Source organism: Meriones unguiculatus, chromosome 20 (assembly GCF_030254825.1).
Source record: "Meriones unguiculatus strain TT.TT164.6M chromosome 20, Bangor_MerUng_6.1, whole genome shotgun sequence".
NCBI lineage: Eukaryota > Metazoa > Chordata > Mammalia > Rodentia > Muridae > Meriones > Meriones unguiculatus.
Genome location: NC_083367.1, coordinates 45478854 through 45591671, shown reverse-complemented (window position 1 = coordinate 45591671; position 112818 = coordinate 45478854). Strand labels below are relative to the sequence as shown.

The following is a 112818-nucleotide window of genomic DNA, read 5'->3' as shown; positions in this document are numbered from 1 at the left end:
CACACGGTACACTAGGTTTCTGCAGCTTCTGCTTTTTCATGCAGTGTTTGTGAACTTTAACCATGTGTGTGTGGCTTTAGCTGATCCACTGTCATTGCCAGCGCAGTATTCCAGTGTGGGAACAGACCTAAGTGGCTTGCTTGGGTTCTTGCTGATGGCAAGATGGCTCCACAGGTAAAGTACTTGCTGGAGCTTGAAGGCGGGAGTTCAGATTGACAGTGGTTTGGATTCCCAGCGCCACACAAATGCCGAAAGGGTATGCCAGCCTGCTTGTAATCCCAGTATGCAGGAGGCAGACAATACATCTCCAGAGCAGGCTGACTAGCCAGAGCTCTGACACCAAAGCTGAAGAGCAACCAAGAAAGACAGTGATATCCACCTCAGGTCAATGCACATGGATATGCACCCGCATGTGGATGCACACAGCACACATACACTCCATGCACACATTCACATGACCATATACACATGGATATGCACGCACACAGGCACATCACACACAAATATACATACACACATGTACATCATACCTGATCACACACACAGATATGCAAGCACACATGGACACACATACACACACTCCACACATATACATAAACACACACATGACCATACACACACAGATATGCATTCACACATACACACCACACACACATATATTAAAAGACAATTTAAAAGTGCACATGTACAACTCACACACAACCTCCAAGTAAAAAGTGATATAAGGCAAAAAGTTACTGGGATTTTGAGACAGAGCGTTTGGGTATCTTCTATTCTGGCAACTCTTCTGTAAGTCTGAAATTATTCCTAAGGAACATTAAGAAACAAAGTCAGTGCTCAGTGTTTGGAGCTGATGGAGGGTGGAAGGCAAGGTCATCAAAGATTCAGAAGTCAAGTACACAGGAGCCCTTGGGGTCTAGGACAAGTTTTAGTTCTGATGTTGGTTGTCCTCTTGTACTAACTATAGGAGGAAAGATTTTCTATGGCTTGTATCCAGAGTAGAAAAGTGCCCCTTTCTGATCTGGGTTTAGAGACTAAACTTTGATTCTGAGAGTAAGGCATCCTGCTAAGACACACCCAGTGTTCAGAATATAAGAAATGATCCAGTGAGGCTGAGAGCCAAGAAGGAAAAGTCGATCCTAAGAGATGAATCCCAGACAATCTGATCAACGGGATGGCCATGGTGTGTCTAGACGAGGTGTTTAAGATTTGATTCTACTTGTGGGCTGAACTCCACAGAGCTGAAAGAAGTCCTGAAACACCCGGGAGGTCAATTTCTGCTTACAGTAAGAGCAGCAGCCAGAGGGTCAGATATTTGATGGTTTCCTGAGCTCTAGTTCCCACATGGATGAGCAGACGGATACAGACATATTAGCACATCAGTGGGTTGTGCACATCAGCAGGCTGTGACAGAAGAGTGATGCTTGGGGTGTCTGCTGCTAAGAGCAGGAAATTAGCAAAGTCTTTGCTCTGACTGAAGATTTTACCTCCTTTCCTCAAGTTACCCACTGTGAAAACATGAGTGATAAGTGACCAGGATGAACAGAGGTCACGACGTGGAGGACTCTCTGAGTGAGCCCTGGTGACTCGGAACTAGTGAACAGTATCGTGCAGGCTGCCAATCATAACCGAAATACTTTGGGCATGTATGTGATGTGGGCGGACTGCACAGGCAAGCAGCAGTAAGAACAGATGGTTGGGGAACAGTACCTCATTCAAGATCTCATCATTGCCTAAACAGTAGACGGTAGAGGAATAAAGCGGGTCCCTTCCAAAATGGGAGTAGACCCCCTAAAGAACATGGGAAAGGGCTTTCCTCGCTCCATCATCTGTTCCTTGTTGCTGTTTGTCTTGTTGTTTTCCCCTTGCAGCTGTTTCTTCCTTCGAAGACCTTCTCTTTTTCTTGTTCTTTCTGGGGGCATGCTCCGGAGGATGGAGCTACTTCCCCTTTCCCTCATGGGTTTTCCTAGGCTAAGGTGTGGCCATTTGCATCTTGCCCTTCCTTTTACACGTGAAGCTTTCATTGACAGTTCCAGCTTTACACGAAACTTTACATTTTTCAAAACCACAAAGATCCCTTTAAAATCCAAGGTTCGAAAAGCCAAGGCACACTATAATGTCTGAATGTAAACATTTTTATTGCCCCCTCCCCGTACTTATCTACTTACTGTGTGAGGGCACATGTGTGCAGGTCAGGAGATAAGCTGATGTGGGGCCCGGGGATTAAATTTAGGTTTTTAGGTTTGGCAATAGGTACCTTCACTCCCTCAACCACCTCACCCACTTATGCTATGTGAATGTGTTTTTGTTTTAATCCCAGGTGCAGGATATGGGGCTGTTTCAGATTGTCCACAGCCACTAACTATGATTTGTCTGGTTATTTGGGGTGTGTGTGTGTGGGGGGGGGTGATTTATGCCAGCTGCAGCTAGTTTACTTTTGGAATTCTGGGGATTCTTGAGAAGGAGAGCTAGCCCAGAGAGGGCCTGTGGTGGCTGCCGTTCCCCTACTGCTGGTGGTTCCTGCTGCTGCTTTTGCTATTGCTGGGCTGACAGAGATTAGACTTGCCCCAAGGAACTCCATGTCCCCAAGTCAGCAGGAAGCAGTCTAAAGAGGTATACACCCTCTTTCCCCCTCTAACCTTCTTTGTTGCCTACCTAGCGTTGGGGAGAGGGGGCTGGAAGAGATTGGGCTGGAGAAGGGTGGTAGATGTAGGAACCCAATAAAGTAGCCAAAAAGCCCAGTTACACCTACCCAGTCTTGACTGTTCTTAGCTCTTTATTTTTCCAAATGAGTTTCAGCATCAGTCTAACAAATACCATAGATACCTTTTTAAGATTTATTACACTTGTATATGTTAATATCTATGTATAGGTTACACTCACCGTGTAAAATAACAATGAGGAAAACATCCTGATGCTACAGAAGTAACCTATCAGTGCACACTCACACGTGGGAAGATGACCTATGAGAGAGGTGGCATTATGACTCAGTGTAGATAAGATAGCTTTAATTCATAAAGACAACTACTAGATTCCCTATTTCATACCCTGAACAAAATTCTAGAGAAATTGGATGAAAGCATCTTTATGACCTCAGGGTGGAAGAGAAGCCAAGCACAGGCCATGAAGGAAAATAACAGTAAATCTGACTATGAGAATTTAATGATAGAAGTCATCACACTCGATGTGAAAAGCAAGCTACAGATTAGGAGACTGCATTTACAGTTCATACCATTATGCCACATAAATCAGTAAGAACAAGGAACATTCTGTAAGACAATGGCAAAGGAGCCTAACAGACAAATGCACAGGGAAATGTAAGTGGCCAGCAAACATATGGGAAAATGACACTAAAGAGGTATCATTTCACGGTCAACAGACTTGTAAAGCTCATCATCAGGCAAGGCCTATATTTGAACATCCATTTAAAAGATCTAGTAGAAAAGACAGACGGCAAGCGTGAACAGAAAAGGGATTCCAGCAGAAAGAGAACGAATTAAATAAAAACTCTACAAGCAAAAAGTCTAGTTAACAGAGCTAATGGACTTCTGAATATAAATTTGTTACAGCCCAAAACCAACCAAATAAAAAACTCTGCAGTGAACTTCAGAGACAGAGCAATAGACATCATCCCAAATTGAAACAGAGAGGCAAACCAGAGCATCTAAGAGCTACAACAACATCAAATGTTGGAGCATACAAACTACTGACGAGATGATAATGGTTGCAAAGTTCCCAAAAGGAACTGGGGGCCAGCTGGATTTGATAAGTGCTGGGTAACATACAGGCTTTTCCTCCTCACTCCATGAACTAACAATGAGAGCAAACCAAAGCCTAGACAGAGCCTATCCATTGTACTGAGGGACAAACTGTACTGAGGTCAACAGAAATAGGATGTAAAGAAGAGATTTTGTTCAGTGTGAGCAAGTGTCCTACAGTAACCTTCCAAAAAAGGCACTGGCACACACACTTTAGGAGAAAATGTAAGCTACCTCACCTCTGTTATTCTTTATATCTGCAGGCAGTCTTTTGTCTGGTGTATTAGTAAATACTAACTGGAGGATGGGAAAAATGAACAAGAAAGCCACATTCAAGCACAAGGACTGTCAACACGTTCCTGTTAGCTCTGTGAACTGTAAAAAGCCACAGCTATTTCAGCTTCTGTATTTTTAGCATCTCACAGTAATGAACTCTGATAATGACACTAATTCATACATTAAAAAAAAAGTTATTTTAGCAGCCACTGACTGACAGTTTCCCATGAACTTCAACCTAGACTGAAGGCCAAGGAGACATAAAGTTAACAGGATATAGTTCTTAAGGTTCCGGCCCAGGGAGATGGCTCAGCCAGTAAAATGCCCGCTGTGCAAATGTGAATTCTGGATGTGGTAGTGTGCGGCTGTGATCCCACAGCTCTTACAGGAAGGAAAGGAGGCTGAGACAGGAGAACCATACAAGCTTATGGGCCGGGTAACACACACACACACACATGCATGCACACACACTGAGATTCTTAGGAGTCCATCAGGAAGAGGATAACAAGCAATTATAATACATTCTGACAAGTGATACATGAGTATTGTTGCCACTTTATTTCTTAAAGGGCAAATACACATACAGAAGTTTCCAGTAATAACAACGATTTTAGACAAGTTGTGGAGCTGGACGGAGCTGAGAGCAAAACCAGCCTTCACGCCCCGTGAACGCAGGCCCGGCTGCAGATCCGGGCCTGAGCATCTTCATCCCTGAGATGAGCGTAACACATGTCCCATCTAGTTCTATATCAGCAAAGTCCACTGAGAACTCACGTGAGCTGCTCAGGAGCGTGCCTGATGCCAAAATAACAGAAGGGTAACGAGGGCAATTACAGCACTTGACCCTTCTCTGCAGCTTGTATAATTTTGACCCTTTGGAGTCTGAAAGGGAGCCATATCCAGAATGTTTAAAAAAAAAAAAAGATTCTAGACAACTAGTATTTTAATAAATACGCACCGGACCAAGAAGTAGGAGGAGAAAGATCAAAGACAGGGTCTACCCGTTAGCAGAACTGTTACCAGAGACACGTGTGAGGAGAGTATTGGTTACCAACGAAGATTACAGCGACTCAAAGTTAAAACAGCACTGAACTTCACAAAATATTGTCAAATGTCCAAGTGCCCTCAGGACTTAATTTACGAAGCTGTACAACTCCAAACGGTGCCCTCTAAGACCTGAACAACACATTGGCCATCTGAAAGGATCATGTCACTTCAATTTTCTCAGCCCTCAAAATACTCCTGGACGCACTACTTCCTCCTCTCACGTAAGCCTCTGTATCTATGCTTTGCTAGTTAAAAATAGCCTAGATTATTCACCGTCTCTTTCTCTCTCTATTATTTTTTTTACTGTTGTTTTGATATGTCTTAAAACACAGCTGCATGCAACAAACAGTTTAATTTTAAGCTTAAAAGCCTTGCTTAAAATGTGAAAACTGCATTTTGGGCCACTCACACTAAAGATGAAAAAGAAATGGCTATTCCTGTTGGCTTTTATAAGTAACAAAAATGAGCTTTACATTAATTTTGAAGTGGATGATAACTGGGCTAGCCAATGTCCTCTGTGTAAATGAATCACATTTTCTGTAACCATGCAAAGCCTCAAGTGGAGGGATTGGGACACTAACTAGCCACAAAACCTTTGACTCACAATTTTTCCTTCCTACAATATGTGCAAGGGTAAAGAAGCAGAATTTGAGGGAATGACTAACCAATGCCTATGCCATGAGAGAGAGCCCACTCTTGACACTATTAATGATATTCTGGCCTTTTGCAGACCGGAGCCTAGCATAACTGTCATCTGAGAGGCTTCACCGACCAATTGATGGAGACAGATGCAGAGACCCACAGTCAAACATTAGGCACTGCGTAGGGAATCCTGTGGAAGGGGGAGAAGGAGGATTGTAGAAGCAAAGGAGGTCAAGGACACCACAAGAAAACCTACAGAATCAACTAACCTGGGTCTATGGAGGGCCACAGAGACTGAACCACCAAATAGAGAACATGCATGGGACTGATGTAGGCCCTCTGCACATGTAACAGCTTGGTCTTCACGTGGGACTCCTAACAGCAGGAGCAGGGGCTGCCTCTGACACTGTTGCCTGCCTCTGGATCATTTTCCCCTAACTGGGCTGCCTTGCCTAGCCACAATAGAATTAGATGCCCTAGTCCTACTGAAACTCGGATATGTAATGGCTAGTTGATATCCATGGGAGGTCCCCCCTTTTCTGAGGAGAAGGAAAGGATGGGAGGACTTGGGGAGGGGAGAAGAGAGGGAGGGACTGGGAAAAGAGGAGGGAGGGGAAGCTGTGATCTGGATGTAAACTAAGTAGTAAATAAATAAATAGTCAGGAAATTGGGATCTTTTTTAAAATGACATATTCTACAAATGATAAACATAGAACTTCAGGCTCAACAAAGACTCACGCAGTTCTGAAGGCAGAAGAACATACTAAGATGAAACTTAAATGTATGAAAACTACAGAAAGATGGGTAAGAGACAGAGGCAGTGGGAATTCTAACATGCCAGCGCCTGGAATTCTAAGAGGAAAGAGAGAAAACTGGGCAGAGAAAGCTCCAAACCAATTAAAGACACTACCGCACAGAGTCAGGACGCCCTTGGATTCCAAGGACCACAGATAAGATGAAACCATATATTAAACAGATTCTGCCATTCAAAGACAGTAAGTACATACTATGATCGATTTATGCCCATAAGTTCAACAGTTTAAGTGACATGGACACAACTGAAATGTAATAAAAAACCTACTGTCTATTAACAAAATCAAATCTTTTTTTTTTTTTGACTTTGTGAAGAAAAAAATTCCCACGGGGGATGGGAAGGGGAACCTATTAACCCAGATAGGTTCAAACACTTAAAAGAAAAAACAATGCCAAGCTTACACAAATTGAGAAAATAGAGGCAAGAATGTATTTAAGAAGACAGAGTAAAACAAAACAAAACAAAACAAACCGAAAGGGAAAACTATTGTTTCTCCTGATCCTCAGAATCATCTCTTAATAAAATGTTAACAAATCAAACCCAGCAGCAAAGAAAAGGAGTGATGATCAAGCATCTACTTCTAGACACACACACTTAATATTACTAAAAGAGAAAACCACATCATTGGATTCATATACAAAAAACATCCTGACAAAATTCAACTCCGCATCAGGATGAAGACTCAGTAGACAGGGACTGACAGAAACATTCCCTATCTGGCGAAGGGCAGCTCTGAAGGCTCTGCAGCTTGTACCCTTTGAGAGAGATCCGGCTGCTTTCCCGCGGAAGCTTAGGCTCGGGGCCTGGCCACTCTCACTCAGCAATGCACAGCTCAGCGAGGAACACAGTGAGTACCAACAAGCGAGCGCAGATCTGCTCAGCAGAGGCACATGCTTGAGACTACGTGTGTGTTAAGAATGGTCTTCCTCTGTAGCCCTGGGACTTGCTTGTGGACCAGGCTTGACGTGAACTCTGGCCAGTCCCTGTTTCTGTTTTTAATCCTCTGAGGCTGAGGATTAAAGGGGTGCATGTGCCATCATGCCCAGCTCCTAGAGAGGTGCAGCTGAGCCTCTTCGGCCACACCAGAGGCCAGAAGCGTCGAAAGCACACAACAGCAGCAGAGACGTAGGCTACGCAATGATCTGGCTGTTCTGCTTGAGCGTCTTGTCTGTTCTCTGCCCATCTGAGTCTAAATTTATACAGAAAAGCAAAAGATCAAGATTGGTAAGCTCCACCCCACAGAAAAACAAGGGAATTGGGCTTTCATTCTAGTTACCAATCCTTATTTAAGTCTGTAACAAAAACTGATGCTATTATGAGGATGTGGGCTATCAATATACGGGTTTTTGTGTATCTATGCTTTCAGCACTACAGTCTACACAACAATCAACCCCAGACAGACTATACTCCAGATGTAAAAGATGAAAACAGTCTCTGGAAGTGAACACAGGAAAATCGCTGTAACCCGAGCATAAGAAAATCTTAAACAGAACACACACACACACTGATAAAATAGACTTCATTAAAATGAGTACCACTTCCCCAACAGGCACTACCAAAAAGGAGGGTTATCAAAGGAAGATGGTGTGGCTGATAGCCACATAAAAACACGCCGAGTCTTATTAGAACTCAGGGAAAGGAAAATTAATTAAAACTAAAAGAACACATCGCCACACATCCACACGAATGACTACAATGAAACAGTACAATCCCCAAAGGCGAGCAAGGGCAAGAAGGAACAGAATTGTGACAGCAGATAGAAGACGCAACTGCTTTGGGGAAGCGTTTGGCATCATCTTTTGAGACTAAAGGGATGAGTATCCCTGTGACTTGGTTCCACTTATATATAGTTCCCAACACGAGGTAACCAACGGGAAAGTGGATAAACGGTGCCGTTTATACCACGAACCATACCACAAAGCAAAGCACAGGCAGAGGAAAAATGGCTACATCTCACGAAGCCTTAAGCCACCAGACACGCCCTGCCTGCCTGTCCTAGCGAAATGAAAAGTCCATTTATTTCCACATACCCTCAGATTTAGGCAAAACAAGACAACAGTATTTTCATGATTAGATTTTCCTGTCGGGGAAAAGTTACTAATTTTAATGCAGTTCCCCTTGTCGCCGTGGTGGGGATGATTGCCCCATGCTCCCTTCCAGAGGCCGCTGTTGTAGTCTGATAGTCTGAGGCCGGAGTTTGGGAAAAGGCAGCAGTTAGGAGGCCTCATGCGAGCCTCTGGGGCAATGACAGTATTCTACTGTGTGACCCGCTGGGGGTTGCGGAAGGTTTACTGGTAGATTATGCAGCTTAAACTGTGACGTTTCCAACATGCGTTTCTCACATAAAAATATTAAAACACCGAAGGGAGGAGTCCAGGAGTCCAGTCTTGGACTTCAGAATGAACGCTTGCCTCTGGTTTAGCAGGCACTTCGATTCTGAGTTGTTTTTTTTTTTTTTTTGTTTTGTTTTGTTTTTGTTTTTTTTAAAGTAATGCTGGGCAGTTGACACAGAATTACTCATTCTTCCACTGCAGCTACACCTGACATTTCTGAAAAGCCTTGCTAAGGGTAAAATGTCTATTGCCAAGGAACTGTGGGATGAAAACATCAACCAACCCAATCATTAAACCTCTGGTCTCATCTCACTATGCTCTGAGAGGTAAAATTAATAAGACCACACATACTTATTATCCGAGCCGAGGAATAAAATGGATTCCTGCTAACAAGAGTAAATTGGGCAGACAAGATAAACTCAGACATAAAAGAGGACAAGAGTCAAATCCCAGAGGGCTTCCCTTTGCTCCTTCTTTGTTCCGATTTACACCATCATCAAAGCAGAATTCTCTGCCAGGACGCTTAGAAGGAAGACTTCTAGACTGAAAAGTTGTCCATGTAAAGGGCGGCTATAGCTGTTAATCTGAAAAATTCTGCAGGTGAGATGGGAAAAGCGGGTCTGCATCCTAAGCCTGCAAGGAGTCGAGGCGATGTAGAACCTGGGGAGGTGGAGAGCTGTCTCACGATGAAAGGATGCTTTGCTTGCATGAACTGACACCTCAGAAGGGCCTGTGAATGTACCTCCTGAAAAGAGATCAAGCCAGCACTGCAGCGAACTGTGTGAGCGCTCCAGTGTGGAAATCTAATCACGAAATTAGGTCAGGCTGCTGGAAAGCAAGCAAACCACCCTCCAGACAGACTGCACACTAGAGACACAGTACTTTCGTGGTCACCAACCTCAGCAACTGCTTATTGAGATTTCCTGTTGCTACTTTTTCTACGAAGCGCATACCCGCCCTTTCCCATCCTTAATGAATCCTTCCCTCCAACCACACCCTCATCTACCCAAAACTCCAACAGCATCACACACCTCTCCAAACCTCTCCCTTACTAGCCTCGACCCTAGAAGCCATCTTGACTCTTTCCTCTCTAAGAATAGTCTAGCAATAGAAACCCCAACGAAGTCAGCTGCCTTCAGCATGATGCTTTCTTATGGCAAATGAAAAAGTAACTAAGACAGAGCAGGTACCAGGGAGCAGGCCTGACCATGTGTTTGTTTTTTGTTTTGTTTTAAGACTTTGGGACTTTGTTCTAGGAAAGCTGAATGCTGCCAGCAGGGTTTAAGGGGCCATTCTAGAAGGAGTTTAGAAGACAGTAGGGCTGACTGACCTCAGTGTGGACTATGGAGGCCCAGCTCAAGGGATTTCAAAGGAAAACAATAATAGCAACTGGAATAAAGACTATTCTTGTGATATTTTGGCAAAGAATGTGGCTGCTTTTTGCCTTTGTCCTAAGAATCTGCTTAAGGTTAAACTGAAGAGTTTTGAACTGATTTTCTTGGCAGAAAAGATTTCAAGATAGCTTAATATTGATTCTGTCACTTGGTTATTAGTGATGGCAGGTGAAAAGGACCAAGCAGGGTACAAAGAAATACAAAATGAACAGCTTAAGGAGAAAGCAAACACCAGGAGATGAGCTAAGGCTTATGCTGAAAGAGAAAAGGAAATGGAATAAAGGAAATAGTACCCTCAGTGCAAGATCCCATCTAGTTAAGTTTCCAATGTGCAAAAAGCAAAAGCTTATGCAACAATAGAAAGTAACAGCAAATCTGTTTATGCAAATGTAATGCAGGGCGAGGGCAGCTTCTAACCCAAGCCAGCAGCCGAACATGGCAGCATCTGCCACATGGCTCTGACTTTAGACTCATGAGCGGAACAGGAGTAAAGGGGTTGTGAAATCTGCCTCCATTAAGGAAAGTCTCTGAAGCCAGGCATGTGTGTGTGGCAGGGGAGTCCCTGAGAGGCCATTGCAAAGCTGTAAGAGTGAAGCCTGGGTTGCATGGGAGACTGGGAGATGTTGGTGAGGCCAGAGCCAAGAGCAGCTGTGGTGAGGGAGCGGAAGCAGCCCTAGAGAGGTGTGTGTGTGTGTGTGTGTGTGTGTGTGTACACAAGTGCGTGCACATGCACACACTCAGCAAACCCAGAAGGGTGGAACCACCTAAACCCTCCAATATCAGACACAGAGCTACAAAATCTAGAGTTTGCCCTCCTGGGTTTTGGTCTTGCTTCAGTCCAGGAATCACTCACTCTGTGCCATTCCCTTCTTTTGGGAATGGTAATGTATATTCTGTGCCATACATGCTGGAAGTATGTGATCTGCTTCTTGATTTTGCAGGGGTTACAATTAAGAGACTGCTGGGAGTCTCGGAAGAGACTTTGGATTTTTAAACTGTATGGGGATTGTGAAAGACAGTGGGGATTTTGAAGCTGTACTAAGAACATTTTGCATTACATGGCCATGAGCCTGTAAGGGGCCAGGGAGTGAATATGGTGGTTTGAATGAGAATGACACCCTTGGGTTTATATGTGTGAATACTCAAGTCCTCCCTTGGTGGAACTGTCTGGGAAGGATTAGGAGGTGTGGCCTTGTTGGAGGCGGTGGGTCTATGAGGGTGGACCTTGAGGTTTCAAAAAGCCGCAGCATTACCAGTCTGACTCTCTCTCTGCCTGAAGCTTGAACATCAGGATGGAAGAAGCTTTGGCTACAGCGTCAGCACCATACCCGCCTTCCTGCTGTCATGCTCACTGCCACGATGGTCCTGGCCTCACCCTCTGAAACTGGAGCCCCTAACGAACTCTTTCTTCCGTAGGTTGTCTTGGTCATGGTGTTTTGTCACAGCGGTTGAAAAGAAAGTAAAACAGTGTCTGTACTGTAAGCTTCCCTAACATAATGTTCATTGTGCTTTGTTGATTTATCTGTATCCTCAGAAAAGAGCGCTCTGTTCACTGTCAATAACAAGCACCATTTCAATCCTGAACGTATAAAGAAGTCATCCAATAAACAGAATAAAGATAAAAACAAACCATCTCTAACAGACCTGCCCCATTTAGAGTGGTCGAAGTGTTTCCTATATATTTTCATTAAAGTTAGAAGCATGCTTCATGACCTTTACGATTACAAATAAAATACACACAATGGAATACTGGAAGATGTTAAAACAGAAAACATCTTTCTGGGTCCTTTCTGTTGCTTCAGGTCAGAGGGGTGAATGGGGAATTTTATTAGTCACGAAGATATCTGTGTTCTGTGGTATCAAAGAAGTAGTATTAAAAAAGTTAGCCTAAAGGCAGCAGGGATACACAAGAAAATTATCAAAAAGTCTTTGAGTATAATACACCCAGGGTCCACAAGGATACACATGTGCATACAGTAAAATACACAAAATCATTCCAAGTTTACAGAAAAGAGGATGCATACCCTGAAAAAGACTTCAATACAGGCTCAGCTGTGTGTGTATGTGTGTGTGCTTCCCCCATAAAGGAAAAGGCAGAGCAGCTGGCCTTACAATAATGAGAAAAAGGTATTGATGACTAGACTTTAAAAAAAAAAAAAAGTGTCTCAAATGCTCATTCAAGGCTGTATTCATTCTTCACTCAGAGCCTGGCTGTCAGGCTTGAAAAGCAACAGAGATTACTGCTACATTCTACAGTCCAGTCATGGAGTTCTTCATCCAGCAGTGAATAAATAGGGGTGCATTATACGTATTACAAGGGCCTATACATTCTGTTTGGCTTCAGTAAGTTGCTTTTAATTAATTATTTCTACCAACTCAGAAATTCCCTAATTTGACATTTCATTAGTTCAACACAGAAACTATCTTTAAATCCTGATTTTCAACAATGAGCATCTTTTTACTGGTTTATATGCAGCTCTTGTTAAGTGAGTTTAATAGAGATATTGGGTTCAAAAAGGAATTTTTTTGTAGAAGCTTGAAATAATTCATCTTATACTTACTTCCCTTTGGGGAGTTTTTGCTTTGTTTTCTTAAACAGCTAACACCAAGAGAAAAAGAAGTGGGGTTAGAAAGATGGCTTCGAAGTTTTAGCCGGAGACATAGAGATCCAGGTTCAGTTCCCAGCACCCACCTAGCAGCTCACACCTGTCTGAAACTCTAGTTCCAGGGACCCAATGACCTCTTCTGGCCAATGTGGGCAGCATGCATACAAGTGGTCCAGACACAAAACTCCAGGCAAAACACCAGTATACATAAAAAAAAGAAATCTTTTAAAAAATAGTGGACTGAAAAAAAAAAAATCAACAGTGTCATGTTTACTGAGGATGAAGTTAAAGTTCTTTGAAAGTAACTCATGAGAATTCTAATTAAAACATAATTTTGCTTTTTACCCTAAAAAAAAAAAAGACTTCAGAAATATTAATGATTGTCAGCTTTTGACTAGAAGCCACTCCTAAACTGCTACAGTTGTGATGACCAGAGAGACTTCATGAAAATATGATGGATGTGCGAGGAAGGGCGGGGCTTTCCAAAGATAAGGCCACAGGAGTCCTTCACAGTTTATACAACACAACCCACATTTACATTATTTTTCCTTTGGGCTCCATCTCATCTGCTCATGTTACTATAGGTCACGGGACCATGGTGACAGCTTGACACGCCTTAGACTGCTGAAGCTGACGCATGTCCCTCACGTAGGGATGGGTACAGACGAATACCCTGCCCTCCTATAGGCAAAGGCTGCATTTCATCACGGCACCACTGATGTAGGCTATTCTCTGCACTTCTGAGTCACCGCCACCGGGAAGAGCCCAAAGGGGAGGAAGCTTTCAAGCAGGTGGATTAAATACAGAAACAAAGGAGTTGGTCATGTGGTGATGAGTGGTACCCATACTATATATTCATTTTGATTCTACAGTTGTGGAGAGCCCTGCTGAATATGGAGAAAGTTCAGCCATAAGAAGGTATCATCATCCATTAGCTTTCATTCTTCTTATGTAGATAAAGCTGACCCCACATACCTTGTTAAAAAAAAAAAAATCTCAGCAGAGTAAGCTGAATACCCTACATTGAAAGGTTATTTTGACTCTACAGTGGAGTTCTGGCTTCTTCATTTTTTTTTTATCTTCCAGAAATATGCTCAAAAACAAAAACCAGAGACTCTATAAACTATGATATATACACTTCTGGGCTTTATCGATAAACTTATCTACCTTATTACTAAGAAAATTTCACCAATTTTCTTTTGCATTTCCCTTAATTGTTCAAGCCCCACACCATTCTGTTTTGGTTATTTGGTTGTAGTTAATCTTTATAAAAAGTACATTGGGGCTAGAGAGATGCCTCAGTGGGCAAAGCGGTTGCCACAGGAGTCTCAGGAGTTTGGGTACCAAGGGTCCATAGAAACCTCAGTGCAGCAGCGCACATCCACACTGTGAGCATGCCTCCACGCAGATGGGAGGGGAGACGGATGAGACCCCAGAAGCTCGCAGGTCAGCGATCCTGGTACATGCAGTGGCAAGCAGCAAGAGCTCATCCCCCAAGCAAGGTGAAAGATAAAGACTGACGGCTGTCTTCCGGCCTCCACATTCGGACACGTCATGTGTGGTCCCCTCCCAACACACACACACACACACACACACACACGTGAAGATTTTTTTAAATGCCAGTTGTGACTTTTTAATTATAAGCACACTTAAGAAGAGAAGACTTTAAACTGTCATATTTTAAAGTTAAGTTTGATACAATATTTTCCTAAGGCTGGAAAGAATCTTGAGTGGATGTTTAAACTCGTCCTAAATCTGTGGTTCTCAACCTGTGGGTCGAGACCCCTTTGCAGGGGTTGCACATCAGATATCCTCCTGCGTGTCACACATTACGATTTGTAACAGTAGCAAAATTGCAGGTCGCAGCATCAGAAGGGTTGAGAGCCACTGGTCTGCACTAAGCTATCTAAAAGGCTGGATCAAATCTTACGTTTATTTAAGCCACTAGGACATTTTTTCACTACACAAATTGTTGGATGTAGTTCATTATTTCTACTTTATACGGATCACGTGTTGCTGGTTAAATTCCTCCGATAGTATCTCCTCAGAAGGCGACTTTATGAATGGTGTCACCTCATTCCCCAATGATGCTTCAGGAAATAACACACCTTAGAAGTTAGATGCACGACTGAGCACTCATTTTCTGCTTATGGGCGCACGCATCCGTGCTCAGGTTTGTTCGCCTGTTTACTGTAGGCCAGAAGCAGCGAACCTGGGCACAGCTGCTCTAACCCAGTCTCCTCCTAGTGCTGCTGTCTATGAGGGCTTGTGGGACAACCTGGAGACAGGGCGGGGAGTGGGGAATGGGCACGGGGAGGAGGCCTGTGTGTGGAACTGCTACAGCCTCATTTTGGTCACATGCTCCAGGTCAAAGCGTGTCTTAGAGACTCCCAGACTTGAGGCATAGGAGCATGATGCACCTCTTTCCTGTATGAACTGGAAACTAAACTGCAAGATGTGGATACAGTCAAGGCTGTTAAAAAAAAAAAAAGAAAAAAACAAAAAAGCAAAATAAACACAGAAACCAACCTACCTAAATCTATTTAGCATAGTTTTTGTTTTGTTTTGTTGAGACCAGACCTTTGTGCAGCCCAGGCTGACTCGTTCTTGTCAGCCTTCCAGACGCTGGACCGCATGCACTGCGGGCAAGCACAGTCCCTGCTGGCTCCTTACGTGTCTGACGTCAAGGCTGCCTCCCTGCTGCCTTCAACTGATACAAACGCAAACAGCTCATCATCACAGACATCTGGCCGGAGTGGCGAAAAACTGACAATAAGGCATTCGGATGGCAAACAGCAAAGGTTGGAAGGTTGAGATCATAGGGAGCTGAGAGATATAGCTGTGAAACTTCAGAAAAGCTTGGCATGCAAAGTGATACAAAGTGAATAAATTGTAATAAATTAATGGATAAAAATAAACAAAGTACAGCTGAAAAAAGTTCCCTTACGGAAGAGACCGCTTGTACATTATAAGAGGAACTTAACAGCTGAAGTAGCTCCTTGAAATTTTCCACGCACTGCCTTACCAACAGATTCATTCAGTGACACCCGAGAACCTTTAAAATGAACCGTTTATTACATCAGATTGTTATTCTCACATTCTGTAAGTTACACATATGCTTATTCTGAGTAGTTCACGTGGAAAAACTTTAAACTTCTATAGGCAAGCAAAACTGTACCACACAATATATAAGTGGGAAAGGGTTCTGCTAAACGTTCAAATAAGGCAGGTATTTAAAACAATAAAATGATAACAAAAATTAACCATTCCTTTAGTAGAATTCAATACTACAAGCTAAATGTTCTTTCTGAGTGTATCATATAATTGAGGCAGTGTTTCTTCATTTAAAACATCAAGAAATGGAATAAGGCTCATTAACAGAGCTGCCTTCAAGATTTCATTCTCAGTTGCTTTCTTTAAATTTAAAAAAAAAATCACAAAGTGCACAATTAAGGTATATCAAAGATGGAGTCTGCTACGCTAATAACGGCTGTCCATGCTTAATACTTAGTGGTTTATTGGACCAAATTATATTTTTCCAGGGGAAAAAAAATAAGAGAAGCCACTGTAAAATATTTAGCTTGAAATTTATGCTAATACTTTTTATAGAAATCAAAAATGATGGAGGGAGAAGGGTTATTTGTTATGAGGAGTAGGAAGCAAAACACTAGAATGACCAAACATTTTCAAAGAACAAGCGCCACAGAGGACATGTGCATTCAGTCTTGCAATACACAGCAACGCAACTTCCTTACTCCAGCCAGTCCACTTCATCGAACTCCGAGTCATCTTCGGAATCACTATATTCCACGGCAATGCGGCGAGACAGGATGGTGGCGACATCGTTTTCAATCCGCTCGTGCTTAGCTTCCTGTTCACGCTGCTCTTCTACCTTGCGTAGCTGAATACCTGATACGGCAAAGCCAAGCCAATCATTTTCAATCAGAACGCAAAATCAGATAGAATCTTTCTGGATTAAAACCAAAAGCATGTGAATAATACCAACAGGAAAATAAACAGCAAACGCCACTAAAAAAAAGAATTTGAAGGAATCATAGGTGGGTCATTAAGTCTTCTGTTACACAATCATCTGCAAATCAGATACTGACTGCCCCTACCCCATTCTCCCTGTCCTCTGTACCTGCAGGAAAGGCACTATTGTTCTACACTCTTGACTCCTGCCTAGGAAATGCTGGGTTAAGCAATGAGTAAATATGTTCTTCCTTGTTTCTAATCGAAGAACCTTAATCCTGGAGAGGCATCTGGCAAAACGAACGTGAATTACACCCCAAATACACTGAAAATACCATTTTAAAAGATTAACGTAGGTGTTAGAGACAACTTGTTATTAAACTTTCTGTATCATAGACGTCCACCGCTTCAAATTCCTTTCTTTTTCAGTCTCACATAGCCTAGGCTGCCACGGGACTAACCGGAGCCAGGCATCACCTAGGACTTCTGATGGCCCTCCTGCCTCTATCTCCCCGGCCGTGGGATCACTCTCACGCAGCATGTGGTTGAAGCCCAGGGCCCTGAGCATGCCAGGCAGGCGTTCTAACAGCTGAGCTACAATCCCAACCGTGCTTTCAGGTCCTCATTCATTTTAAGAAACCCTACAGGTTAGGAACGTCGTATCACTCCTGAAAGTCATTCAAAATCCAAGTTCTACCTAGCCCTGTTTGTTAAAAAAACATGATACCCTGAAAGTTTGCATGTGTGGAATGTGGTAGTATCTCCATGACTGGAACAATGCTTTCCACCGCTGAGGAAATTACCTTTTCGTATTGCTTCCAGCAGCACACTCCTCGCGTCACTGATTACCGGTAGGGTGGATGGATGACGCTTTGGCTCAGAAGCAGGTACCACTTGTGATGGAGGAGATGGAGGCATTAATGGAACATGGGGACCTGGGGCAGTAGATGGAGTTGGATGTAGCCCAGAGGGCGGATGAGCAAGAGCTGCAACTGTGACAGGTGATGATGGCCGGATGCCAGGTGGAGGCAGAGGCGGTGGGGGTGGGGGCGGAGGCAGCCCTTGCACCTCACCCTGTGGGAGCGGGTGAACTGGCACAGTCTCACATACTGGGGCGGCTCTAGCCACTGGAGGAGAGGGCTGCACCAGCGGAGGAGCGACTGGAGGAGGAGCTGGGTGGAGAACGCCGGGGGCGATCTGAAGAGGGGCTGGGGGGTGGCGGCACGGCCGGGGCTGGCACAGCAGTGGCTGGAGGAGGAGGGGGGGGGCGGTACTGGAGGGGGGGGGCGTTGAAGTCATCGAAGCTCTGAGTGAAGAAGCTGACAAGGCAGATGGAAGAGGTGGCGGAGGAGGTGGGGGGGTGGGGCTCACGAACACAGGTGTTCTGCCTGCAGCTGGAGACTGGGGGCGGTTTTCTATCAAACCTGCAGCAGAACTGAAATGACAGAGAGAGCCTAGAAGTTATTGAAGAGGAAACTATAAAGAACTATAAAGGACTGCCGGTAGCTACATCAAAACAAACCCGTCAACATGTTCCTATAGAAACTTTAAATTACTTCAAAAGAATGAGAACTAAAAGAGTATAAGAAAACTCATGGGTGCTGCTGCCTTGGTTTCTGATAGTCTAACTTTCTCAACAGTCGACTATTTACGCACTCGGGAAGTTTGCGCTTGCTTTAGTACACAGTTGAAGTCTGTGCTTTGATGGGAGTCCTCCATGACTCCACACTCACCGCACTGCAGTGTCTGTGGCCATACTTAGGGCGCCACTTGGCAAGCAGGATGCTGGTGTTTTTATAGGCTGTTAAGGTGCATCGTATGTCATTTCAGTGAAGCCAATGCCAGCTCATTAAAAACCACAGAAGGAAATTTACAGCCCTCTTTCTTTCTAAGGCCTGAATACCAAATAAGCCAGCGATAGGAGGTTTTTGTGGTTTATCCTATTTTCAACTACAAATGGCAAAGCTGGAGTGTATTCCTCTATTAGAAAACTTCTTTAATATGCCTATGTTAAAATTTTCTACCTGATCACATTGAAGTTTAAAATGGCTTTGCTGAAATATTGCTACAAGCAACTGCCTTTGAAGTTGCTAAATAACAAACTAACACCTTTGGCCTCCATATTTTAGAACCTTACCACATTGCACAAATTCATTTTCTTAATCAACTATATATGCTAATGCTAGTTAACAAAGCTGTAATTATGTGAAAACACTAATCCTTACAGCAATGAGCCAAATGTCCCCAGGAGAATATGCCAGCTCTGATCAGAGGAAAGCAAACATGTTTCATAAGCTAAAGGTGACTGGCTCCCTAAAAGTAATTTATAGACAATCTCATGCTGCTTCCACACAATGATGGTTGACTAGAGCACCTGTGATAGAAATGATTTGCCTGAAAGCCTAAAATGTCTGTTATTGACCCCTTAAAGGAAAAGGTGGCTAATCCCCGAGATTAAAGCATTAGGAGGCTGTCCCCACATACCTGATACAGGTGGGTATGGGCTTTGCATCTCCTGCTCCGTGCATTGGTGGAGGTGGAGGTGGCTCATGTGGTCTGACCAAGACCCTTTCCTCAGCTCTGGTCAGAAGTTCACTCATCTGACTAAAGGGCAGGGCGGAAAGTGAGTAAGATCCGTCCATATGATCCACGTATGTCTGCGGCCTTAAAGAAATATACGCTATCAGTGTGTCTAATAGAGATGAAACGCTACAGCAATGGCTAATCTTTTAAATGCCAGTAGTCATTTCTGTAAAAAGAATTTTTTTTTTTTTTTTGCCCAATGATCGAGCAGTTATAAGAATAAAAAATGGAATTCATTATCATTTGGACATTTTGTTTTCTTAAACTAATGGCTTCCAAAGGAACTAGGGTCACAGAGACGGCAAGAAAACTCAGAGTATCACCAAGTAACAGTAACAGCAACGTAAGATTTAGATACAATAAAATTTTAGCTGAGCATGTGAGGATTTGTGTTTACCGACTGCAGCATATTCTGGGGGCAGAGCTGGTAACAGGTATGCACGGCACATGTCACAAACTCCTCCACTTACAGGCACCTATGTCTAACCGTAGCAGAAGTGCTCAGCTACGTACTTTTTCGTTCGCTTGTTTGACTTCTACTCTTTCAGCCTCTTTTAGCACCATAGCTAAGGAATAGCTCTCAGATATGCATGCCTCTTAAAATAGGCCCCAGTATTTCAGTTATGCCACTAATACTTTTTGTGTTTTTCAAAAGAAAACATTAAGCTCTTTTCCAATAAAATCAGTACAATAACCCATATATAGATTTTTCCACAGGAGTTTCAAGGCACGTATCTGTTATGGTAGTATGCTAGACAGGACCCTTGGCCCCTGAGAAAGGAGCAGGATCTAGGCCAAATGTCTATAAAGGAAGTTAAATAATTCTGTCTGAAATCCCTGATATATCTGAATTTGGGGATATGGAAAAGAAAGGAAGTAGGAGGAGAGAGAAAGAACAGAACTGAACCTCTTAACTCTTGGTTCATATGTGATGAATCAATACTTGAAAAATATCCCAGATACATCTATTTTGGCGGTCTAATACACTCTACCTGAACTATTAGGAGAGAGTTAAGTCTTCAGAGAAAAGCTAAAACAAAGCAGAAAAGTATCTACTTGAAACTTTTCTTTCTAATGTTGCAACACAAAGTCCAAATATGAAATAACCTGCCCAGGAGGCTGGAGGTTAGCAGGTCAGTGGTCAGAGTTGAAATGATTTCTATTCTAACAAAGCCTTCCAACTCAAGAGATCAGGAGCCAATACTCAGAAATACAGAGAGGTATTATAAATCAACCCAATGTCTACCATTCATCTAAAAGAAACATAAAAGAAACCTTGTTTCAAAATGAGAGGCGGGGCCATTCGCAACTTCAATATGCTTATGCAGGAGATCAGCATCGTCCTCAGCCAGCTCTGGACCTTGGGCCAGCTTCTGCCATTCTCTTCGCCTGTCATGAGGTGCTCTTGGCACTTTTTCTGGTTCATGAGGACGATCTAGATTTTTCTGCTATAACAAATGTAATGAAACAAAGCCAAGCGGTGAAATGCTAAATACTTAAAAAAGGGGTTAGAACAATCAAAAATAAAATCCTAAGGTCAATACTGAAAATGGCAATGTCATCATAATATAGCAAAAACACAGAACCGCTTTTATGTGTACATGCGGAGTTAAAATAGACTAGAGTTCACTGTAATCCCCGTTTCTCATCATGGCTTTGTAACTCAATTTCAAACTGAGGGATTAGCTACAAGATAGTGTGCCTAGACTTGAGGCAGAAATTACTGTGGATGGAAAAATGTCACTTGCCCTTACTCCTATACCTGTTTTTAATAAGTCTCAAAGATTTACCATGGATGGAACTGCCTAATGCCAGTCAAATATAACTAAGTCGCTAAATTATCTGTATGGGAAATGGCTGAAGATTAAAATCGGGGGAGACAGCACGGGAAGGCCTGGAGAAGGTACAACATATACCAAATGTCCACAGGGTCAAAGCAGGTGACAGATATGAAAGAAGCCTGTCAGGTGAGACTGGGGACACACTATGAGTGAGGTAGGCATGGCCACCTAAGGAACTCTACTTCAAACAAAATGTTAAACTCCTCATGCTTGGCGAACAAAAGCTGCACTCAGGAGCACTCTGGCTTGCCAAGTCATCCGTCTGCAGACTCCAGCTAGAACACCAGGGTACTGTCTAGCATGTAAGGATGTAACAAGAGGGCATTATGGAGACCCAGGAAAGCCGAGAAAACCAGAGGCATGATGAAGACAGACTGTGTCTCTTCTGTGCCAAGACACACCTTGTTTCTTCCTTCTACGTGCTTTCAAGTAATCAATAGGAAACAAGGCAGATTCGGGAGTTTTATCAGGGAGCCGAGAACGGCAGCTCAGCAGACTGGGAACAGGGGTTTAGTGAGAATACCCGTCCAAACAGCGAGGGCATGCGGTATGGCAAAAACACCCACTGGCTTAATTTACCAACTTTAATCACGTCTACACGATCTTTTCTTGTGATCCGTGTCACGAGAAGGGCACGGGCCCAACAAAACAGGGCCGCCGAAGTATGGATTAGCCAAGCTTCCCATGTGCGACCACATGTGAACACGTAAGAAATAACTTCAGGGTTCTGACTCTGTTGGAATACCTTCTGCTTTCTCTTCTCCTTCCTCTTATCCTCTGTATCTTGCAACATCTTTTCTTTCCACAGGTCAAAGAAGTACGAAGGATTGGTGTAGAACTTCAGCCCTTCCTTCCCATCGTCCCTGGAACACAGCACACCCAGCATATTAGGCGAGACAGAGGGACACGCAGACCAACTCCTGCCGTGTGCTTCCCTCACATCACCACACCGTCAGCGCTGGGCCACACAGCCAGCGCTGCAGTGTTGCCTTGCCAGGCGTGGTGCACACCAGGGATCTTGGCACTCAAGGCGAGGCAGAAGGGCACAAGTTCGAGGCCCCTCTGGATAACATGAGACGACTGTGTATCAAAATGAATAAATATTGCCAAAATAAGAGATTTTTAGTAATAAAATTTTAAAAATAAATGAGAAAGAAACTGTGGGAAATGGAAAAGCAGACTCTTTTCAGAGTTGACCAATAGTTTTTTTTAATTTAATTAATTACACTTTATTCACTTTGTATCCCCCCCATAAGCCCCTTCCTCCTTCCCTCCCTCCCTCCCTCCCCCTTCTTCACAAATGCCCCTCCCCAAGTCCACTGATAAGAGAGGTCCCCCTATCCTTCCTTCTGATCTTAGTCTATCGGATCTCATCAGGAATGGCTGCACTGTCATCTTCTGTGGCCTGGTAAGGCTGCTTCCCCCTCAGGGGGAGGTGATCAAAGAGCAGGCCAATCAGATTATGTCAGAGGCAGTCCCTCTTCCCATTACTATGTAACCCACTTGGACACTAAACTGCCATGGGCTACATCTGTGCAGGGGTTCTAGGTTGTCTCCATGTCTGGAACCAGAAAATTTGAACACAGGGGTCTTCCCAGAGACTCATACTCCAACCAAGTACCAGGCATGGTGACCAATAGTTTAAAGTACCAGTGTTCACTTTTATCTCACTTTTGCTGAATACTAAATTTCCTTTGGGGAAACCCAATAATTAGAAATACTTCTGCCAAAAACCAAAGTCTGGAAAGCAGGAGCGTTGCTTAGAACTGAGAACATTTCATGTTTCCACCGATGTTCTAATAAACTTACCATCTTACTAAATCTAAGTACTTCTTCATTTTCAGTTCAATATTAGTTAGCATGCACTTACAGGCATGCTGAGCACAGCTTCAAATAACAATTTGTATATCAGCTTTTTCAGGATATGTTATACATCTTAACAACACATATTTAACAACTGCTGTGGAAAAAATTCCCAAAAAACACTCATTTCAGGCTCCACTGGAGTAAGTGGTGGAAAGTATTTAAAAAACCTACATATTCATTATACATACATACATATCTATATATCAAGAACATACAGAATGCAACAATGATTGGTATTGTGGAATTTTGAGCCTTACTTTCCTATGATTAAAAATTAAATTAGAAAGATAATGCCAACTTCCTTGGTAATAGCTTTGCTATTCATAAGCATTATCCGTCAGAGCCTGCAAAGCTCATGTAGTGAATAAAAATGGTTTACTGAACTCAGTAGGAAGGGAGGCCGTGCTCTGCTGGCTGGAGTCAAATGAAATTAAGTGTGTGTGAACCAAGCATTTAAGTCTGAAGTATGAGATACAGGTTTTTAGCTTACTGTCCAACTGACCTGTAAGGAGTGAGGATATTGAGGGGCGGAGGCTGTTCACAGACGTCATACGTCTCCTGCAAGGGGATGGGCAAAGTCTTGCGGTCGAAAAGCTGCTGGTCTTGAACTGTAGAACTTCGGAAAGCTTTTCTCATGGTTATATCTTGCAAAGACACTAAAACAAAAATCACAAACCCATTTAATTTTCCTAAGACAACTCAGCTGAATGAGATGTTTGTTTTAATATGTTTGTTGAAACATACTGCATGTCTGTTTCAACGCTAGTATCCCAGAAAGACTGTGTGCCTTAAATCAGGAGTCATTCTAAACATCCTATCGTTGTCTTTATCCTTATCTTTCAGTCTGATCTTCTAGAAGAGTTTTTATCATAACCTTCCTTTTCAAAAGCTCAGAAGGTCCTCATGACACATTTCCAGTATTTCTTTTTCTTTACTGGCTATTTTTACCCACCCCACCCAACTTAACATCTCTTGCTTTTCTGTCATCTTTCCCCTTCTAGTTTTACTCCTCAGTGGCTATCATCAGAAGGAACTCAAGGGATTAATTGATAGTGGTATTGTAGGTTAAGCATAGTGTCAAAATCCTGCTATGTCTACTATAAATATTACAAATGGGTGATCTATATTAGTTTTGACTTTACTCGCTTATTTGTGTATAATGATTTCAATCTAACAACAGTTTTGAAGGCTGAGACTTTCATGTACATTACTATCCCCAGTAATTACTTCTGTACCGTCCAGCATATTAAAATAAGGTATACATCAAAATACTATAAGCTAGACATTGACAGTGGTTTCTTCACATGAAAAAAATAGGCAAAGCTCATGCGATGGCTCCCAGAACTTGGGAGGTGAAGGCAGGAGATTTATCACAAGTTCCAAAACAGCCTAGTTTACAGAGTGAGGCTCTATCTCAAAACAAAACCAAGATCAAAAGAAGAAAAATCTCTTGCATATTTGGATCCTAAGTGTACAAATGCTATATGTAACAGCAACGTCAGTAACCAATCAGTTTTCAACCACTTTCCCTAAAATACCATGTAATTTCTTATAAGTACAGCTCATGAACATCTGGGTCTGTATAGCACAGGGGAGCAATGGACTGCTCTACAGTTTTCACAGGGTAACTGCATTTTCAGCAACGCCATACACCTAACTTGTAACACATTCACGAACATTAGACTCTAATTTAGAGCTAGGAAAAGAAAAGAAAAAAGCTTCCCCTCACTATCACCAGAGGGTGGTTAGGGAGCTATTTAATGAATAAATACTCTATGTAATGGATACTTTCACTGATTTTCATTTAACCTTTCAGCGAAACAGAAACTATTATTCTATAATTAAATACAAAAAGCCAAAACTATAAACTACACAACAGGTTGAAAAAGCAGCCCTCCAGAACAGAAAACTCAGATCTGTTTTTGAGGCTAATTCTTGCCACAATCCATATAAGGTTTTCAGGCTACTGGAAGGGGCCGGTGTTTTGGGCAATGAATAGGGATTGATTGCTGCCACCCTCTCACTCTATTTATCAACTCTAAACTATGCAACCAAAACAGAGCCGGGTGCCAAATGCCCAAAGCCATTTTGGTAAAGGAAAAAAAAAAAGCAAAATAGTAAGTACATTTCTGTCTTCAACTCCTCTCTATCACATCTTACTGATAAAGAGACCAGGGTGACAAAGTCCTTTCCACTTGAAAATATCTTACATTACCTCAATAGTATTACACAGTGACGATGTTGGCTCAATGTGCTTGTAAACAAAATTGAATTAAATACAAATGTATACATTTTATAACATTTTTACACATTTTTCTAAATTACATTGGTAGTTTCATGGTTGCTACCACTTAAAGATAATCCCAAATACTTTTATCATCCTCTGTAGTTTTAATTATATGTTCACAATATTTTCTTTGAATTCCCACTAAATTTCAAAACTCAAATTGAATCACAAATTTCCACAAAACAATTCCTCAGCTTTTAGATTCAGAATTCTTTTGCATGTTTCACATATTTAAAAAAACAAAACTACAGAAAAAAATAAAGGAAGTTACATGTAATTCTGAAATACTCATACGAAGTTATCTTTTTTACTTTTTACTGGTATCTGTACTTTTACTTTGAAACTTAATGATGGCATTAAGTCATTTATTAGCATATAACAGCATGAGCATAACCAGAATGTAATATATACATGCATGAAATTGTCAAGGAAGAAAATCAGTAACTGCTATATTTAAAAAGTAATAGCATTAATTAAATATTAATTTTTATTATATATGAAACTGAATTTACATAATACTGCTGGCAAATATTTGTAACTAAATATTAAAAAGAAAATGATGATATAAATTATATTTGAAAGCATGTATGACTCGAATGTATTTCTCAACAGTAACAATTAAAGATATATTTCAAGAATTTCATGAAATGTGATTAACATATATAAATACACTTTAAAGGAAAGCTCTAAGAGAAAAAAACCCTACAGATGAAAAATATACACGTGACCAGGGTGTGGGCCTAGAACTTAAGAAAACTCTTATAACTTCAGAATGAAAAGATAATCCAATTTTAAAATGGGCAAACAGAAGGGGTATAGAAGGAAAAAATAAAAAATAAAGGAGCAAAGAACTGAATGGATATTTCTCCAAGAAAATATACACAGGGCTTTACTCTTAATATCATTACTCATCGAGGAAATATAAATAGATACAAATGGATCTTAAGAACACAGGGAAAGACACCCTGGTGATAGGAGGCCACTTATGCAGCGGATTAGTGATAAGACACAGGCAGGGTGAGAGGGAAAAAGTAGAGTGGGGCCTCTTCGTGCTGTGCTAAAAATGTTCTGAAACTGACCGAAGTTACAAAAACTAGATAAATACGACCTTGCAAAGCTGTATCTCAATTGTACTGGAGGCTGTAAATTAGGGTATCAGACACTGATATTATGCCTAATGGAGTTTGTTCCGTCACCAAGACAGTCATCCTAACATTCTACTCTTCGCTTTTAAAATATTTTAAAAACGTTTTCATTGTTTAAATTTAGATCTATAACTTGAAAATTTATACTAAAAATGTTATTCAGCAAAACATTTGATGAGTACGTTATAAAAAATTCACATAAAACAAGTCTCTACAGCTGTGGTTCTCAGCCTGTAGTCACAACCCCTTTGGCAAACACCATCTCCAAAGATATTTAATTATAATTCATAACAGTAGCAGAATTAATTATGATGAACTAGCAACAAAATAATTTTGTGGTCAAGGTCACCACAACACAAGGAACCGTATTAAAAGGTGGCAGGATTAGGAAGATGGAAAACGACTGTTCTATAGAACATAAGGGAAAATTACATTCTTTTTTTGTATGAGTAAAGAAGCAAAGAAATTTGTGAATTATCAATATTTCAAGGCATTTTTAAACAAAGAAATAATTAGCATGCAAGATTGGAGGCATGAAGTGTGTTTTTAGCACTAAAATTCTTATCATTACTACATAGCAGTATGTTTAAAAAAAACTAAAAAAACACTTATTTTTGTTTTATTCGTAGCATAGAACAATTTGTTTGGGAATGTTCATTTAAATAGTAGTAGCAGCTGATTAAATGTCAAGGTCATAGTTTAGCAAAACATACACAAAGGCACAGTAAAAGGAGTTTCAGCCAAACCTTAAGATTTTAGATGCTTTTCATATAACTTGTCAGACAAAAAGGGAGAAAGAAAACTGAATGAAGAGTCTAATTAAAATGTTTTTATGTCAAAAAATAATTAAAAGATGAATAGAAAACACAATCCGGATTTTTTTTCAATGGAGAAACAGAAGGCCAAGCTGACAGCTCTTAGAGATAATACACTGATTTATTTCTGCACGGACACAAAAGGTCAGGGATAGATTGTGTATTCACAATACTGTTCGGAAACACACCCTCATCTCCTCTGCCTCAACACAATATAAAGAAAAACAGAGAGAGGAAACTTACGCTCTTCTTCTTTAGGATCCAGCTGTGTAACGCTGACAGACAAGCGGTCCACGCGTTCTTGTAGTGAGTTAACTCTGAAGGAAAAACTGTGTGCTTCATTGAATAATTCTCCAAAGATGTCCTCAGCATACTTACCTAAGCAGAAAGGAAATGCACCGTAACTGTAATGTAATGGTAATCACCCATTCACAAAAGCCCTGTGGCAGTTCAGAGTGCCGTCCTGTTGCATTTGGCATGTATCTGGGACTAGCTTAAACTTTAAACCCCACCCAACATTACTCAGCAATAGAGGACAGGCGGGGTCTAGGGAGACTGATGGAAAGACTTCATATGCTTTACATTAACTCCTAGATATGGGATAGGGAAGATCAGGATGTCAACATCCACACAAATAGCATATGCTTTCACCCCGGGACCAGCATTTATACAGATTCTGCTAGAGCTGAGTTTCAAGCCAGACAGCAGAATAAAAGAGATCATCTGTAAAAGAGATCAGTTTAAGACAAGGAACTTTTTATAGTCTGCGTAAGCTTGGTGGTTCTGGATGCTGTAAGAAAGCTGACTCAGCAAGCAATGTGGAGCACTTCCTCCAAGGCCTCTGCATCAACTCCTGCCTTGAGTTCCTACCCTGAATTCCCTCAGTGATGAATGGAGTGTGACACCAGAGTTGCAAGTTGAAATAAACTACTATTTCTCCCCGCAGTCGATTATGACCATGGTGTTTTATCACAGTCACAGAAAACCTAACTATGAGAGATACATTTGTATTTTTCTGGAGAGAGGGCCCATAGCTTTTCTACTGTTCTTTAGTGTCCATGGCACTCTCCCCCACAAGTTTAACTTGGTGGATAGCATCCCCTCCATTCTCTTTATATTCCTTACATTTCCTATCTGTCTCCCCTCCCCTCCAGAGAGAGGTTAACAATGAAGTTACAATGGGAAGCTCATGTGCTCATAGCTCAAGTTCAACTACGCTTACGTTAAGACTCTACAATGTCATAGAATGAGACGAAGCACAAATCCTCTCCTCTCACATTCTGTCCTCCACAGTCAGGCTTCCCCAGGCTCCAACGTCAAGTCATTTCAACTCTCCTAATCAACACATGGTTTTTTGTTTGTTTGTTTGTTTTTCGTTTGTTTGTTTGTTTTTGCCTCTATTCTTCTTCCTTTCAAAACATTTTATTCTTTAAAGGCCTAAGTCAATCCATACTTCACATAGCAATGCTGGGATTACAAGTGTCAACACCAGACTTTTAGAATCATTTTAGATAGCCAAGTTTTCTAAGTAGCTTAAAATTACTAAGTGTATCCCTTATTATTTTAACTGTTTTAGATGAAAACTATGGTAAAATATACTCCTAAGTGGAAAATAAAACAAACTATAACTTAAACTTTTCTTGAGGACTTATGACCAGGAATTAATTATTAAAGTCAATTAACTGTCTTAAGCCATAAAAAAAAAAAGCGCCTTGGAATATTAAATGGTCTTTTTCCAGTTTTCAGGTTACATTTTCAGCTATCCTGTAAGCTACTGATTTTAATCGAACTCAGTGATGCCTCTTCTAATGTGTCTGCTCCTTCAATCCTTCAAAACATCAATGTTTAGGAAACCAAACCATCCTGTTTCCGCTTCCACCACTTCTGGTGTCTATCCTGTTTGCCATTCTGAATGAGATTTAAGCATCTTCCCTAGGGTCCTCCTTAGTATTTAGCTTCTTTAGGTCTGTAGATGGCTATCCTACATTATATGGCTAACTCTGCAAGGCTCTATCCAACAGGGGATAGAAGCAGATGCTGAGATTCATGGCCAAACTTTGGGAAGAGTACAGGGAATCTTATGGAAGAAGAGAGGGGTGGGGATAAAGGGACATGGAGGGGGCAGGAGTCCCACAAGGAGATCAACAAAGCTAAAGGATCTGAGCCCAGGGGGTCCTGCAGAGACTGCAGCTGAGGACCATACATAAAGATGAGCTAGAGCCCCTGCTCAGATGTAGCAGATTGGCAGCTCAGTCTCCATGTGAGGGGAGTAGGGGCTGCCTGTATCATGAACTCAGTTGCCTGCTCTTTGATCACTCACCCCTGGTGATGCGGCCTTGCCAGGCTGTGGAGGAAGAGGATTCAGGCAATCCTGATGAGACTTAACAAGCTATGGGCAGATGGCAATGACGGAGAACTACCCCTTTCGGTGGACTAAGGGAAGGGGATGGGGGGGAAGTGGAATGGTGGGACTGGGGAGAGTAGAGGGAGGGGGCTTCAATCGGGGTATATAATGAATAAATTGTGAAAAAAAAATTTAAAAATGAAATATGGAAACAAAAAAAAAAAAAAAAAAAAAGAAACCAAACCATCAAGTGTTCCAAAACCATTAAAGTAAAAGCAAACAGGTTCTAGGAGGGGTTAACTGGTTATCCTGTGTGTGTCTGGCTCTTTTCTTTAGAGTGCAGGATTATTTAAAAAGCCAAGGGGCCTTTGAAGTTTAACCTAATTCTAGGTTTTTAATTATGGCAGGTAGGGAAACTTGAAAGGTTAATTTCAGGGTAATAAACTATTGTTACACCCTGAATCCATGGAATTTTCTCTGATTTACGGTCTCTATGGATGGGTTAGAAATTATCTAAATGGCCTGAATGCAAAAGTGAAGCCTAATCTTAATTTATTTTATGGGGCTTCTGTTACTAGGCGCTACAATGACCATGGACTGAGAGACATTGCTGCTTTGTCTCCCACAAAGAGTCTTCACTCTCTATTTCAAACTGACCCCCCTAATCATATTAATCCTAAATTTTGTACGGGGCAATAAATGCCTAAAGTGTATGTTACTAGATTCAGAATTTATTTTAAATTTAAGAATGTTTCCCCAAAGTTACGGATATCACTTCTATACTAACATATGCATAGAACAGATTTGTATATGAAGTTTTATAACATTAAATCAACTAGGCTGGCCACAGAAAGTCAGCAAAATATCTTTAAATAATATGGCTAATTCTAAGACTCTTGTTTTGACTAGTATGAAAAACTTAGGATTGGTTTCCTGTGTGAAACCAAGTGGTTTCAATTAAAAAACAAAAAACAAAAAACCACCAACAGGAATAAAGAGAACAATTAAACTGATTTCACATGCGCACCCTTTTATTTATCCTCACAGCTATTTCAAGGGCAGTGCAAGGATTGAGTGTCTCACAAAGAAGACTCAAGCATGAGGTTGTCCAACTCAACAGGACTCACGTGTGGAGGTATGCATCTTGATCTTTCCCTGGGCTCTCTGACAATGCCGGCGGTGCCAGCAGGCGAAGGCAGACTCTTGGTTAACCGTGTGATCCCGAGAGTTAGCAACCAAAAAGCCGGTCAGGGCTGCTGAGCAAGGGCACCTAGTGTGTGTGAGGCACCAGAACTTACGACATTCACAGAGACGTCAAAAGTGAGGGTCATCTGTGTACCCTCCCATGCTGCCCTAGCTATAGTGGGAAAGGCCCCGGCCTTTTCACTGAAAAGAATTACATTAACAATTTCTTGGGCCAAGTGTGGGGATAGCCCTTGTAGTTTTGTATCAGTGAGTTCTGTATTTGTGGGTTTAATGTAAATCACTCAATTCTGTAAGGGAGAGTTGAAAAAAAGTGCTTCTGTACTGAACACATTCTGAATTTTTTCCTGTAAGTGGTCCAGCTAATAATTACTTACATGGAGTTTACTAAGTGTTATGAGTAACCTTGGATGGTTAATGGGCAAATGTGAAAATTCACCACCTTATTATCTAAAGGACTTGATTATCTGTAAATTCTGGTATGGGGGGGGGATCTAGAGTTAATCCTAATGAGTAACAGGAGGAGACATGAGTTGACAGAAGAGGAAAGGAGCCAAACCCTTTTTGATGATGATTCCCTAGTACCACCCAGGGAATGTACCTAGTCAAGAACACCTAATTCATATTTAAAATAGAATATAGATATCTGAGTAAAAAGCTCATCCTTTCCATTAAAAGACACACTGGGTTTCTTTTTTAAATAAAACGTTAATAACAGGAAATAATCTGTGTAATTCCTGCAACCCTCTGTGCCCAGCACTGTGGACTATGTGTATGAGCATGCATATGTGTATGGGTGTGAGTGTGCATGCACACGTGTGCATATATGTGTTTTGCACGTGAGACAGGCTCTCTCACTGAACTGGAACCTCGCTGTTTCAGCTAAGGTGCCTGGCCAGTAAGCAGTTGGCATCTGCCTATCTCTGTTCCCCAGTACTGGAGACAGAGGCACATGTAGACATGCCTGGCTTTTTATGTGGGTACTGGGGATTTGAACTCATGTACCATGGTGGCACAGCAAGCACTCTGACTCACTAAGCCATCTCTCTAGGACCCCTGTACTTTTTCTACAGCCAATTCTGCCTGCCAAAAGCTGAGTTTTCTTGCTGCTTTCACATCATGGTGTATTTCAGACTCTTGATCCCATATCTGACGTTATACAGAACTCACATTACTAGCCAATCCTATCACTAGTGCTGGCCTTACCTTGCTCTCTACACCTTTGTTAATACGAAAAAGCAGATTCCACAGTCCCCAAATACAAACAGTTGAATCGTCAAAAACATTTTCACGTTAGCGCCAACAATTCTAATCACTGTTGAGAGATTCTGTTATTTCCTTAATAGGAAGAAGAAATTCCTTCTGTAACTCATTGATTTTACTTAAAGTGACTAAATTTCATGATAACATTATAATACCTCCTCAATTAATAACAAGGGCATTTTCTTAACACCGCTACCTCTAAAGCAAATTCCGGTTTGCAATATTCAAACTGATGCAAGTGCTTACTTAGGCTGCTCAGCTGTCTAATTATATTTGCCAGGGAAATGTTGGTCACACATTCCAGTTCGTTCTTAATGCCCCTGGGCAGTGCTGTATGGCACAAGTGCCGAGGGTCGATGTTTCTTTTCACCAGTGGCATCTTGAGATCAGCCGCTATCCCAGCTCACCTGTGAGGAGCAGAAAGAGAGACGTTCGTGTTATTCAACGGCAACAGAGAATGGCACACTGGAGAGTAAAGTTATATTCTGTAGGAACACAACAAAACAGAGCCGCTTGACCCAAACTCGTTAACTACTTCTTTGAAATTAATACAACTATACCATTCTTTTAAACTCATTTTCTGTAGCACTGGCCCCTGGGAAATTCACACTATTGTTATTTACCACGTGTACAGATTGGTACTGTGTAACTGCTGTTAAGAGATCCTCGCTAAGGAAGTCTAAAAAGGCTGGGGAAGCAGTATCAGATTTATATTTCTACATACACCAGCTGTGTGCTCAACAGTGCAACACCCCAAATCCATCAAATTTTTAATTACCAAATGTTCTGCTTCTTTAAATTTCAGTCACCCTCATTTGGGTGATTCCCATGTACATAAATTCAGCAAGCAAGGGTTGGGCAAACACCACAAGCCTCCCAACACCGTGGTTCAAGTCTCATTGACCACAGAATATTAATTATGAATGTATAAACTCAAGTGTCACTCCTAGCAGCCTGGGTCACAGATCACTGTTACTATGAGATGGGCACCACGACCAGTACGACAACCGTCATCAGTTAACTCATTGCACTGTGTGTGTTAAGTCAACCACAGACAGCAAAGCTTTTAGCTGGGATGCCGTCTTGCATGCCATCCTAGCCCCACGCAGAATTTTAAAAACAGGTCGCTGAAAAGGGGAGCTGACAAAGACGAAAGAGCAGCAAAAAAGGAGCAGAAGAAGATGCTGCTGACAGTGAAATTCAAATATCTAAGCGGAATAAGAGAACAGATGACGGGAAGTGTCACGACTGCCACTGCAGTTGCCTATGCGACTGGAAGAACTTTGTGAAGGTCAACGGATGGTCACAACGGAGGAGCGTGAGGAGCACGCTTGTGACCAAGGGGAGCACGCTCTGCAGAAGCAAATGCTGGAAGAGTCATTTCACATGCAAGGAAGCCTCAGCACTGCAGCACTGCACCCAGAGGGAAAAGAGAATGCGTCGGAGGCTGATTCAAATGCAGCAGGAAGGAGCTGCCAGGCTGCCAAGGCACAGGAGGGAGGCTCACGCTGCTTACTGCACTATTGAAAGCTGCACAAGGCAGACACTGTTCAAGATGCTCTCGGCAACATCTTCAGTAAGAAATGGGGAACAAATCCTTACTGCTCCTAACGTTTTAAGTTATACTTCCATCCAGTAAATTTTTTTTACTTTAAAAAAATGTCCCTACGTTTTAAACAGCAAGAGTTTTCAGTGGGTTTGGTTGTTTTTAACAGTGTGTTCTGATGTGTCTGGGCACAGATGTGCACTTGTGGACAGCAGAGAGCAACTTCTCAGAGTCCATTCTCTCCCCCAGGCGAGGGCTACAGGGATCAACTCGGGTCTCCAGGCTTGTAGCAAAGCTGCTGAGACATCTTGCCTTCAGATACTGCTTTGGAGGAAACAAACACACAAACAAAACCCACAAAAATCCCAAGGAACATTAAAACATCAAAATGAAACAGTTTAATTTCTACCACAGTTTACGATCAATGGTGTATCTGTGTTTCCTGTAGTCTCCAAAGGGTGTGTGTGTGTGTGTGTGTGTGTGTTCAGGACTGAGGCCCCAACTCTCCTCCTCCTAGACCCTCCCCTTGCTATAGTCCTTACACTCTGATCCTGTTTCACATGCTGCTCTGCCCGGAAGGCCTTTCCTTTTCTTATCCTCACAGGAATACTGCTGGGACTGCCCTTAGCTCCCTCCTCCAAAACCTCACTGAACCTGGGGAAGATGTACCCATTTACCTTTGGTGTGCTCAACTTTGACCCATGTTTACATTTAACAGAATTCTACCACGTTTATGCTTTCCTGTTGGACTTGTTTACATATTTAGACTTAAGTGAAAATTCTGAGAGAACCAAAATTTTGTCTTATTCAGTCTGTATTTCTAATATCTAAATAGGTGGCGATCAGATGACGCACAGCTGATCAACATGTAAGTGGAAGAAAAAGCAGTCATGACATACAAGGGCAAAACCAATACAACTCTTTCGGTCACCAGGAAGGCAGACACATATACCTTTCTAAAGCAACAAATCATGACTGAAGGAGTTGAGGGTTCTTCATCTGCATAGAAAAGGGTCATATTGAGAAAAATTATGTCCTACAGTTGCACTGCAAAATCAACATTTGCTGGTTTCCTGTACTGCTAGTGACTTGATTTTTCTGCCATCTCTGAACTTGAGCCCAGAGGCAACAGTACAGCAAACATACACCTTTGCTGGAAACACTTACAAAGTAGTTTCAAGCATTATTGTGATCACAAAACCAACAAAACAAAACAAGGCTTGCAGTGTGTTTATAAGAGCCTTCACGCATACCACAGAGGCACCTGAAAGAAACTCTGTCCTTCCCTCTTCCCTTTACTTCAGTTGTCACACCACACTCATTTTTCATTTCCCTGTCTTAAACACAATGACCACCTACCTAATTCAGCTATCAAAATCTCAGCGATTAAAAAATTATATGAAAGTGTCAGATTCCTAGTTTTAAAGACCCCTTTACCACTTTTAACATAGCACCTTTTATCAGATTAAAAGTACTCATTAAAACATATAAATTAATTACCAAGCAAACAGGAAATCAAATTTACTTCATTGTTTTTTTAATATACTGCAAATGACATTTTATTTAAAAGCAATACAAAGTTGTCCAGAATGAGCCAATTACAAATAAGGTTTTTAAACTATCAATGTTTAACTTGATTCTGAAGGAAACTTTTTAACAAGAAAGCCAAATTATATTGTGCTATAACATAAAACAACTCATTTCTGAAATTGTTACTCTGTTCCCCTAGGTCAAAGACATTACCATAGCAACCCCTACTTCCCAACTGTTATATAATCCAAATGGTTCTAAAAATAATTGAGTCGTCGAGATATAAAAACCTAAATCAATTCTCAGGTTTTTTTTACATATATATGTAAATATATATATATATTTTATCCACTGTTCTTAACAATTTAATTATATATTACTGATGCAAACTTAACAATGTATCACCTAACCAGACCAATTCTTAAAATAATTCTTAAGATAAGAATTTTGGCTAAAATCTAAGTAATGTTTTTAATAATAATAATAATAATAATATATCCCGTTTTTAGTGGGTATATTTCTAAATGCTGATGCGGGTTTTAAATTAGCTACAGCAATGCTGAAGATGATAGGTTTACTAAACTAGTAGACTGAATGTTCCCTTAGGAGAACAAAGAAAATGTAACTACTGAAAACCATTCAATCACAGAAAATATCTGACAGCAACCAAAATTAAAGCTCCATTTTGGTGACTATTATCGATAATTTTCTAAGTTCTTTTAAGTGTATTTTCTGTTGATTTTTAATGAGGCCACCTATGTATAAAAGCATAAAGCATCACACGAGTATCAAAATATCCCAAGATCAGATTCTACAATGATGTTGAAACTATAGAAAAAAAATCACAAAAACAAGTTATACAAACTCTCCTTTTCAGAACTCAAAAAAAAAAAACTAACCTATAAAAAAGTATTTAAAATGTTTAAAGGAGTCCATGTAAATAATGCACAAACCCCCACAGCTTAAAGACGATCAGATAATTATAACCAATAACCATGTTTTAGTTTAAATGCAAAATGTCCACCACACAGCCCTGTATTTAAAGGATCCCCAGCTGGTGACAGTATTTGGGAGGCTGCGGAACATCAGGACAGGCCCTGTTGGCAGAGGTGGGTCTATTAAGTGCAGGACCTAGAGGGATACAGCCTGACTTGTCCTGTCCTCTTTGCTTCTTAGTCTAGCTGCCAAGTGAAGATATCCACCTCACGTCCCTGCAGCCACAAAACTGCTCCGTCATCCCTTCCCCGTCAGCCAAACAAACGTGCCAGAAAACAAGGCAAAACGAACAAAACTTCCCTATGTTACTCTGGCCAATCCCTTGTCAGAGCAATGAGAAAAGTATCTAATACAACTTGCTAAAGCAATTATATAAGTCTTAGGATGCATGTCAAATAGTCTATGATCATTTCAAATTGTTTCTCAGTTTAAAAAACAATTTTCCATTTCCCCAAGACTACTGGATATTTATTCACCTAATGATCTACAATGTGATGACAAATTACTATGAAATAATTATTCAACTAAAGTGTTCCAGTACTTTAAATAAGAAATTTTGACACAGAAAACTTGTGTTTGTGTGTGTGTATGTGGTGTGTATGTGTGTGTTCGGTGCACTGGCCTATGTGTGCATGTACAGGCCAGAGGTCAACTTTGGGTATCTTCCTCCATTGCTCTTCCCCTTGCCATTACTGTTATTAATGAGATTTTTGCCATAGAGATGCACGCTGACCTGGAACTCGCTGCTGCAGATAGAATGCTGGCTCAGGAGCCCCCAGCTCTGCCCATCTCTACTCTCAGCACTAAGGTTACAGGCGGGCAGCATTATGTGTTCACATCTGAACCCAGGTCTTCTCACCTATGCAGCCATCACTGTCTACTGAGCCATCTCCCCGACTAAGAAACCACTAGAAATGTCCTATTTCCTTAAGATTAGAACTGATTTAATTACATGCAATAAACTATTTAAATAATCTGAACATGGAAGTGTTTAGAGAAATTCTCCATGAAAATAGCTTTCTTAAAATATAGTACAAATAACAAGATGCTTTACAGTTATGAAGGGCTAAACTGATTAAGGAAACATATAAGTTTTGAGAAAAGAATTCATGAAGTAAGAATTACATATACCCAAAATATATAAATATAACTTTGAATCACAAATTCAATTATGTAAAAATCACAGGCCTCTAAACAGTAAATTATTATAAGGTATATTATAAAATATACTGTTTAAAAGAGTACCAGCACAGGATTTTTTAGCTTGCTTCCCAACTCTCTAGTGTTCATATTCTAAACTTTCATTATTGTAAAGGAAAGACTGAAAGAAAAAAAAAAAGAGCTTAAAAATGTAATTAAAAAAAAAAAAGCTTGTGCCAAACCATTTCAGGATTATATAAAAATAACAAGTTTCCTCTTTGTTGCTTATAGTAAACTACTTCCTATTCATGGATCTTTAGAATTCTGCATTCAAGATAAAAAAAAATCAATTCATAATCTAAAGAATTATGATTCATGCTGAATAACTCCAGGTACCAGATTGCTTTGAGATGCCCTGGCCTCTGCTTAAAGAATTTGTCCCAAGAATAATGCTTTCTTTAAAAAGAAAAAAAAAAAGGGTATTTTGTACCTCATGTGACAATACATGATGTTACATTTTGATGTGTTGAAACTGGAAAGAATAAATTGTTAAATGAAATAAAGTAAAAGCAAATGAAATAAGATACCCAGCAACTGTAACATTGACAGTACCAACCAACTCAGGAAGAGTAGAGAGTACAGAACAGCAGTAATCCGATCTTACAGATACAAGTTTATTATGTGATTCCATGTTATTCTTCAAGAACACATGTATTTCTTAGATTAATAAAGCAGTACTGAAACATTACAAATCTATTATAAAACCATATTGTTACAGTAATGTTATTTTCAGTAGTTTAAGAGATGCTACTTTGAAATTTGAGATGTCTACCCCACCAGTTCAGATTAAATCACCTGAAAAACAAGATGAAACACTCTACACTGAAAAGCAGCATCTTTAGCCATTTGCGGTATCTCACACTGTAACCCCTGCATTAAAAAGGTAAGGCAGGTGGATTACTCAGTGACACAGTGGGTTCTTTGAGATTAGCCTGGGCTACACAGTTCTTTTGAGATTAGCCCTGTCTGAAGAGCAGTGTTTATGGACTGAGTGCAGCCACAGCACTCACATGGCCATCCAACTACGCAGTTTACTGAACACCAATGATTCCATTACTGTTCTATCCCCTGATGGGGGCAGGCAGTCTCTTCCAATTGACTAGGATCTAGTGCCTAACTAGGTAGGCTCTAACTTCTTAAGGAAATAAGCTTAATGAGACCAGGCCGATTAGCAAGAGTTAGCCAAGTTGAGGGAATTGAAGTCTCTGTGCTTATTTATTTATTTATTTATTTATTTATTTTTAACTCAGGTGTATCAAACACACAAGAGGCCCAGAACTGGGAAGTGCTTTGTGGGCTTCAAGCACTTGGCAGACAGTGAACAAAGACCAGCAAGGGTAGAATGGACCAGAAGTATGGGAAGTATTAGAAGGTTGAATCAAATGTGACCCTGAACGTCATGCTGAAGATGTTCAATGCTACTTAATAAATTCTTTGAAGGAACTGCAAACTAAAATCAGGACTGAGCAGTCAGTCTGACCTTGGTTGATCATGCTCTCTATAGAGACTTGGGCAGCAGGAAATTTTGAAGTGGAGGTAGACCAGTTGGAATTTGATACAGATGGTAGTCACCAGAAAGTGATGAGAGTGGTATCAACTTAAAGTATATCCTACGGGTAGAATAAAAGAGGAATGATGATTAGGAGGGAGATCCAAATTCTGGGTGTAAGAAACCTTCTACAGTCAGTCCAAACCCAAATAATTTCTGAAGGACAGCAATTATATCAATACATTATTCGGATCCATAAAATCTGTGAAACTAAAGAGATTCATGAACAGTTGGGAAAATAACCTTCTGGGATAGTAATTTAATGATGTTTGGAGAAGGAACCAATGGAAAAGTGGCATGTTTTAAGGTGAAAATCAATTGAGGTGAGATATTTAGTGGTTTTGTTCTTCCTCTCCTATATGACATGCGTAGTTTACTTATTTCAGACCCAAAGGAGAAAGCTTAGATCCATATAGCTGCTCTGTTGTATAAGATTCCTGTACCCCATATATGTCCCGTAATCCAGTTCTCCTGTGGACAACACAGCCAAGGTAAACAATATTCCTAGCTCTTCAACTTGCACTGCTACCCAACCAACCCATGCACACGAGTGATGCCTTCTTTCTGCAGAAGACAGCTTGGCTGAAGGAGTATCTGCACTATCAATGACTCATTTACTTCTTGACTGTTCCGATCTCACTCTTCCATGTCTGAGGAAACAGAATGTATGGTGACCATGTCAATGGCATTATCCATACTAGTCTGTGGAACTAAACAGTCACAGTGAGATAAATTTTTAAAATTTCTTTTTAAAATAGGCTATTCAAAATGCAGTTTATAGGACTTCTTTGACTATTCTAAGGGTAACAGTACAGTGACATACAGGATTGGGAATTTTTAAGAGCCTAAACAATATTTTCTAGTATTGTGTTGGTATGGTATGCATGCCAGAATGCATTTGTGAAGGTCAGGGAACAACCCTGTAATGTTTGTTCTCTCTCTCATCTTTATGTGGGTTCCGGGAACCAAACCCCGGTCACCGAGCTTGTGGGCGGGACACAGGACTTTTTCCCATTTGAGTATTTATTTATGCATGTGGCACATCTGGGGCGGCCAGAAGACAACTTGGGGGCTTAGCTCTCTCCTCCTACAGCGTGTATTCTGGTACTGAGCTCAGGTTGTCAGGCTTGGCGGCAAGTTTATTTACCCCCTGAGCAATCTTATCAGCCCCGGGGTAGAAAAGGTTTTAAGTTTATATTAACTGTTAAAAAAAAAAAAAGTACTGTATTATCACGTTTTGGAGAGGAAAAACACTTTCAGACTTCTGATACTAACATTGGATATTACCTACACACATGCACGCATAAGATCCTTGTACCTCTTATACAACCATGAAAACAAAATATACCTATGTAACTTCACAGAAAACTATAAATAGTATCATTCGCTGCGAGGTTCTCGAACGCTCCCATAAGCACTGCCTGCCCATACCAACTGCTCCAAAATGACACTTCCCTTTGCTACGTCAGCCATTTCTGGGCGCAGTCATTTCTCTGGAGAAATCTGATTTACACAATACCCACTTGCTACTAGCCTTACAGTGTGAAAATATTTATATCAAAGCTTGCCTCACTAGCATCAGTAAACTGAAAGATTCAAGTTAGACCACTTGCCACCAAGGCTATGATAACAAAACCATAAAGACACATACTAAAGTCATTCGACATGCAGCCCTCCAAAGGATTCAGTGTGCTCTCAATACTCCTTCTGAAATAAAAATTAAAACAAAACAGTAAATGAAGCAGGAACTCTTAAACATCTACAGAGATGCTCCGGGTAGGAACTGTTGTAGGCCAGGCTAAGCCATGTGCTCAGAGGGGCGCTGGCTGCTGAAGATGAAGGGCTGGGGACACAATCTGCTTCTCTGTGTTCTTCTAACCACACTCCATTTGTTCTTTAATAGTAAGTTGAATCATACAATGCAAACTCTACAGAAACGTTTTCTAATTCTTTATTCAGAGAATAAGTAAAATTTTACTGAACAGAAGAAACATAATTTTTCTTTTTTCCTAACAAAAATGGAAGAACATGTAATTTCAAAAAGTACCAAAGTACATCGTTGATAGCACAGAACAGGCCCGCCCACAAACTCCTTGCACATGACTTCTGCCAAGATATGAAAAATTCACACCTGCTCCAACCCGTTTGCCATTTGCGGGCCAGATCTCCTCTTTGTCTTGATCTGTATTTCTAGATATTGGCTAGCTGTCTTATCTTCCATGTCTCTTTTAAGGAAACTCAAAATCACAGGCCCTGCTTTTCCCTGGGGTGGAGGCAGCTCTATCACACAATAGTCAGTTAGGAATACTGGAATCTTTTTACTTTTGGTCTCACCATATTGAGTTTGTACAAAATATCCATCAGGTAACTTTCCGGAACTGGTGACATTAGTGCTGCCAAGTCTCTGACAACCCTTAAGTGGTCCAGGCTGTGGCGGTGGCTTAGTGGGGAGAAGCATTTGCTGCGGAGGTGTGGGGACCCGAATTCCGACCTCCAGACACAATGCAGAGCTGCTGTCTCTGCGATCCCAGCGCTCCTCACATAAGACGGGAGGCAGAGGCAGGAGACACCCAGAAGCTTGCTGGACAGCTACAGACATGGTCCTGGGTCACGTGGGAGGTGAGGACTGGCACCTGAGGCCCTGACTACATACACACACACACACACACACACACACACACACACACACACACACAAAGTGCACACACCAGTGAGGCACACACACACACACACACACACACACACACTGCACACACCAAAGCGTCTCTTTTAACTGACAAATAATCTTCCATTTTCCTCAAATTTATATTCTCATTTGCTTCCCAAACACTTGGAAAAACACATTTTAATTCCTACATGACAGTCTGTAGGATATGTCGTAATTTAACTTTCCTCCAGTGTTGGACATTTTTATGACTTTTAATTTTTTTTTGTAACAATTAACACTGGGACAAGCTTTCACCATGGGCAAGTTTCTATTGGCTTAAATGTGATAAACTCAAGACCTCTGAAATACTTATTTTCAAAATATGTCTCATAGGAAAATACAATTTGTAGTTCTCACATGACGGCATTTTCCTAATTTTCTCAGCTCGCTAACTTCTTTGTGCCACAATTTCTTACCTTTACAATGACTAGAACATTATCTACCTCAAGGTATTTGAAATGGCAGCTCAGACGGTTATCACAGGCACAGATTTTAGAGCAGTCCGTGCTGCACGGTAGGAAAGGAACACACACCACTGCTAACGTCTTAGCACCGTGCACGCTGGCAGGCAGCACCCGGAGCCTCTCTGCCTTCTTTCTGTTAAATGAGGAAATGTGTGGATACAGCATTGAGGGGCAAGAACGGCTTCCCCACACAGCGCAGGTGAGATGTAATCAAGCACACCCTCAGCATTCGCCTAAGAGGGCAGAGATAAAATGGAGCTTGAGGACAAGTTTCAGTTATGACAAGGAGACAGAAGGCTAAAATTTAGAGATGGGATATTTGCTGGTCACAGAGGTAGGAAGTTCTCAAGAATACAGTAGTGATTTGGGAAGGCTAGAGAAATAGGTCAAATAAGAAGTATTCAAGGAGTGAGCATTTGTGAGTGATAAAAACAAAAGGCTTGTTCTGCTGGCTGACTCAGACAATCAGGTGAATCACAGGAGAATTACTGCCAGATCTCTTGAAAGCAAAAGGTCACCTGTGCTTATGTTAGGGTCTAAAGGTACAAGTTAGAGCATGCAGATATAAATAGCCTTTCTAACTTGAATGTGTATAAATAATAATGACGGTGATCTCTTACAAATTCCAATGCACTGTTCACTTCATTTCATTACATCAGATTGACTTTCTCCTAATTATTATTCCTGGACTTGCTAATTACTGGGAATACATAATCACTTCAATATGGTTTTCTATTTCTTAGTTTTATTCAATCCTATAAAGAAACCCTTTTACTATTTTCCTTTCTATTATAAGTTCATGGCATAACTTGTCATCTTGGCATTTTACTACACAGAATAGTGTTTTTTTCATTTCAAACCTGTGCATTTCTATATGTATTTTCTCTTCTTGGACACTTCCAAAGAAAACCACTACCAACTATAATCCTCACTGTTAATAGTTGAGAAAAGCCTATCACTTTCAAGACAGTAAGAAACATTAAAAGCAAGACAAGAAACTTGTCAGTTCAAAAATGATGCAACAAAGCTGAGATCAGATCTTAGGTTTCCACATTTTGTATATCCTGCTTCTTCTGTTCATAACCTGCTGCTATTGTAAATCCAGTTAGTATGTCTGACAAAGCAGCCTCCCATCTCTCACAGTATCCTACAGCACTTCCGATGGTATTTTGAGGTTGCAAATAATGATTCCCAATTCTCAGATGACGACTCTTTTCAACAAATAGCTGCAGATTACACGCAAAATTAAGGCTTAGACATCAACAGAAATGGAGATAGGAAGATCAACTTTAAGAACAGTCAACAGTAACATTTGGCTAAAGTTTATAGCCGGTCAGACAATGAAATCAAAACAAGTAAGAGGTTAAGGAGAATATTAAATAGACACATGCTATTCAAAATATTAAGTATCGGCCACAGGTGGCTGAACCAAGATTAAACCCCACTCCACAGTCATATTAATCCCACTAAAGACGCTCAGTGGCCACGTGTGGCTTATGGCTGCTACTTGTATGGGCTACTTATAGCACTGCAAAGAGCTCCAAGGGACAGCACTGATGGTTCAGGAGAGGTAAAATGGCAGAGGTGAAGATATTTTAAATTAAGTTTAAGAAAGGTAAAGCACAGAAACTCATCTGAAAGAAACACAGAAGCGGTAAGAAAAGGAAAGAACAAAAATGTTCTGAAACGACAGATTATACACTTTAGTTTCCAAGGAAAAACAATCTTTAGAAGAGTAAGGTGACGAATGTTTGATTTAGAGTGTGCTTGTGGAATCAGCGCAGGATGAGGAGCGACACAGTAAACCACGGTGCTTGAACATGCATGCATATGACAGCGTTAGTAAAAACTGCCGGTTTCCCAAAGTGCTGGACCCAGTTATATCCCTACCAGCACCTCAGCAACTCTGAGGCCCTCCTTGTTAACACTTGACATTGGACATTAGCACTCTGACCACCCAAACAAGGCCAACCATGCTTTATTATGAAGTTTTATCTCATCTAATTTCAATTTCAGGCCAGGGAGATGGTTCAGTAATTAACCAAGTGCTTGTCACCCTGAGAACTAGTGCTTGGATCCCCAGAACACACATAAACGCTGGGTGATGGAACATGGCTACCTACTTATAACCCCAGCTTCAGAAGACAGGGACATAGGATATTCTTAGCAAGCACTAGCCATACAAGTGAGGTCTAAGTTTGATTGAGAGTCCCTGTCTTAATTAGTAATAGACAGACACACAAACACACAGAAAGAGAGACAGAGACAGACAAAGATGGATAGACGGAAGCAGGCATAGATGGACAGAATATGAATGACTGAGGATGCTAGATCAGGCTCCATGTAATCTTGTCACAGTACTTGGCAGAGCTGCATGAAGATGAGAACCACCGATACTGGGACAGACACAGGACACGGCCAGATCCCAAGGACAGGACAGCTATCAGCGAAGTGCAGTGTCATCACAAGGCTCTCTCCACATCTTCGGTTCCTCTGGCACTTGATAAGGGTCTTCAAATATCAATTCCTGCTGATACCAGATGGTACCCAGTAGAGCCTAATATTGGGCCATGGCCAGCTAAGCGAATAAATACCATTATTCATAAGGGCACAGACACTTTGGAAAACATCTTTCTTTAAAGGGCTCAAAAATAAGCATGGCTTTAGCAATTTTTAAAAAAACTATTCGGTATTAGAATGGTAACAATGAATTTAAAAATATCATCTTGACAGTTTTACCTATTCAGAACGCTAAGTTCAATTTATACATGTCTGTCATGGTAAAAACTCTATTTGAAACTAACTTTTATTGGCTACATTATTTATGAAATAACAACATGGCAAAAAGAACCACCAATTCAAGTTAAGTATATAATAAAAACTAAAAGCCAAAGAATAAAATAACTAATTGTATTAAGTCAGGATAAAATAAAGGAAGACTGGATATAAGGCTCTTCTAGGGGCATTTGTATTTTTATCACTAATAAATTGATAAGGAATGGGTTTAAACATCCGGCCGCTAGAAGAGAAGGGACTCATACAGTACACAATAAGGAAGGTTTGAGCCTGGAAGGCTGGTACTCTGCATCAGAAATGGGAAAATGGAGGAACTGTCTTTAAATCTCCCTTAAAACAAAACAAAACAAAACAAAAAAACAAAAACAAAACACTAATATATATTAGTCCTGCCCTCACACACTTAATTTCTTTACAAAGATATTTCAAGATGATTCTTTTTTTTTTTTAAGTACAATTTCTAAAGTAGAAATTGTATGGTTTTAGGTTGACAACTGCTCACAATCTACAACATAATCTACTACATAATTTTATCTTGAAAATTTAAAACTCTTCAGCCAGTTTCTAATACAGCTTTATTTCAACAGCTTTCAGCATGTATTTTAACACACCCTCTCCAAATTAATTAAAAATCCAGAACAAAATAACTGATATTTTATTCTTATACTCAATTTTGGAGTATTTAAAATAATAAAATATGAGGCCTAAATTTAAGCTCAACCAATTACTTTTAATAGAAAATTAGATCAATATAATAAAATTCTACGAACAGTAAAACTAAAACATCTAGATTAGTTTTGGTTTTACTGTTTATTATTATTATTATTACATCATCATCATGGTTTTTTTTTGAGACAGGGTTTTTCTGTATAACTAACAGAGCCCTGGATGTCCTGGTCTCGACTTGTAGACCAGGCTGGCTACTGAGATCCTCCTGCTTCTGTCTTCCAAGTGCTGGGATTAAAGGTGTGCGCCACCACACCCAGCCTATCTTATTTTATTTTATTCTTATTCCCTAGAAGCCCATTTGTTTTCTAGTAAAACAGAAAGGAGAGGATCTAGATGGGAGTGGAAGTGGGAAGGAACCAGGAGTAGAGGGAGGGGAAGCCATAATCAGGATATATTATGTAAAGAAAAAAAATTTCAATTAAAAAATAAAATATTTGAGTACCTTTATTTCTTTTTAATGTTTAAAATTAACTCTTTGATTCCAGACATGTATATAATGTATCTTCATTGTACTCAGCTCCACCACCCTTTCGTATTCCCACTGACCTCTCTCTTCTTCGTGTATTTTTTGTGGTGGAGGAGCTCACAGAGTTAGGGGTGAATTAGGAATGACTGCATGTGCATGGGCAGAAGGTTTTTTACTGGAGCAGAGCAACCGATCAGTGAATACATTACTGAAGAAAATGGCTCCTCTTCCCCCAGCTTCCTCCTCTTCATTAACTGCCAACGGCTCCTCGAGGCCTTCTCCCATCCATGACAGAACGCGGGCAAGTTCACTCTTTTGCAAGTCTTGTGGAGGTGAACACGGCGGCAGTAACTTCATGAAGGCAGCAGCCATGTCATGTCCAGAAGACACTGCTTCACAATACGCCTCCCCACCCTCCAGTTCTCATTCTTCTTGTCTCTTCTCCTAAGATTCACACTGAACCTTTGGTGGTGGTGGGCATCATAGAGATGTTCCGTTTATAGCTAAGCGTTCAGAAGTCACTTATTCTCAGAATTCTGACCAGTTATGAGTCTCTGCATTGACTGTAGAAACATCTCTGACCAAGACTGAGAACAGTACTAATCTATGGGTATAAATAAAAATATTTAAAAGATAATCTGACAATCTCTCCATTTAGCCAAACAACAGTAAGCTCCCATGAGGGTGTATGACTTATACAAGCACAGTGTTTTGCTGCTGGTTCGTTTTTTAAAGGAGATATGAATTCTCTCTCATGGAGCAGGCCTCAAATTCAACAAAAAGAGTTGCTGGTTGTCACCATAACATTCATGTCAGTATTGCCCCAATAAACATATCTTGTTCAGCAGGTCAATATTATAACGTCCAGGATTCACAGCGGTGAGAGCCCTTCACTGCTGTATCTCCCCCAGCAGGCTGCATAACACCTCTGGAACTATCAAAACCAGCCAGCAGGGAGGAAGCTTATGGTTCAGCTCTACCTTGATTTCTCTGCGTACAGCAACCAAAGCATGCAGCCTCATCAACAACACGGTCTTCTATAATTCTGTCCGGTAACCAAGATCAACAGCAACAGCTGGTATTCTTTTGGGGGGACTCACAGAGAGGCCCTCCAAAGTAAACTTGCTACTAGTTAACTGAAACACAAATATTTGTTTATGCTAACAAAAGACCAATCAAATTATCCATTAAAACTGTGCAACTTAAAAAAAAAATTAAGTGCTTTTGAAACTCTGATTACAAATTCTTAGCAAACCTTTAAAATTCTAGGCTTTCTTTTCCTTTACCTTTTTGAGCTGAGGATGGAACCCAGGGCCTCGAGCTGGCTCAGCTAGTCGCTACCACTGAGCTAAATCCCCAACTCCCAAATTTAAGCTGTCATTGTATTCATTGTATATTAGGCATATTCCACCGTATACCCTATTTTAGCCTTCTATTGCTGTGAAGGGCTACTGTGACCATAGCGACTCTTAAAAGAAAGCATTTAATTGTGGCTGGTTTGTAGCTTCGGAGGTTTTTGGTTCATCATCATTTATGGCAGGAAGCATGGTGACAAGCAGCAGACCCGCTGCTGGAAAAGTGGATAAGGATTCTGCATCAGGATCCACCAGGCAGTAGGAAGACAGAGACACTGGGCCTGGCTTGTGACTTTGAAACCTCAAAGTCCATCTCCTCAAAAAAGACCACACCTCCTGATCTGTTTCAACTAGTTCCACTCCCTGACAACTAAATATTCAAATGTATAAGCATATGGGGGTTATTCTTATTTGAACCACAATATTCTCCTACATCCCTTAACACCCCCCTTCTCCCCATGGACTCTTTTGTCCCTCTAGACAGTTTTGCTTCTACTTTCATGTCATATATGCATTCATGGTTATGCTTATCTATATAAAGCCTAAGAATCACAAATGAGAGAAAATATACAGTATGTTTTTTAAGACTGGCTTAATTCACTTGTGATTGTCTCCATTTACACACATTTCCCTACAAATAACACGATTTCATTCTTCACAAATAAAAAAAAAAAGTCAAGCCCAGCTTGGCTTATAGGAGGTCCTGTTTTAACAAAATAACATGGCGATTAATGAATATAGCATCCTAAAACTTCTTTTCTTCTGTTACTTAATTGCATCCGGCATGGATCCCAACTTCATCAGTTCTTATCGTTATGCTGTAATACTACCAAATCAGAGTGTAGAGTAACAACTGATTTTTATGGGTCAACAATTTAGGCTGAGCTCACTTGCGTTATGGCCAGCTGCCGAGGAGCTGGTTAATCGACAGTGTCCCTGCCAGGACGGCTTCCATCTCTTCTCCATGATTACACATCATCTATTTGTCATAATGCCCAAGCTCAGGGTCAAAACACAACTTCCACCAAGTCTGCTGGCCAAAGCCCCGTGATAAAGAGGACCAAGAAGGGAGAAGCAGAGTCATCAAGCCTGTTAAGTACTGTACTTTATATACATACAGATGTGGGGGGTTTGTTTTTGTTTGTTTGTTTGTTTGTTTGTTTTCCAGACAGGGTTTCTCTGTGGAATACACCTGGCTGTCCTGGACTCACTTTGTAGACTAGGCTGGCCTCAAACACACAGGGATCCCCCTGCATCTGCTTGCCCAAGGTGCTGGGATTAAAGGTGTGAGACACTACTCCAGGCTGGAAATAGAAGTTTCTAAAACTAGTACCTAACCCCAAAATAGTATTATACACATCAGAGTCAACAGAAAACTATATTTTCTAGGTCTCACTTATGTCGATGTTTTGTCCATGACACTAATTTATTATGGCAACATCCTGGCACTCAGATAGCTTAGGTCTGCAATTCATGTCTTTGTAGTAATCCCATAAAGTACCTTCTCAATGTTAATTTGGGCTACAGGTTTAAATCAAATCTGCTTGACTACTTTGGGATAGCCTACCTGTCTTACAAATCTTCCACGGTCAACTTAAATGAGAGGCTGTTTATATGCCACAGGGATCATTTTGTCCAAGTCTGATGGTGGAAAGTGTACTTTTTTCTCAGTGAGTATAATTCACTCAACAAATCTCCACAGAGAGCCTATGGTGTTAATCACTGTGCTAGACAAGATAACCTTAGCTCAAGATATCCTCCTTAAAGCGTTAGGAAATATTAACAGGATAATTACTTCCAAAAAAAGTTCTGGAGTCCAACATTTGAGTTGAAGTATATTATTTGTGCATTTAAAATCTGTAAATGCTAATAACAGTGGCGATTTTAATAATTATTTCTTTTACTTTATGTGTGCAGTGTTTTGCTTACCTGTACGGATGTGTATCCCATCGTGTGGTGCCTCTGGAGGCCAGAGAGAGTGCCAGATCACTGGATACAGAGTTACAGATTAACGTGAGCTGCCAGGACTTGCTAGGAACCACACCTACATCCTCTGCAAGACTAGTAAGTGCTCTTAACTACTAAGCCATTGCTCACTCCACCAAGAACGGCAATTAAAAAACCTCCAACACCCATACACATTAACATGCAGTCAAAGATGTATCACTTGACTCTTCCTTCTACTCACTGTCTACATTTTTTGCTACTACTAGGCTGACTGTATCTTCAAAGTAAGTATCAAATTCATCTATTACTTTCCCATCGCCACAAACAGCCACCCTAGATCAAGCCGCTATTGTTTCTTGCTCTAACTAGAACCGGTGTCCACTTTGGTGACTTGAGTTTATTCTTGCCTTCCTGAGGCAACTACTTGTAGTCCTAAAATACAAGTCCAAACATGTTATTTTCCCTGTTGCCCTGGCTGGTTTTAGGTCAGCTTGACATAAGCTAAAATCATCTGAGAGGAGGGAACCTCAATAGGAAAAAAAAATGCCTACGTAAGATCAGGCTGTATGAGTGACTGAAGTGGCAGGGCCCACCTCAGTGTGGGGCCATCCCTGGGCTGGTTGTCCTAGGTGCTGTAAGAGAGCCAGCTGAGCAAGCAGTAAGAAGCAAGCCAGTGAGCAGCATCCTCCCCGGCCTCCGCATCAGCTCCCGCCTCCAAGCGCACACCTCGGCTTCCCTCAATGGAACTGTGTGTGACTGTGTCACCGTGTGTGACTGAGGGAAATACGTCACAAACCAACCCCTTCCTCACCATGCTTTTGGTCATGGTGTTTCATCTCAGCAATAGCAATCCTAACTAAGACACCTGCTTAAAAATCACTAGTGCAGCTTTTGGCTGCACTGTAAAGTGGGAATGTAGTCCTGTGCTGTCATGTGTTTGTCTTTGTTGTTCTATCTCTATCATTAGAGTGTAAGTTCTGTATGGGTAGAAACCATGTTTTATTCGTGACTATCCCAAAAGACAACAGTTTTACGTGTGGTTTTCAACAAATAGTTGTTAAAATAATTCGTGTTTACTTTTGTGCAACACTGCATGGCTCTTTCTCCAAGAACCACACAGAGTAAAAAAAAAAAGAAAACTTCATTCACTAGAGGGAATGAAAAAGAAAAAAAGATGCCAGGCCAAATCCCGACCATTGTAATATTTATTACCTAAAAATAAGTGCCTGCAACTGTCAGCTAGGAGCGACTGGTCTTAAGCATAGATGAGTGGGAGTTTGCTCCTGAGAAACAAAGGGCTCATCCTATCATTGCCAGTGTGACTTTCCTCACTCTGCTACTTCTCCACAAGACATCAGCAATTTGTTCCAACACTTAGGAATGGGGTTGATGGTTCCTAAACATAGGAAATGTAGTTTCAGAGATAAAATTACATCCTATTTCTAGCACAAAAGCAGTAACTACACTGAAACAAAATTTGTAACAATGTTTGTTTCCAGGCAATGAAAAGAGGAATTTTCCAAGAATATGAAAGAATAGCAAATCTTTATGGCATGAAACTAGTATAATAAACCAAAATAGCTAATTTTAAAAATTTACCAAATAGTAACTACCGCAAAATGCGGTATTTTCCCAACTTTATTCAGAAATGTGTATCTTTTAATCTTATGAAATATTGATTGCTGTGGATTACATAATCTCTTTTTGAACATACACTTTCACATGTAATGGAAATAAAAATCATCTAATTCCTAGCAACTCAGGGATAAACAGTATACATTTTACATTTTACCCAACACATACATGTTTTAAATTGGCTATACTACCATTTAGGTATACTTATTTTGTGAAAATCTTGGGGTTGTTTTAGAATATTTTTAAGCTTTGATAATTTGATATCAGGATAGAATTTATCAGTTACTCCAGAAACTGTTGGTTTAAAAAGCACTTGTTTTACTATCATTAGAATGCTCTGGTGATAGGGAAGAAAGGCTTTGGAAAATAAGTATACTATATAGTACGTACTACTGCTGTATTTTAAGTCCACAGGGTAATACCACGGACAAGACCCTTTTTTATGAACTATCCAATAAAGAGTATTTGTTTTGCTTTTCAATGGCTTAACTGTAATAAGTTAGTGTGACTATTCTAGTCATGTTAACTTTAAAGAAAGATGACAATGATGTATTGAAAATCAAGACACTTAATTTGTTGGAGTCTCCTATTAATCATTTCACTCAAGCTTTCTGTATGTGATGTGTATGTGAGAGAGTCCTGGCGTGTGTACAACACATGTGTGACCATCAGAAAACAACTCTGGGGAGTGGCCTCTCTCCTTCCAGTGAAGATTCCACGGATCACACTGAGGTTGTTAGGCTCACGAGGCAAGTACTTTCACCTACTGAAGGATCCCATGGCCGACTCCTGACTGCGTACAAACCACTGGCACAACAGCTGCAGTCTGCTATTGTGAAGACACTTCCTCTAACTGCGGCAGGATTACTGCCGTCACGAATAGGTTCTGATGTCTACAGAACACCCTGGCCCTCAGTCAAGGAGACAATATTTGTGGCCCTTATGTGTTAGGCTATGATAAAGAGGCTGTTAGCATTGTCTTGGGTGGGAAGCGTGGTGGGGAAAAGCCCTGAGAGAGGCCTGTGGCACTTCTTCCTTCCCTGACTGTGATGGTCCTGGGTGTGTTCAGGGTTATAGAAAGTCAAAGGCTGAATGGGGGGTTGGGACTACAATTCGGATTTGTGGTTTGTCACCCACTCCCCAGTAAGGACCCTCAACAATCTCAGAAGAAGGATTTAAAAGGAGTCCTTTATTTGATCTGCCAGTACTCTTCCTGGTGAAGAGATGCTTGTTTACATTTCTACAGAAGTCAGGTGACACGGCCTCATTCAAGTCTTTTAATGGTAAACTGATCTGGTATTCTGTGCGAGTTCCTAACAACCATCTCCAACATTCCAACTTAGTAAGGAAATTAAAATAATTCTGTTTTCTTCTCTAGGTCTACAGAAAGCCAGAGTCAGAAATAGATGAAAGGCATTAATATTTGGCTAGAATTATAAAAATTCTGTTATTGTCTGTATTTAAAATTTAGCTCTTGCCTTGAATTATACCTTTTCACAAAGTTGTTGTAAGGATCAACTATGTAAGAGATGCAGCACATATCAAATCAATAGTTTCCTAAAGTCAATGACAGAAATGAAAAGACAGACCCATCAAGACCACCAAGAAAATCTGCACCTAAGTAAATGATACTAAAACTGTCAGAAGACAACAGTAGGCTGTGAACGCAGCTCGGTGCTAGAGAACCTCCCTATCATGGAAGAGGCTTCATTAATTAGTCTATTAACTAAATTAAGTCTGAAGGGCATGGAAAAAAATCCCTAAGAGGAAACCCCATTTTACTTATAGATGGACAGGGAAGAGTTACACTGAACTGCTCTCACTATCAGCTACTGGGACAAGGGAGCAAAAAAACAGAGTAACCAACATAAAGCTCTGTACTCAGCCATTCCAAGGTGAACAAACTGCTTTCTCAGGCAAATAAAAACTAAGGAAATTTGTCACCAGTAAATACACCTGTCAAGAAATGACAAAATTCTTCCACAGAGAAAAGGGGGATATTAAAACAGGCCAGATCTACGTAAGAATATGAAGAATGTCAGGATACATTAAAGGAAGGTAAAATAAAATCTTTATACATAGCTGTTCATTCAAAATAATACATCAAGGTATTATGTGATAAAATTAAGCGAAATGAATGGCACCAATATTACAAAGGACAAGACAAGGGAATTGGGAACACTGTTAAAATGCATCTAAACTACATGTTAAATATTATTAGAATACTTATATGAAGACTTGGATTAACTATAAATGTATCTGAAAAATCTGGGTAACCATTAAAAAAAAGTTTTAAAATATATAACTGATATGCTAAGAATAGAAAGAAAAATGGTGTGATATAAAATGTTCAACTAAAGTCAGGGAAGATGAAATAAAGATTAAAAAAAACAAAGTATAAGTGTAATGAATACAAATTAAAAAATATGATAGCCATAATTCAACTATCATTAATCACTTTAGATATGAATAGTTCAAATATACCAATTAAAAGACAAAGATGTTCAGTAAATAAAAATAGCCAACTACATACTGTCTACAAGAAACCTATTTTAGAAAGGCATAGATTAAAAATAAAAGAATGGAGAAAATCCTGGAAGAAAAACAAACTTACCAACCTAAAATTTTGTGTTCAGTTATTAAAAAATGAACACAAGGCATTCTCAGTCAAATAAAAACCAGCAGAATTTGTCAGTAGTGAGTAATACTGCTGTCAAGAAGCAACAAAGCAAGTTCTTCAGAGGGAAGGAAAATATTAAATGATAGGCCAGATCTATACAAGAAACTTTTAACTATGTCAATATGAACCTGAAGAAAGCTTGGAGTACCTAGAGTTAGTAAAGGTAACTTCTGAATGAGGGAAATTATCTGGACTTTTAAAATATACTATAATAAGATAAAGGGGTTCCTTTACTAAAATAATACAACAGTCTTTTTAGTGTACATGTTCTTCAGAATAGGACACGAAAATGCATGTGGCAAAATCTGACAAGAAAAGATGGCTGGATATACTAACAGAGTTGGAGACGTCAGCATTCCCCCATTAGTAATCAGCAGATCCAACAGGAAGAAAAGAAAAAGTAAAGTAGAAACTATACAATGTATGCTCTCAAAGGACAAGCAGATTAAATAGCAAAAAAAAAAAAAAAAAAAAAAGAGAGAAAATGCCAAAATATTTGGAGCTTGAATGCCATATCAAAAGTCTCAAAAGAATTTTTTAAATATTCAGAACTAAAGGAAAATATGTTCTCAAAATTTGTTTGACATCTCAAAAACAAAGATTATGGGGAAATAAAAAAAGGTCAAACCTGAAGAGGAGACAAAAAGACTGGGAGTTCAGGGCTATCCTCAGCTACAAAAGAAAGACTGAGCCATCCTAAGCTACATGAGACTTTAGCTTAAACACCAGCAAAAGGAAAAGTGGAAAGGAGGAGGTTCTTCAATCAATAAACTTCCAACTCAAGTAATGAAGTGTAATGGGCCTCGAGTAAGTAGAAAGAAACTAGTAAAAAGGACATAAATCAATGCAATTAAAAACTGGAAACCAAGAGAGAAAAATCATTGAGATCATACATGGGTTCTTTAGAAATAACAAACCTGACGGATTTCTAAGTCAATCAGGAAGATTTTGCTTTGGTTCTTCACAAGTGATTCACTTTTCTCTTTCTGCTTAAATTTTCTATAACTTTCTGGCATAAACTCCAGTACGTGTATTTTTAAAACTGCCAAAAATAGACAGATAATAAGACAGGAGACATTTCTATTAAGAAGTAGAAAAAAAAAGGCTTAATTTTGTAGACAAATTTGCAAGCTAACAAACAAGCAAAAGAACCAAAACAACAACAAATAAAACAAAAACCTTCTTTTAAGCAGATTTAATCGATGCAGGAGCGTTAGCCAACTAAGAGTACTGACCACTCAGGAAGGAAAAAAAGCAAGAATCTGGGCTACTATTTGATACATCCCAAAAGCTCTGCTGCCTTCATCACTCAAAATTCAGCACTCTGCAGAGTTCCTCTAAGATTCGTAGCTTTAAGAAATGACATTCCTGAGAGTCTAGAGTAGCAGGAAAAGACGAACTGGAAATCATACATCTGTATGGAAAATTCACCTCCATTTTTATTAGCCATGTGACCTGAAACAAACTACATTATCTACAACAGAATGTTCCTGGGTAGCTGGCAACTATCTAAAATATAAGTCCAACCACTACATGCTAAAAATAAAGATTTATTACAAAGACACAGAACAAAAATAGCATCTTTGATGAACTCAATCTCAGGACCACGGACAAAGACACTCTGGCCTACACTCAGGAAACTGCAGCTGCTCCTTGCTAGGACCTTGGTCCTAAATGTGGCCACTTATTTACCTAGTCTGTATGACAAGGAAAACAGTGGTTAGAAGTCTCAGAGTGTGTATCTTATAGCCTACTGGACAATGAAAGGAAAACAAAATTGTTCAACCTTTGAGCACATGGGACTCAGGAATAAAGCTCTCTTAGTGACTTGGTCTTATAAGTATCTAGATAAGCATCTAGAACCAGGACTCAACAGAGCTGTAATTGGTCTTCCTCCTTCATAACAGTCCATAACCTCTGTAGAACTAGACTCTTGTAGTCTAGCTCCTACGCAGCGACACTCCCTCTTACTATGCCTCGGGCTTAGCATTCTGTTGGCCTTTATAACAAATCAATAACTGGTTCAGCGGAAGGTTGGTAACACTGGGTTAACCAAATGCAAATGAGCAGAATGGTAGAACTGACATTATTGGGGAAGTCAGGGAGAAAGCATTTCCCAGACTGGTACCAGTATGATAAAATAAACACAAAAACCCTGTGAGGTGACTTGCATATAAAGCAAGTGTAAAGAATTATGTTGGAATTTTGATGGGAAATGCATTGAATCTGTAGATGGCTTTTGGCAAGATGGCCAACTGGACTGTTGTACAGGAGGCTTTAGCCAGCAGTGTATTGAGACAGATACTGGGACTGTAGCCAAGCACCGGGCAAAGTTTTGGGGGTCCTGTGGAAGTGTTGGGGGAAAGACAGAAGGACCTGGAGGGGACAGGAACCTCACAAGAAGACCAACAGACACAACTAACCCAGTCCCATGGGGGCAAACAGAGACTGAGACATCAACTAAGGGGCATGCACAGTCTGGACCTAGGCTTCCTGCACATATGTGGCCAAAGGGTGGCTTGGTCTTCATATGGGGTGCCTGGCGATTGGAAGGGGTGCTGTTTCTAATATGGACGCTATTGTCTGCTTTTGGATCACTTCCCCTTGGCAGCACTGCCTTGCCTAGCATCAGTGAGGATATGCTCAGTCCTGAAGTGACTTGATGTGCTGGGGAGAACTGATACGGGGGGAAAAGGAGCTCCCCTTTTCTGGAGGTAAAGGGGGGAGGCTGGGAGGAGAGGAGAGAGGGGCACCCTTTGGATATAAAGTAAATAAACTGAAATTTAAAAAATAATAAAATTATCACTTATAAAAAATAAAGCAAGTGTATATTTCCTTTCCGTTTAGGAGAATATGCTATACATTATCTTTGAATATCATTAATCTCCAAACAAGTTCATTAAAAACCTCCAACATAAATGGCAAACAGCTGTTTTGTGAGTCCTTTTCTTAAACCACTCAGATCTTTCCATTCTCATAGCAGAATGACTTGCCTGCTATGCTGTAGCAATTGCATCCACTCAAAATCCATTTAGCTTAAGCTAAATAATGGGCAGTAGGAAAATAAAAATAAAACAGGAGATAGAAGGACAGAAAAACAAACACCCCAAATGCCTTTCTCCTTGATACATATATAATTCACTTTTCAATCTGCCTCCAACTTCACCACAGCCCTATCAAAGCATTCTATGCCACAATACCATTTAGTTGTGCCGAGAGCTTATTTTAAAATCAAAATTAATAATGTGATAGTAACTAAATACCTTGCTTCCAAGAGGAGACATGTGAAAAAAGTTTAGAACTATGTTCTTTTCAGAAGTAGAACTAGAAGGGAAAAGTCCCTGACAAGTGGAAATATTAGAAAGGAAAGAAGTCTCACATGAAAGGGGAGAGTTCGTTGTACAGATTTTTTCCAAGTACTTTAGACTTCTGTTCTCGGGATGAGGCCAGCAGGGAGCCTCTACTTCAACCTTTTGGTATTGCAACTAACAAAACCAAAGCTCCCAGGAAGTATAATCACAAGACCCCCTACACCCTTCCAATTTCTCACATCCCTAGCTTCTTGCCTCATATGATATCAGGCGAAGCAACGTGAAATCCAAGCAATAGCTTCCTCTTCCTGCTCCATGGATGAAAGAAAGCAAGTTCCAATAATGCTATCATTGTTAACAAGATGAAAGAACTGGTAAACAGAATTAGGTATTTAAGATATATTTACATATTAATATATATTTGTTAGCATAATTTTATAATTTTCTAATTACTAGGATAATTCTGTAGTTCCAGGATATAATGGGTTAAGTAAGCTTTCTGTAGATATTGAGTCTAATTACCAAGCATGCAGTTTCTGAGGAAACAAGTTCCAAGTGTGATAGTTAATCTTTACTAGACACGTCCCTAGACGGAGAATCACCCAGGAGACAGAGGTTTCCAGAGATGGGTAACCGAGACCCACCCTGAATGCTGGTGACTCCATTCCATGTGCTCAGATCCTGGCTGAATAAAGCAGAAAAACTAAGTAGAGACCAGCGCTTCTCTCGTTCCCAACTGTCGATGTGCTCAGTCGCCTCCAGGCTCAGGGCCCCGACCCCACACATACACTGATGGACAGCATTTCTTCAAACACTAAATGAAATCAATTGTTCCCCTCCTGTAAGCTGCTCTCATTAAATTTCTTATTCTTTCTCAGCAATGAGGAAAGGAACTACTGTAAAGTCTTACAGCACGGTATCGTTTTAAAATATAATAAACAAGTTAAGACAACCAACTCATAAAAATTCAATATTCACAATTAAGAACTGGAAGTGTAGCTTAAGTAGTAGTGTGTGGCACACATAAGACCCTGAATTTTATCCCGAGACTGAGGGAAAAGAAAACAAACAATAACAAAAAAACAAAACAAAAACAAAAAGAGAGAAAAAATTTTAATTATAACCTGTACAATCTGCATGTAGTAAATAAAAGCACACAATTCTTAATTTTAGGAAGTTCTATCTTGAGGTCATTTATTTTTAAAACCTGTTACATAAAGAAGGACAAGACTTCACTTATATACATCTTTTTTATTAAGCTTTCACTGGCAAACTGAAATCACAAAGAAAGATAATTTTGGAAACAGAAGTGTTCGCGTCCATTTTCAGGAAGTGTGCCGCAAGATCATTACTGTCCTTCCGTGTAGGCTGCCAACATCTCCATCATTCAGCATCTAGTGCTAGCTCAATAACATGCGGTAAAGGGACTATAGACAGAGGTTCCAAAAAATCTCCAACATATCCTTCTCTTTGGAGATGAAGCTGCTTTATTAAATGGGATGTTTGCTACATCTTGCACTTGGTGGCTACTCCTTCTTTATTCCTTTTGTTTGTTGAGTGTAGGTGACGCCTTTGCTATCTGTTACCGCTCTGCCACCACCTTAGGATTTGTGACAGTAAGCTTCAGGATAGCAGGTCAGTTCCTGTCCTCACAAAGCTCAAAACAAACAAACAAACAAAAACAAAACAAAAACCCAAAGAGCTAAATTTTATCTCTTTATATTTAAGAAAACGTGATAAAGCATAATCAAGTTAATTCTCAAAAAATAAATCAGCTATATAATGAATTATATAGGACTTCCACCCACAAAGTAACCAAAAAAGTCCAATATTTTAGTAAAGGCTGTTATAATACAGTCTTTCAAGAGCAGTTTTTGCTATAAAAATAAAGGAGTTAATCTCTCAATAAAAACCAAATATACTCTCTACTGAAGATCAAGCCTTTGGAGAAAGGTATCTTAAATTATTCTAAAGTTAACTGAGCAAGCATTATACTATACTAATGCACTCTCTCAATATACAGACATTTAGGAACCCAAGTGATAAAGCTATCCTCCACTGGATCTTACTAGTGATCACAATTATGAAATATGTTAACCAAAATTTTTTAAATTAAAGGATCTTCAACGTTTTCTAGACTTTTCACGAATTTAACTTGATAGTCTACTTGATACCAACTATTTTAATCAGTATTAACTATAATTATTATATGTAGGCATAAAGTCTATAATTAAAAAACAAAAAACACAAGAAATAAGTTCATGCTAAAGAAGTCTTGCCAAAGCAAACTAGAATATAAGTCAGCCATTCTCGGGTGGCATGAAAAAGCATACTAAGCATTTTCATGATTCATCAATTAAAAATACTTAAAGTTGGTTTAAAAGTACTAAAAAATATCTTCTCTGAATTAAGGCATACTATCTTGTGGAAGAGTATTGTTTCCATTTACATCTTAGAAAACCAAGACAAAACAAAGTCCATTTTGTAAACTGTAAGGTCTTCCCTAGCCAAATAAATGATTCTATACTATCAATTTATATGTATGCCACTTACAGGTTCCATTAAATAACTAGGAGCACCTTCAAACTCCTGCATTGTCTATGTGTAATCCTGCTTTTATCAAAAGGGTTAACAAAACAAGCTTAAACACATAAAGATGGAAAGAATGACAAAAAGAAAAAGATATTTCTGACAGGTAAGAATTTGTTTATAAATAATAACATTTAAATGGTAAGTAACTTTGTTTATTTCTTATGTTTTTAAAAATATATTTCTTCCTTAAGGTAGAGTACTCAAAACTGAATCTATTCATCCATGTAGATAAGAGTTAAAAAAATAAAGAAAAAAATCTATAACTAGCAATAAAAATATACTGTAAAAATAGCTAAGTGAAAATTAAGACCCTAGTAAGTTAGGGAGTTAAGATCTTCCCAATATTAAATCCTTCCTTTTACTCAAATAAAGGTTACTATTAGTATCAAATATTCTACAAAAATATGTACAAAACTTTTCTTATTAAGAACAGAAAATGTTGTATTAAATACTTTATCCAAATATTCAAAACAAATAAAAATTCTTTATCAGAAACTTAGATCATCAAGGATAAACTGTTCCTTCGAATTCCAAGTGGGACTGCATTTGTAACTGTGTTATGCTGCTGTCAACAATTAGAAAAATGGAAGTTTACCAGATTAAATCTACAAACATCAATGGAATCAACTAATTAACTAACCACATCGATTACTTAACAGAAAGGAGACTTAGCCAATATGTGGACATCAAGAAAAATGTGAACAGAATCTCAGGCACATTCTGTATAGTAACGACTAAGGTTAGAGGAGTCGGACCTATTCTAAGTGGGTATTAATTAGTCACAGGGCAGGTCGGTGAACGTTCAGATCGGATGCGCTTTCTTTTCACCATTATTTTAGTTCATCATCCGCAAGTGCAGGAGAAGGTGTCAGAGTACGGAAGCTAGGGGGCATGCTGTAGCTAGGGGAAAAGAAAAACGGGAAAGGTGCAATGGATGCTGCATAGTTGAATAATTATCTGGGTGGCACAATGGGCGAGTCCTGCCGACATCAGAGCCCAGCGAGCGGCTCCCCAACTCTGCCCGAGGAGCCTCCCCACTCCCAGGCCCGAGCCGAGCCGGCAACCGCTCGGCCTCCGCTTCCAAACGGGGCGATGAAGGGATGCCCCCGGTCGCTTTACCGCGGTCGGGCACAGCGAGCCGCGGCGCCAAGACGCGCGGCCGGAGCTCGGCTTTCAGAGCGGCTGGCCCGCAGGGCGAGCCGGGGCTGCGCGGCGGGCTGCAGCCTCCGCGGGCACCGGGGCGCGAGGGCGGCGCGGCGGGGCGCGATCGGAGCCCCGAACCCCGCACGGCAGGTGGGCGCCGCTGCACCCGAGAGCATCCTCGGCTCGGTCCCCGCGCCTCGTCCTCCCCGCGCGGCCGGGGCGGCGGGCGCGGGGGAGCCCGGGATGGGGGCGGGGGCGGCGCGCCCAGCCGTCGCCGCGGCCGCCGCAGAGAGCCGGGCTCGCACGCGCGCCCCTCTCCGCTCCGGCCGGTGCGGCGCCGGGACGGAAAAAAGGACAAAAATCCGGAGAGACCCGTGCTCACCGTGCAGCCGTGGGGGGTGGGGGAGGCTCGCGCCTTACCCCTTCTTCATGCTTCGGCGGCCGCCGCCGGGCCGGCTACTCGCCGGGACTCCACCGAGAGCCCCCGGGGGAGGGTCGGGCCGCGGGCTGGAGGGCGCTGCGGGCACTGGCTGGGGCCGCCGGGCCGCCGGGGACACCGCCGGGGGCGCCCGCTGGTCGCCCGAGCCGCGGTGCGCGCGTCGCGCGAGCGAACAACACAGCGAGCCGCCGCTGCCCTGCGCCGCCCCCTCCCCGCGCGACGCTCCACAAGCGGGCGCGGGGACCCGGGCCTGCGGCAGGGGGAGCCGCGGGGCGCTCTCCGCCCGGCCGCGCCGCCTCTCCCCGAAGCCGCGCCGCACGGCTCCCAGGTCTCTACGCCTCGGATGCACACCCTCCCCTAGAGCCCCGCAGGGCGTCCGCCGGCGTGGCGGGAGCTTTAGCATCCGCCCACTTACCGGTCCGTGGGCAAGAGGACGGCGCTTCCCCCTGTCCTGAGGCTCCGTGGTATTGCCCAATCCGCACTTTGGGGGAAGGGGCCGGAGAGAACGGAGCTGGGCCAGGGAATGAGGGAAGATGCTATCCAATTGAATGAACCATCCTTTTGGGGGCGGGGTCGAAGGCAGTGCCCCCACCCTCGGCCGGGCTCCGCCTCCTCAGCCCAAACTACATTTCCCAGGGTGCCTCCCGTTCCCCGCCGCGCTGCACGCCGGGAGTGGAGGACCTCGAGGATTCAAAGCTATCTCAGAACTGGGTCTTTAATCGACGAGGTCCTGAAAGTTATAAGTAGTTGCAATTCCTTGGGCTTCTCTAGATGAATGTCTGCGGATCTCAAGTTCTGATACAGTTACTGTAATAATCATTAAGTTTTTTTTTCTAGAAGTTATAAATGATTCGTTCTCAAAGGAGGTAAATAACGTGTTTCGTGACAATCTGTCAGGACCTGCGCGGCGCTGCTTCTTCCGCCCTGGCCTGGCCGTAGCAGAGCGGATCTGTTGCTGTCATGTCGGCTGCGATTGCTGCTCTAGCTGCTTCGTATGGTTCGGGTTCGGGATCCGAATCAGACTCGGACAGTGAGGGCAGCCGGTGTCCGCTGCCAGCCGCGGACTCTCTCATGCACTTGACCAAATCGCCTTCAGCCAAGCCCTCTCTGACCGTGGCGGTGGACTCGGCTCCGGAGGTGGCAGTTAAGGTAAGTGTTTTGGCCACTCATCAGTTCGGAAATTGGTTTCAGCTCCCAAATCCCCCACCTCCGGTTAGATGCTGGTTTACCTCGGCGCTGAGAAGTGAGGTGCTGGCGTTTACATCTCTCCCTACACCCTCCTCGACGATCGGACGTACCGGGCAGTCCTTCGTTTCTCCATCGGATGAAAGTAGTCCGAGGGGAGGAAAAGTTTGAATTTGTAGACTAGGACGTAGCCTTGTTGGAGCAGATGTAGGTTCTGAACATAGGTAAAACTGGATCAGGACTTTCTAACTAGAATTTGTGCCCTTACTAAAAGAGAACCCTGAACAGGCAACTCTTTTGTTTTGAGGAACCGTCTGAAATCCTGGCGTCACCACTTGCAAATTACACAACTTCCATTTGTACAACTGTAGATGGTTGTATAAAAACTTACATATTTATTGGGAAGTTATTGTAAAGATTAAGTGAAATTGTAAGCACAGAGCCTAATACCTAGCGAAAGGAAAATACATGTTAGATATTATGATTCTATATGTTAATACAATGAGTGGGAAAGGGACATTAGAAAGAGGAGGCATGAATCCAATTAAAGAAGTTGATAAAGGGGAAAACCCAGCTATATATTCTTTATCAACCGTGTATTATTTTCCAGTAACAACAGGCCTGGAGCCAGAAAGGCCAACACCCAGAACATGTTTGCTATCATAGTGCACCCTGGAATAATCCTAGTGGGTGAAGCAACCAATTACGTGTACACAAATAAAGTGGTTACAGTTGGATTGAAGACTAGGAGGGGAAAAGTAACCATGGGAAAGAATAAGGTAGAAGTATGATTCTTGTAGATTGAAAGAAAGAATTTCATAGACGTCTCCTGTCCTGCCAGCCTACTCATTTAATGCCAGCACCTGGGAAGCAGAGGTAGGCAGATCTCTGTGAATTCAAGGCCAGCCTGGTCTACAAAGTGAGTCCAGGACAGCCAGGGCTCTGTTACACAGAGAAACCATATCTCCAAAAACAAAAAAAAAAAAAAAGAAAGAAAGAAAGAAAGAAGTCAGAAGTCAGTTCAAAGAAAGAGAAACTACTTAAGCTAAAGCAAGGCTTTGCAAGCTTAGGTGAAGACTTGGTGTGTCTTGAACCTAATGAGAGCATCAATCAGTAGTCAGCCCTGTGCAGATGATCAGAAGCTCAGTGTGAAGAAACAAACTACAAAAATTTCTCCCTAAGATTTCCCTGGGTCTTGTTTGTGTCTTAAGTCATTTACAGGTTTTGATGAGTCATTTATGAAATTTTACTTTTTTTTATAAGGACATCTGGCATGAAAGAATGCTGGGAATTCTATCTTTAGAACAAAAAAAGCTCTCCCGACTTAGGACTTTTCAGCAGCCTCCTCAGTCTGTTCCTTAGACAGTCAACTTTGGGTACTGTGTGTTCTTCCTGTCTTTGCCACCCAAACCTCAGTGCAGTCTAGTCTTGGCTTCTTTATTAACTGCTTGATACTTGATGAGAATGATATCCTAGGTCGTCCATTTATCAGGTTCTTCCATCTGACTTGAATCTCTGCATCAGGTAACACTGTTATAATTCCTTTTTCTTGATTCCTTTTCCCCCTCTGACTTCACCTGAGCTATCCTCAGCCTTTGGGCTCCCTGTTTTTCTGCCAACACTTTCAACATTAGTGTTTCCTAGGTCTATGCTCTTACTTCAAGTTTCAGTACACATAGTCTCTCATATTTTTAATCACACTTTGTGCTTCCGTGGCTCACAGGTGGCCAGTGTGAAGAGGTTACATAGGCATGAATCAAGATTCCAGTGTTATTCATATCTACCTCTAGCGCTTAACCCACATGGCCACCTTGGATACATCACTGAAGAGCTCTGAGCCAGTTCTTACTCATCTTTCAAATAGGTTTAGTGACCAGTTTTCAAAAATGTAAAGCAATTTTAGCTGTACCAAATACATACACAATCCTGGTAAAACCCCTCTCTTAAATTCCTTGCCAGCTTAGATCCTAATTAAAAAAAAAAATCTCATCCAGATGGCTCTTGGACCCCTTTTATATGGTGTGCTAAAAGCTTAAGTTTCTCTCTAAGTCCATCTTTGTATTTCCCGTTTTGGTTGGTCCACATCCTACCCATTGGCTCAAGCCACAAAACAGAAAGTTCTTTTTCTTTTTCTCAGCCCCTGAAGCTAGTTAGTTGTTCAGCTGGTGCCTCTGCTTCATTAGGTTTGTTGTTGTTGTTGTTGTTTTCAAATCAACATCTTCCTCTCTATTTTCCTTAGCACAGCCTTCATAGCATCCTCATTTCTCCCAGAAATTATTCTTGACTTTTCAGCCTTTGCTTTTGAGTGATGGCTATTTTTCCCACTGTAACTGACTGATGTTTATCAAAAGTCTCTTTCTTCTTTGGCTTTCCCTGTTTAGTTCAGATTCTCATTTCTTTGAAAACAAGAATAGCTTTCTATGTACTACTTTCTTTTTGTCTTCTAACCCCATACCCACTTCTTTCCTCTTTCTACATTTAGACTGTTCGTTCTGAATTCAGATTTCATCCTGTCGCATCCCTGTCAAAAAGCATCATGTTGTCTGCTAGAAGAGCACAACACTCTTCATGCAGTTTGTGAAGCCTGCCATCCTTCCATGCCAAAATCTCTGTGCAACCCCACAAGTACAATTTTCTTCCCAAGATTCCCTTACCTCCCTCATCTAGCCAAAACTGTGGTCCCCCCAGCCTCAGTGTACATGTTTCTTCCTATATCTAAGCTTCTTTGTCATACCCCAGTGGCACCACTTACCACATTTCTAAGTTTGTTTCTAGGGCCCAGAGAGTATTATATCTCCAATGCCTTGTACATGAGATTAAAGGAAATTCAGTAAGATACTAGAAAAACTAAAAAAGGCTTGACCAAGTATGGACGTTGAGAATCAGATTTGAGTTGAGCAGGCACTGGCAAGGAGGAAGTTGTCTTTCTTATTTCAGCCTCCTAATTACAAGTTCAGTAAGTAAAGACAACGAGGTGGAATCAACCTCTAACATACCAGAGGTTCGTTCAGAGCTGAGCTAGATCCCCAGCTCTCTGGGTTCTGTCATAGAGATGAGCAGTGTAAACCAGCATTTGCTTATGTGCATGGGAGAAGAAAAGATCATATTAGTAAATATCATTGCACATGACTAGAAAGAATTGTGAAGCATGCAAATACACGTTATCAGTTTGACTGATGTTCACATGACTGAGAGTATTTGGTCAAAAAAAATGTATGTTCTGTTGTATTGCTTCTTTTGGGGGTGGGGGAGAGAGTGCAAATCACAGCACCCACGTGGAGGTCAGGGGCCAACTCATTCCTTAGCTCCCTAACTCACCAGTACAGCTGAATCAGTGAGCTCCGGGGTCAGTGCGAAACCTGTCCAGAAAATAAAGTGAAGCATGATTGAGTAAGAAGACTGATGTCGACCTCTGGCTGCCACGTGCGCCTGCACACACACACACACACACACACACACACACAGAGAGAAATTAAAGGTTTAAAAAAAAGAACTGATCATGTAATAAATTAGCAAATTACAATAGAGGAGCAAATTATAAGTATTTTACACTATTGGCCACATATAATTTCTGTCGTCTTTTTTGTTATTGTTGTTCATTTCTTTTGAATCAATTCTTTAAGACTGTGAGTACCATTCTAATTTTGTTAGTACAAAATACAGTCTGTGGGCTAAATTTTCCCCATACCCTGGAGTTTGCCAACCCTTGTGCTAGATCACAAAATAATGCTTGTTAACCCAGGTTACATGATACAACAGTCCCTTAATGCATCTACATTAAACACTAGGCACAAAAGATAAGATTTATAAGCCAGGTGTAGTGGTGTACATCTGTAATCCCAGTACTCGGGGAGGCAGAGGCAGGTGGATCTCTGTGGATTGAAGGCCAGCCTGGTCTACAAATCAAGTCCAGGACAGCCAGGGCTACACAGAGAAATCCTGTCTCGGGGGCAGGGGTTGAGGGGGAGATATACATGTAACTATGAACTTGCCCCATGAGCCAAAGAAAACCAGTTATAAGAAGCTATTTTGGGTTGTTTGTTTGCAGACAGGACCTAGATATCCCAGGCTGACCTCAGACTCACTATGAAGCCAAGAATGACCTTGAATTTCTAATCCAAAAGTGCTGAGATTATAGATTTATGCCACCATTCCATCCACACGAAGACTTCATGTGTGCTAAGGAAGCAGGCTGTCACCTGAGCTACATCCTTAGCCCATAAACACATGCGTGCACCCATTTCATCTAAAACGTAAAGAAGGTGACAAAGCCAGTGAGGTGCGGCCTTCTTGCTTTTTAAAAAGGGTATTTTTTATATGTATAAGACTAGATGTACTACGACATACAGTAGGAGAAAGGCATAAAGCAGGGCAGACATTTGTGCTTCTCGATGATTTTTCTTAGTCAGTGTGTTCATTATCTGTCATTTACAGATCATCCACCCAGTTTCTATGAAGTGGTTACCCTAGAAACGACATGTCTGAGTTACTCAGTCCCTTCACCTTCTAAGCAGTACAACCCCTATTTCAATTTTCCTCGCATCCCCACCATTTGAAGACTGTGTTTGGCATGCGTGCACACATGCACACCACAAGGCAGCTGTGAGTGACAGGCATTCTTGCATCTTAGCAGCAGAGGTACCTGCTTTCTGTCGTAGTGCTTTCTTTAGACTGCCTTTTTGTATAGTGGCTGGTGATGGCGAGTGATCACGCTTCTCGTTTATCTTTACAGTGTTCACGTTTGATGCTCTTTCTTGGGGGATAATTTTACTAGGTTCAGTTTCCTTAGCTGAGAATTCCTTTCAGCTCACTTAAGGTGTTTTCTCTTACTCAGTCGTTACTTTTAACAGACCGAAAAAAAATTCATTTTTCTAATGAATCTAGTTTTCCTTAAAAGTAATTTTTTTCTTTCTTTTGACAGCATATGTATACATACCCTCTCTTATTTAACATATGGTTTTGTTGGGTTTTTTTTTAATTTATGAAATAAACTTATGGCTTTCTTTTTATTCTTTTTCCACTTAGAATCCTGTTAAGTTTCTTTAGCAGCAGATAGATTTCTTTGGAGTGTGGCTCTTTCAGTATTTCTGGGAAGTTCACAGTTTTCTTCATTACATTTTGCTTTAGCTCTGTTCTCCGATTCTGGAACTCCATGTATATGTACATAGTAATAATTGAGCATTTTGTTCTCGTTATTAAACATTGTCCTGTTTGTACATCAGAAATCACTACTTTATACGTCTGGTATGCTGGGCTGGATATGGTGGCACACATCTGTAATTCCCACACCTGAGGACGAGGTAGGAGGACCAGGAGCTCAGGGTCAGCCTGGACTTTAGTGATAAGCCTTACTGGATTGCAAGAATTATTTATCATGCTGGTATACTGGCACTCTCAGGAGGCATAAGCAGGTCTCAACAACAACAAAAAACAACAAGCTTTATAGAAAGTTAAAGAAATAAAAAAAATACATAGTAAAATTAAAAACAGCCATTTCAGACAATGACCATTACTTTCCTCCAGTGAAATCCTTGTTTAGCATAGCCAACTTGAGTAAAATATAAATTCTTCCTCTTAGACTTGTAGCATAACTTTAATTTCTTTTTGGTTGGAATGCTTATATTCATGAACTTCAATTAAATTCCGTTTTCCCTGTACATCTGTTAAGGGCCTCGCTCAGAGATCCATATATCCAAATTTGTATTCTAGTACTTCAGCCATTCAAACTCTTTATTTTGGGAAATTTAATCATTTCTCATTCCTGAGAGGAAAATATGTCATAAGTTGATAGGAACCGCATAATAATGACTAAAACTTCTGATCCGTTTAGTTTACATAGTATTTTCATGTCTGAGGTCTTACTTGTACACCAGAAGAAATGTGAAAGGGACCTAACAGTGAATTTTGTTTAGTCTCATATTTAAGTCATCAGTTAAACTATTCAAATTTATTTGACCCATCGTGTGCCCTTCAGTTACTGCACTTTAATTTTTTGCAGCGAATTGAAACTGGAAATCCTTTGTAATTCCATGGTAATTCTATTGCATGCCTGGTTGGCACTGGAGTCCTCCTGAGATTTAAGGAAGTTGCAGCACTGCTCACATTTACCTAGTTAAATTTAAAGCAGCTGCCCTTTTTCTGCAGGGTTGTTCAGTTCATTCTCTAATTTCAGACACTGAAAGGTATGGTCTCTTGTTTATTGCTTGCCATTGTTGTTATTATGAGAGGTTAATGTTTTAGCTTGCACTGTGTAGTTAAAAGTTGGTGTCTCCCCATACTCTGTTCAAGGTAATTCAGGTTTAGAATCTTTAATGCTCTTACCTGGAAAGATCTGGCAGCCTGGGCACTATAAGCGGTGCTAACAACCATACCAAATAAAGTCCACTGAGGAGGTAGGAAGGTGGCAAAGCCAGTTGTTCTTTTAGATAGCTTGTTCTAGGGGTCGACTATTAAGAGGTTATGGTATTTAATTTTGGTTTTGTTTAGTTTATATAATGTTTTTACCTTTACAGTGATGGGTTTAACATTGTCTCAAGGCTCCAATGTTAGCTCTAATCAGGGAAAAGACTACTATATATTGTCTTAGCTAGGATTACTATAGCTGTGATCAAACACATGAGCAGCATCAACTTTGGGAGGAAAGGGTTTATCTCCTCACAGTTCCATATAACAGTTCATCATAAAAAGCAGTGAAAGCAGGAACTCACACAGGGCAGGAAGCTGGAGCAAGAGATGATGCAAAGGCTAAGGAGGAATGCTGCTAACTTGCTTGCTCCTTGTGGCTTGCTTAGCCTGCTTTCTAGGACCACCAGCCTAGGGATGGCACCACCCAAAAAGAGCTGGGCCCTCTGCCATTGATCACTAATTTAAAAATGCCTTACAGCTTGATCTCATGGAGGCATTTTCTTCCTCTCTGCCAATTAACTTGTATCAAGTTGAGGTTGAACTAGACAACTTATATGGTTTATCTTTAGTTTTCCTAGCTTTTCAGCCCCCTCCCATAAGAGTGTTGCTGTAAAGAGTGTACCCACCCACACCCACCATCAGAAAGTGAAACTCGAGTTTCCCAGTCACTCAGCTCCCTTTCAGGTCAACATTCTAATTTGGCCTTAGCCAGAGCCACCCACATGAACTTTTTATTTATTTTTTTTATTTTAATGTGAGGGTGATCTGACTACAACATTGTTGATTCAGCTGATCTGACTGGCTAGGCAGTCGTTCCTTCCAAAGCTGTACACGGGAAGGCACTTTCTCAGAATACAGTAGAAGAGGACCAGTCTTGGGTCAATGATATAGGAGTAGCTGTTCTCCCTGCCAGAACCTCCAAACAAGCTTTCAAGGTTCCCCTGAACTTTCTCACTGGAAACTCATCCACAACAGAGCAAGGAATAAGGATTTTGAGTGGCAGTGGAGGCGAACACTTAGTTTCTCAGGCCAGCAGTTCATCAGGTGACATCAACAGCTGTTTAGTAGTGATGGTCGTTCAGTCACAGGAAATTGTTGTGCACGCTGGATGGGTCCTGTGATATGATTGGCTTTGGATTGTGATGCCATCTGCCTGGTTCAAAGCTGCATCTCTAACCCTTGTGTTTAGTGTGTGTGTGTGTGTTGGGGGCAGGTTAGTGCCCATGTAGAAGTTAGAGAACAAGTGCAGGAACTGCTTCTCTCCCACCTCATAGGTCCCCAGGATCAAACTCAGGTTATCAGGCTTACCTTCACCTTCTGAGCCGTCTTGCTGCTCGCTTCCTCATGTCATTGCTTTAACCTCTTCCCCTGTTGTCTGTCATTAGTTCTGGTCATACATTGGTGGGAATGACTTAATCTGGCTTATAACTTGACTCACAGGAATGATTTGAAGATCATATGAGATAGGCTGGGGACATAGCTCAGTTAGTAAAGTGCCTGCCTCACAGACATACCCCCTCACCCAAGAAGAAGCCAGCTATGCTGGTGAGCACCTCCAGTCAAGCACAAGACTGGGGAAGGAGAGAGAGGTGAGAGCTCTGGGACTCACCAGCTGGCAGCCTAGCCTGGTGGCAAGTTCTGAGCCTTTCTCAAAACAAGAACATGAGCAGTGCTAAGAAATAAAACGAAAGGTTGCATTCTGCCTCTTACCCCAAAAGATTATATAACTACTACCCCGGTATTAACAGCTTTGTATTGTGAGTGTCCTTTTCTCATGGTATTTATCTTCTTATAGCAAGCTATGTTTGTTTCTTGTATAGGTTGCTGTCTTTCTTTCCCACTAGAACAAATTGTATAAAGGCAGGCAGCTTTATCTATTTCTGTAGGCCCAGAACCGTGCCTGACACAGCAGGCACATGGTCAGCATCTGCTGAATGTGTAAATCTACCGTTGCTGTACATGTCTTACCACCTTAACTACACAGAGGAATTCAAAAGATCATTTTGATTGGCAGCATCTCACCTTTGTAATCTCTAAAAGCCCTCTTCACAATGCTTTCAGCTCTATCCTGGGTTCTGTTCCCTCTTCCCTCTTCTTGGATAAGATACCATTAATTAGCCCCTCATTCCTTTTCTCTTCCTTTTTTCTGTGTAGTCAGGTTGGCTTGAACTCACAATCCTACCACCCTGCCTCCCCAGTGGTGGGATTCCAGAAATGCCCCAGCCACCTCCTGCCATTCCCATGTTGTCCTGTGTTTCTTTCTGCTGGTCTCTTTTCCTATAGCACTATGACTGTCTTTGACTTGGTTTTTTTCTTAAGGAGGAAAAAAAAAAGCATTGTATTCTGGAAATCCTTCCATCTGGTGCCCCCTCTCTTCTGGGGTTTTTTGTTATTTGTTGTGGTTTTGTCATTTTTTTTTTTTTTAATTCTTTAGTGAAAAGCATTGCTGTGCTGTTTTGCACACCCTGAATCACAGCAATGCTCTCTGCCTCTGGCTTCCGCAGTCCGTCTTGGTGCTAGAATCACTTCAGCAGAAATTGTGCCAAACCCAGTGACTGTTAGTCAACCTTATTCTACATAATTTCTCTGTGGATTTACATTCTCTTTCATCGTTTTAATTTAACAAATAGTTATTGACATGTGCTGCCTGCCCTGCATTCTACAAGACAGTAAAGATATAAAACATAAGTAAAAGCCATGTGCAATAAATAATGCATTACAAATTCCGTGAAAAATAAAACATTCGTAAGACTACAGGCAGAAAAAGAAAATTTCCTTCTGTAGCAGGAGGAGGGAGAAGGTCAGGGGAAATGGGAAGGTGACTTATCACGTAACAAAGTCAATGCCTGTGATGCAGGTCAGTAACAGGGCAGGATGTCTGTGATACAAAGGGCAGTAACAGTGCGGGATGTCTGTGATACAAAGGGCAGTAACAGTGCGGGATGTCTGTGATGCAGGGGTAGTAACAGTGCAGGATGTCTGTGATGCAGGGCTAGTAACAGTGCGGGATGTCTGTGATGTGGGGCTAGTAACAGTGCGTGATGTCTGTGATGCAGGGCTAGTAACAGGGCAGGATGTCTGTGATACAGAAGCAGTAACAGTGTGGGATGTCTGTGATGAGGGGTAGTAACAGTGCGGGATGTCTGTGATGAGGGGTAGTAACGGGGGATGTCTGTGATGCAGGGATAGTAACAGTGCAGGATGTCTATGATTCTGTGATGAGGGGTAGTAACAGGGCGGGATGTCTGTGATGCGGGCAGTAACAGCATGGAAGGCAGAAAAAGCATCAAATACTTGCTGGGGTTTTTTGTTTTGTTTTGTTGTTTTAGCATCCATTATAGCAATACAGCAGAAGTGGGGTGTGCATATATCAGGAGATCCTCAGCTCCTCAGATCTTCCCCACCCACTCAAATACACACACACCTTTCTCTCATTAGAAAGCAAAACACATCTATAATAACAATAGTAATAATAGATTAGATTAGATAGAATTAGGTAGATTAGATAAAATAATAAAAATAGTATAAAAACAACCCAGAATAGGACAAAACAAATGAAAAAAAACAAAAAAACAAAACTCAGGAAACATACAGACCCAGAGACACACATTCACACACATAGAAATCCTATAACAAGATCAGAAACACAAAGTTTTGTACGGTTTTTTCGGGGGGGGGATGAGGGGGTGAAGTCCAGACAACACATTATGCTACAAAGAACCCTCAGAAATGCCACTGAGTTCATTTTGTGTTGGTAGCCTAGAGCGGGGCACGGTGCCTGCCCTTAAGAGTAGTCGTATACCTAGTGAGACCCATTGGAGAAAACTATGTTTTATGGGTGGTTATCAATTGGGAATAGCTTCTGGGTTAAGGATGGGGCCTTATGTCCACATCCCCCCTCAGCACCAGGACCTTATCTGCCTTAGTCTTTGGAGGCCCTGTACATACTGCACATACACACAGTCTTTATGAGTTCATAAGTGCATCAGCCCTGCTGTGTCCAGAAGGCCCTATTTCCTTGATGTCTTTCATCCCCACTGGCTCTTACTTTCTCTGTCTTTCCACCTACTCTTCCTCAGAATTTCCTGACCCCTGAGGGGAGGGATTTGATGGAGGTACCCCATTTAGGATTGAGTGTTCCAAGGTCTCTTACTCTCTGTGTATTGTTCCCATCTTCTCCAAGAGGAAGCTTCTCTGATGATGGCTGGGCAAGACAGTGATCTGTGATGATAGGAGAATGTTATTACATACCTTTCTCCCAGGCCCATGGCCTAGCAAGTCGCAGGTTCATGGCCACTCACGCAGTGTCAGGCATGCGTTCCATGGGCCTTACTACCAAGCAGACGGGATGGTTGGTTACTCCCACGGTCTGTGCCACTGTTGCACAAGTGTTTCTTTCAGGGAGGTCACCAATGCAGATAGAAGGATTTGTAGCTAGGTTGGGGTGTCCCATTCTCTTCTGCTAGCATGCACAGTACCTGTCAGTACCATGAACACTAGCCATTAGGGGTGAAGGCTCTAAGTAGGCAGCAGCTGACTTTTCCCTGTCCAGTGAGTTACGTAGGTGTTGTCTCCAGCAGTAGGGCCTTACCATCAGTTTGTGGAGAATAACCAATAACTTTGGCAGTAGTCTGAGTTGTTCGGGGGTTTCCATGAGGTCCCTTTCACCAACAGCTTGACTAGATGCAATTCATTCCTGGCACTGGAGGTTTTATTTGGTGGCTAAAGATGTCTAAGGTTTTTTGTTTTGTTTTTTATTTTGTTTTGTTTTTTGTTTTTCTAGCTACATCCATTTCCCTGTGAATCTCATGATTTCATTTTTTGACAGCTTCATAACATTCCATTTTGAAAATGTGCCATAATTTATCCATTCATCTTTTATCAGTGTGTAGTCTGTTCCCAATTTCAGGCTATTATAAATAGAGTGCGAGGGTCTCTGTAATAGGATATAGAGTCCTTTGAGTATCTGTCCAAGAATGGTATAACTAGATCTTGAGGTAGATCAATTCCCTGCTTCCTGGGGAAACACTACACCAATTTCTATAGCGCGTGCACTATCACCAGCAACGAAGTGTACCCCTGAGCCAACAAGAGCTGTCATTTGTTGTATTGATCTTGGCCACTCAGACTGGTGTGAGATGGAATCTCAAAGTGGTTTTGATTTGCATTTCCCTGATGACTAAGGATATTAAACATTTCTTTAAGTATGGCCTAACCATTTGTTTCCTCTTTTGAGAATACTGTTTATATCTGTACTCTATTTTTTAATTGGGTTGCTTGCTTTCTTGATGTCTGATTCTTTTTGGGTTCTCTTGTAATTTTAAATATTAGCCCTCTATCAGCTGTGTAATTGGTAAGAATCTTTTTTCATTTTGTAGGCTGCTACTCTAATGATGGTGCCCCTTTGACATACAGAAGCTTTTCAGTTTTATGAAATCCCATTTATTAATTGTTGTTCTTAATGCCTGTGCTAAAAGTGTTCTCTTCAGAAAGTCATTTCCAGTACCAATGAGTTCAAGGCTATTCCCCACTTTCTGTTCCATAAGATTCGTTCTATTTGGCCCTACACTGAGGTCTTTGATCCAGTTGGAGCTGAGTTTTGTGCAGGATGATAAGTATGGATTTATTTACATTATTGTACATGAAGCCATCCAGTTTGACCAGTTGTTGAAGATGCTGTTTTTTTTCTTTGTTTGTTTTTTTCCACCGTGTATTCCTGACTTCTTTATGAAAAACTAGGTGTCTTGACACATCTTAGTATTCAGTTTTATTGCATTGATCAGGATTTATGTTAATACTGCTTTAATTACTATAGTTCTGTAGTACAATTTGAAATGGAGGACAGTGACTCCTCCAACAGTTCTTTTATTATTCAGAATTGTTTTATCTATCCTGGGTGTTTTGCATTTCCATATGAAGCTGAAAATTGTCCTTTTAATTTCTGGGAAGACTTGTGTTGGAATTTTGGTGGGGATTATATGGACGCTATAGATTGCTTCTGGTAGGGTGGCCATTTTTACTGTATTAGTGCTACCGTTCCATGAGTGTGGGAGGTCTTTCCATCCTGATATCTTCTTTAATTTCTTTTTTTAATGTCTTAAAATTTTATTATACAAGCTTTCACTGGCTTGGTTAGAGTTACCCCAAGATATTTTTATGGAGGCTATTGTGAAGAGATATTGCTTCTCTGAATAAGCAATAAGGTATTTCTTTCTCAGTCCATGTCATTTGTATATAGAAAGCCTGACTGATTTTGGTATATAATTTGTATCCTGCTACTTTGCTGGAAGTGTTTATCAGCTGTATCTGCAAATAAAGACACATTGACTTCTTCCCTTCCTATTTGCGTCTCCTTGATTTCCTTCAGCTGTCTTACCGCTGTAGGGAAGAACTCAAGTACTAAATTGAATAGATATGGAGAGAGTACACACCTTGTCTTCTTCTTGATTTTAGTGGAATTGCTTTGAGTTTCCCTCCATTTAGGTTGCTGTTGGCTAAGGGCTTGCTGTAAATTGTCTTCATTATGTTGAGGTATATCCCTGTATCCCTGATCTCTCCAGGACTTTTATCCTGAAGGGTGTTGGATTTTGTCAAAGGCCTTTTTTGCATCTAAAGAGATGATCATGTGGCTCTTGTCTTTCAGTCTGTTGATGTGGTGGATTACATTTATTGATTTATGTATGATGAACCATTCCTGCATCTCTGGGATGAAGCCTCCTTGATCGTGGTAGATGACTTTTTTATTTGTTTGGTTTTGGTTTTGGTTTTTTGAGACAGAGTTTCTCTGTGTAGCCTTGGCTGTCCTGGACTCGCTTTGTAGACCAGGTTGGCCTCAAATTCAGAGACCCACCTGCCTCTGTTTCCCTGAATGCTGGGATTACATGTGTGTACCACCACACCCGGCTACATGAACTTTTTAATATGTCCTTATATTTGGTTTGCAAGTATTTTATTGAGAATTTTTGTTTCTGTGTTCATAAGGGAAATTAGTCTATAATTCTCTTTCTTTGTTAGGTCTTTATATGGTTTAAGTATCAGGGTAAATGTGATCTCCTAAAAAAAAATGTTTAGTGTTTTGATTATGTGTTGTGAGGAGTTTTTGGTTTTGGTTTTGGTTTTTTTTGTTGTTGTTGCTGTTTTGTTTTTTGTTTTCTGATCCAGTCTATTTGGTGTTCCGAATTTTCTTCTATGGTTTTGTTGAAAATATTGTCTGTGCTTTTGACCTGGGTTTCTTTTCCTTCCTTTAATCCTGTATTTCATAGATTTTTGTCTTTCTGCGTCCCAGATTTCCTGGATGTTTTGTGCCTGGATTCTTTTGATTTAACATTTTCTCTGACTGAGGTGTCCATTTGTTTTATTCTGTCTTTAATATTTGAGATTCTTTAATCTCTTGTATTCTGTTGCTGAGGCTTACTACCTCTTGAGGTTTTTACTTGCCTTCCTGAATTTTTCATTTCTAGTTTTACCTAAATTCATTTTTTTTCTTTAGTGATTCTATTTCTACTTTCATGTCCTGAACTGTTTTCTTCGGTTTATTCACTGCTTGTATTTTCACGTTTTATTAATGGATTTACTCATATCCTTTTTAAGGACCTCTAACTTATTCATGATAGCTGTTCTGAAGTTTTTGTCTTGTGCTTCAGCCGTGTTACATTTCTTAGGGCCTGTGTGGTAGTGTTGCTGGGCTCTGGTGAAACATGTTTCCCTGACCGGTTTTGATTGTGTTTTTACTGTGATGTGTGCTCACTGGGTTTGGATGATTATGATCCCAAGTGTTAATATCAGCATACAATAATCAAAACACCAAATGTACAGAAGAAAGAATGTTAAAAGCTGCAAGGGGAAAAGTCCATGCAACTTATAAAGACAGACAGACATATTAGAATTACACCTGACTTCTCAATGGAGTCCAGATGAGTGGTCCTTTCCTTGTTTTCTGGGATTTTTAGGAGTCTGAAAGTAGCTTTTATTCTCCTGGTTCAGTTGTTTCTGAGGCTTACTGTCTCCTCCTGCCTAATTTAGGCCCAGTCCTGGAAGCTTCTAGCCTCCATATGATCCAATCTAGTCCTAGCATGTTTTCAGCCTCTGAGAGTTACTGCTTAATAAGTTCACTCTTTCTTGTTTTTTCTGGGGTTGTAGCTGGCTGGTTCAACTCAGCTGTTCTGGCTCAAACTCCTTCCCAGCTCACTTATTCAGCCTGGCTCATCTTTTCAGCCCCTGAATTGCTCTGCTCAGCCTCAAACTAACTCAAGCAAACAGCTCTAATCTCCTGGCTCCTTCTCATTCTCTGGTTCATCCTGTCTTCACCTGAGTTCTCTGTATATAAACTGTCTCTCTACTACTGTCCCAGTAGAATTGCCTCCTCCTCTCTCTCTCATTGCCCCTTAAGTAGCTTCTGTTTCCTCTCATGAGATTTGGGCTTATCCTATTCTGTCAAGTCTTTCTCTGATTCATCACTGTTTCTGCCATTCATTTCGAAATCACTTTCAAACATGGGTTCCTCTTTCTACAAGCTAACTTTATCTGCATTGCTTGGGATTAAAGTTGTGTACCACCACATCTGGACCTAAGCTTTTCTTTACCTGAAACTTGCACTGTACCAGGCTGGCCTTGAGCTCAGAGATCTGCTTGCCTGTCTCCGGAATGAAAAGCCTGTTTGTATTCCAGCCGCTCTTCGGATGTGATCCCTTGCCAGAACAGCCACGCTCTGAATTAACGCTCTCTCCATAGGAGAGCGTGGCGGCCGTGGCAGTGCTCCCTAGCTCCTTTCCAGTGGCCACTGTGGGGTTCTGTGTGGAAGGTGTTTCTAGATATTGGAGGCTATTAAAAGGAATGAGGATGGGCTAGAAGTGAGGGCTGAGCCGGTCCACTGAAGGAGGAAAGCTGGCTCTACCACCAAGGTCAGCAGAGTCTATAGGGAGTGGAAACTGAAAGGGAAGACAGGCCGCTACAGGTGGTCTGCTGCAGGGCTGGGATGAGACTGGGGACTTGAAAATGCAGAATGGGAAGGAGTGTGAAGATTGCCTACCTGATTCCCAGGCTGCAGAGCCCCATGGGTTCCTAGTGTGCCTCCAGGCATTGGTGGCTGATACAGCGGATGGCGGATGGCGTGAGGAAGCTAGAACTTCTTCATTGAAGTGTTTGGGCACTGTTAACTTATTTAGTTAATAAAGTTAGTATGTTGAAAAAAGAAATTATGTCTTTTTATGTCTTAAATTGTATTACTACACACGTGTTTCATTACTCTTTGATTATTACAATTGTTAGTGCTTAATACTAAGGTAATAGTCATGAAGTCAGCTGTTAGACATTTAAAATGCTGGTGTGACTTTGATGTAGCTCCTAAAATACATACTCACTTAGCAAATTTGTAACGTCCATTTGGCTTTGTTTTAGGAAGATCTGGAGACTGGAGTTCACCTTGACCCTGCTGTCAAAGAAGTTCAGTATAATCCTACCTATGAGACCATGTTTGCTCCTGAGGTAAGAAAGCTTACCCTGGGTTCACCCTTATATGGAGTATTTTCAATTATACAGAGATTGATAAATGGATATTGAGTTTTTAAATTTTTTTCTCATAAAACTATGGTACTATAAGTTTTAGAAAATATAACCTTCTAGTCTCTAAAAACCTAAATAGTTTTTATGAGAATCCTTTTAAAATTCCACTGGCTGCACATCTGCCTGCATACAAATGGCCTCTCATATGGAGCTGGCTTTTGAAAAAGGGAATCTGAAAATATCTAACTCTTCACTGTGAACTTGATATTCTTGCAGCATCAGTAAGGGAATATTATAATTAACCACAAAGAAAATGATTTATTAACATTAATGTATATCTTATGAGACCACCTCAGAAGTCTCTCCAGTGTCTCACACAGGCACATACATTCTCTCTCTCTCTCTCTCTCTCTCTCTCTCTCTCTCTGCTGGAACAGTCACAGCTGCTGAGGGAAACAGTGTGCTCCATGGGCTCTTTCCTTCTTCCACGTGGTAACAAGTAGCAGTGGGAACACTGGGAAGGAATGAAGGAAAAATTCCTCATGTCCACTTAGAGTCTTTGAACACTGTCCATTAAGGAAAGCTTACTTAAGAAGTTAACATCCTTAGACGTTAAAATGGAAAAGGCACGTGACTGACAAGAAGAAGCCGGGAAATGGTCATTATAAGGCACACACTCCCACCCCCCCAAAAAAAGGTTTGAATAGCAGGATCCTTAAGACACTTCTTGAAGGCAGACATGAAGAGCTATCGCTTATTGAATGTTGGTGGAAAATGGGGTGCTTTTAATAGTTTTCTTTGCATAGCACACAGACACATCAGGCTCCCAGAGCCACATCATACTGCACCCGCCTAGCTCCCCAAGGCCTCTGAGCAGTTGCCGTGGAGATGTGCGGCCCAGTCAGCACTGTGGTGCGGTGTGAGACAGCGCTCCGGCTGCTGTGTAGAAGCCCAGCAAACTGCCCCGGCGCTCGGAGACTTGTGTGCTGTACACCTTCCCTGTGGCGCTGCCCTCCTGCATCTGTCAGCTGTCTCCTCTCCCCGAGTGACATCTCAGCTGGCCCATCCGGGAGAGAGAGCACTGGTGCATGTACCCCTCGTGACTTCTACAAATGAAAGGGGCTTCGGTAAAATAGCGCTTACTGGCGTTCAGAGGAGGAGAAAATTTGAAAGCAGCGTGGCATGTAACATTTGATGTCAGCTTATTTTCTATGAGCTCTGCTTTTTTCTAACTTTTGAGTTCTTATTATTAACTGTAATATTGCTATAGAATTATATTTTTAACTTTCAATCAAAAGACTAATCGAATGAATTGATTATGTAATGATATTGGCAAGTCATTACTTCTGTCCCTTCCTCATGCTAAGGAGCCTTCACTAACAAGTAAACTTGTTCATGTTAGCAATCCCACTCGTGTTAAAGTTTAAGAAAGGATACTTGGAAGCAGAATTAGAATCTTCCCTAATTACCAAGGAAGCAATCATCTGTGATATAACAGATTGTGAACTTTGTCTCTTATGACTAGAATCCAAATCACTTGGAAAAGTCTGGAAAGGTGTTGCCAGGACCTTAAGGCTCAATTCAAATCCCTAAATGCTGAGGATCCAGTGTTAGAACCAAAATATAATCCCTCTCCTCAACCTGGTACTTGACAGATGGCGTGCTGTGTCGTCTAGAGTCTGGGCTGTTTTCTTTCTCTAACTATAGCTCACCATCACAAGTTACATCTGATTGGAGAGACAGGTACTTCTCTATAAAAGTCATATTTGAAGTGGACAGTCCACTTCAATACAGTCCAGGTTTAGAAGGTAAAATTTGGAATGAAACTGTGTGTTTGTTTTTGTGAGACCTTGGATGTTCTTAGCTTTTTCTCATAGTTAAAATAAAGGTAATGTCTACTATACTGAGTTACTGACTACACGAGCTAATGCACGGTATGCTGGGAAATGCTGGCACAGAGTAGGCATTTAGCAGATGGAAGTTTGTGTTATTTCTGTCATCATGGGCACTGAGGATCAGGTAGGCTTTTATGGGGAAGGAATATAGGCACAATGCTGAAGCTACATCAAAAGCCCTGAAGAATAGGAGTGCTTTAGTCAGAACCTGTCACCATGATTAGGGAGATAAAACCACAGTAATGCAAGGATTTGGGAGCCGAGGGGAGACTTTGGTTTTAATAGATGATAGACACATGGAATTCTGAAATGGAGCAATGATATCATCAAAATTGAATTTTTAGGACTAGATGTCTGGTTAGGGTTTGAATGATAAGAAAAGAACAGAAAAAGAGACTGAAGGGTGAGATAAAACTACCATTTTTTAAAATCATATACACGTACAAACTGAGGTGTTGACATACTTTTGTTCCTTTTGTACTTATTAAGCCTATAAGTGTTCTTCCCCCTTTTTTTGTAGAACAGAAACCATCTGCCATCAGGTAATTTTTCTGGGACTCAGGTCTAGATCACTATTAATTATCCATCAATAACTGGGGAAGCATTTGAAGGCCACTATGTAATCTGCATGGTACTGTCCTGTGACTTTGCTAACTCTGAAAGTTAACCACATTGCCTATTTTGTTGTCCCAACCAACAACTTTTCTTAGATGGTCTATTAATACAGAATCATTTGCTCAAATTATAGACTAAAGTTGAAAATAGAATAGTGTTTAGTCCAGCAGCTTTCTTCCTTGACTAGGTCCTTTTTCAGCTTCTTAGAAGTAAATTATTTATTAGTTTCTTTAAATTCACTCGACTCAGGAAGAATTCCAGACCCCTTAAACTGATATGTGTGTGTGTTAAAATTCAGAGAACAAATGGTAGTTGCTATTAAAAAATCTAATCATAAGAGCTGCATAAATATTAATGCTTTAGAAATACTGTGGCTTCTCAGTCTTATGAGAAGATTGAGCCCAAAGTTATCAGTGGCAGCAGTGAAGTGTTCTGTATAATTGTCACACTTCACAAACATCTTACAAAATTATTCTGCCCACAAAACGGAGTTATGATCTTTTCCTGATTTGTAGAAAATAATCAGTAAGTAAATTCTTCTCACTTTAAAATATGTTTACAAGTTTTAGACATTTATGCAATAGCTACAATATTAGTTCACCAATGTGAGTTTTCCTTGTATATAAAGTTATAGTTGTGATTTCATATAATCTGTTTTACCAGTATTCATTTTCTTAATTCCAGTCACATTATAAAACACTGCTGAAATAGTGCAGCTCCTGAAGACTTCTGAGAGCTGTTTTTTTTTGTTGTTGTTGTTTGTTTGTTTGTTTGTTTGGGGGGTTTTTTTTGGAGGAGGAATTTGGTTTGTTGTTGTTTTTGGTTTAGTTTGGTTTGGTTTGGTTTTTCAAGACAGGATTTCTCTGTGTAGCCCTGGCTATCCTGGCACTCTGTGTATTCCAGGCTGGCCTCAAACTCAAATCTGCCTGTCTCTGCCTCTCAAATACTGGGACTAAAGGAGTGCCCCAAGCTGGATGTGGCCAGCTTGGTCTACAGAGCGAGTCCAGGATAGCCAGAACTGTACAGAGAAACCCTGTCTCAAAAGAGGGAAGGAAGGAAGGAAGGAAAGAGGAAGGGAGGGAGGGAGGGAGGGAGGGAGGGAGGGAGGGAGGGAGGGAGGGAGGGAGGGAGGGAAAAAGAAAGGAGTGTGTCACCATTGCTCAGCTTAAGAACATCTTGTAATAAGCAAATCTCTGAGGATATTAAGAATGTTTCTCCCCACTCTACATAAATCAACACTTTACATAAATTCAGCACAGTTGGAAGATGTCAGGCTGCTTCTCTTAGAAGCCATTGTCATTCAGAAAGCTCCACGGGGGTTCTCGAGCTCATCCCTCCGATTACTAAAATCTACCCTTTGACCAGTGTCACTGTCACATAAACCTGCTACCCTTGGTACAAACTGTTCTTTGTGCTTTCAGTCCCTGGTTGTCATCCTGACTGCATCTAGAATTAACTAAAACCCAAGCAGCTGGGCAGACCTGTCAGGGTTTCCTTTTTTCTTTTCTAACTAAATTATTTGAAGTGGGAAGATCCATCTTTAATCTGGTCCATACCTTCTAGTGGCAGCCTGTATGCAGGACGTGGAAGAAGGACGCTTTAGCTCTTGCTGTTGCTCTTGCTGGCAAGTCCATCCTTCGTTGGCATTAAAGCCTACTTTAGGATTCTGATGCATATTGAAGAGCAGCTGAGACATCCACCCTTGTGGAATAAACAATTTGGACTCTTGGACCTTCCGTTGATTGACAGCCGTTGTTGAACTAGCTTGAACACAGCCTGTAAGCCATCCTAATAAGTCACCCCATATATATAATATGTTCTGTTCCTCTGGAGAACTCTGGCTAATATAACATGCAACTTTTTCCGTTCTGCATATTAGTAAGATAATGCAATAGCTGTCTCATTTAACACAGTATCCTCCAGACTCATCTGTGTTGTCACAAATGACAGTTTTTTCTAAGGTTGGATTGTTTTCTACACTACATATACAATTCTTTTCTTGTTTTGTTTGAGGGGTGGTTCGGTAGGGGTTTCACTGTGTAGCTCTGGCTGGTCTGGAACTCGCTATATAAATCAGAGCAGCTCCAGTCTTTTAACTCACAGCCTGCCTTCCCACCCCCTCCCTTCTTTTTTTTTTTTTTTTTTTTTGCGCCACCTAGTTGATAGACACTTTGGCCCTTGCACATAACCCTGCAGTGAACACGGGAGGGCATGTTTTATTCATTTCCTTGGAGTACATACCCAGTGAGAGCTTTGGGAGGTCACATGACAGCTGTGGTTTTCAACCTTAAGGACCCCTCATGTTGTGTTGCGTAGGATCTGGTGCTAATGTGCACTCCCTTCAACAATGTACGTGAATTACTTTCTCTCATCCTTGCCAACGCTCATGGACTTCTGTCTTTGATAAGCAAAGGGCTGTTCTGACAGAGGTAAAGTGGTTCTTCATTGCGATTTTAATGTATGTTTCTCTGATTACCGATGTTGAACATTTTTTCATCTACGTACTGTCCATGTTGTCTTTTTTAAATATGGCTGTTATGGCCCTTTGTCTTAATCAGTTACTTGTTTTCTTGCTGTTGATCTGTTTGAAATCTCCATGTATTTGGAATATTAACCCTTTATCAGTATATGGTTTGCAAATGTGAATAGTTTCTTACTTACATTTTAAATGTTATGTAGGGAGATTACAACTGCAGCTAACTATAGTGTACTCCGATATAATTATAACTAAAAACTTAACACTCAACAGTTAATTAACTTGATATGTGAATTTAGTATATATTCGTGTACAGATGCTTGCTGTGCATTCATTACTAGTGTATCGGTATAAATTGCTCTAAGTCTCTTGAATGTATTAACTCTTAAACTTAGTTTATTGGTTTGCTTTTCATTCCTACAACCAAAATTTCTGAGATAAACAGCTTACGGGAGGGAGGGGTTTTTGTTATATTTTATTTTTTATTGAGTTTTTTTGCCTGCGTGTATGTCAGTGTACCACTTGTGTGTCCGGTACCAGTGGAGGTCCGAAGAGGGCATTGGCTTCCCGAGAACTGAGGTTACAGATGGTTGTGAGCCACCACGTGGGTGGCTGGGAATGAACCCCGGTCCTGCAGGAAGGAACACACAGTGCTCATAAAACAGCTGAGTCATCTCTCCAGCCCTAGATTTTTTTATTTGTTTGTTTGTTTACTCATGGTTTCAACTCATTCCATGGTTGCTTGGCTCCGTGAACTTGGGCAGAACTTATGGCGGCAGGATTGTGTGGGTGGGGGACCTGAGCAGGATGCCAAGGGCAAAATAGCTCTGGAGTCTACCTGTGCCCAGCGACATTCTGCAGCTCGTGGTCACCACAGAATGTTTCCAGAGCCCCCTAAGAGAGCACTCCCAGCCAGGTACTAAGTCCCCAACACACAAGTCTTTTGAGGGATGGGGGTTGACACTTCATATCCAAACCTTAAACTTAGCTACTAAAACTTGAAAAGAAAATTTGAATTTGCTTTCTATCCTTTTATATTCTTTTGAAAATGGCTGTTCAAGAATTAAACAATTTGCATATTCAGAGACTGGGAGATCTGGGCAGCTTTTTCAGTAACAGTTAGAACAGGGCCCTACCGAGCAGCGTTCTCTGCCTCATTTTGTGTCTTTAAGGTCAGCTTAAATAGTTGCCAGTTCCCGGGCAGTTAGGTTGGCCTAAAGTAGATGGGCCTCCTCCACCACAGCCTCCTAATATTACAAGAAGAATTTTTTTGTTGTGTCCCCCAGATAAAATCTAAGCTATTTAGATTTTAAGATTGTTGCAGGCATTGGCAACACACGTGAAATACACTCAGCTTTAGTAAATGGATTGTGTGTACACTTGATACTAAGGATGGCATGTAACTAGTGCAGTGAATCTGACGTGTACAGCCTGTAGAACTGTACACTTCTTGCAAGGCAGGTGCTGCTTTTCTAAGTAGATCACCCCTGCGAGCACTGTGGTAGTTTATCACATGTGCTCGGAGGACTGCAGGGGCAGTAGGGATTCTGTCGTTTTAGATTCCCTCCCCCCTCCTGACTCAAGAAGCACCAGATCGGCTTTGAGGTGGTGAGTGTGCTGGCCTGCATCTTAGGAGCTGTCAGCCATATCCTTATCTCTCATTTTGTGGCGCTCTCTGTTCATTGTCAATTTTATGCATAAATGAAGTTGTCAACAATGTCCAGCAGTCTGCATTGTTTTTCCCTGTGTTCCATCAGCACGTGTGGACTACAAAGTCTTGCTTTGGCCTTTATAATTTGGAATAAGAATCAGTTAAAAATCTTGTAGAAAATTGAGCATTTTAAGCAGAAATGCAAGTTACTAGTCTACAGCAATCATGTAGTAGTTTATTTTCCTTTAATGTAAAAAATATGTTAGGCAAATAATCTGACAGCTAAATTTATAGCTTTCCATGAACAGTACAATGATATCTAGAGAAGACCCAGAGCTGGTTGGGGAGCAGGAATTGACATTTGTGGCTTTAGGCATAAAGACAATAACCTGAGATGTTCTAATGTCAAAATATTTTATGAGGAATCATGGGTGTTCCAGTATTTACATAAATGTTGTTATATGCCAGGTGTGATGGTGTGTGCCTACCGTCCCAGCACTCAGGAAGTGAAGGCAGGGGGATTGCTAAATTAAGGCCGTTGTGGCCTCCAAAGCATTCCTAAGCCAGCCTGGGCTATACTGTGAAACAAAACAATAATGAAGAAAAGTATTAAGTTCATTCTTTGCTGAATGAACACTCATAAACACAAACTCCCCATAAACACAAACAAGAAACTTAAGAGAGAAAGATTGCAAGGAGTTCAAGGACAGCTTGGGACACAGACTGAAGCCCTGTCTCAGAGAGTGATTTTCCCAGGATCTTTCATAATGGCATTATTTAATAGGGTTAACATAGCATATTGTGGTACTTCTTAACTGAGTGTCTTACAAGTTAGACTTTAAGGTTGTACATTTAGGCAATGTCTTAAGGTAGTAAGACATTTGCCTTAGGTTTGTTGTAGTCTTAGTTTTTACAAGTAATAAAACTTGGCCCTAGAACAGGTAAAATGCCTCATCTTAGGCTTCTATATATGTGGCAGAGGAGATCACCTGTCTAACTTTCCAGCATTTTTGTACAAAAAGAATCAACATTTGGAAAACAGTTCTGGAAGGCTACAACATTAAAGCCACTGTTTTGTTTCTGGATGTGAATTCTCAGAGTGGATAAGTTTTATTTATTTACATTTGTGATCTCTCTTCTTAGACTGTTTCAAACACTTAATTTTTAGTTTGTTTCTGCACTGTGCCTCCACAAGGATTCTGATTGATTTTTGATTAATGATGTCTGTAGTTTGTGTTTGCCAGGCACCGTGGTGATTGTAGAAAATTCTGAGTCCCTACCTTTGAGGAACTCATAAATAGACGAAAAACATGGTTTTTAAAACAAAAGCTGTATTTAAATGCTGTCATTGACAAAATATCACCCCAAATCCCAAGTCGTGATTTAGAAAAATCTATAGTAATTCTCATTTGTCCAGAGAAGTGCCTTTAAATAAGACTTCCTGCAGTGTGAACGTGCAGCTCTTGAAATAAATGTCCACGCGTGGACTTATGTGAGCTGCGGTCTTCTTCTGGCCCAGGGGCTGGCAAACGCTAATCAGCCATTGCCTCATCACACAGAACCATGTACAGCAGGCATGATCCCAAATAGGTCAGTCAGCCCCCGATGGTTTAGAGTTGAAAATACATTGTACAGTAATTTCAGTAACCTTCTTTTCCTTCCTTATAACATTGCAGTTTGGACCAGAAAATCCCTTTAGAACACAGCAAATGGCTGCTCCTAGAAATATGCTTTCTGGATACGCTGAGCCAGCACATATCAATGACTTCATGTTTGAACAGCAAAGAAGAACATTTGCCACTTACGGTAAGGTGATGATAGAACTCAAACAGTTGTAAGTTCGGCTTTATTAATAGCTTGAGTAACGTGTGCCGTGACTGGTTTTGTCTTCTTGCTTCCTAAATTTATTCTTCTAGATTTCATCAAAGAGGCAATGTACCTTATTATGCACACCTATAAATACTGAATGGGAAGTGTCCTGGAATATTGAGCTTTTCTATTAAATCCTGTGATTTTTTTTTTCTCAGTACTGAAATAATCTGTGGTCCTTCTATCAGAATGTTCCTTGTCATTGCACTCAGTAATGAACATGTGTTATTAAATCTTTATCACATACAGATTATTATTAAGTTGTTAGTGAAAATACAGTGTGAAAAATTACATTCATCATCCTATATACTATTTAACTTATTCTGTTTCTCAAATCTTATTTTTAAATATTTTCTCTTGATTACTAAAGAATTTAGGCCAGTATATAGTAACAAATCCATAATATAAAATAACTATATTCTCTCATCAAATGTCGGACTAAGGGTTTTTTTTCTATGCCCACTCTAGCTCCCACATTATGAGATGGAGACATGTTAACATTTATAATAAGCTTCAGGCACCATGACTGGGCAGATATCAATCTATTGTAACTCAACTATGCTAGTCTGACCTACTTCCCAGCCATGGACCCTATTAGCCGTCCTCTAGTCTCGTCCTTGCTACCTCTGCTCCATCCTTGTCCCCATGGTGACTCCTCTACGGTGACCTCCTCCTCCTGGCAGGGCAGCCTTCCCCGCCTCTCTATATTATTAGGTTATATATCACTGTGGCAAGTGTGCAGCCACAGTGGAAAGTACATACCAGCTGGGATGTAGCTCAGGTGATTGACTGCTGGCCTAGCATGAACAAGGCCCTGGTTCAGTCACCAGCACAATAACTCAGGTAATGTAGTCATGTATGCCTGTAGTCTTAGTATTCCAAGAAGAACGGGCCTAGGAATCTTCAGTTCAAGGTCATCCTTGGGTACATAGTTTAGGCCAACCTGGGCTGCATGAGATCCTGTCTCAAAGACAACAACCAGAAGGACTACACACTACTAAAACCATCGTAAAAGACTGCATAGACACCTCTAGTCCAGTAAAATGGTTACAGATTCACTTTGTACCCATTGATTCTATACGGAGTCCATTGTAAGCCTATAGTGAGGTGTGACACATTGAACACTGTATCACGAGGGATCGGGATGTGGCTCAGTGAAGAATATCAGCCGCTTGCCAGACAGTGGTGGCACACGCCTTTAATCTCAGTACTCGGGAGGGAAGCGGAGATGGGTGGAGCTCTGTGAGCTTGAGGCCAGCCCGGTCTACATAGCTAGTTCTAGGACAGCCAGCACTACACAGAGACACTCTGTCCGGGGGAAGGGTTGGGGGATGCTGGCTGCTCTCACAGAGGGCGTGGGTTCAATTTCCAGTACCTACATGGTCGTTCACAACTGTCTGTAACTGTATCTTCCAGGGGTTTCAAAGCCCTCTTCTCTGTAGCACCAGGCACTCACATGATGTATAGACATGCACGCAGGCAAAGCACCCCCCCACACAAAAACCAAAAACTTGTGAATTTATATATTCTAGCCGCTACTAAGAGAGAGTTAAAGTTTTTGTTTTCATAGATTTTAGGTGACCATAGATAATAATTTAGATAGTTTAAGTCTCCTTTTAAAACAAAGCAAGATTAAAACAATAATAATACGTTATGTGTGTATTGATTCCACTCTCCAATTCTGGATAGCAAGAATAAGCATTTACAGACAAGTTTGCTTTAGTTTGGAAATGGACTTATTTGAAAATAAAGAGCCATTATGGTGTTTGGATGCCTCTAATCTGAGCTCTTGGAAGGCAGAGGCAGTGGATCTCTGTCAGTTCAAGAACAGCCTGGTCTAGATAATTATAGAGAGCTCTATAGGCCCTGTCGATCGATCGATAGATAGATAGATAGATAGATAGATAGATAGATAGATAGATAGATAGATAGATAGATAGATAGATAGATAGAGAAAATAAAAGGGCCATTACGTGTTGCCTCTACCTGGAGGTAGCAGTGGGCTAGGGCAAAGGCTGTACTAGTTAGGGGGTTAAAGACATAAAAAGTAAGTGTGTAGCTATAGTATATGAAGCAGCCTGGAAACCAAAAGAACAGATAGGTCTTACCTGACTTAAGGCAGAGACACCTAGGCTATGTGCTATTAAGTTTTCACTCGTATACAAAGAATAAATATAGGTTTCACATTACTGCCCCTCATTTGTAAAGTACTAGAGAAGAGCCTTCCTTACATCCTGTGCCACTGTTATCTGTGTGAGACGGGGCTAAGAAGATGACACATAGATTCAGTTTTACCTGAGCAGCAGCCTCTAGCTCTGAGGTAAAGAACAAACATTGATCTCAGTAAGTGACTCCGGGTTGATTTATACTCCACAATGCATTGTGTTTTCGCTGGACCCAACCTGTGGAGTCCTTATCAGTGAAACTAGTGTCACTTACTCTGGTAGCCCAATTCCTTACTTCATCGTTGAGCTTTTAGCTCCTGTTGTTGGCATTTCTCCTGCTCTAGTCCGGGGTGTATGTGTAAACTCTCTTCCTGCTTGCTTCCTTTCCTCCCTGAGTTCCTAGCCTGGCTTATTGCTGATCTTAGGGGGAGGAGGAGGCTTCCCATAAGGGCTCTTCCCATTGTTTGACTTTCACCCAGAGTTTTCCCCTCACCAGTCTTTGGAATGAGAGAGTAGAATTTTAAGTAAATGCCATTAGTCTCATCATAGTCATTAACATGCATTCATCATGTTAATATCAATTAGCATTTTTGAGAAATTAAAGTCTGCTAGAATACTTTCTGTAAAAAATCCTTGATATACTAGCTTTCAAGTTGATTCCATTTTGCAATATTAAAAATGCAATTTGTGTGTTATACAGCAAGATGATTCTTAAAATACATTAGTGAATAAGACTGTGTTTTTAAATTCATGGTACATTATCAAGTTGTTTTTGAAAGTTTATTCCAACATGTGATAAACGTGGAAGGCCATATACAAAAGCTGTACTTTTACCCAGGACCTGTGTGATTGATTTTTTTTCTTTGTCATATGATAATCAACATTAGTATGTCTCTATTTCACTTTGATTTTCTGTGCTAGTAATGAAATTGAAAGTTTTTCTGTATATTTTAAAGTAATCCTTTGCAAATTGTTTGTAGTTTCCTTTGGTTCAACTACAATAACTAATTTTTATAATCAAAAGGGTATAATAATACAATTAGTGTTACAGCCATTTCAAGTATGACTACCAAAAGGGAAAAAGGTTAACAACAACTCCATTGAAAAGGCAAAATGGAAAATAGGCTTCAGAAAGATACATGAGCATACTTAAAACAACAATGAAGGTGTATTAAACTTTTGAGATACAGATAACAGATAGTGGAAAACTAGTCGAGCTGAGATCCTATAGTGTTCGGTTTAGGTCTTGTCCTATCGCTGGTGGTTTATGGTAGGGTATGTGTACATGTTCTGGTCTCCCTTGTGAAAGGAAGATTCTGCAACCTCCTCATCACCTGGCGTGCAGGGCAGCTGAGGGAATGGTGGAGGTGCTGACAGGGCCTAAAGTCTTTCCTAGGGACCAAGACTGGCCAGTTGAGCCAGGAACTGGTACTTACACAGCACAAGGATGACCAGAAACACCATCCCTGTTCCCCTGCAATGCCATGAAGTGCCAGTCATATAAACACAAAGCTCATTTTCATTGTACTTTTGCTACGTTTTTATGCCAGAAGTGGAAGCTCTGAAACATAGGACTGTGTCGGGCTGAATTCTGCATAAGCCTCATAAAAGTCTCATTAAAGAATCTGGGTTACAGGGCTGGAGAAGCGGCTCACTTCAAGGTGAAGCTACGAAAGTCTGTGTAGCACAATGCTTTGTGTGCTGAGCATCCCAAATACACGGTGTGCTGTGTGCCACTGTGGTCTCAGTGGCCCAAGAGAACCCAGGGAAAGAACATCTACCCACATGCGCTCACAGTAGAGCTTCCCCACGCCCAGCACCCACTTAATAAATGCTTGGAAACAATCAGCCCTCATAATAACCCAGTGAATTATAGAAGAAAGCCAGATCATCAGTTAGTCTGTGGCTCACAATCTTTTTTTAATATCAAAGACTATAAAAAGTCTTCTATTATCACATAGTTCATGTACAAACATTATAGTCCTTCAATATTCTCTTGGATCTTGAAGCTTCTTTTCCATTGTGAGTTTCCAATGGAGTTTGCTACTTTTCCTATTGGGAATCATTCTTGAAATGGTTGTAATCCTATCATTACACCCCTAAGAACCTAAAATAAGTCATGATATTTGAGCCTGTGGTTTCAGAGATTATACTCCAATGTCACTTTTCTGACCTCAAGTCTCTCCTCTGGCTGAGAACATATTTTACTGGTGGAAAGGAGAGAAAACTATATGCAAATGACCTAATATCCAGACGGTTGGTTCTATTCTGATATATTGTAAGGATGAATTGAACTCCTGTATTCTTGGCCTGTTTTAAAGGAATACTTCATAACAAATCTCTTTTATGTTTCCCTGAAGAAATTCCTTTCGGTCTTCAACCGCAAAAATAAAAATAAATGTTAAATCCATCCCCTGGTATGCCCTTTAAAAAGTACAGTTCTGCGTTTCATGATTGTTGACATGGACTATAGGACATAGACTGATGATCTGGCTCACTTTTATGACTGTTATTATGAAGAATAATTTTAGCAAAAATGTATTATAATAGCACATCGTCTTGAAACAAGTCTAATTTGAATGTAGGTAATGGGTATCTTTGTTTTTCTTGGTTCCCTTTGGCCAGGGAAGACCATTAGTACATGCAGCTATGGACTGTGTGACTGATTGAAGGGCTGCTTTTAAGAATCGTGGTTTAAGACTGGAGACTGCCCTTACTAAGAAGGATAGTTTTCAAACAATAGCTATATAGTACCTTATATATACAATACAATAGTATATTATATATAACTTTCTCATTCTGTTTCTTTATCAGTTTAATAATTAATGCTGTACCTGTAGCATCCATTAACAGAAGGAAAAGGAAATAGCTCTTAACTTTCTGAACACATAGTACACCTGTTTTCTTAAGCTCCAAAAGAATTTGAAGCTGAACTTTGAATTCACAGCTAGAAATGCTCTTGGTGCTGCAATGATTGTTACATTTGTCCTATGGAATACTGCTTCCTCTTTTCAAGTCTTTCTTGGTTCAGTCTGACATGTGGGTTAAGCATTTATAAATGGATATGGAACCAAGAAAGAAGGCCTAGCCCTTAGGGACACTTTTTTGTTCTCTGGAAAGGGGAATATGAAGTGGGTGTTGATGGGCAGTTACAGCAAAGCTGTAGGAGAGGGGCCAGTCATTTGTGCCTTTTGCTTTCAGGCTATGCGCTGGACCCCTCATTGGATAACCATCAAGTGTCTGCTAAGTATATTGGCTCTGTGGAAGAAGCTGAGAAGAATCAAGGTAAGATACCCAGAGCAGATATTTATAAGTATGACTTGCCGTTGTCAGTCAGTAGGTGAAGCGAGCATTTTGTGTAGCTCCTGGTTTTTTTTTAAGTTGAAGAAATAGAAAGATACAAGCTACAGCAGGGAAGTATGGAACTCTTTGCGACGCACTCTGGCCCCTTGAGCTGCTCAGTCTCATCGGGAAGGTGGTGGTGTGGTTTGAGAACTTGGCACCGTGCCAACCTCTACAATTCATTGTTTCAATTAATGCGTAGGTAACTTTGACAATTGGCCTTGCAACTGTCAAGCCACATTTTAACAGAAAATGTTCTGTACTAGATGTCTGTTAAAATAATTTTGACAAATTGCTGAATAGCAGATTTTCAGTTTACTTTTAATACATATTTATGTTCAAATTCACTTAGTACTTAGAATAAAACAAGCCATTATAACCCAAATGCCACCTTTATTCAAAGCTCCTCAGAATATTGGAGTCTTAGTTATAAAATGCTGTTAAAATAACATGTACTCATTGCACAAGGATAATCCCTTATTATGAAACTACCTTATGAGTGTGTGAATTAGTATTGAAGTAGAATTTTAATTCTTTGTTGTAACAAACAGCCCAATGGAAACTGCTTTGAGTCCATATAAATGGTCTCTTTTTCTTTGGGTTACACCTCTTCCCCTAAATATATAACTAGATTCTGAGCTTGTGACCATGACACTCAAACACTTCTTACATTTAGTGGATGCAAACAGTATTCAGCCTTTACCTACTGATGAAATCAAAATAAGAAACATCATACTTTGTTAATTCTGTTTAAGGTTGATGATATTAGAGGCTGAGTTTAGACTGACATCATGTGGAAGCCATGCATCATACATCATATGGTATTGTGGAAGTAATACCAGATTCTATGAAACATTGTTTAATTTGTACTGTTGTATACACAGAAAGTAAAAATAAATTATTGAGCATTTGCTGTAGTTCCATTTTTAAATGATAAATTACAGTGTATTTTTTGTTTTCAGAGTTGCTTTATCTTGCTGGCCATGATGGTACACACCTATAATCCCAGCTAAAGCTACTGTAGGCTACTTGAGACCTGGTCTCTGAGAACAAAGCAGAAAGGCCCCCAGTACTGGTTTTTGATTGATTAAGAAGGCGCCTGGACTGAGCAGCTCCTCGGCTCCCCCTCCTCCTCCAGCTTCTGTCATCAGTCTTTCAAAGCCAAAGACTAGCAACCTGGTGGGGTGCCTTACTTCCTACTTCCCGGGTCTCCTGCCAAGCAGCAGCTGTTCTCTCACTCCTTCCGAAGCAAATAATAATACATTTAATAAATAATAATAAGTCTCTCTCTGTCGGCAAGAGTATGGCAGATTCAGGCATTTTAGGTTTAGTTGCTCAGACTCGCTGTAACTATGTAAAGTCATCTATGCTGGTATTTCAGAAGAAAACAGGCTTGCTTACTTACAGTTTATGTTTGTTGTTAATGTAGGTTTAACTGTATTTGAAACTGGTCAGAAGAAAACAGAAAAAAGGAAAAAGTTCAAAGAAAATGATGCATCTAATATTGATGGTTTCTTGGGACCGTGGGCAAAATATGTGGATGAAAAAGATGTAGCGAAACCTTCAGAAGTAAGCTTTGATGTTTTCATTGTCAGTTCCAATGTGTACTCTGTCTCTACCAATCATATCTGTGTTGATGAATGTGAGATTTCCCTTGAGAACCCATGACTCATCAGAATTTCTCAGCCTTAGCTGACTGAGAAAATATAATCTTTACAATATTTGTTTACCTTTTTTGTTTTCTGTTGTTTTCCCCTGTGCTCTTTTGCCTAATGTAGAATATGGAACCATTTTTTTTTTTTTTTTAAATAAACCTGCCCTTACTAATGCTCATAAATTGCCCTGCTTGCTGTCCTTCGATCCCTGACAAACTGTCAAGACAGAGTCAGCCTTGCTGTCATCTGGAATTAGTCATCTTTACTTACTAATTTGTTTTAAATTTTTTCAGTTTTATCCTTTGTTTTTTAAAAGATTCCTGTGAAGTTTATAAACTAAAACTACAGAATTCTTCCCCACCTCTGTAACCCACTGTCTTTGAAATGAGGCACTGTTCCAGGTTCTGGAACACAGTGATAGACAAGATCAAGAAAACATTGTCCTTATAAAGCTTATACTCTAGCTGTGCCTTACATCTGTATAACATAGTGGCATGTATGTGCTGCTCTCTTCCTTTAGATTTCACTTCTACACTTGTTTATTATAGATAGGGATTTGCTGTTTTGCTGTCTTCTCTTTCCAGATTATCTCCAAAAAATATTGGTCTAAAATCTATAATTGTTGCTCCTGACATTGTAAAAGCAACTCACTGAAAACAACACTATGTTCTAAAACTCATTATCCTTGCTGATACCAGATTTTCTGACGGCTTGGCTTTTCATTTGCATAATTAGCATAACGTGTTACATTTATTTCTAGGTGTAACAGAAGTGTATGTTTAAAAATATTGTTGAGCGTGTGTTTGGTGTCGTCTTGTGCTCTGTTTAAGAGGTCGTCATCTCGGGTGTGGAAGAGTTGCCATTGCTGCCCTAGGAGACATGTTTGTGAGCCTCACGACAAAGGATGTATAACCAACGGTGCGCATGATGAGACTTTCAGACACTCATTTTGAAGTTCGTTTCTTTGCTTCCTTAGGAAGAACAAAAGGAGTTGGATGAAATCACGGCGAAGAGGCAGAAAAAAGGCAAGCAGGAAGAAGAGAAGCCTGGGGAGGAGAAGACGATCCTACATGGTAAGATGGTTTTCAGACATCTTTATTTTAATGAAAATCTGTTGTGGGTTTTTTTTTTCTTCTCATTTCCTATAATACCAGTTGTTCTTACTGTTGGCTGCTGTTATATAACCATATATCAAGAACAGTTTCCATCCTACAGAAGTCAGCACAGACTTTATACCACTAAAGGGGGAATGTAACCTGATTAAAGATAAGCACAGATCATTTTTGTTTAAGTATCGGTGGATTTTTCTTTTTTTAATGAGTAAAGAAGAGTGGTCCATAAGTCCTTTCCTGGGTGCGTCAGCCACTTACCTCTATTTTCAGTCCAGGCCAGATCCTTCAGTACATCCACCTGTAAAGAACAGACTGCCTGTATGAGTAAATTAGAGGTCACTAGACATATATAAACACACTATAGTGTATGTGTTCACAAAGAGTTGCTACGGTTAGGAAATTACGTGCTGATGGCCAAAGAGAATGAATGCTTCAGTACTGATGTGGTGCTTGGTCCTCAGTCTTCAGGAAGTCCAGTGGTTTCACAAACTTCAATTTGATGTCCAAGGACTCTGGTTAGTGAGTGCTGGGATGTTTAAAACCATAAGCACCATAAGTGGAAGCTGGCCCCGTTTACTGAGCACCTAGCGTGGGACAGGCATGCTGCCAGCTGCTTTCGGTATACAGTGTTATTTAAGTCAGCTGCTTAAATTTTTTTCCACTCATGACTCCTTTACACCTGAGAGAGAGGTCTGACTTGGGGTATGTATAGCAGTGGCAGGTATGTAAAACCGGTGTACAATTTAAACATTTACCTGATAATTAAAGAAATTCTAAAAAATTTTTGTATATAAATTTTACCATTCTTTAAAGAGTCAAACAGGTTTTCATACTAATGAAATCAGTGTTCTTATTGATTTTTACATAAGAACTAAATCTTGGTTGAATATTTGATACTGCGGGAGGTAGAAAGCATTTTAATGTTTTTCCAACTTGATCAATATTTTGATTTTATGGTCATCAGTCTGAGAACACCACTTTGCACTTTACATTGTACAAAATGGCAGACGAATATTTAGGGCCGTTTTAGAGGTTGTTGGAAATTCTGTCCTAATTCCAAGCCAGAACTCATTTAGTAATTTTTAATGAAACTGAAACCCACGCAAACAGCAGCTTTTTAAATCAGACAAAGGTATACTACTTGGATGCATACATGCCCAGGATGGTGGCAGGAAAATTGGAAGTCTTGGTTTTCCAAAATTCCATCATTACATGTCTAGAACAGCACAAAGCTGTATAAGGTACGAACCCTGCATTACATAGCATACAGTCGTCTCGCATCTGAGCTGAGGGATCTGTAAGTAGTGTTGATGTTACAGGAGTGACAGCATGCCACCCATGTAACTTTTCCTGTAAAATTTGCAGTGAGAGTGGGGAAAGAGAGGTAAAGGAGGCCCACAGGTGAAAAGTGGGAAGATGGAAAAACAGAGCGGTCACACTTGCTCTTTGTTGGCTCCCTTCTTGGCCTGTGTTGCCCCCAGTTCTGTAACATTGACTCAAGAGACCTAAGTATTGTCTTTTCTTCCTTCATTGTGATTAGATTGCAGGAAGTGTTTGTCACTGACGTGTGTCACTGAGTGAGAGAACGGTAGGTCCTGTTAAAGGTCTCCTGCCTCTTGGGTGTTTAGAAATTCTAAAATACTACCTCTCATTGTAATGATGGCCAGAATTCCAGGAGCTTAGTTTGAGCCAGACCATGATCTTAGTAAGGACAGTATACCTGAGAATCTGTTACTATTTTAAGAATACAGATTTCATGACTATGGTTTATGCTTATTTGTGGCTTTCTTTTGACATTTTATTCTAGTTAAAGAAATGTACGACTATCAAGGCAGGTCCTACCTTCACATACCTCAGGATGTTGGTGTTAATCTAAGGTCATCTGTGCCACCTGAAAAATGTTACCTACCAAAAAAACAAATTCATATGTGGTCTGGACACACAAAGGTAAGACAGTTGAGTGTTCCCAATATAAAACACAGCGGGAAGCCAGTGCAGAGTTTTAGCTGTTGACACAGGGAAGGTAGACAGAATAGGAGCATCAGACTCAGGTAAATGTGAGCTAGGCTTTGGAAACGCCTCAAGGAACAGTGGCTCATCAGTCTGCAAGGCTATCCAGGTTGGCCATGACCTAAGCTTTATGGGTCAGGGTCCATCCCTCATACTGTCGCTTTTTCGTTTTCCCACAAGTTCCTACTGCCATCTGCTTCCTCTTGGCACCACACAGTGAATAATGGGCAGATGGTACCCAGCCTCAGGAACGTTGCTGTGGCTCCTGGGTTATTACACAGCAGAGAGTAGATGTTCCTTGCTGTCTAGCCCAAGGTAGTGTTTAAAATAATGCAAAGTGAGGTATTTGCAAACTTAAGAGGCTGATGTCTTTGTCGTCTGCACTATTCCAGCTGTTAATTTCCAGGTCTTTGCCAAGAACAAGGGAAATAAGGGAAAGAAGTAGGCATGTAACAGTCTGACTGGCTCAGATAAGGAAGTGAATCGGAAGTTTTTAAAATAAAAAGCCTTCAGTAGCTTGGTATTGAGATAAGGCCTCCTGGAACACTGATGAAGGCTATTCTAAAACATGATGGGAATAAAGAAAAATGGCAAATTAGGTTGCTTGCAGGATACTGTCTTTTGAATGCAGCAGGGCAATGACGTGATGCCTCTTTCCAGGGTGTCAGTGCAGTCAGGCTGTTTCCTCTCTCTGGACATTTGTTGCTGTCTTGTTCCATGGACTGTAAAATTAAGGTGAGTTTTCAGAAACCCGGGGAGAGGGCTAAAGAACCAGTGCTGTGGTTCAGTCTGTTTGATTAATCATAAATAAATGTGTGGTTGTTGGGCAATTAGAGGCTAATTATTTTCTGTTAAGCCCTATGGATGTAGCTGTTTGTGGACCGCTTCCAAACTTGTACATTCAGACATGGCTCTGTGGTCCAATTGGCTGGACTCTTTTTAAAGCTCAGACAACTGATTAGGATATAATCCAATCACTTTGGCATTGGGCACATAAATATTGAATCAGGAATAATGCATTTTTTATAGAGGTTATGGATATGTAACTGAGTTTGTTTGTTGCTCAGACTGGCTGAGTAGACAGTCTAATTTATTTTATCCTTCCCCTTTGAACACTGGGACACCAACCAGCAGTGCCCTCGGCCTTTTCCTGCTCCTGGTGCTCTCAGGAAGCCCCATCTGAACCTTCCTCCCAGTTGCGGAGTGACAGGAGAGGCGAGCTGTTATTCTTGCAACTCAGTGCAAAGAAAACTTCTTTGAAACCTTAAGTTTTAAAGAATAGTTGGTATGGTAGTGTCTCTTCTGTGTCCAGATCATTGTGGTAGCTCAATAAATACTAACCCTGTAGTATTCTTGTGGCTTGGACAGTGACATCGATAAGGCTTTAGACTTTTTAAGTATTGATGAGTCCTATCAGTATATAAAGCCACTGCTTTCAGTGGGAGCAGCCATTCAGGCGTTAGTCCATAATAGAAACAGTTTGTCTTTAATTAAAACAGTTTCCCAGAAAATCCCTAATTTTCTTTAACTTTCACTTTATACATTGAAATTATGATCCTCCCTTGGATCAAGAGATAAAACATAAAGTTGAATGTAGCTCAGGTAGACATTTATCAGGTACCTGTTGCGGGTAGAGGGATTATACTATCAAAGGTTTGAAAGTATGGACTCTTCCTGGGAATGATCATCTCAGGTTGATGTAAATCACCATGACACAGGCAGGCACAGGAGCCGGTTCTAGCTTTACAAGAAGCATGCCTTTGCAGGAAGGCCAAGGAAAGGGGTGGGGACTGTGGGGAGAGGGACAGGGAGAGTAGAGCATGTGCTTTGGGAGAGTGAAGACAATGAATCAGCATGATGTATGCTGAAACCTACAGCAGTTTTGTGGCTGTCAGAGCTTAAAATATTTGAAAAAAAAATAATAATTACAGTCTGAAGCAAGGGAGTAGGGCCCAGAGGTTCTTGCCTGGCATGTATGGAACCTGAGGCTTCTCTCTGGTTGGCATTAGGTAGCCAGAAAATGCTTTCAGTCTTAGAGCACAGCAACATTGTCAGGGTGAACTTGAGGTAGACAAAAGCAACACTAGTTTTGAAATCTTTGTATTTATCTGCTTTAGCAATGATTAGAATTATGAGCCATAGATACTACTTTCATTCAGATCATGTACATTAACCAGAAAAGATTTTTTAAAAATACTTTTCAATATTTAAGTGACTCATGACAGCAATCCCAATACATTTAATTCCTTTAAAAACTGTTCCTCATCGAAAAATACATAAAATATAAAAGAAAAAACAATAAGAAATGGAAGTACTCAGATAAACTCCCTCTGTAGCTAAATCCTCTTGGTGCTTTGATGTAAAAACCTCTTCACGTATAAAAAATATGTTTGTGTATAATCCGTGTCCCAAAAATATAATAGACCGGCAAACTAACCAGTACTTACTCATTAAATCCACTGTGCCCACAGGATGTGTATACACACACACACACACACACACACACATACAGCTAGCAAATAACTATTGTTACTGATAAAGACTTGTATTAAAGTTGATACCCCAGGGTTAGGGCCTTCGCTCAGTGGCAGAGCACGTTCTTAGTGTACATGGGGCCCTGGCTTCAATTTCCAACACCATAAAGAAACGGTTAATATTGTCATATGTTTGTTTTTTTTTCTCCAGCTATGGGAAGTTTATGGAGACCGGCGCTGTCTGAGAACATTTATTGGTAATATTTCTTTTTCTCTCTGTCTATAAATCTGTTTAGAAAAGCTTTTGCAAGAAAGATAACATCATCAGCAGTAATTTTACTGCCCTGATGTGAAGGGAAGTATTCATAGACCTGAGCTGAGTCATAAAGAAATAAATCTCTCTCTCGGTTTGCAGAGCGGACTAGGAGGTGAGAATGGTAGAAACACAAATGTCACGAGAAAGTGTGCTGCGTTGGGGGCCACGTGACGTAACGATTGCCAGCAGATAGGAGAAGGACAGGTGTGGCTGAAAATAGAAAGGGAACCAGGGCATGGAGAACCAGTCATGCCACTAATGAAAGAGACGGTATCCTAATGGCAGTGAAGAGCCATTTAACAGCCCTTACTAGAAGTAATGTGATTGGAAGTGTACACAGATTATATGGCAATATGGAGGACACTTTGATAGGTAGTAAGAAAATAAACTATACAGTTATTTTATTAGTCTCTATTAAAAATGGTGAGAGTTTGACAAAAGCACAGGGACAGAAAAAGAATGGAATGAGATTCGCTAACAGGATATGAGTGATGCATGGCAGGGACCGTGGATGACCCCAGGTGGCCAGGTGAATGGTAGTGACTGCCGTCCAGCAAGGGAGGGGGCAGAGGTCTGGGCGCAAGGGAGGGGGCAGAGGTCTGGGCTTGTTATATCTGAGCAACCTGTGAAGATGGCCAGTAAGCAGCAGCCATAGGTGAAGCTTTTGGACGAGGTTGGCAGCTAGCAGCTGGAACATAAAAAATGTGATTGAGGAAACTCCTTAAAGAGAAGAAGTGGACCAAAAGGAGGGTAGGCTGTGTGCCAGAGTAGCCTTTCTGACAAAGACTTTTCTGTCCTTGTCGCTTCTCATTACTTTTTCCAAATTTAACTGTACCACATTGACGTGCTGTGGCTCACAGTGGCTCTGTTTTTAGATTAAAGTGGGAGTCTGTTCTCCCATGCTGTGCTAAGGGTACAGTGGTATGGGTGATCTGTGCAGATAGATACTGAGATGCCACCCCAGCGCACCCCTAGGGCAACAGTTAACTGTCTGAAGGGGAATAAAATGCCCCTCAGATACAGCGGGTTTGCTCTCCATCGGCCTCACCTATACTGCCAGATATTCGGCGGGTGAGGGGGAGACTGGAATTCTCTACAAATAGCTCCTCTGCAGAGGGGCTGTAGTTGCCATGCGCGTTGCCATGGCTCATGTGCTGTGCTGCACCCGCCTGACTGCAGTTCTGTGGTGGAGGTGGTTCCAGGATGGAGCCCATGGTTGACAATTTGAGCCAGGCACATTTTGTGAAGTTATTTGTGTCCTGGTCATGGTGAAAAATGGGATTTTTCTGCTTTTCTTATCTACATTTTATTTGTCTCAAAACTTGGAGAAGATTTATTGGCCTGCAAGGTTGACTTCCAAGTAAAGTATGATCAGTGCCTTGAAGTTAATTTAGTATCGGAATACCAGCTTCTAGAAAATGCAGCTAACATCAGAGTTTTCAGTCAATGTCTATGAAATTGAGTAATGTGATCACAGAAATATATAATTACTGAATAAGGGCTACAGTTTCCTGGACTTGAGGTTTGGGACACTTTGTTTTTACTTCCAGCATGGTGAGCCTCAAATCTCAGCTTTGGTTCTTTCATGAGCAATAATCAGAACTTTAGCTCTCAGTAAATGTATCAGCATGCATATTGCATACTAAAAGATCCTGGGCCGTGGTGGTAATCCCAGCAGGAGGAGAGGCAGGCAAATCAGGTCTACAGAGCGTGCTCCAAGACAGCCAGGGCTATCCAGAGAAACCCTGTCATGAAAAAACCAAAACAGGCAAACAAACAGAAAAAGACACTACAACAAAAAAATTTTTAAGTAGATGTTTTCCCTCGGTTCTTGTGGAAGTGTAAGGCATCAGAGCCACCTGCATCTACAAGGAAGGGAAACAGTCACCCTCAAGCCTCAGGCAGTTGGGGCTGGGGATCCTGACCACAGCGTCCTTGAGACCCCCGTCTAACTTCTCTTGGAGTGCTCACGCAGAGACAGCTCCTGACCGTAGCTTCTTTTGGCTCCACCTCTAGGTCACAGTAAAGCTGTGAGAGACATCTGCTTCAACACCGCAGGAACGCAGTTCCTCAGCGCAGCCTACGACAGGTACCTTAAGCTTTGGGACACTGAGACAGGTGAGTGTGCGTTACTCTCCTGGGCTAGCATTTCTGTGTGGACCCTAACACCGGCCCTGTGGTGAAATGATGCCTCCTCCAACTGCCACCTCTCAGTATTGGAACAGCTGATAGCACCATGGACTTATAGACTGAAGCGCATCCTTACAGCCTGGGAAGCACTGTTCTCACCTCTGTGGGTATACGGCAAACACTGATAGACAGACAAACGCACGCTGTTCTGTACACCAGCTGGCTGATCTCTATTTCCCCACATCTCCCACTGCAGTGCATTGCACAGCACAGACCAAAAGCAAAACTTAATTCAGTTACCTAATTGATGATGTAGATCTCACCTCACATGGACCAGTCGGTTTCACTTACTACAGCCATATTAACTGCATCGGGATTTGTGGTTTTGTATTTTTTAGTGTTAGAAAGTTAGGCGTGAAGGTACATGGCTTTTCAGGAGGCTGAGGCAGGAAGATATGAGTTCAAGGCCAGCCTGGGCTGCCGAGTAAGACCCAGTCTGAAAAATAAAGTCAAGTTTAATGATAATAAAGAATATTTAGTGGACATTGACTATGCTGAGGATATATGTAAATGTATGTATGCATATATAATTTGATTGTAACGCACCCATAGAGGTGGGTGGTAGTCTTACATTACAGATGAGGAACCTGGCACTAAAGGTATGTTTCTCAGGAGCACACATCTAAGTAAGCGGCAAGTTGGATTCAAACCATAGCAACATAGAAAAACAAAGAAAAAAGTCATGGTAGACAGGCACGCATTAGGTAGTTAAAGGGCACAGGCCTAAACAGTACCAGAAAATAGACTGAGGAAGACCCTACAGAAAAGCCAAATCTAAATTTCCTAACTTGAGTCCAGCCTAGTTCCCTCCCCTTGCTGGCGGCCATTCTTCGTTCTGGGTGCACATTGGTGGCACCTGGAGAAGCTCACAGTCACTCCTGCCTGGGCTCCACCTCCCCTTCTTATGTGATTGGTCCAGTGTATGGACTAGGGGCTTCTCCAATGTCCCCAAGGCTGGGAGGCACCCATCCCACGGCTCTTAAAAATTAAGATATGCCGAAAGCATAAAGTGCACAGAGATTCAGTGATGTTAATGCCACTGAGATCAAGGCTTATGGCATTCCAGCCTCCAGGGCCCTTTCCTGGTCTGCACCCACTCCCAGCAGCCACAGGAACAGCTGTCACCACAGATCCTATGCCTGCTCTTTAACGTGGAGATAGAATCGCGCAGTATTTTCTCTTTATTTCTAACTCATCACTCAGCTGGACATGATGAGTTACTCTCATGGCTTGTATCAGTAATGTTCTCTGTTGCTCAAAATAGTCCTCTGCACTGATGTACTTAGAATGTTTCTCCATAACTGGTGGTACATTACTTTTGGGTGTGTGTGTGTGTGTGTGTACATAAGTGTGTGTACACATCCACCTTATTGCCTTGATGTAAGGTCTCACTAAACTGAAAGCTTAACAGTTTCTCCACATTGGCTGACCAGCAAGCTCCCAGGATTCCTGTCTCTGCCCTCAGTGCTGGGTTTACGGACATACACAGCCATGCCTGGCTGTTGACATGATTGCTGGTGATTGTTCTCACATCCTCACACTTACACAGAAAGCATGGTTATCACCTGAGGCCTCTCCCCAGCTCCTAAAAGTGATGTTTGTAATCATTAAAAATCTATGAAAAGTATCAGTGTAGTGGCTTTAAGAGCAAGCAAGCTGCCCTTCCTCAGAATTCAGTAAGGGCTGGCTGCTCAGTAGATCTTCATGCCATTGTCATCCCTCGGGAGTGAAACGTATGTTTCCTGTTTAATTTGACTCTTCGGTTTAGGACAGTGTATATCAAGATTCACCAACCGCAAAGTGCCCTACTGTGTCAAGTTCAATCCCGATGAAGATAAGCAGAATCTCTTTGTGGCTGGGATGTCTGATAAGAAGATTGTGCAGGTAAGTCTTTCTTCAGTCCATCTGTCGGGATCGGAGCTTCAGATTGCGTTAGGGAAGAGAGCAGGACAGTCACGTGGTTGATGTCTGCTCCTTTGAGGGTCCACCCATGTCGTGCTTAGAGGGAAGCAGTCAGTTCATAAACCTGGGTGCTTAGAGTCTTTAGGCTCCAGGGTGTGTTTTGCTGGTTTTCATGAGTCCTCTCACCTCGGTGCCTTCCCTCTTGCTGCTGCACAGTGGGACATTCGCAGTGGAGAGGTCGTGCAGGAATATGACCGGCATTTGGGAGCTGTCAACACTATTGTTTTCGTTGATGAGAATCGAAGATTTGTGAGTACATCTGATGATAAGAGCCTACGAGTTTGGGAATGGTGAGTTTTCATCAGTAAAAAAAAAAATCTGACTTTTATGAAACAACAACTAAAAAACTATAACCAAAGCCTGATAATATGCAGCTATTTGCATATTTTTCCAGCCAAAGTGTTTTAATTATTTAAGTACCGACAGTTTGGAAATTGAGAACTAACATTTATACTATCCTTCACAGTCTTTGGAGAATCTCCCCAAAGTATGTAGATTTGAACTGGGTTTTTGTTGTTGTTTGTTTATTTTTATTTTTTGTGGTCATGATAACTGTTATATTGTCATATCTCACATTCTTCTTTAAAATTTTTAAATGAATTATATGTAATTTATTTATGTGCATTGATATGAGGGTGTTTAAATCCCCTGGAACTGGAGTCACAGACAGTTGTGAGCTGCCATGTGGGTACTGGGACTAGAACCAGAGTCCTCTGGAAGAACAGCCAGTGCTCTCAACTGCTGAGCCAGCTCTCCAGCTCTTTTTTAAATTTTTGTTTATTATTTTTGGATATGTATGTGTGCAAGTGTTGGTGTGTGTTTCGCTGGCACACATGTAGAGTCAAAGACAACTCTCGGGGGTCAGTGCTCCTGTCACTGGGGGTTCTAGAGATCAAACTCGGGTCATCAAGTTTGCACAGCACCACTGTGTCCCACCGAGTCGTCCTGCCAGCCCCCTCTCAGTCCTTCTTAGATGTCTTACTCATCTTTGGCAGGCAAGGTGTCGGATGTCTGGCTACATTTGGTCGTGTGCGGGTCACACATAAAGATCCTGGACTGAGAACAAATCCAAAGAAAATACCAATGTGGTTAGCTCTCGGTTTTCTTAATGTCAGCTTTGTAATCATCCATGCTGGAAGTTGCCCCATATCATCAGCTTTAAACATTTTGCTTGTGGAATATAATCAGAATATATTGACTATTTTTTCCTTTTATATCAAGAAAAAAAGTTTTTCTAAAGAAAAATCCTTCAGCTGGTTTCATTACTTGTCATGATTGTTTTATGATTTAGTTGCAAAGAAATAAGTGATGATCGTTCTTATTAAAATCAGTTCTTGGGTGGAACCCGGCTTGTTTTTATAGTCACAGAGCACAGCTCAGTGGAGACCACTGCCTAGCCAGGACTAGAGTGTTCACCTCCCCCCTCCCCCCCCCCAAGCTGCACTTTAAAAGAAAGCAAGGCCTTGAACCACAGCCAGCGGTTTCCTCCTCAGCCTGCCTCTCAAGGAGAGCCGGACAGGCTCTCAGTACCGTCCAGATAATTGAGCGCATCTCAGGTTCAGTGCAACTGGCAACTTCTGTACCATCGCTGTACTGTTGCAGATCATCCCCAAGGACACTGACTGGATTTTGTATCTAATCTTAACATTTAGCCTCATTCACCCTTACCATTCATGGTTTAAAACTACGGTCTTCACAAATGCTGAATCTTAGGCCTAGAGATTGAGCGCAGTGGGAGAGCGCCGGCCTAGCATGTGCAAGGCCCCACGTTCCATTCAAAGTGAAAGAAAGGGGGGGTGGCCTTTCTTTCTGAGAATGTGATGTGAACATGAAGTTTGGATGGTTTGGGGTGTGTACATATGCTGTATGCACACGCGTGTGGGTGATGTATGCAAAGGCCAGACAAGGATGTCAGGTGTCTTCCTCTATCTCACACGCATGCCTCGCTATTACATAGGTGCTAGGGATTTGAACTCTGGTCCTCACACTTACACAACAAGCACTCTTAGGCACTGAGCCATCTCCCCAGTCATCAGAAGTCCATACTGGTCCAGTCATTAGTGGAGATAGAGTGGTGGAGCTAGTGCATCCAAACGTCAGTCACCAAGATAAACATTTTATGTGGACTCTTAATGTGCAACGCAGCCTTATGTGTGGTGGGCTCTTTCTTTTTTCATATAAGGAAGTTAACAAAGCTTAAAGTTTACCTAAGGTTATATAGGACATGAAAAGGTCAAAAGTCAACCTGCAGGTCCCACTGATTTCAGAACTTGAGTTTGTGGCTACATGGGGTGGGGGAGGGGAAGATGGGGAGACTTGTAGGGAGAGAAGGTAATTGGCTTCTGCTTAGTGGAGAGCAAAGCAGCCCATCACCCCAGATCTCTCGGCTGCCTGAGAGTAACTGCTGCTGGTTCTGATGCCAGCACAGGGGGAGGGAGCCCTGAGCGCAGAGACTCCCCAGGGGCAGGACGCTCCCAGCACTGGGGCCTCTGTACAGGAGGAGGTTTTCCAAACTTAACTGTCCGCTGCCTCGTTGTGGCAAGCACCGTGATAAAAGAAAAGAACCAGCTGCTACTCCAGAGGACGCAGGTTCCATTCCCACCACCCATGTGGTGGCTCAGAACACCCTGTACACCTCCAGTTCTGATGCCTTCTGACTCCACAGCCACCCAGCACACATGTAAATATGACACCCAGACACATGAAAAGAAAGACTTGAAGCAACCAGGGGAGGCTGGGCTTTCTTCAGCAGTGCTGTACAGGCAAGGCTGTAGCGTAGCTGAGCAGGAGAATGGGGGGGATGGCAGATAGCAGCAGCTGTGGCCTGTGAGTCAGCCGAAAGCTTGTCAGCAGGCATAGGGGTTGGTTGCTCCGAGGGCTTTATTTTTTTTTTTTTCTTTCAACCAAAGATATTTATTTTGGTGAAATATTTTTAAAGGAAACTTACAGAAATTGATAAACATTGCTGGTTACCTTTTGTTTTTAAAATGCCACAGACTTGTTAACTTTCACTAAGTTCATTTCCAAACCAGATTATCTGAAATCAGTTCCAACCTTGTTATATTGAGTTACAGGATCTAATGCAGTTTCACTGTGCCTGGCAGGCATTTTTGCCAGAACTAGTGAGGTTCCAGAGGTAGCCCAGATTCAGTTCCTGTTCAAGCTCAGTGGTTCTCAGCCTTCCTAATGAGACCCTTTAATACAAGTCCTCACATTGTAGAGATCCCCAACTATAAAATTATTTGTTGCTACTTCATTCCTTCATTCCAGTAATTTTGTTACTGTTGTGAGTCATGATAAGCAGGAGATCCGATATGTGAACCCGCGAAGGTTCAGCCCCCGCAGGGGTTCCGTCCCACAGGTTGAGGACCACTGTTCTAGTTTATTGTGCCAAGTACTGAGACTTCCTGAAACAGGACCCTGGAATTTTTTTGCTATGTATACTAAAGATGTGAACCTACAGTATGGTTGGTTAATTTAGAAAGTGCTCTTGTCCCAAGCCGTGTTATAAAATTCAGTACCTACTAGTGACAGATACGAAGGTGGGGAACATGAATCTTTTTTAAAAACTGAGCCTTCCTAGACTTGGGTCATCTAGAAAGATGCATCTCATTGTGCTTAGAAATGTGAGTCCTGGGAGCAGGCAAATGTCACTTCCCTGGCTGCAACAGAAGTCTTTTTCCTCTCGTCATTTGTTCCTTCTAGAGGTGTTTTGGATAACCTAAGAGAGAAATCTGAACCTGAGGCAAAGTATAATTATTTTCCAATTAAGCAAATTACTTCCCAGTTAAGCACAATATTGAAACTCGAACCATACCATAATTTGAAATTGCTCTTCACCTCGTATTGTTTCATCAGATTACAATACTCCACACAAACACTGTGGGTCCCGTAGGAAGCAGCATCAAAACTCCTCCCCGAATTACCAAATAACTTTTATTATGAAAAATAATGAAAATGAAATGGTACTTAGTATAGCTGGTTCTCAATTTAAGTGAAAACTTTTGAGGTTTTTTTTGTATTCAGGCGTTTTTATCATGAAGTTTTTGCTGTCCTGTACTATACACTGTGGAAATACTTTATATGTAAACTGTAAATAGGCTTGCTACAAGCGCTTAAACTCGGTGGCCTGGGTCATTATTTCTGGGCAGATAAAACCAGCACACGCCGATCCCTGCAGCCCTGCCTGTCGTTCTGCTCACTGCTGGGCTTTTTAACATTCCACGTGCTCACGAGGGAATGAGGGAAGGTTGACGGGCAGGTAATAGCATTCCTCATAGGCTTGCTGAAGCATCTGGTTGCTGACTTCACCATTAAAGAATAGTAATACAAGGGCCAAAGTTCAATAGTTAGAAAATACAACTTCTGACACTAATATAATTTTCATGGAAAGTCATTTTTGAAATAACAGCTTTTTAGTAGTACACGCCACCCTGGAAGTTTAATGAAAAGGCAAGTTGCTGTTACATGGGTACATTTGGGCAGTTCTTCTAAAAGTGCCTTTGTGAACTACTTATTCTGATCTGTATGCTCTTTTCAACCTTTAGGGATATCCCTGTGGATTTTAAGTACATAGCGGAGCCCAGTATGCACTCAATGCCTGCGGTGACTTTGTCTCCCAACGGTGAGTTGGCACACAGAACGTGCTCCGAGATGCAGAGTAATTGCTGGACTCACAAGAACTGGGGCGCTCCACTTAGGGGGAGTCAGTGTGTTGCCATCCTTGTGTAAGGAAACCTTCTCAATATTAGGAGTGGTTACTGGGTTTCCTGTGTGAATCACCCCTCCCACTCTCTTGTTTAGAAAAAAATAAAAGAATAGGTGATTTAGAGTCGACATTTTGGATTTCTGACAGTTGGGGTTTTTTGTTGTTGTTGTTGTTTCTTTTTAATAATTTCCCTTCCAACACAAATCAGGCTCAGTATATCATTTAATAAGCACTTTTCTTTCAAAGGAATAGGAAATATTGGTCTGTTTCTTCAAAATGAGAACATTTTAACAATTTACATATAAAAGATTCTTTAAAGCAGTTTTGTAATCCTGTCTGACACGTTCTCATGCCCATTTGTGTAGATTTTTGAATGTGGTAATGTTAGGTCACAGTGTGCTGCTTGGTCAGTGAACCCATCCTCATCACACTTGTAAGTAAACGTTAAGAAATGTTTCACTCTTCCTCTAAAATACGCCAATTTTTGCATTTTACAGGGAAATGGCTAGCATGCCAGTCAATGGATAACCAGATCTTAATTTTTGGAGCACAGAACAGATTCAGATTAAATAAGAAGAAAATTTTTAAGGGCCATATGGTAGCAGGCTATGCTTGCCAGGTGGACTTCTCACCAGACATGAGGTAAGTTGAAGTCTTCAGACTCAAATATGATGGCGTGTAGAGTAGTACTCCGATAACAGTGCTCCACGAGTCACTGTGGCTGTGTAGTCATGCGAGAACTGTGACTTCAAAATGACAGGACAGTCATGAAGGCAAGAACAAGTTCAGAAAATTGGATTTTGCTTTTCTGTAGAGTCTTCCTCAGTCTCTTTTCTGATATTACTTAGGCCTGTGCCCTTTATCCACCTACCTGACGCACTCCTGTCTACATCACCATGACTTTTTTCTCTCTCATCCCCATGGCTGAGTGGATGCCAGAGCTCTGCGTCACAGACTTGAACGGAGCTTCATATCTTGTCTACAGATTCGTCTGCACTGAAAACTGAAATGTAGCTTTTTGGATCTTTCTAGGTCACAATTAGTGAGATTTTTTTTATTCATTTCCCAATTCTTAGCTAAAGATACACAGGTTGAAGAACTCAGATAGCCTTGCGCCTTTGTGTCTTTGGCATGGTAATTAGGCCTCAGATGCCTGCCTGTGACTCAGTCTTCAACGTGTTCGATCATATTGAGGCAACTGATGTATAAAAGTTCCTGCAGTACAGCGTGCCTACCGTGTTCCCTGGCTACATGTGATGCTGGTTCCCCTGTGCAGTCTTCCTGTCTAGAGACTCCCAGGCTCCTCAGTGAAAAAGAGATTTCTAGCTCTTAGACTGGCAGCTTACTGGGGGAGGGGCTGGAGGTGTTCAGCCACAGACTGCCTCATTCATTGATTCTTCTGAGTATTTCTTACAGTAAAGGGATAAGCTCCCTTCACTTTTTCACCAGTTCAAGGTGTATGAATGATTAAGGCTGGTTTTCATTCTGTTGCAGCTATGTGATTTCAGGAGACGGAAATGGAAAGTTAAACATTTGGGACTGGAAGACCACCAAACTCTACAGTCGCTTTAAAGCCCATGACAAAGTGTGCATAGGCGCAGTGTGGCATCCCCATGAGACATCCAAGGTCATCACGTGTGGTTGGGATGGCCTCATTAAATTGTGGGATTAACGGGATTAGTCCTTTCACTGTCTGGGATCATTTTTGATCCAGTGTTATATTTAACTATTTAATTATTAAAATGTGTTGGATGACAGTTTGATGTATAGCTAATCTTTTTATATTTGGCCTTTTGCAGCCGGCCTGTTTTTGTTAAGAGCTTTGTATATTTGCTTCAGATAAGTTCATTGGCAACTTCATTTTGTTCTTTATAGATGTTATTTATATGAAGAATGACAATTGACTATTTGACAAGTAGCTATTGTTGGCAGGCAGTTTGCATTTATTCCTGTGATGTCATTAAAAGGATTTGGGGGTCAAAAAAAAATGCCTATTGGATATGAGATCCTACAGGAAATGATGTAACTAATGACTAAGAAAGGTACCAGGTACATAGCAACCCAACCAAAGTGGCAGTAGAGGGAAGGAATTATCGTGTGATTTCTAGAGGAAGGCTGAAACCACCCGGAAGTACTGTTCCTATGATTTTCACTGAATCAAGTTCTAGTCTTTTGCGAGTTCCATTATTTTTTATGGCCTGTGTTGAATATTTTTACTTGTAAATAGTGACCTTCATTGGCTGCAGCATTCCTCTAATTATTAAACAATGTAAAATTAACAAGCAGTCCTCCCCAGTTTCCTCCTTGTCTCTTCCTGGGCAGGGTGAGCAGAACGTGAAGTTGTCTCTGAAGGTTGAGACAATGAGCAGCCAAGGCTTTGCGTTTTCCTTGTAATCACTGTCAGTAAGGGCCTGGCCGCACTCTCAGAAACCGAGGTGTCTAGGGCTCTGCTCCCACATTGCTACTCGTTGTAATGAACTCCCTCTGGCCAGAGCATGAAGGCATAGTCCAAAATACCACTTGAAGTCACTTTTTGTCTTTTAAGATTACTCTGATTTTGCTTGTGAATACAAACAGTAAAACTTTTGAAAGTTAGAAAAAAAAATAAATTTCTTTCCAGATCTTAGGTTTGAGAGGCAGGGACCATTTTTCCCACTTTTTAAATCATATGTTGAACATTGCACTGCCAAGCCATTGCCATTTCTATGTCTTCCAGGAAGGGTGGCCTGTAGGAGGAAAGATTTCATACACAACTTCTCTGTCATCCCTAACACTGTCTTAACAAATGTGAATTACTGAAATGTGTATGGTAAGAGAAAGACTTCAACAGCAGTATTGCATGTTACGAATCATAATTTTGGAATCTCAATTTCTCTTATTATGCTTTTGACTGTTTCTAAACAAAGTAACTGTACATAAAAGTTTTCTCTTTTTGAAAAGATCCTATTTTTGAATAAAGTATTCTTTTTGTAGAAAGTGCTATTGAAATGTCCATTGTATCCTTTTTGTTTAAGTCTGTGGGGATACCAATCAAACCATCTTCATATGTAAATGGTCATATAGAAAGAAATGACGTGTAGAGGTGGGAGGAGTGGGTTTACTATGGTAATGGGTTTGTTCTGATCACACGATCAAACACAGCCAGCCCCTTGAAGCATTTAGGGTCTACAGACAGGCAGGTTCCTTCCCAGCACAGAAAACCTAAAAGCACACTGCTGCTCATTGCGCGTGCTTACATTCTGTGCTTCCTCCTTGCTGCAAGCTTTTTGTCACACCCAGGACAGGGTTGCTCCCTAAAAGTTAGGTGTGTTGAATGGAGGTAAAAGATTCAGCTGAATGAATATTTAAACACTGATGGACCGTTTTGCCATACATAAGTAAGGAACCCATTTTAAGACAGAGAACAGGAAGTATGGTCAAACAAACTCTTTCTGATGAGAAATGTTTTAATTTTTGTGTGTTTTGAGACAGAGTCTCATGTACTCAGGCTGGCCTCAAACGCGCCATGTAGCCAAGGATGTATTTGTATTTGTATTGGTTCTGGCACATGCTGGGATTACAGGCATGTACCAAATCTGGCAGGAAGTGACCCTTGAGAACCACTGTGGGGCTGTCCATCAACCTTCAAGTGTTGATAAACTGCCTACCTCTGAGGAACAGCCGCGAAGATCCTAACACCAGCAACAATCGAAGACCGGAGTGTGCTGTTTGCCATCATTTAGGATTCAAAAGAAAATAGCAGATAGTTGAGGGAGCCATGGTGAGCTCAGGTGCCAGAAAGGAATGTAAAATGCCCCGCCAGAAGCCTTGGTGTGGATCTCGGCATGAGACTGGGGAACACAGCTGCCGTATTTCATCAGAGACAAAATGTTCACATAGTGTCTCAGGAGATGGCTGTAGTTGAAAGCAATGATGTGCCATAGTTTCACTGGCAGCATCCGTTCCCTGTGAGTCACAACGTAGTTAACATAATAGAATACAGAGAAGGCAAGTGCAAAGGAGCCAGCAGAAAA

The 112818-nt window shown here is 41.1% G+C and overlaps 2 protein-coding genes across 2 annotated transcripts; one reads left to right on the top strand and one right to left on the bottom strand.

Annotated features, from left to right (window-relative positions):
- Positions 1 to 15922: 15922 nt before the first annotated feature.
- On the bottom strand, positions 15923 to 61843 carry Wasf1 (WASP family member 1). Its single transcript, XM_021648667.2, is given in 11 exon segments — positions 15923 to 16779; positions 17646 to 18057; positions 18059 to 18118; positions 18121 to 18277; positions 19327 to 19506; positions 20701 to 20873; positions 22012 to 22129; positions 23635 to 23788; positions 27623 to 27757; positions 32436 to 32596; positions 61690 to 61843. Coding segments are annotated over 10 exon segments (1680 nt in total). The 5' UTR covers positions 32569 to 32596; positions 61690 to 61843; the 3' UTR covers positions 15923 to 16621.
- A 119-nt stretch (positions 61844 to 61962) lies between these two features.
- Cdc40 (cell division cycle 40) lies at positions 61963 to 111781 on the top strand. Its single transcript, XM_021648658.2, has 15 exons — positions 61963 to 62423; positions 78261 to 78347; positions 86679 to 86808; positions 92238 to 92321; positions 93808 to 93947; positions 95010 to 95106; positions 96953 to 97092; positions 97816 to 97890; positions 99841 to 99886; positions 101962 to 102063; positions 103904 to 104019; positions 104254 to 104387; positions 108645 to 108721; positions 109303 to 109447; positions 110300 to 111781. The coding sequence occupies exons 1-15, from the start codon at positions 62235 to 62237 to the stop codon at positions 110475 to 110477; spliced, it is 1740 nt and encodes a 579-aa protein (XP_021504333.1). The 5' UTR covers positions 61963 to 62234; the 3' UTR covers positions 110478 to 111781.
- The last annotated feature ends 1037 nt before the right edge of the window (positions 111782 to 112818 follow it).

What these genes read in the sequence shown, in the direction of transcription:
- Cdc40 (XM_021648658.2), top strand. Translation starts at nt 62,235, where the DNA reads ATGTCGGCTGCGATTGCTGCTCTAGCTGCTTCGTATGGTTCGGGTTCG. An exon ending in AGAAGCTGAGAAGAATCAAG is followed by an intron (nt 92,322 to 93,807) that starts GTAAGATACCCA and finishes TTGTTAATGTAG; the next exon opens with GTTTAACTGTATTTGAAACT. An exon ending in GGTGACTTTGTCTCCCAACG is followed by an intron (nt 108,722 to 109,302) that starts GTGAGTTGGCAC and finishes TGCATTTTACAG; the next exon opens with GGAAATGGCTAGCATGCCAG.